The 118,125-nt window shown below is 37.7% G+C and overlaps 2 protein-coding genes across 2 annotated transcripts; one reads left to right on the top strand and one right to left on the bottom strand.

Annotated features, from left to right (window-relative positions):
- Positions 1 to 18,495: 18,495 nt before the first annotated feature.
- On the top strand, positions 18,496 to 53,935 carry LOC117419968 (cystic fibrosis transmembrane conductance regulator-like). The gene is made up of 27 exons (XM_058985922.1): positions 18,496 to 18,844; positions 20,697 to 20,807; positions 21,782 to 21,893; positions 22,298 to 22,513; positions 22,891 to 22,980; positions 24,283 to 24,446; positions 24,827 to 24,952; positions 25,922 to 26,168; positions 27,720 to 27,812; positions 28,192 to 28,365; positions 29,079 to 29,270; positions 31,112 to 31,206; positions 31,651 to 31,737; positions 32,181 to 32,880; positions 33,737 to 33,865; positions 37,670 to 37,707; positions 38,607 to 38,857; positions 39,744 to 39,823; positions 41,012 to 41,162; positions 41,263 to 41,490; positions 41,735 to 41,835; positions 42,844 to 43,077; positions 48,973 to 49,128; positions 49,785 to 49,874; positions 51,980 to 52,152; positions 52,641 to 52,746; positions 53,128 to 53,935. The coding sequence occupies exons 1-27, from the start codon at positions 18,738 to 18,740 to the stop codon at positions 53,332 to 53,334; spliced, it is 4,458 nt and encodes a 1,485-aa protein (XP_058841905.1). The 5' UTR covers positions 18,496 to 18,737; the 3' UTR covers positions 53,335 to 53,935.
- Positions 53,936 to 55,102: 1,167 nt separating this feature from the next.
- LOC117419751 (cortactin-binding protein 2-like) lies at positions 55,103 to 109,327 on the bottom strand. Its single transcript, XM_058985921.1, has 23 exons — positions 109,184 to 109,327; positions 106,799 to 106,906; positions 92,025 to 92,249; positions 84,393 to 85,959; positions 80,974 to 81,177; positions 74,438 to 74,537; positions 73,842 to 73,992; positions 72,055 to 72,309; positions 69,694 to 69,811; positions 68,701 to 68,967; positions 65,988 to 66,083; positions 65,310 to 65,389; positions 64,418 to 64,504; positions 64,226 to 64,325; positions 63,146 to 63,301; positions 61,227 to 61,414; positions 60,416 to 60,594; positions 59,743 to 59,948; positions 58,384 to 58,569; positions 57,988 to 58,048; positions 57,104 to 57,236; positions 56,679 to 56,783; positions 55,103 to 55,935 (listed from the first exon to the last, which is right to left on the bottom strand). Exons 1-23 carry the CDS (start codon positions 109,262 to 109,264, stop codon positions 55,696 to 55,698), a joined length of 4,893 nt encoding a protein of 1,630 aa, XP_058841904.1. The 5' UTR covers positions 109,265 to 109,327; the 3' UTR covers positions 55,103 to 55,695.
- Between the last annotated feature and the right edge of the window lie 8,798 nt (positions 109,328 to 118,125).

The following is a 118,125-nucleotide window of genomic DNA, read 5'->3' as shown; positions in this document are numbered from 1 at the left end:
TAAAAATCTTCAGCGCAAAACAGCAGCACAAAGGCAAAAAAAAAAAGCTGGTAGAAATGGCGTCCGGCTTTAAAATAAATACATTTAAAAAAGTACTTATGAGGAGGAAAAATACATGTACTCAAATTCAAGAATATGCTGCAGCAATGAAAAAAATGAAATAATGGAAATGTTATGTGAGAAACTAGAGAAATTCATCAAAACTTTTAGATTTAGAAAAAATAAAATACCCTATAGTACATAAATGGCTGTAATTACATCTTTTTGATAGCCGTGATAAATGACTCGAGGTAGCACTATCGTGATTTAGTAAGCACTAAAAATCTGGAAGGAATTATAGACTTAGACGTAGCTATACATTATTCATTATATTATGAATATTATTTATTTTTTATTATAATAGGGACATAGAAACTGATTAACAAATGTATTGGTGTTTATTGTTGAAACGGAAGTATACCCTGCTCGCTTTGATGGTAATGAATTTATTATAGCTGCTGCTAATCTTATTAATCTTTACTCTTATCCAAATTCCTACAAATTTGAATAGCTATTAAAACAATCTGTGTCATAAATCTGGGCAACATGCTATAAAGTTAAGCAACAAGAAAATGTTGAAGAGTAACACAGTTTACCATGAGAAAAGTCCACAGATGATGAAATTCTAAATTATTCCAGACACCTTGATTTTTGCAACCGATTTCCGTTTTTCTTGTAGCTGCCAATCCATCTGGGCTGTGTTACAGCACAGGAGTAGCATACTTTTGTTTGTTTATCAAGTTAGCAAGTTGTGTTTATTTTTTGTCTGTCTGAAAGGAAAAGAAAATCTAGGTATAGAAATACCAGACTATTTTGTTTTTTAATGCCTTGAAGAAAAGAACAGATACCATCCCACATTCTGTGGGAAGTTTTTTTTTCCATTCAACAAGCACGCGCAACTTAAATTTAATAATTTGTTAATACAGGCAAGGCCAAGAAATTATTATATTTTATGTCTGCAAGACCCTGATTGCTTGCGCTATAAATAAGTAACATTTTCTTTGGAATACGTTTTAAGAAATTGCCACGTAACCTGACAAAATATGTACGTAAAGATCATGGTTAAATAGAAAGGACCCACTCGGTCTTACTTGTTAGAAACATTGGGATCCGAATTCCTAAACAACAGCAGATTTTCTCTTCTGGTGCTGAAGCTGTGCATGCAGCCATCAAGACTGTATACTGATCTGCAAAATGTATTGAAGAATAATTTAAGAAAATATTATATATATTATATAATATTATATATATATATATATATATATATATATATATATATATATATATATATATATATATATATATATATAATATTATATATATATATATATATATATATATATATATATATATATATATATATATATATATATATATTCAATTCCAGAGCTGATTTTGTTAAGTGTGCACACCTGTATATACAACTGGACACCTGATAAAATTGCATATTAACTAATTAGTATGATTATACCAGGAACTTTTAACTTTTAACATAACAGCAAGTACAGTCGGTGCCGCCTAATGAGGACACTAATCCGGAGTTGTGCTTAAATGGGATACAAATGTGGGAGACGGTTCTTCCCAATGCTATATTATGTAATTTAATTGGGATGTCACTTCATTCAATTGCAATACAGTATTTTTACATGATAAATGGAGATCACGTTTCAGAGCAAGATAGGTTCGCCTAGCGAAGTGCAGGGAGTATGTGGTACGTGATTACGCTGTGACTTGCGTAAACCACGTTGAACTCTTTAAGGAGCTGGAATCTCCTGTGGCTTCTCAGGCTGCTGTTGTAAATAAAGTTTGCGTGTCAAGATCGCAGCTGATAAGATGCGATTTCATTATTTTTCATTTCACGTAGAAATAAAAAAAACAGTTATTCATTTTGTTTAGGAATAAAAATAAACAATTTACTCATAATTTAAAATATGTATTTAACATTTAATCATAATGTGATGTGATTTCATTCGGTTTCTTTTCATTTAGAAACAAAAAAGTGTGACCAAGGTCGTCTCAACTGCCTCTCGTTTACTTGGGACAGCTGCTTATTCTGGATATTTTTACTTCTCCCGAGGCGTCCCGATAAAGCAGCGGCGATTGTATCTGCAACCTTCCCTGGAAATATGCAATTCCACAAACTTGAGTATTAAACCACAAAAAATATTTTGTTAGTTCAAAAAAGCATATTTTTTCACCTAGTCTAGAATTTAATAAACCATGACAGTGAAAAACTTTTTTTCTTTTTACACAAAAATGAAATTTCCATTATTCAATTCAAGTTGTAAAGTTCCATCACTATCACACCAACAGTGCTTTAGTAAATGCCTTTAGACATGTTAAATAGTAAAATATATATATATATATATATATATATATATATATATATATATATATATATATATATATATATATATATATATATATATATATTTGTATGCTATCGTGGCTCAACTACTCTATTTGAGTTTCAGGCCTATGTGACGGAGTAGATAATTGATGTCTTCCTTGTACTGTATTTTGAAAACAGACTGTTTAAAAATCTGAACGCATAAAGGCTGGGAGCCATTGGAAATGCATGTGTACAGTCAAAATAAGAAAATAAACAGTCTCTGTTTAATGTTGACAATATGACGATATAAACCCCAGTTTGTGTACTTGTTCTATCAATCATCGCCACATTCTTTTGTCGCAGAACAGAAATTAGGAAGTTGCATTTCTGTATTTTGCTTTTAATTATTTCCTTTTGAAGCCTCAAGCTCCGGTTGCCCTCTTGTAACCATCTGTGCAGGACATGTAATTGTCTTCATTATTTCACTCACTGTAAGCCAACTAACTTAATGTCTTTGTACAGTTCATTGAGACCAACAGATGTGGTACTTTTTTTTTTTTTTTTTTTTTTTAAAGAAACAGGATTTGTGTGTAAACTGAAAACATACTGAATCGAAGGATGTTTCTAATACTTATTAATTTGCGTCATACCCATTAAGCAAGCAGGAATCATTACAACTCTAAATCGTATCCCAGGGTTAGTACATTTTTTTAATGAAAATAAATATACTGAGGAAATGCTCATTATGATTTTATTTTTCAATATATTATCAAAAAAATGAAATTGCTCCCTGGGCCTTTATCTAAGCGACATGAGATTAAATAGTTTGTAAAGATGAAGTAAAATGAGTGTCCAAAAATATCTATCCAGAGGCTAAAAACAGTGGCAGTGAAATGGTTAACTTCTACTGGACACTATCTGTAATGTAACTTTATTGACAGTGTCATAGAATATACCAGAGTACCAACTTTAACGACACTGTGAACCCCAGTGGTCTGTATCAAGTCTACTTTTTCAGGAAAATCAGACTGATCCTAAAAGGGTATACATGTGGCAGCACACATCAGCTTTCATTTCTAGAGTAGCCATTATTGAAATGTGAAATGCTTTACAGCATTAAAAACATGTTCGAAGTGCAAGAAAAAAAATGATAAGCCTAATAGTGCAAATGGCTTAATTTACTAGAAAATAAACATTAGGAATATCTTACCCTTACTGAAGTTTGCACTTGCTCCTCTGTCACAAAGGAACTGTGCTAGCTCAAAATGTGCAGCATTAGCTGCAAACATAAGTGGGGTCCATCCAAACCCAAAGCAAGCTTCTACAGCCATACCTAAAGTTGAGTACAAAATATCAGGATTTTGTTATAGCTTTCATCAAATATGCAACAGTGTGTCAAAATGTCAGAATACAATGATGTCAACAGCCTCATCCATAAGATTAAACACCATAATGCACATTGTATTTCAACTGTCAAAAGAGCAATGCAGTAGAAGATATCTAATAATTAAAAGTAATTATTAATTGTATCTAAAATAGGGTTGCTTTCTGAACTGTGGCAGAACAGACGTAGTTTCACCTTAACATACTACTGATGGAAAAAACTTTACTTGGGGCACAAAAATACCTAATCCTTTAACAGAACGGATCCCCAGATAAATAATGTAAACAAATACAAATACCAAAGCGCTTAGTACTTGCACTACACTAGCGTACAGTACTATCAATATCAAATCAGTGTTGCACACTACCCAGACGGCAAGTGTGGCAAGTTTATCTTGTACAAACAGGTCCATTTTATTTTGAAGCTAGGTTTTAGCTACTGCACCTATTAAGAAAGTATCCCCTGTGAGTGATGTATAATAGGTGGTACAGAGGTAGATTTCATTTTTGAAAAAGTCCTTTACCCCCTAGAAGAACAGTGCTGAGGTTCTGTTCCGATAATAATGTAAACCATACCAGAGTTCAATAGATTTTCAACCAGATGAACATCTCCTGCAGTTAAAACTGCTACCTTATCTTCTGGTAAGGAGGTGCTTGGTGGCTATAAAAAAGAACAAACCAGACACATTCAGATGATTATTGCATATTATAGACAAAATTACAGTGAAAAGAGATTCACATTAGAGTTTAATAATTTAGGGATGAACAAGTGATTACATTCATTAGTTTTTACTGTGATAATGGGACAAATCTTTGACTGAAGTAAATGACTGGAATGTTTTATGAAAAAAAATATATATATCTTCCATACCAGTCTCACGCCCTCTGCTGGTCAACAAACTGAATTGCTTTTAAATATCTAATATACTAAGAACATAAGAACATAAGAAAGTTTACAAACGAGAGGAGGCCATTCAGCCCATCTTGCTCGTTTGGTTGTTAGTAGCTTATTGATCCCAGAATCTCATCAAGCAGCTTCTTGTAGGATCCCAGGGTGTCAGCTTCAACAACATTACTGGGGAGTTGATTCCAGACCCTCACAATTCTCTGTGTAAAAAAGTGCCTCCTATTTTCTGTTCTGAATGCCCTTTTATGTAATCTCTATTTGTGACCCCTGGTCCTTGTTTCTTTTTTCAGGTAAAAAAAAGTCCCCTGGGTCGACATTGTCTATACCTTTTAGGATTTTGAATGTTTGAATCAGATCACCACATAGTCTTCTTTGTTCAAGACTGAATAGATTCAATTATTTTAGACTGTCTGCATATGACATGCCTTTTAAACCCAGGATAATTCTGATTGCTCTTCTTTGCTCTTTCTTTTGCAGCAATATCCTTTTTTTGTAACGAGGTGACCGGAACTGAACACAATATTCTAGGTGAGGTCTTACTAATGCATTGTAAAGTTTTAACATTACTTCCCTTGATTTAAATTAAACACTTTTCACTATATATCCGAGCATCTTTTTTATAGCTTCCCCACATTGTCTAGATGAAGACATTTCTGAGTCAACATAAACTCCTAGGTCTTTGTCATAGATTCCTTCTTCAATTTTAGTATGCCCTATATGGTATTTATAATGCACATTTTTATTGTCTGCGTGCAGTACCTTACACTTTTCTCAATTAAATGTCATTTGCCATGTGTCTGAACAGTTCTGAATGCTGTCTAGATCATTTTGAATGACCTTTGCTGCTGCAACAGTGTTTGCCACTCCTCCTATTTTTGTGTCGTCTGCAAATTTAACAAGTTTGCTTACTATACCAGAGTCTAAATCATTAATGTAGATTAGGAATAGCAGAGGACCTAATACTGATCCCTGTGGTGCTCCACTGGTTACCTCGCTCCATTTTGAGGTTTCTCCTCTAATCAGTACTTTCTGTTTTCTACATGTTAACCACTCCCTAATCCATGTGCATGCATTTCCTTGAATCCCTACTGCATTCAGCTTGAGAATGAATCTTTTATGCGGGGCTTTGTCAAAAGCTTTCTGGTAATCTAAATAAACCATGTTATATGCTTTGCAATTATCCATTGTCAATGTTGCATCCTCAAAAAAGTCAAGCAGGTTAGTTAGACACGATCTCCCTTTCCTAAAACCACGCTGACTGTCTCCCAGGATATTGTTACCATATAGGTAATTTTCCATTTTAGATCTTATTATAGTTTCCATAAGTTTACATATAATAGAAGTCAGGCTTATTGGTCTGTAGTTACCTGGTTCAGTTTTGTCTCCCTTTTTGTGGATCGGTATTACGTTTGCTATTTTCCAGTCTGTCGGTACAACCCCTGTGTCAAGAGACTGTTGCATGATCTTGGTTAGCGGTTTGTAAATAACTTCTTTCATTTCTTTGAGTACTATTGGGAGGATCTCACCCGGCCCAGAGGATTTGTTTATTTTATGAGCTCCTAGTCCCTTTAACACTTCTGCCTCTGTTATGCTAAAGTTATTTAAAACTGGATAGGAACAGGTCGACATGTGGGGCATGTTGTCCGTGTCCTCCTTTGTAAAAACCTGTGAAAAGTAATAATTTAATATATTTGCTATTTCTTTTTCTTCATCTATGATTTTGCCATTTGTGTCTCTTAGACATTTAACCTCCTCTTTTACACTGTGAGTGTCGTGCTTTTATCTCATTATTATTATTATTATTATTATTATTATTATTATTATTATTATTATTATTATTATTATTATTTTTGTAATAATAAACACCCGAGCTGGCAAACCTATAAAACACATGCTTATATAAACACGTGCTGTTTTATGATGAGTACACATATCTTTGTAAATTTAGCATTACACTTACAACGGTTGGAATCATTTATATTTGAATGTCATGGTAAAACATTTTGTCAAAGACAAACATGTTTATGTATCTGTATTTCCAGCAGGCATTTATAAACATTGCATAACCTATAATATGACTTGTATAAGAAACCAAGGGGAAAACATATTTCACAGCTGAAATATACAGCATATCCAGCCGTGAAAAATAGTTTCCCCTTGGTTTCTTAATACAAGAGTCACATAGGCTACGCAGCGTTTATAAATGCTTGCTGGAATGTCAGGAGTGGACACTGTGCATTTTACATTTCCAGTGCCCCAGAACAGGGTTTCCCAATCCTGATCCTGGGGGACCCCTGTGTCTGCTGCTTTTCATTCCAATTGAGTTCTCAATTACTTAATTGAACTATTCATTAGCTTAATTAGACCTTTTTAATTGTTTTCAGCTTTTAAACAGTTAGCGATTTCAAGTTAACTATTCAATTTTATAAATAACTTGAAATCAGCAACTTTTTAGGAGCTGAGAACAAATAAAAAGGTTAAATTAAGGACATTATTAGTTCAATTAAGGGTTTGATTAAGTAATTGAGAACTCAGTTGGAATGAAAACCAGCATAAAACAGGGGTCCCCCAGGACCAGGATTGGGAAACCCTGCCCTAGAAGACGCACTTCCTAGGGGAAACCTCTTTCCACGGCTCTGAGAAATGGTTTCCCGTTGGTTTCGTAATACAATAGGTGACATTATAAGCTATGCAGTGTTTATAAATGCCTGCTGGAAATACATATACATGACAAATGTTTTACCATGACATACAAATATAAGTGATTCCAACCACTGTAAGCAGTGTGAATGTAAATGTACAAAAATATGTGTACTCACCATGAACGAGCACATATTTATATTAGGGATGCACCGAATCCAGGATTCGGTTTTGGATCGGCCCGAATACTCTTTCATTTAACCTAGTGGCAGCAGGTAAAGTTTCTATTAGATATTGTTTATTGTGACAGAGTTCATGAAACGTGTTCTTGTTATTAAATACAACCGTTATGTTCAATACCGGATTCGCGTCTTTTATTTAAAGAAGAACCACACACATTGGATTTGTGTCTTTTATTTAAAGAAGAACCACACACATTGTAGGGATATATAAAAATGTATGTGTGTCTGGGCGGATATAGGATTCGGATTCGGTTCACCGAATTCTGTAAGTATTCGGCCAAATCCCAAACCCTGCTCAAAAAAGAATCCTGAATTCGGTACATCCCTAATTTATATACCGAGCATTGTATCACTATTATAACACATTTGTTTTAAAAAAAAATAAGGTATATAAATGATGGACATTGACGAAATGTTTTTGGTTTCTTTCACTCTGTCAATGACACTCAGGCCACAAACTGGCTTTATTCTCTTGTACGTGATTCTCAGCCGCTATCTTTAACTTAAACTTAACTTAAAGTTTAAGGATCATAGAAGCTGAGTACGCTGCAGTGAGTAAACAGTTTTGAAAAAAAAAGACGATATTAAGTCTATCTAGGTGTTTTGCAGGCAGTGACTTTCGTTTTAACTCTTAAAACTCAGCCCCATTCATTTTGGGGCACCAGCGCACCGAAGGTTACACACATATTACTCAGGCACCATAAAAGCCACCTACCTGGTTCATAGCTTGTTTAAAAGTACAGCCTCGGACCTTTCCAAAGGCATATTCAGTGTGTGTATGCGGTACTCCTAGCCGGAACTACGATCGCCTGAAGTTAAAACTCTCATCATGTGACAGAGTTAACAGCTTAGGTTTTGTTTAGAGTCTATTGCTCTGTCATTGTAGCAGCTAGACTGAAAGGGACGGTATCGTTGGAAAGCTTAGAAGCTCAATTGCATTTGATATTACTTTTGTTTCAATGCAGTTCTCTTAATTCGAAAACTCGCTTAAACCATTGGACATTTTTACTTGTATAATATATTTTTAAATACATATAAATAATGCTAGGAATTGAGAGTCGATAACATAATTAGCAGCGATGTAAGGAGATGGTTCTTGATCAAGCACATGACATGACCACAATAGCTACTTTTATGAAAAGTGTGCAGACGTGGAAGATAATAGTCTTGTACAGCGCACTGAGACCGGTAACCTACAGTTTGTATAGTTGGCCAATCTAGGTAGCGATTTACCTAGTGCAAAAAAAACTGTGTAGGCTTTTAGAAAATGTTGATAATTTGACTAATATACAAGGAGAATACAGTCTAGATACATAGAAATTTGTTTAAGTTAAATGAGGAAAAAAACATTTCACATCCTTGTCTCTAAAAAACAGATGGAACCTGATTGAACTATTAAAAGAAAACTTAAATAGATTGTTACTATGGTAGTCAAGAACATACATTAATGATTAGAGGTTTTAGTGGCTCTGGAGCCGGAGCAGCTAAAAGCAGCTGGAGCTGGAGCAGCAGTGTGGAGCTGTACTGGAGCGGCTCCGGAGCTGGAGCAGCAGTGCGGAGCTGTACTGGAGCGGCTGGAGCTGGAGCAGCAGTGTGGAGCTGTACCGGAGCGGCTGGAGCTGGAGCAGCAGTGTGGAGCTGTACTGGAGCGGCTCCGGAGCTGGAGCAGCAGTGCGGAGCTGTACTGGAGCGGCTGGAGCTGGAGCAGCAGTGTGGAGCTGTACCGGAGCGGCTCAGGAGCTGGAGCAGCAGTGTGGAGCTGTACCGGAGCTGGAGCTAGCAAAGCCGGAGCACGGCCAACCCTACAAGACGATGGAATGGTTTGGAATCGTGCTACAATCAATCATTTTATTGATATGTACGCTGACGCATTGTAGTGTCCTTTCAGGTTATGTGTGGTCTACAAACTTCAGCAGCTCCTCAAAAGTGTCTGGATCCATATGAACAAAATTGCGAGAAGTAAGCGCAGCTCATATAAAAAATTGTGGTACGCTTCTCTCTCCTAACAATTTGGATCCACTCCCTTATCCTCACGACTCTGTTCCTGTGCTTTTATAAGTGCAATTATGTTTTAGTGTAATTTTCAGTGCAGCACCACTCACTGCAATAAGGCTTTCCTCCAATTTTGGAGCGTGTAGCAGGAAAGATCTGCATGAACAAGTTTCCCCACAATGTTTCCTGGCATTTTTTTAAGAAACATCAATTGTTTCAGGGCTTACAGTAATGCTTGTTGACTTGCCACTCAACGTCCAGGAAATCCATTGTAGTAACAAAGATTTATGTAGCCAGTGTGTGCAAGTTCAATTCTGTTTAATTTATTTCATATCTCCAGTACATGAACTGTTGATCAAGGGCTAAACATTTGAAAATACATCCCTGTCTTTTAGAGAATTTTAGAGAAGAAACATTCATTTAATTTGAACACATTTTAATTTTTTTTTAATCTTAATTTTAGATGAGAAATGTACAACCTAATTAAATATCGCATTCAGTGAATCAGTGCCTGTGGCAAAGTGCCTGCCCCCTTCTGTATAAATGTGTGTACACTGATTATTATTGTAACTGTGCGTGTGTATTATGATTTATTGTAGTGTTATTATTTGCTCCGCTGACGGAAGCTGCTGCCATTATTTGTTATTGTTTTGTTTGTGGATTGGAAAACACTCGTGAAGATGCATAGCTGACAGTCAAGCATCATTATTAAACTCGTGCAGACTCTGGCCGATGGGTAATAAGATAATCACTAGCTAGCTAACCCCTCGGCCAGAATATAAAAGACCTGCAGATGAGCTGCACTGGGAAGTCGCTATGTTCATCGCCAGTTGCAGCATTGCAAGTAGTTGCTGGTGAAATGCCTCTCTTTTTAAGAAGGAAGAGGATGAGAATTAGGTATTGGGCTAAGATCATGAATGGAGGAGATGACAATCATGTTAAAAGGATTTTTGAGCCCTGTTGGGAGTAAGAAAGATATTGAGGAGCCGGTAACATTGAAAGACTGTATAGGAAGGGTGAGAATAAAAAATACAAACTCTGTCATCAGTCGATGGTGTTTTAAATATCCAGTGATTGATCTGTATTTATTAAAAGTTAAAGAAAAGGAGGAAAGAAGGATTTTCTGTCAACTGGCGGGGAAATGGGTAAACTGTGTATGGGGAAAATTACTGTAAGATTTTTACAGATGGGTCTAGAAATACAGATAATGGTAGGGTTGGAGCATCTTATTACATTCCAGAATTTGAGGTAGGAAAATGTGTATATATTACAGATAACGTGTCTATTATGACGGCTGAACTAATTGGGATTATTGTGACATTACAATGGATTACAGAGGTTAAGGTAGAGAGGACAGTCATTTTTTCAGATTCGTTATCAGGGCTACAGGCAATTTAAAAATGAAGGAAAGGTGGCTAGAAGGGATTTAGTACAGGAAGTAATGTATCTAGTGTCAGAATGTGTGTGTTTAGGATTGTATGTGGTTTTTGTGTGTATTCCAGCGCATATAGGAATAGAGGGGAATGAGAGGGCAGATGGGTTAGCAAAAATGGCAGTGAAGAAAATGAATGTGGATGTTCATTATGGGTTAAGGGAGTATTATAAAATAATAGAAAAATGGCAGAATATGTGGAATAGGGAAAAAAGGGCATAAATTATATAAATCACAAAGTAAAGTCAGTTTGCGGGAAGGATGGTATGGAGGGAATAGACAGGAGGAAGTTAACCTAATACGGCTGTTTATAGGACATTCAACTTTAAATGAACATTGAGATAGAGCTGGAGTGCATGAGAATGGGTTATGTATGAGATGTGGGGTTATGGAAACTGGAACACCTGATGGTTGAATGTGCTAGATATAGGGAAGTGAGATTAGAGGTAGGGGAAGAGTTGAGGTCTTTGAATATTCAGAATATTTTTTTTAGGGATGGTATGGATATGGTCAGGTATATAGGGAAATTCATTAGGAAAACAGGGAGATTTAACCAGTCTTAATATATATATATATATATATATATATATATATATATATACAGTGCCTTGCGAAAGTATTCGGCCCCCTTGAACTTTGCGACCTTTTGCCACATTTCAGGCTTCAAACATAAAGATATGAAACTGTAATTTTTTGTGAAGAATCAACAACAAGTGGGACACAATCATGAAGTGGAACGAAATTTATTGGATATTTCAAACTTTTTTAACAAATAAAAAACTGAAAAATTGGGCGTGCAAAATTATTCAGCCCCCTTAAGTTAATACTTTGTAGCGCCACCTTTTGCTGCGATTACAGCTGTAAGTCGCTTGGGGTATGTCTCTATCAGTTTTGCACATCGAGAGACTGACATTTTTGCCCATTCCTCCTTGCAAAACAGCTCGAGCTCAGTGAGGTTGGATGGAGAGCATTTGTGAACAGCAGTTTTCAGTTCTTTCCACAGATTCTCGATTGGATTCAGGTCTGGACTTTGACTTGGCCATTCTAACACCTGGATATGTTTATTTGTGAACCATTCCATTGTAGATTTTGCTTTATGTTTTGGATCATTGTCTTGTTGGAAGACAAATCTCCGTCCCAGTCTCAGGTCTGTTGCAGACTCCATCAGGTTTTCTTCCAGAATGGTCCTGTATTTGGCTCCATCCATCTTCCCATCAATTTTAACCATCTTCCCTGTCCCTGCTGAAGAAAAGCAGGCCCAAACCATGATGCTGCCACCACCATGTTTGACAGTGGGGATGGTGTGTTCAGGGTGATGAGCTGTGTTGCTTTTACGCCAAACATAACGTTTTGCATTGTTGCCAAAAAGTTCGATTTTGGTTTCATCTGACCAGAGCACCTTCTTCCACATGTTTGGTGTGTCTCCCAGGTGGCTTGTGGCAAACTGTAAACGACACTTTTTATGGATATCTTTAAGAAATGGCTTTCTTCTTGCCACTCTTCCATAAAGGCCAGATTTGTGCAGTATACGACTGATTGTTGTCCTATGGACAGAGTCTCCCACCTCAGCTGTAGATCTCTGCAGTTCATCCAGAGTGATCATGGGCCTCTTGGCTGCATCTCTGATCAGTCTTCTCCTTGTATGAGCTGAAAGTTTAGAGGGACGGCCAGGTCTTGGTAGATTTGCAGTGGTCTGATACTCCTTCCATTTCAATATTATCGCTTGCACAGTGCTCCTTGGGATGTTTAAAGCTTGGGAAATCTTTTTGTATCCAAATCCGGCTTTAAACTTCTCCACAACAGTATCTCGGACCTGCCTGGTGTGTTCCTTGTTCTTCATGATGCTCTCTGCGCTTTAAACGGACCTCTGAGACTATCACAGTGCAGGTGCATTTATACGGAGACTTGATTACACACAGGTGGATTCTATTTATCATCATTAGTCATTTAGGTCAACATTGGATCATTCAGAGATCCTCACTGAACTTCTGGAGAGAGTTTGCTGCACTGAAAGTAAAGGGGCTGAATAATTTTGCACGCCCAATTTTTCAGTTTTTTATTTGTTAAAAAAGTTTGAAATATCCAATAAATTTCGTTCCACTTCATGATTGTGTCCCACTTCTTGTTGATTCTTCACAAAAAATTACAGTTTCATATCTTTATGTTTGAAGCCTGAAATGTGGCAAAAGGTCGCAAAGTTCAAGGGGGCCGAATACTTTCGCAAGGCACTGTATATATATATAATCAAAACAAACAGTAGGTGGCGACAATGAGCTTCGGCGGAAGCTTGGTGGCCATTAACAAAAAGAAGAAGAAGATGCAGTGGGAAGTATTCAGAGTGGAGAACAGTAGTGGAGAGTCAGGAGGTAAAACGACTAGAATTACTTAAAACAATTGCTACGTCGTGCTGGAGGAGCACCGTGTTACTTGTTTGTTTTTCGTCAACTGTTTTGTTTGTCTGTTTATTTTGGCCTAAAGTGCTGTGTGCTGTTTTTGTATAAATCTTGTATTTATTTAATTCAATAAAACACTGAGCTCAGCCACTGCGTCTCAGTTTCAACCCCAGTACTGCTTGTCTCTGTGTTCCTTCCGGGTATGTGACGTCATCCACCAGCCAGCTTGTCAAATATGGTGTCAGAACCGGGATAACAGCGCCTCCAAGCGACAGACCTGGGATACTGCGGGTCAAGTTTTATTTTCCTTTTTTCAAGAGGATTGACTTTTTTAAAGTTTTGTCAAAGAAAAAAAAACATGTGAAGAACCGGCCGGTGGAAACAGCAGCAGCAGGCCCCCCAACAGCAGACCAAGGCCGGTCGCAGGTCCTGCTGCGCGTCTGCAATGCCTGTCTGGGTGAGGAAGGATGGTGCTTCCTGTGCGTCAGGTCAGTTACCTTCCCCTCAGCCAGAACGACGCATGGCAGGAGAGGGAGGAGCCCAAGTGTCCAACATCAGTGAGAGAGGACCCGCTGGCTCCGAGGCAAATAAATCCACTCCTCTGAGGGGATCTGGGACTGGCTGGAAGTGCCTGAGAGGGATTTCGAGGATGCCCTCCCCATTGTGATCAACGTCTATATGGTGATATGGTGCTGGACTACCTGAGGGCGGACATGAGAGGGGCATCGTCATCTCTAGTCCCATAGGGAGAAGCCCCACTGCTGTCTCCAGCGTGCCTGCTGCTGTCTCCAGCATGAGATGGAGAAGCCCCGCTGTCCCCAGCGAGTGAAGGGGAGCCGAACCAGTCTCGTATGAGCGAAGGAGAGCCGCACCAGTCCCACACGACCGAGGGAGAGCTGCATTGGTCCCCGATGATGGAGGGAGACTACCTGCTGCTCTTGCCGCTACCGCCAGGGGGAGACTACCTGCTGCTCCCACCTTTACCACCAGGGAGAGACTGTCTGGCACTCCCGCCTTCGCCACCAGGAGACTACCCGCTGCTCCCACCTTTACCGCCAGGGGGAGACTACTTGCCGCTCCCACCTGCATCGCCCAAAGATGCCTCCAAGTCACCGCCCAGGTATGTCTCCACGACACCGCCTGCGGATGCCTCCAAGTCACTGCCCGGGGATTCCTGCACAACACCTCCTGGGGATGTCTTCAAGTCACCACCTGGGGATGCCTCCACGACTCCGCTCGGGGATGCCTCCACGACTCCGCTCGGGGACGCCTCCACGACTCTGCGCGGGGACGCCTCCATGGCTCTGCTCGGGGACGCCTCCATGGCACCGCCCGGAGATGCCTCCACGACTCCGCTCAGGGATGCCTCCACGGCACCGCCTGGGGTGGTGGTAAATCCAGCAGCAACCTTCGCGCTGCTGGAAAGTCTGGGGCCAGAGCCCAAGAAAAGGGAGCTGTCAGCTACAGAGCACAAGGGAGAAGTGGAGCTCCTGCTGCCGCCTTCTTGGCCAGGGGCGCTCTCCTCCCAAGTTCACCGCCCAAGGATTCGGAGCTGCCACAGATTGGGGGTCCAGGACCGCCATCACCTGGGGTCGCCAGGTCTGCCTCGCCTGGGGAGACCAGCTCGCCATCGCCTGGGGAGTCCAGTTCGTTATCGCCTGCCACCATCAGCCTTGCCAAAGCCAGCCGTGGCACTGACAAAATTGCTACCCATGGACCCCTTGAAGTCCCTGTTCTTGGCCCTGGGACTTTGTGCAGGACTTTTTGGATTTTAAGGGGGAGGTGTCCATTGAGGACACAAGGGGGGGCGTATGTGGCAAAGTGCCCACCCCGTTCGGTATAAATGTGTGTGCACTGATTTATTATTGTTACTGTGCGAGTGTATTATGATTTATTGTAGTGTTATTATTTGCGCCGCGGACAAAAGCCATCGCCATTATTTGTTGTTTTGTTTGTGGTTTAGAAAACACTCATGAAGATGCGTGACTGATCAGCTACTGAGTATTTAATTAGCTGACAGTCATGCATCATTATTAAACTCGTGCAGACTCTGGCCGATGGGTAATAAGATAATTACTAGCTAGTTAACCCCTTGTCCAGAATATAAAAGACCTACAGATGAGCTGCACAGGGAAGTGTTCAGAGTGGAGAAGGGTAGTGGAGAGTCAGGAGGTAAAATGACTAAATATACTTAAAACAATTGGTATGTCGTGCTGGAGGACCAGCGCATTACTTGTTTGTTTTTCGTCCACTGTTTTGTTTGTCTAATTATTTTGGCCTAAAGTGCCGTGTACTGTTTTTGTATAAATCTTTTATTTATTTAATTCAATAAAACACTGAGCGCAGCCATTGGGTCTCAGTTTCAACCCTAGCGCTGCCTGTCTGTGTGTTCCTTACGGGTATGTGACATCATCCACCAGCCATCTTGTCACAGTGCCACTTAGAGGTGACGGAGAGAAATGCATCCCCATTTCAAAATGGGATGCAAGGCAAGAATAGGTCATTGTAAATACTTTATAATGCCGAGATAGTATCTAGCATAGTAATACACGAACAGTAGATATCTGTGACTGCATTCAATTACTCCGTGATTTGATACAGTGTGTGCTTTTGAGGTGAAGGCCAGTTCATGAGGAGTACAGAGAGACAGGATAAATGATTTTTGAACAACACATAAAATATAGAATTAAACTGAGTTTTACACAACAAGTAATTTAATAATGTAAGCATGCTTGATTCATTTGTTAAATCTAGAGTATTAAAAATGCTACCTCTACAATAATAATAATGTATTATTACTATGTATATGCAAGACATATAGAACAATAGAAAAAAAATTGCCTAGTGGTTTACTAACATACCTCAGAAGAAGGTAGAAATAATGAGTTATACTGACTGGCCAATACCTTATTATACAATGTAGCCAAAGTAAAAAACAAATTATGAAAAATAGTCATCAATCCAACTAAATGTATGTGGTCAGCTGACATTCCATGTGATTCACTAGACCTACAGTATGTAAGCTTTGTGAGTTGTGTGCAACTATTCAGTGACAATCCTGGGAAAGCAAAAGGATCTCAGTGATTTAACAAGGTGCATGATAGCGGGTCCGTATACAACCAGTTCGTCCCTCGGTGCAGTCACTGCATTGACCAAAGTGTCCATCAAAACAGTCTCTAGGGTGTCCCTGGATACCAAAGTTTGCAGAAAACCACTACTGGAAATATAGTTCTAGAAATTAAACCTTGATTTTACAAAACATTTCTTGACATCATAATGGTTGTGGTAGCGTTGGGTTGAGTTGCCTGATGAGGAGGTATGCAAAACAGCTGGTTTGATCTAGCTGTGTAGTGGTTTACTTTAATTTTGGTGTAGAGGCTTGGGTTTGTCATGCAGCTGCTTTTCAAATGTTTTTAATGCTAAAGGTGGTACCATGTGCCGTTGTAGGTGTGCTATCAAGATGTTTTATTTCAGGAAATATTTGGTACAATTACTGTAACTGTTATGATGGTAAGTAATTATATGCCCACAGCTTATAATATTATTGCCTGAATACTGTGGGTCAGATTTATCAAGGTCTTTACATGAAAGTGCAATTTTATTTTATTTTTAATTTGAGAGGAAAATCGAACTATTTTTGCAACAAAACTTGCAAAATCTGAGGCATAATTATAAGCCGTAACTTACCTTCTGAGTAACTAGTTTCGTCCACACTGGACACAACTGTCATAGTTGTATTGTCCTTTTTTTATTGTGCCATTTCAAGATTCCTGTCACTGAATTGGGCAGTCCTCTCTTGATTTCCCCTCATTTTGTCTCCATTAATTCTAACCTACTAACTTTTTAACCATCACACTGAAATGAAGACAGTTAATTGGAATGTAAAAAAAAATGACAGGTACTAGGTACTACACTTGAAATGTACTATGCACTGAAATGTGGGAAAAGCAATGACGTTGATGGCTCCTTGTGTCACAGGGGAGCTGCGACAGTCGATGCCTAATATGTGCACCATTAGTTTGGACAATGGCTTTCATCCATAGGATATCTTGTCCTCCCATGGGTAGGATCACATGATTAACCACATGGCAAGTTCCTCATATCCAGCTGTTGATTTTTAAGAACTTACAATGTATCACAGTACAAGGTTAGTGGAGCGTATAGGTGGTGCAGTGATTACCTTATACCGTTTAATTTAAAGGCAAATAATACAAGAAACACAATAAATGAAATACGATTGTTGGGTTTTCCTATAGGTTATAGGATTCTAGGAAAGAGATTGTGAACTTTTTCATTTGAAGTGTAACGATTTTAGAGAATTATAGAGGGTATCTGTAAACTGTTGATTAAGGGGAAATTGAAGTGTCAGCTGTTTTAAAATATCATTTTTTTTTTTTTTTACAAATGATTTACGCTTTTTTCATGAAGATAATAATTTGCAAAGCCAAACTCATAAAAAATGAAGTTTGTTCAATTAGTATTTATTCATTTTTTAAGTACTCCTGTACTGATATTAGGACTTTAGTCAGTGCAGTCAACATTTCAATAAAACCTCTGCTATCCTTTATGGCGGCTTGTGGGGAGTATTTTCAGACTATTTTCGAGCCTCTTGCTGTGTTCATTGTCTATTATTGATGTATATTACTGGTTTGTTAACAAAATGTTCACATTGTGCATGTGTTGAACAGAAGTACATATTCCTCAGCACTATAATGTGAAGAATATGAGTAACAGCATAGTGTGCTACTAATGTTTTATTTGGCACAACAAAATGGGAGTTATTAATCCAATGCTACTATTAGTATAATTAGAAACATATTTGTTTTCTTGGTATATACATAATGTTACTAAATAAATATTGATTTAAAAAAAACAGTTTATAATCCCTTTGATCCTAAAACATTTTTTTTTTCCTCGGGAAGGAATGTTAACATGCGTTTGTTATCTTTCGTTTGTTAATCAAAAATTGCAGGCTGCTCTAAAGACACATCTTCAAAGGATTGTTCCATAACACTTACATGTCCAGTTGTAGCCTGTGCTGATTTTTTTTTCTTTGGTATTGTTTGTTTACTGTTTCAAAATTAAATTTGCAAAGTGCAACTTGCCATCCGTTTGGCATACGCGTAATACCGTAGCTCTTGAGAGGCTGTGATTTACGCGGAGAAAACGAGCTGTTACTGCAGTACGATAAGAGTTTATTATGAACTGGTGAATGAATGCTAGTAGATTTGCAACTGTTTAAAGGTCTGGGTTTGCCCCTTACACTGTGCGCAGACTGAAACCTGGATGAGCCAATTAAACGAGTGACATCATGATGCACATAGAATAAGGTGGAGTAAAAACAAGTGTCCAGATTCAATATAGAGAGTTAACAGACATGCCATCAACACAACTCTCAGGTGTGAAAAAAAGAAGCCAGCGCGTTACAATAATGCAGAGATCACCTCTAGAAAATGCCAACTTCTTCTCCAAACTTTTATTCTGGTAAGAACAACTTTGTTAAAGTTTTGGGGAGGGGGTTCAGCACATAAAAAGCTATTTAATACCTGTAATTGATACACTCAATTATTTAAAAGCAACCATTTATTTTGAAGAATTATCACATTTTTAGAGTGCACCATTGCACAATTGGCTACAGTACCGGGATATTCCCTTCTACAGTATTTAATAATTGTTTTCTCATACCCCTAAATTGAAAGTGCAAGTCAGGGAGAGTGTACTAGCTAACATATTTTTGAACAATTATCATAAACTGTAGTTTTAAAGATGATAATAATAATAATAATAATAATAATAATAATAATAATAATAATAATAATAATAATAATAATAATAATAATAATAATAATATTGTTGTTATTATTATTATTATTATTATTATTATTATTATTATTATTATTATTATTATTATTATTATTATTATTGTATTTACTTATTTATTTATTTTTTATTGCGGTAAATCATACATGTTTAAAAGACCAATGTGCGATGTGCGAGTTTCTTATCAATTTAGGTATGAAGTGATTATATATATATATATATATATATATATATATATATATATATATATATATATATATATATATATATATAAATCGATATTACTGATTTGTACCGAGCAGCTGACATGTGACTACGTGCTTGCTGACTGAAAGCTCTTGAAAAGTTGTACGTAGTTTTCTACTGAGAAATAGACAACTTGTTCGTGGGCTGCTCTGGCTCACCTGTCTCATCTACCAAATCCTGTAATATGCAGACATTTAATTGAATATGTAATTTGTAACTATACGGCAGTAGTAGTCGGCAGTAGTAAATGTACAGCATAGTGCATTTACATTGTAATGCTTTCCATAGGAACCGTACGTGTTTGTTTACTGCATTGCTGTCTCTAGTTTAATATTATACCATTTCACTATACCCTCAAGAACCCAATGACTATGAGCACATCGTTCGTCATATAAAACAAAAATGAATTGGTCACTTTCAGATTCTTAGGTAAGATATCCCTCTAAGGACCAGCTCTCAATTAAGACAATTTTACTCAGAACATAGATTCTATGGCATTTGTTGCTATACCGAATAAACAATCATTGTATGTACAGAAATATAGTATATTGACGCGATTAAATTCACTGCACTAACGTCTAACTTTAATCAATGGTACATGTTTTCACATGCATTGGATGGTAGGCTACACTTTACTTGAGTTTTTAAGCTACATTTTACTTGATGTCAATTTAAAAATGTGAGAAACTACTTGGAAGGATTATTTAAGGACTCTGAGGTTTGTTTACTGTTTGTAATACCAGCGGTGTGTTTTCACAAAAAATAGTTTGGCTGAGGCAGGATTCTATAATGTAGTCAGTATAAAACCAAAAATGTCTATAAAAAATAACTACAGTATACAGGGCACATAGTTTTTACATTGTATCTGGTTTCATAAAGTCACCTACAAATTATATTAGTGCCCCAATAATTGTGACACAACAATGGGGTCTCCCCTTGAAAGCACTATTGCTCCATGTCAAGCAGAACTGTTGTGTTATTTGCTTCCGTTATTAACATGACATTTGAGATATGAATAAATATGTTATATAATCCAAAGGTTTCAGGGATGGAAGTAATACTCTCGTTGCCTAACAGTTTTAACCATTTCCGGACATTAATTGGTTTATTGTTGTGGTATTATTTGTTTAAAATATGTCAGCAACTGGAAGCATGAATTTATTATGCACATGACATTATCAGCACATATCAATTAAGCAATAAAAAAATATAATTGTCTAACATAAAAAATTTGTTTGAATTTGTATTGTATATTTTTTTTGGTTTACAGCTGGCCATCAGCAATTTTAAGAAAGGGATACAGGCAGAAATTAGAAATATCAGACATATTCAAGGTCTCGTCTTGTGATTCTGCAGACACTCTGTCAGAGAAATTAGAAAGGTATGTACAGATCTACTTTTGCATATGTCTGATTGTTTGCATTGCAACTCCGGCAGTGCACTGTGCTTAACAAAAGATAATAATGAGATATGTTTTGGGTTTAAGCTCCTTAAGACAGATGTTTGTGACCTCATAGCTGTTTTGTTGTCCTTGTGTTTATTTGTGTATTGTTACTGTAATTGAATATGCCATACAAATGTGGTTATTTCACTATGTATATATGTGTTTCCAGACTAAAAACTGAGCTCAGTTTCCTTTGTAAACATGTTGATAAGCTTTAGTGATTCCAGACATAATGTTTACCAGTGGAAGGCAGCAAGTTACCCCATTTTTAATGGGTACCACCAAATGCAGCAGATATCTGACAGTTTTACAGTGTAGTGTGCTAAACAAATATATAAATTGCCTTTTGTACACCATGTAGTCTTTAGAGTTGCACAAATGATAATTTATGTGCATGCCCATAAATATATTGCCTTCATGTTAAATTAACAGCATAAAAAAGGAAGTTTGACGTTTAAATCCAGGACTATCTCAAATGCCACAGCTGCACCCCTTAAAAAACAAGTGCTGCCTAAAAGATCTATCTTTGCCCTTGTTTTGTCCTGTCAATGATTGGAGGATCTCCAAAACCCCTGTTTGCCGATTATTTGTGTGTTTCTCTCCGGATCACAGCAGTTCTTTAAATAAGCATAGCGCACGACCTTTTAAATACAGCCCCCTACAGGGTGATATATGGATGGCCATTTTTAATCTGCCAAAAATGTGGTCTGGTGGGAATTTGAACTTCTATTCAATTAACAAGTTTGTTAAGGTTGGGTGTTCAAGGTCTCTATGTACTTTACTGTCTAATAAGTTACCTTTGCCAAATCTCCTGGGTTATACGTGAGTGAATCTAAAAATTTCAGAAAGTCATGTAATCACTTTACACACTATTACATAGGTTTTAATGGTCTTGTTTTGGTCTTTGGCAGAGAATGGGACAGAGAGCTTGCAACATCAAAGAAAAACCCCAGTCTCTTCAAAGCAATCCGGCGATGCTTTTTCTGGCAGTTTGCCTTTTATGGAATCCTCCTATACCTTGGGGTGAGCTTTGATAATGAGTTACTGGTACTTTCGGAATTGAGTAATTTTTGGGCCATGTGAAATTATGTTACACAGATTAAACACCTATTATTGCTTTGTATATTAAGTCATGCTGGAATAGTTGAAAAATTGTTCCAATGTAGAATTAATTTACATATATATGAATTTAGATATATACAGTATAATAAACCCACAGTGCAGAAATAAAAGCTGACAAAATAGCTACAGTTCTTGCTGTGGTGTTCCTTTTTTTCTTTTTATTTATTTATTTAAACATGTTTGTCACGGCAGGGTGTGTGTGTATACCTACAGTATGACTTGAACAGGGTTATGTGCTGTTCTAGCATCTAAAGGGACCATGATGTGTAACTGTGTTGCTGTTTGTTTGTTTGTTGCATTAATAGGAAGCATCAAAATCTGTACAGCCCCAGCTCCTGGGAAGAATAATAGCTTCTTACGATCCAGCTCATGAAGAGGAACGGCAGATGGGATTCTACCTGGCCTTCGGCCTCTCCTTACTTTTCATTGCAAGGATGTTCCTATTGCATCCTGCCATCTTTGGTCTTCATCATCTGGGAATGCAGATCAGAATAGCTTTGTTTAGCTTAATTTACAAAAAGGTAATGCTTCCCTGGGAAATTTGGCTGATCTAACCTATTTATATATGTCTATGGCAGACAACTTGAACTGAAGTGTCACCTTTTAAGCACCTAAGCAAAGACTTAAATACAATATTTGAGGAAGAACCACTCTGAATAATTGTAATTATCAAAAAAATGTAGTTTTTATTTGAAGCTACTTGCAGAAATACCAGTAATTACCCTAGGTCAGCAGTGGTGGTAGATTCACAACAAGCTGAAGAACCATTTTTTTATAGCAAAAAGCTGACTTCTTCCCACGTTTCAAACTTTCTCATAATACAAATATAATCTTTTAATGCTTTACAAATATTTAACTATTAACTACAATACCTGACTTATAGTTTTTGTCCTTACAGACTCTAAAGCTGTCCAGTAGAGTCCTAGATACAATTAGCACCGGTCAGCTAATTAGCCTGATGTCTAACAATCTCAACAAGTTTGATGAGGTAAGTTGTTTATTTTATATTTTATATTATAGGATGGCAAACGTCTGTGTATAGCAGAAGTGAAAGCACTGAGATTGTCGATATAACCTTTACACAAACATTCATGTCCTATAACTCTATTATAGGCCTGCTTTATTATTAATACACAAGTTTAAAATCCAGCTAGATTTATTTTCTATTCATTACTGGTCCTGGAGGGCTGCTATCCCTCCTGGTTCTTGTTCCAACTGTACCCACAATTACTTAATTTGACCAATTGTGGTTATTAGAAGCTTAATTGGTCCAATTAATCAGTAGTGTACAGTTAGAAATCAGGATTTTTTTAAAGCAGGTGACATCAATCATGCTGTTATGGAGAATACAGCATGAACAGGGTTTTTCAGAGCTGCTCAGTGAAAGAACCAATTTAACGGCATGCACAGTTCTGCTCCCCCAAGCAGCTTGGAGCGCTTCAAAGCAGATTTCATTAGGGATCCGAGTGAGCGTCTAGCTCTGAGCCGCTCAGTTACGTAACGCACCCAGAGAAGGAGAACGTGCGCTCTGATTGGCTGAAAGATCCTGAGCACTCTATAATCATGTTTATAAAATCATGGTAAGAATTTTGCAGCTGAAAAAACAAATAGCAGGTTACATGTTGAACGTTTTTTTGTATACCCACATGCTGTCCTGCCAATAATGTTGCAAGTTTACCTCAGGTATTGAGGACTATTCAGCAAAATGCAAATGCTCATGATACATAGATGTAGTTTATTTCCTAGTTGGATTGAGATTCTTGTGCAATTGTAATGCACCTATGGGTAAGGAGTCTGTATTTGACAGCACTGTTTCTGAATCTGAGAGCACACATGCTCATAAACTCCCAGTTGTTACAGATATCCAGTTTGAATCTTTTTTTTACTGCACAGGAGTGTGTTCTCTTGGATTATATTAACAATGTATTGTTAATATAATCTAAGAGAATACCTTTCTCTACAAATTTCCAGTTGTAGTTCAACCTCCACCATCCAAAAATATTGCAAGTGGTTTGAAAAATATAGAGCCTGAGAAGTGAAAGCTGAACTTTGTACTTCTCCAAAAGTCGAGTTCACATGCTGAATGTTGATACACATTGCGATTGCCACAAAGTAATTATCACTTAGATTACACAAGTGCTCATACACCCTGGATCCCTTCACTGATATTTGCTCTGCTTAATGGTTTCTGCATTATTTGTTACATCAGTGTTGTATGGCCCTAGTGCTTTATTGATGTGAAGTATATTACTGTGTGCAGTTAATGGTTTTTGTGTTGTTCAATTTGAAGGGTCTTGCACTAGTACACTTTGTCTGGATTGCACCACTGCAGTGTATTCTGCTGATGGGATTTATCTGGGAGCTGATTGGGGCCTCTGCATTTTCTGGACTGGCAGCTCTGACACTTCTTGCCATTATCCAAGCCTGTCTTGCCCAAAGGATTGAGCACTACAGGTAACATATGTTTAAATAATTCAAAACAGGAATTTGTTGTCATTCCTATTTAGGCAATCCCTTAATTGACATACCTGTGATTATTTGGACTTGCATTCACAAGAGGCTGTGCAAACAAATTCATGTGCAAGGTTTATCAAATTCAGAATCGGTTCCCAAGATATATACAGTACAGTCCAATGAATCCTTACAAGTGCCTTCACTACTTCCCTACATTGGGGAATAATTATTGTGTGTCCTTAGATTTGCTGTGAAACCTTTGTTGGTAGCATACTAGTAAGGCACCCACAGTATAAATCAAATGGGACAGTTTGTTAAGAAACTTGATTTTATCTTAATATCATAATTTGTTAACATACTATTTTCATTCTTTTCTGAAGAACTCAGAGGGCAGGAAAAACCAATGAAAGGCTGGTAATTACATCAGAAGTTATTGAAAACCTCCTTTCAGTAAAAGCTTATGGCTGGGAGGAGGCTATGGAAAAAATCATTGATGCCAGCAGACAGTAAGTGTAATAACTGTGTGTAACCTTTTTTGGTCTTAGTAAATTTTCTCCCAGGTGTTAACTTTAAATTTGTTTCAAATGCATTTAAAGAAAAAGGAGGTGTCACTGTATTATTGATAGCCATTTTTTTTTAGGAATATCTTTACTAAATGTTAACACAAGGGTAAAGGAGGGGCTCCCGAGTGGCGCATCCAGTAAAGGCGCTCCTCGCAGGATGTGCCCTATAGCCTGGAGATCGCAGGTTCGAATCCAGGCTATGTCACAGCTGACCGTGACCGAGAGTTCCTAGGGGGCGGCGCACAATTGGCTGAGCGCTGCCCGGGTAGGGAGGGCTTAGGTCGGCAGGGGAATCCACGGCTCACCACGCATCAGCGACCCCTGTGGCCGATAGGGCGCCTGTGGCTCTGCAGCGGAGCCGCCAGATCTGTGTTGTCCTCCGGCACTATAGGTCTGGTGGCATTGCTGTGGATCTGCAGTGCGAAAAATGACGGCTTGGAAGGAGCACGTTTCGGAGGACGCGTGTTCCAGCCTCCATTTCCTGAGTCGGCGGGGGGGTTGCGAGCGGTGAGCCGGGGATACAGATAATAATTGGGCATGCTAAATTGGGGTGAAAAACCGGGGTAAAAATAATTGGCGACGACTAAATTTAAAAAAAAACAAACAAACAAAAAAAAAAAAAACACAAGGGTAAAGTAGTTTTCTTTATATTAATGCAATTTTATACCAGTAACCCTTTATATTACCTGAGCAGTAACAAATGGCAAACGCAAGAAATAAACTTCAGTAATATTTCTATGATTCCTATTCCTGTGAGGCAAAAGTAGTTAAGTCCTTTATTAAGAACATGAAGATAATACCTTTTGTTTCCAAACCACATGACCGCAAGTCTATGTTGACTACAGGAAGTAACAAAGATGAAGGTAGTGCAGTAGTATGACATGTAGTGTATTTGTTTTTACTTTGTAACAGGGCTGAGGTGAAGCTCACCAGAAAGACTGCTTACCTCAAATACTTCAACAGTGCAGCCTTTTTCTTCTCTGCCTTCCTCGCAGTCATTGTGTCTGTGGTGCCCTATGCTCTCAGTCATGGAATAATCCTTCGCAAAATATTCACCACCTTGTCCTACTGCATGATCCTCCGAATGACTATCACCAGGCAGTTTCCTGGGTCTGTGCAAATGTGGTACGATTCCCTGAGAGTTATCCAGAGGATTGAGGTATATCATGGAATGTTCTAATATACTGTAAAGAAGGCTAGTAATTAATGCAGTTGTGTGTGTGTGTGTCTGTCTTTTAGCAAATCAATTTTGTTTTATGTGGCTAGGGGTTAAAGTTTGAGAAAATGGATGACCCAATATGAAGCATGTTTTAGCATGTTGGACAAATCCACATCACAAAGCTTGCCAAAAAATGCTTATATCTCAGTCTTCAATTTTTGCCTACCACTTAAATAATTGTTTTGATGATATTCTGGCCCTGTACATTACCTCAGAATGGTGCAAATCACTATTGAAGAGCATTTACAATTAAAGAGACGTAGTGGGATTCCAAAAAATATACTGAGCATCAAAAGAAACTTCACTTATTTGAGCATCAAAAGAAACGTATCACTTATATATGGATAGAATTCACTAGATGTGATCGAAAAATGACAAACTCATTTTTAGAGCAGATGCAGTGACTTTTTATTGTGTTGATTTAACAACTGACATCACAAAGATGCTGCAAAATGATCTGTCGATTTTGGGCAGGTGTTGTGACTCTTGGTCTCCCAGTTCGTGGCCTGTCATTGACAGAGTGTGTCTGGTTATACCATCTCGCCAGGTTTGAAATTGCTGGCTGTGAGCACCCAAGACAGCGAGCCACAGTACGCTGCCCTAGTCCAGCCTCCAACATGCCGATTGCATGAAGGTGCTGCTCTCTTGACAGACGTGGCATATTGTTTTTTTTTTCTGCAGTTTTCTTTAATGCTTTTATTCAAGCTTGCAATTCAACAGCTGAAATCGCTCCATATCCAGTGTCCAATCAACTGTCTCACTAATTAGGTGATTAAGCGCATATGCTTCAGTCATAGTCACTCAAGCGTGTCATAGTCAAGGATAAATGATCGAGTTATTAAAAAAAAACAAAAAACATTTTGTCAATATCCATCATTTATATACTTTATTTTTTTCGAAAATAAATGTGTTATAATAGTGATAAGTTCATTTTGATACCCGGTATGTAACGTTACATGTCCCCACGTGTTGCTACAACTGTTTAAATAATGAACCTGTAATTTTTTCTTTTCATTGTTAACATCCTGACAGCTTTTTACACATAACTTTAAAGTCTGTTTCTAAACTCTTTTTTTTAATGGACGCTCTAGTGCAGTGGGGTTTGAGATCTGTCCTCTAAAGAGCTTTGAAAAAAAATTAAAGTTATGAGTGGACAAAGTTGTCAGGATACTAACAATGAAAAGAAAAATTACTGGTATGTTATTTAAACAGTGAGGTCATGTAACACTATAGAACCCCACCACTTACTTTTTAACCCTTTGTTTGTGGGAAAGGTTACTAGTCATTGCTATTTATGTTTTGCACAGAAATACTATCTGTATAGAATACAGTGAGCAGTTGTGCCTTTAATAGGTCCAAAGGATAAACACAGCACTTGTGGCAATTACTTAAGCATAACAATATTAGGCCTGATAAGATTAAACATGAAAGGTGTTAAGATACTCAGTGTAAAAAGCATGATTTATAACCTCTCTATAAAATATCTTTCAGGACTTCCTTAAAAAAGATGAATATAAAGCACTGGATTACAATCTTTCAGCAACAGAAGTTGAAATGGTGAATGTAACAGCATCTTGGGATGAGGTTAGTATGTGTAGCAATTAAATATCTTCTTGGGACCCTATATACCTTATAATGGTCTTTACTGTTTCCTAACAATGTAGTTGATTTCTTTAGGTCTCAATTACCAGTAGTTCAAAGGGGGATTAAATCCAGTACACAGAAATCTTTCGCAAGAGAATACAGATTATTTCTGGATAATTAATTATAATAAACAAAAGAAAAGACCCCTCCACACACACACATCTTTTGCCATATTCATTAAACATACCGACATGTTAAAACCACCAAGGCTATCCTTTATCATCACTTTAATACTGCCCAATTTCAATACACCCTTATAGATGTACCCTTCCCATCCTTTACTATAATAATGTAATCCTTATTCTCTGCTGTTGATCAGGCTATAGGAGAGCTGTTTGAAAAAGTAAAGCAACAAAGTGACATTCCCAATGGAGAGGACGGCCTGTTCTTCAGCAACTACCCCCTGTACATAACACCTGTCCTGAGAAACATCAGCTTGCATTTGGAAAAGGGGAAAATGTTGGCAGTAGCCGGATCAACAGGCTCAGGCAAGGTAGTCCTCAGTTAACTCTACTGCTGACAAGTTTTGGTGGTACTGGTTGAACAGTCTCTGTACAGTGATTTTACTTTTGCATATGCTTTGCTTTTGGCTTCATGTGTAACACTGTCATGGCATTCCACTTCACCACTACTCAGGACATACAGTGCTTGCATACTCTAGTACTAAGATGTTGCTATGTGCACTGCTCCCTGGGAAGCATAAAATGTGTAAGAAACAATCCTATCACATCTCATTGAATTGGTTGCTGACTGCTTCAGTTCCCAAGGGCATGCTGTAATACTGCTGTGTTCAGAGTGATTGATATAGGCGTTTTGTCCAGAATTAATCTTAAAGCCAGTACTGTACTAAAAGTTAATGATAAACTTTAATAATATATGTAAGATAACTTAATGCATAACACATTTTTTTTTCTTTTTACAATACATGCTAATTTCCCTGCTACTTATTAACCACACAATAGACTATTCAGTTTCTATCAAGAATAATTTGAAAAAAAAAACGACTTCTTTGCGATACTATATAATAATTTATTACAGCCGGTCTATATGCTATGGTCTTCATTTACACGCTGAATAATCAGGTTTACCTATAGAAAATATTCAGCTTAAATACTATCAAATGTCAATAAAGGTAGTGTGATGAGTGGTCCATAGTAAACAGCCTCAGTTTGCCTATAATACCTTCCCATAATTGTTCATCTTCAGAGCTCTCTTCTGATGATGATCATGGGAGAACTGGAGCCGTCGGAGGGAATTATTAAGCACAGCGGCCGCATCTCCTTCTCCCCTCAGATGTCATGGATCATACCCGGAACCATTAAAGAGAACATTATATTTGGTCTCTCTTATGATGAATACAGATATACCAGTGTTGTCAAGGCTTGTCAACTTGAAGAGGTAATTTGAAAATAGTAATAATAATTTAGTGAGTTGTGTGTGCCTTTTATGTGTACAGTTTGGTCACACAGTATAAATAAACAGGGCTTGTTGGAGCTGTTCCAATTCAACAGTAATCTGTGGAAACCTGTTGAAGACTGTATCATGCCACACTCATCATGCCCATGTCTAGTTTAAATGCATACTGTGCAGAATCCCTTGATGGTTCATATTGTTTGATATTGGTTCCAGTGTATGGTGCCCGTATAGTAAACCTTGCTTGGTAATCTGCATGCTCTGTATGCAGTATTACATTTGCTTTGGCTGTCTCAAGTACAACATAGCAGCCAGGCATTTTTTTACATACATTTTTTTTTCACACTAAAATCCTGCATGTCAACCCCCATTTAATGTGGAGTGTTACAGGATTACAGTGATCATCTAATCCTTCATGACCCCAGACTCATCTTCATAGCCCCCCTGTTATTTGCATATCATCATGAAAATTGACATGCTGGAAGGAAACTTCTTACTCTAAATTCTAAGCTATATGTAAACCAATTATTCATACTAAATGGGAATGTAAGCTGAAATTTAGCACTATGAAAGGGCATGACAAAATTATGTGAAATTCTCATTCTATATATAAACCTTGCCATTGACTGATAGAAAACCAGATTTTAATTGCTAAAACTCTATGTTTTCAGAGCTCCTGCAGTTATTGTGGGGTTGGTTGGTTTCGTATTTTGTCAACTTTTCCTTTTAATTAGGTAAAAGTAAAACTTAATGAGTTAGCGATTCAACCCCCACTATAGGCTTAGGTAAGAAATGACCAGAGAGACTTGCATTTGCTTAATTCTCAAAGAAATTAAAAAAAAAATCTAATGGAATATAAAATAAAATAAATGTATAGTGACCTTCAGGAAGCAAACCTGGCAAAAACAAATGAATTCTTTCAGAAATAGTGGAAACAAGTTTGATTTCACTACGGGCTGCTTGGAAGTAACTTAAAAAGCCACATAATGGTTTAGGGGGAGTTTTCTTCTTTTTCTTATATGCGTCAATAAATATAAAGATATTGATTTCATCACAGGGCACCATGATAGATTTGTAGATATGAATGTTACAATGGCAAACATGCTGAAACTTAAGTTCTTTAGAAAGGCTGTTTTTTATTTAATTACTAAGTAATGAGTACACTTTGTATTTGTTTGTTTCTTCACAGGAAGGTGAGCTAGATTAGTAACTTAGTTGCTGATAGCGCTTGTGATTAGTCATCCTTAGTTACCTTTCAATTCACGTTACATTCTGAGAATGTAACTATGATAGTGTGTCTTATTTAACTTTGAGGTTCTATTGTACATGAAAAATTCCAAATAAAAACATTCCATGGAAATATTGTAATTAGCTGCTTTATGACCAGAATATTACTATTGCTGAGCCACTAAGCTACAATTGAAAATCACAAAAGTTGGCAAGAATGATATTATTGTGATTGTGATCAAGCGTAAGCCGCTGATTAATTAACTAATGCTGGACCAAAGAGCCAACTGAAGGGATGTTTGCTTTTACCCTATTAAATAAATAACATCATGGTAATTGACATGTGAGCCTGTAAAAAATGCATGATAAAGGGACTAACACAAAGGAGCATTTATATTTTTGTGTCAAATCAAACACTAAGCAATTCCGCAAGGAAATATTTAACAGAATGTAAATATCAGAGAGCATAAAAGACAAGAGGTTAAACAATAAAAAGGTGGAATTAACTTCCTTAAAAATGAGCAGCTTGGAAATGGTACGCTGTTCGTTATATGGTGACGTGAGGTTTCATTTTTGTTTGTGGGCCTGTATTTTTACAGGACTTTGCACTGCTCCCAGTGAAAGATGGCACAGTGCTTGGAGATGGTGGGGTCACATTAAGTGGTGGACAGCGTGCCAGGATCTCCTTGGCCAGGTTAAATTGTTTTCCTTATTTCATTTTTTTTTTTTTTTTTTTTTTTTTTTAAGATTTTCATGATTGAAGGAATATGTTTTATCCACACTGTGATTTTCTAAAGGAACAGTTAGCTGTCTTGTACACCATTCTGAATGACAGGTACAGCAGTGTATGGCCGTTTCATCTCTACCTAAAATATTATTTTCCTAATGGCCCAGACTGTTTTAAACATGAGTCTACTCCAAAGCATCTCCTCTTCTAAGGAAAAGAGGACTATCAAATAATACTAAAAGAAACATATAAACTTCTTTGGAATTTCCACTAGAAGTCTTTCTCAATGTCTTCAAACTACATTCCATGAAAAAAAAGAATTAATGTAGATTGCTTGCTTGATAAAAACAGGTTAGCTGCAGTGCCTCGGACAGTAATTAACAAACATCACCATTTCTCTTCTGTCTGTAGAGCCGTGTACAAAGACGCTGATCTATATCTATTGGATTCACCTTTTAGCCATCTGGACATCCTGACCGAGAAGGACATATTTGAAAGGTATTTTTGGTTTTGTAACTATTTACATGTGCATTTCACCAGTTTTTTACACCTTCTCCCAAAATATTACAATCATATATTTACATAGTCATTTTGAAGTTCTACCTTGCTTTTTCCATGACCATAGTGTCCCATGGTTTTCCAGTATACCTGACTAAATCTCTCTCTGCTTTACCGTGACTTTACTATGCTTAACCACATTTTCTTATTCTTTAGAGCAGGTCAAGATATTCATATTTTTCATCAACTTATCAAATAGGCTATACTTTTCAGCTATAACCACACAAGTACTAAATTACACAGTAATGACATGTGTAGTGCAGTTAACAGGTAACTTAATGTGTAAAATACATTATTCAGACATGCAGAAACAACTATTAAATTAATAAATATTGTAACACCTTGACAGTAAGCCACGTCATCCACTTTCTTTGTGTTTTCAGATGCATTTGCACTCTGATGGTCAGCAAAACACGTATTCTGGTCACATCAAAGCTGGAGCACCTAAAAAAGGCTGACAAGATCTTGCTGCTGCACAATGGCCAGTGCTATTTCTATGGTACCTTCACTGAGCTACAAAGCCAGAAGTCTGATTTCAGCTCGCTGCTCATGGGCTTGCAGGCTTACGACAATTTCAATGCAGAAAGAAGAACCTCCATCCTGACAGAAACCCTTCGCCGTTGTTCAGTCGATAGCGAAGCAGGCTTCTGCTCTGATCCTGTGAGGCCCTCATTTAAACAACCAGGGGCAGAATTAAATGAAAAGAGGAAGACATCTCTGATTGTTAATCCTCTTACTGCTGGCAGGAAGTTCTCAAGTGTAGGAGAGGACACTTTGAGTGAGGCCGGGGAACGAAAGCTGTCTTTCGTCCCAGACTCTGAGCCGGGAGAAGGGGGCATACCAAGGAGTAACTTATTAAACACAGATCCCACCATTCGTGGACAGAGGCGACAGTCAGTGTTGGCCTTTATGACTGGCGCTCAGAAACAAGGGCGCCAAGCTCGGCGAAACTCTACATTTCAGCAAAGAATGTCCATTGCTCCGCAGAGCTCGGTTGCTATAGAATTGGACATTTATGCAAGACGCTTATCTAAAGACAGCAGTTTTGATTTGAGCGAAGACATCGACGAAGAAGACTTAAAGGTATTTTTTCCTTCTTTTTATTATGTCATGGTTAATGAGGCAATACAAGTCAATACAAGAGTGTTCATAAACATTAGTTTTTTCATAAAATAATTTTAAAAAAAAATAGTGAATGTTTGCCTTTTTTAAAATGCTATTTTATAAAGAAGACTAAATATCTGCATTTTTGAAGAAATTGCCAACTCTTTAACTCCAGCACAAAGTAACTTTACAGATAGACTACCCTAGGATAAGTAATTAAATCATATTTGTTTATTATTATCATGAAAAACAAATAAAATGGTGATATTATACTTTTTAGTATATTAGATTCATTTACTGGTCTACTGTTTTGAGTTATCTTTTCTGTACTACTTCAGCGGTATAAAGGTTTCAGTAAAGTTAATATATTTATTCACATTGATGGCTGTGGTGGAAATAAGATTTAAACACTGCATATGTGCGTCATGTATTTATATTTTTCTGAAATGTGCATGACTGAGCTGCTTTGGGTTCAATCTCTTGCATAATGCAGCCTCTTGCATACTACTCCATGGTATAGTGTGCTATATAGAATACTATAGCCCAAGTATACAGCACACCTTGTAATAACATACAAAAGTTCTCTTAACGTTTGTAGAGCTCAAGTCATATTCTGTTTTTGTCCGTTGTACAACTTTTTTTTTCTTGAGCAGTGTACAGTATTTGGGAATCTAAACACATTCCTCGAGATATTTAACTAATGTAAACAAAGTATCAGCCAACAGAGGATTCTGATGTGAAAATGTTCTCATTTAGTTCAATTTACATTTCCTCATTACCAAACTGGTGACCCGCATTTGGTGTTTTTTTTTCCTTTTTCTTTTCCGATTTCTAGGAATGTTTTACTGAAGATCACGAAGGCCGCAATGAAAGGACCGCATGGAGCACTTACCTTCGATACGTCACATCTAATAGAAACCTTGTTTTGGTTCTTATCTTTATCCTAGTTGTATTTATAATTGAGGTAAGGGAGCAAACTCTCTTGATGTCTTAAATACAGCTCCATTGATAATTGCCAGATACATAGCCTACTTCGAAATAATAAAATAAACTGGGTCTCCCTTGTATACTACTTCATGGTACAGTGTTCATCCAAGGATTTTTTGGGATGTACACAAAAGGTTTAAATGATTAAAAATCATTTATTTCATGACGTTTCAGACAAAAGCCCTTTAGCTGTGTAGAAAAAAAGTAAACACAGTGCAGTAAACTTGTTATTGTTATTTGGGGGACGGAGGGTGGTGATGCTGGGACGCCAGAATCACCGTCGAGCCCACTTGAGGTGTTGTGGGCTAGTCGACAAAACACAGAGGATGGAAGGTGCCCACTTGAAGACCCCAGAGATGTACCCTACTTAGCTCAATCCAGACGGTTGTCATGCTGATGCGCTGGGGAGACCGCACTGTGGTTGATCCCCGGAGCCAGCATCGCAGCCGTTGTGTGTGCTGATGCGCTAGGGAGGCAAAATAAGCTGATCCCTGGAGCCAGCATTACACTTCAGTCATCAACACCAGGCAGAAGGATATCTATATCATCATATGGAAGAAAACGCAAATGGATGGAGATACAGATGGATCACATTAGTTTACTGTAAAGCTACGTCTTAGTTGGTGCTTATCTTGGTGAGAGCCGAGTTCAAATCAGCATGAAGTTTTAACACCTACTCTCATGTAATGGAAATCATTTTTCAAGAATTCTATGAATGATGTGATGATTATGTCAGAATATAATGTTCATTTCAAGAGGTTCCAAAGTTCCTAGTTTGAAGATAAACTCACATTCCCTTGCTGTTTCTGTGCAGTATTTGTTCTATAGTATTGACCGATCCCACAAATGGTGATGTCTTCAGCAATGTGGTTATCATTGGTGAAATGTCGGGTTACTGGAAATGTAGTGGCATATATCAACACCACTACATTTCCAGTAGCATTTTACAGTACCAGAAACTAGGATGATCTGTTTTACATTATTATTATTTGTTTATTTAGCAGACGTCTTTATCCAAGGCGACTTACAGAGACTAGGGTGTGTGAACTATGCATCAGCTGCAGAGTCACTTACAACTACGTCTCACCCGAAAGACGGAGCACAAGGAGGTGAAGTGACTTGCTCAGGGTCACACAATGAGTCAGTGGCTGAGGTGGGATTTGAACCGGGGACCTCCTGGTTACAAGCCCTTTTCTTTAGCCACTGGACCACACAGCCTCCTATATTACAGTAGATAACATGAAAATGTTATCTACTGTACAACAAGCTCAAATACATAAAAAATATGTGAAAGCAATAAGGCATGACAGGGTGTGGGATACACTCTAGTATCCACACGCCCCGGGTGAGTTATAAGTCACGAAGCGAAGACGAGACTAAAAGGCATTTAGCAGACCGGCTTGTAGAACCCTTAAGAAGTATTCGCATTAACACCACTGCATTTCCAGTAGCCCATCACTTCAACAGTGATGATCACACTGCTGAAGACATCACAGTCTGTGTGATCAATCAGTGCTATGGAACAAATGTTGCTCGGAAACAAAAGGAACGAGAGTTTATCTTCAAACTGGGAACGTGGAACCACTGGGAATGAACATTCTATTCTAATAATCATGACATCATCCACAGAATTTTTGTATAATTACAATTCTTGAATAACAACAAGTTTACTGCACTGTGTTTGCTTTTCTTTTTAAATAGCTGAAGAAGGGCTTTTGCCCGAAACGTCCTGAAAATAAAAGATTTTTTAATCTTTTAAACTTTTTGTGTACATCTTTTAAAAAAAACATTTTCTAATAATGCTTCATTCCTCCTGAAAAGTGATGAAATTAAAAGCTATTTTATCATGTATACTTGCATGCCTTTGGTATGTCATAGAATAAAGCAAAGCAGCTGTGAAAAGAGATGAATTATTGCTTATTCTTATAAGATATTCTAAAATGGCCTGGACACATTTGTTGGTACCCCTTAGAAAAGATAATAAATAATTGGATTATAGTGATATTTCAAACTAATTAGTTTCTTTAATTAGTATCACACATGTCTCCAATCTTGTAATCAGTCATTCAGCCTATTTAAATGGAGAAAAGTAGTCACTGTGCTGTTTGGTATCATTGTGTGCACCACACTGAACATGGACCAGAGAAAGCAAAGGAGAGAGTTGTCTGAGGAGATCAGAAAGAAAATAATAGACAAGCATGGTAAAGGTAAAGGCTACAAGACCATCTCCAAGCAGCTTGATGTTCCTGTGACAACAGTTGCAAATATTATTAAGAAGTTTAAGGTCCATGGAACTGCAGCCAACCTCCCTGGGTGCGGCTGCAAGAGGAAAATCGACCCCAGAGTGAACAGAAGGATAGTGCGAATGGTAGAAAAAGAACCAAGGATAACTGCCAAAGAGATACAAGCTGAACTCCAAGGTGAAGGTACGTCAGTTTCTGATCGCAACATCCGTTGCTTTTTGAGCGAAAGTGGGCTCCATGGAAGAAGACCCAGGAGGACTCCACTTTTGAAAGAAAAACATAAAAAAGCCAGACTGGAATTTGCTAAAATGCATATTGACAAGCCACAATCCTTCTGGGAGAATGTCCTTTGGACAGATGAGTCAAAACTGGAGCTTTTTGGCAAGTCACATCAGCTCTATGTTCACAGACGAAAAAATGAAGCTTTCTAAGAAAAGAACACCATACCTACAGTGAAACATGGAGGAGGCTCGGTTATGTTTTGGGGCTGCTTTGCTGCGCCTGGCACTGGGTGCCTTGAATCTGTGCAGGGCACAATGAAATCTCAAGATTATCAAGGCATTCTGGAGCGAAACGTACTGCCCAGTGTCAGAAAGCTCTGTCTCAGTCGCAGGTCATGGGTCCTCCAACGGGATAATGACCCAAAACACACAGCTAAAAGCACCCAAGAATGGATAAGAACAAAACACTGGTCTTTTCTGAAGTGGCCTTCTATGAGTCCTGATCTAAATCCTATCGAACATCTATTGAAAGAGCTGAAACTTGCAGTCTGGAGAAGGCACCCATCAAACCTGAGACAGCTGGAGCAGTTTGCTCAGGAAGAGTGGGCCAAACTACCTGTTAACAGGTGCAGAAGTCTCATTGAGAGCTACAGAAAATGTTTGATTGCAGTGATTGCCTCTAAAGGTTGTGCAACAAAATATTAGGTTAGCGGTCCCATCATTTTTGTCCATGTCATTTTCATTTGTTTTATTATTTACAATATTATGTTGAATAAAAAATCAAAAGCAAAGTCTGATTTCCAGGGCAGCAGTGTGGAGTAGTGGTTAGGGCTCTGGACTCTTGACTAGAAGGTCATGGGTTCAGTCCCTGGTAGGGGACACTGCTGTTGTACCCTTGAGCAAGGTACTTTACCTAGATTGCTCCAGTAAAAACCCAACTGTATAAATGGGTAATTGTATGTAAAAATAATGTGATATCTTGTAACAATTGTAAGTCGCCCTGGATAAGGGCGTCTGCTAAGAAATAAATAATAATAATAAATAATAATATTAAATATGGAATAAACAATGGTGAATGCCAATTACTTTTGTCAGTTTCAAGTTATTTCAGAGAAAATTGTGCATTCTTCGTTTTTTGTGGAGGGGTACCAACAAATTTGAGCATGTCTGTATATATAATTGATCATGATACCTCCATGTAATTGATCATGATACCTCCATGTTTGGCCAGACTGACATGTGAACAGTATGCTGATCGGCTAAAGCTTTACAAACTATTTAATCCTTCTTTCTTTCTTTCTTTCTTTCTTTTTTTAGGTTGGAGGGTCCTTTTTTGGAATATATGTGGTCAATGAGTAAGTCATTTGATAACTGTGGCCCGGTAAATCTTGGTTTGTCCCTGATAGATGACATACTAACTTATTTTATATATTACTTCATCAATTGTAATGCTGTGTTTTAACTCCTTTATAATTGCTTACTAAGGCTTTATAAAGTGGTGTACAGTATATTTAGAGAAGAGAAAATAACATGCAATGGATTATGTATGTATTGGTTGCTTCTACTCAGTGCCACATTATTATTTCATTTCTCTACAACACTCAGGGTTGTTTCAATCTGAGCACATACAGCCCTTCATTTATTACTCAGCAACATTACAAATGCAACCCAAACCTTATGTACCCTCAACCATGCAAATAAACTGCTAAATGTTTGCTGTAATTATAGCCATGCAATTATACTACAGCCCCAATGAAACCTGCAATTCATTCCAAACACAGCACATCACGGTTTTGTTACTGAATTCCATACCCACCACCTCTATCCTGGGCTGAACCAGTAACCACTGAGCTCACAACATGGGCACAGAAAGAAGGAACTTTCAGCTTTTAATATACAAAGCATTACAAAAATGAAATAATCAAGCAGCATCCCCTGGTAACCACTGGAATAACGTACTAGCACTGGCTGTGTGAATACTCCTGCTGCTGCTAATTTATTATTGCATTTAATTTAATTTACATATACTTTGTACCGTTTATGTTTAATGATCTACTATAGTCCTTATATATATATATTTTTTTATTTATTCCAAAAATAGGCTAAATAAACTTGTTATTTTAAACTACTTTTGAACATTATCATAAGGGTAATTTTATATTTTAACACATAGCTTTGTTTTTCGGGGTTTGAAGGGCAGATAAGCAATTTTTTCAATATGTGTTTTAGTTTTTTGTTTGTTTGTTTCTTTTAGATGGATCAAGAAAAATGAAAGTGTTGGAAATGCATCTGCTCCAGTACACCAAGCAGTGATAGTTACCAATACCAGCGCTTACTATATCATTTACATTTATGTGGCAACTGCTGAAAGCCTTCTGGCACTCGGATTCTTTAGAGGGCTTCCTTTGGTTCACACTCTGATAACCGTCTCGAAGAGTCTGCACAAGAAGATGCTTGAATCAGTTTTACGAGCTCAAATGTCTGTCTTAAATACAATGAAGACAGGTGAGTCCAGACGTATGCAGAAACATACGTTTACGAGAAAAGGCAATAGAACAGGCATTAAAAACAAGAAAATACTTTTTTTTTTTTTTTTTTAAATTTTGATTCATCAAATTCGATATGGCCAAACATGTTAAAGAAGAATGTTCAGTTCTGTTGACTTTTGTATTCTTGCTATTAGTAGCAAACTGGAAGACTAATCTGCTTTATTACACAAGCGTTTTTCAGAGTCAACCCCAGTGAAGTACTATAATAAGCTGGCATGTACCTTCCAGAAAACAGCATGCTGTTTAATAGGTTGCTGTTTTACACACTGTTTCAACTTCCTTAGACAAGTCGTGTTTTCCCTAGTGGTTCAAAACCATTTATAATCTGAGTGTGCGAAGACTTGTTCAGTTAATGTGATGTGATGTAATGTGAAGTCCACACAGCAAATATGGATTTAATCCCGATCCTACACAAATACATACAGGTATCCTCGATATACAGTACAGTACTGTAAGTTGTATGCAAGTTTTTTGTCTTTAAATATTTATAGCAATGAACTATACCTGTGTTATTTAGTGATCCAAAGTTTGTATTTAAAGTGTTTCAACTTGTTAGTTAATTTTAGTTTGAGCAATAATTGTATTGAAATAAAAGTTGATCAATACTACTTATGTTTGTGGGGTTTAAATTGGAAAATGGTCTGTACATATTTTTTTAGGAATAGTAAAACTCATTGTAGAAAGGAGGGGTAAGAAATGTAAATATAGTTTAAAGCTTAATTTCAGATTTATTGCTCATAGTAATTTTAATATATTTTTAAAAATACATATAAATCTTTGTTCTTTGGACACATAATTCATTGCTGTTTTTGTTTGATTTCTTTGTTTTCTTATGTGTTTAGGTCGAATTATAAACAGGTTCACAAAAGATATTGCTGTCATCGATGATATGCTGCCACTTGTTATATTCGACGTTGTGCAGGTTTGTAGTCATTTGTTATCATTTGTTATTCATCTAACAGTAAACATAGGAGGGTTTGTACTTATTTCAGGAACCTGCACTTGTTGAGTCCAAAACCTTTTAAAGCCAGTTTTATTAAACTTTACCAGTAGAGAGAGAATTTTTCTAAACATGAAGTACGTTTTCAAAGGTGACTAAGAGGTTTAGACGAGTGTAACTCATGCGTTTACTGTAAACATTTAGACTGGCCTCTAGTGTAAGAGCGATTTTCCATAGTCTGTAGACATCTAAACATTTTAATATATGCATGAGTACTTCAGACATTATTATCATAACCAAATGTGATTTTAAATGCATTTACTTGTCAGATCTTAGTAGTTCAGATGTCATAAGTTACACCTGTTTCCACTTGGTGATTGAAAGACAGTTACAGTTAAAAACTTGAACTCTTTACTGCCTTAAATAAATAAATAAATAAATAAATAAATAAATAAATAATACAAAAACCAACACAAAACAATATTTCCTCAATTAAGACTTTGACCCGGTTTGGAAAAGGGCAGAACTAGGATACTATCGCAAAACCAGCAGTAAAAAAAATATTATTCGGACGAGTACAGTAATTTAACAGAAATTGTGATCATTTAAATGAGGACTGAAGTCAAACCCATTTTTTTGTATTGATGCAAGCAAACTGCAGAGCACATTAAAGTTTGGATTATGTTAAATTATATGTTTCAAACATTTCAAAGACTGCTCACGTAGCCACTGTGGCACTGAGAAAAATGGCCAAAATATTTTAGGACCGCAGGCTTCTCTCATTTAAAACTTTGTATTTAAATACTCATTTAGCCTATTCATTTTGGATATGTACACATAATTCAGACATGATTGAAAAATAAACACATAATACTGCTGATGAGCATTAAAACATTGTAATGAAAAGACACTTAATAGGCAGCGTAGGCAATCGCAAGAGGTGAGGTACCATTTGCAATGCATGTAATGAACTGTATGTAGTGGCATAATGTAAGCTAAAAGACAGGATTACCTCAAATCTTCCAGATGCACTAAAAATGTGGATATTAATTGGTCAACCTGTTATAATAAAAAGTGAACATGTCCAGTAACAACTGATGTTTATATGACCAATTATACCAATGTATTTATAAAAGAAGGATACTATGTTTGTTGTTTTCCTTTTTTAAGTTGGTGCTGATTGTACTGGGAGCCATGCTTGTGGTCTCGGTAATGGAGCCCTACGTCTTCCTGGCTGCCATCCCTGTTATTGTAGCTTTTGTCATGTTGCGGGCCTACTTTCTCCGTACATCACAGCAGCTGAAACAACTTGAATCTGAAGGTAAGAAAGACAGCTCAACAAAAATGGCAGCAGATACATAGCACATGGTGCATTTAAATCCTTTAGTGGCATAAATAACCCTATTTATTTTCCCTTGCAGCTCGTAGTCCAATTTTTTCCCATCTCATAACATCTCTAAAGGGACTCTGGTCAATCCGGGCTTTTGGAAGACAGGCTTATTTTGAAACCCTTTTCCACAAGGCCTTGAACGTTCATACTGCTAACTGGTTCCTCTACTTGTCCACACTGCGCTGGTTCCAGATGAGGATTGATATGATATTCGTCATCTTCTTTATTGTTGTTGCCTTCGTTTCTGTTGGAACAAACGGTAATACACTTTATAGTTTCTTGGCCAAACGAACAGGTTTAAGGTTTTAATGCAAATGTTTTTTTGTTTTAATCAAAAAATGATTGATTGGTTACTGTCTGAATTATTATGATTTACTATTTCAGCACTGATACTTTTAAGATATTCATTACTCTAGTCTTAATCTTTCTATAATTCATTTAATTGTGTCTTTTAGTACGACATTAAATAAACATATCAATAAAGTTTTCTGTTTTACCTACAGGTAGTGGGGAAGGAAAAGTTGGAATAATTATAACATTAGCCATGAATATTATGAGTACCTTACAGTGGGCAGTGAACTCCAGCATTGCTATGGACAGTCTGGTAAGGCCAAAACAGTAATACGTTTAAAGGGGGATGTCTCATGGAAAGGTTTTAAAATCACATTTCTTATGTCTTAATAGCATTAGCAAAGTTATAACCAGTCTCATTTTTTTGAGATGAAGATTTTCCAAGTGCAGTGCTGTAAACCAAAACAAATTACCCTGTTTGTACCTGGTATCTAATCAGTTCTTGTGGACTGATTGGAGATAGACCATTAGAGTGAAACTACAGCACATAAAGTGATTTGGCACCAGGATCTTTTACTCCAGTAGATATACCTTTTAAAATCTCTGCATATTTCAAATTGAAGTAAAAGCAAAATACCAAAATATTTTCAACAGAAGAAAGGGGGCCCAGTGATTATATTGGTAGTGCTAAGAGGCAAGAAAATAGATTAAAATAAATGAAAACATAGGTGAGAGCTTCTACAATGTAATTTGGAACTGACTGTGTTCTGTTGCTCCAATATGGAATGATCCTAATTTTTCTCTAAATCTACTTTTACCCGGCATGGAGCTTTACTGGATATCATTATTGTCATGTGACTTAAATGGAATGAGGAAGGTTGTTTGATGCAGGCACTTAGAATCCGCAGTGAAGCTCAAAACAAGCTCCTAACCAAGTAAATTAGATTTAGATTCAAATAATAATAATCAATACTGGAACAGAACCCACATCATAAAGTTAAAATGGCATTTAAAGCTAGTTGCTCTACAGTGTTATTTGGAGGTTTTCTTAAGTGTGAAAGCTATAAAAATACAATTGAACCAATATTGCTTGAGATGTAACCAAACAAGCCCTGAGAACCGAAGTGCATGCGTTGAGTTGAATTTGCTTTTCTGTATTCATTCTCTCTGTTAAGAGTAACAATGAAACCAGTTTAAGTATTAAGTTAAGGTGCTATTAGAATGACCTCAGCATCATCTCTCTGTTAAGAGTAACAATGAAACCCGTTTAAGTATTAAGTTAAGGTGCTATTAGAATGACCTCAGCATCATCTCTTTCCAGATGCGCTCCGTGAGCAGGATATTCAAATTCATCGACCTGCCTCAAGAAGCACCTAAAATCTGTGACAAGCAGAAAAGCAGCATGTCTGAAAGCCTGGTTATTAAGAACCCACACACAGATCAGGAATGGCCGTCTACAGGCCAAATGACTGTCAGCAACCTAACAGCAAAGTACACAGAAGGAGGCCGAACTATCCTTGAAAACCTCTCATTTTCAGTAATTTCTGGACATAGGGTAAGGATTTACTCTAGTTTATGAATTAACACATTGCCAGGATCTAGAACTAAAGTGGTCTTCTGTACATATATTTACATGTACCTAAACCCATATCCTCCTCTATCAGGTCTTTGTGGTATATTTAAGAACCAAATATAATTGTTCTATCCACAGTAGTACAGTGTTAGTTAATATAAGAACATAAAGTTTACAAACGAGAGGAGGCCATTCGGCCCATCTTGCTCGTTTGGTTGTTAGTAGCTTATTGATCCCAGAATCTCATCAAGCAGCTTCTTGAAGCATCCCAGGATGTCAGCTTCAACAACATTACAGGGGAGTTGGTTCCAGACCCTATTTTCTGTGTAAAAAAGTGCCTCCTATTTTCTCTTCTGAATGCCCCTTTGTCTAATCTCCATTTGTGACCCCTGGTCCTTGTTTCTTTTTTCAAGTCAAAAAAGTCCCTTGGGTCGACACTGTCAATACCTTTTAGAATTTTGAATGCTCTGAATCAGATCGCCGCGTAGTCGTCTTTGTTCAAGACTGAATAGATTAAACTATTTAAGCCTGTCTGCATATGATATGCCTTTTAAACCCGGAATAATTCTGGTTGCTCTTCTTTGCACTCTTTCTAGAGCAGCAATATCCTTTTTGTAACAAGGTGACCAGAACTGAACACAATATCCTAGATGAGGTCTACTAATGCAAAGTTTTAACATTACTTCCCTTGATTTAAATTCAACACTTTTCACTATATATCCGAGCATCTTTTTGGCCTTTTTTTTATAGCTTCCCCACATTGTCTAGATGAAGACATTTCTGAGTCAACTTAAACTCTAGGTCTTTTTCATAGATTCCTTCTTCAATTTCATCATCTCCCATATGATATTTATAATGCATTATAATTTATATATTGCCTGCTTGCAGTACCTTACACTTTTCTCTATTAAATGTAATTTGCCATGTGTCTGCCCAGTTCTGAATGCTGTCTAGATCATTTTGAATGACCTTTGCTGCTGCAACAGTGTTAACCACTCCCTAATCAATGTACATGCATTTCCTTGAATCCCTACTGCGTTCAGTTTGAGAATTAATCTTTTATGCAGGACTTTGAAAAAAGCTTTCTGGAAATCTAAATAGACCATGTCATATACTTTGCAGTTATCCATTGTCAACATGGCATCCTCAAAAAAGTCAAGCAGGTTAGTTAGACACCATCTCCCTTTCCTAAAACCATGCTGACTGTCTCCCAGGATATTGTTACCATATAGGTAATTTTCCATTTTGGATCTTATTATAGTTTCCATAAGTTTACATATAATAGAAGTCAGGCTTATTGGTCTGTAGTTACCTGGTTCGGTTTTGTCTCCCTTTTTGTGGATTGGTATTACATTTGCAATTCTCCAGTCTGTTGGTACAACCCCTGTGTCAAGAGACTGTTGCATGAGCTTAGTTAGCGGTTTGTAAATAACTTCTTTCATTTCTTTGAGTACTATTGGGAGGATCTCATCCGGCCCAGAGGATTTGTTTATTTTAAGAGCTCCTAGTCCCTTTAACACTTCTGCCTCTGTTATGCTTAAGTTATTTACAACTGGATAGGAACAGGTCGACATGTGGGGCATGTTGCCTGTATCCTCCTTTGTAAAAACTTGTGAAAAGTAATAATTTAATATATTTGCTATTTTTTTCTCTTCATCTATGATTTTGCTATTTGTATCTCTTAGACATTTTACCTCCTCTTTGAATGTTCTCTTGCTGTTATAATATTGGAAAAACTTTTTGGAATTGGTTTTAGCCCCCTTAGCAATGCTCATTTCTATCTCTCTCTCTTGGCCTTACTAACTTCCTTTTTGACTTGTGTTTGCAGTTCCAAGTACTCTTTCTGGGTACTTTGTTCTTGGTCCCTTTTAAACGCTCTGTAAAGTGCCTTTTTTCTCTGAATATTTTTTTTAATTGATCTATTACACAATTTTGGCAATTTTGTTTTAGATTTAGACTTGTCTACTTTTGGGATGTAATTGTTTTGCATCTCTAGTACTACATTTTTAAAAAACAACCTTTTTCCATGGGTGATTTCTCTATTTTACTCCAATATAGAGATACAGTAATTATATATATATATATATATATATATATATATATATATATATATATATATATATATATATATATATATATTAGTGTCAACCATTTCTAGACTTTACATTTTTTAAAATAAAAAAATAATCCAATTTAACATATATATTAAATGACCTGCAAAAGATTCAGTCATTTTAGGAGCTTTGTGGCATTTGGTTTCACTTCTTGTGCTGGTAATATATCAAAGATGTACAACAACATTTTTTAATTGGATCAGTTGAATATGTTTATAAAAAACACTAGCTTTCGAGACTACTGAGATCATTTCTTCAGATAAGAATGGGAAACTGAGGCTAAAAAAATAGTAATCCCACAAAACTGCAACCCAGTATTATACATTTGTTTTCCATATCATTTTTTTCTTTCAAGACAATTCAGCATTATTATCTTAATATGATGAGATGTGTCACTGGTAGTTTAAGAAGTTCTTTGGTATAAAGGCCTATTCATAGCAAACGCAATGCACCAAGTGAATGTGTAATATGACCCACCACGCAATGAACCTTTCACACTGCCTGTGATATAACGAGGCAAAACACAGAAGCGATATTGAAGTAATGCAAAACAAATAGGATTGGTGTCTATTTTTGCGATTTTGTCTTGCGGCAGCTAGGGATCTGACCAATGAGGAACAGCTTCCCTTGTGCGTCCTTTTCAGGAAACAATAGCGGAAGAAAAGTTAATTCTTGCAATATCAAAATACCCTAAGCTGTATAACAAAGGACACACAAATTACAAATACACGCCAATGAGGGAGAACTGGGAGTTAATGTCCAGGGAACTGGATATAGCTGGGGTGTAGGATTCGTTTATATTGACTGAAATAAGTATTCTGCAAAAAGCTATAACGTTTTCTAAATTTGTATTAGCTGTGTAACAGGACTATCAAAATAAGTAGCAACAAAAGTTCTTCCTCTTCCCTGGAAGACATTTTACTTTTCAAGAACACAGTCAGTGGATAGTAGCCTATCACATTGTGCATGCCTTTCGCCACTGGTGTGAAAGGTAGTGTCACAGCGAAAGTGTCATTTTTTGCAGGACAAATCGCATCATTGTCCGGTGTGAATAGACCTGTGCCTTCTCCTGAAAAGGATTACTACTAAATACCCTGGGACAAATAGTACTTTAAACCCCTTTAGGCCTACATGCACTTTTAACTAAGAAAAAACCTCAAATAAGACTTTAAGTTCAGTGAGAAAGGACAAACCGTTCAACTTTTAATTACTAAGTGTACAGTACATTGCCCAATAACAAGCCAGTTAGTGATTACATGGACATTGAGAAACAAGCTAAAATGAATGGCATGTGAATAAAGGGTGGTTTACAGCCACTACATTTTTTCACAGATTTAAGATTTTGTCCGTAAGAGAATTTCAGTGTCCCCTATTTATACATTTAGCAGACGTCCAATTTAAATGTAATCTGATTCTTGGAGTGTAGTGCATTTACCTGTTTTGGCAAGTCGTACGATTTGTTTTCCAGCGTGTCTGTTTATGCACAACAGTATACAGTATATCTAAAGCCAACAAGCCACCATAAACATCAGCGTGTATGTAACAGCCAGAACGGGGATCTGTGTTTGAAGCAAATTCTTCCTTCAGTGGTTCTTTAACTATTTTAAGTGGTAGTGACTTCGGTATTGGTTGGTCAGAGTTTGTGCCCTGTGGTAACGCTAATAACTAAAGATTAATTCCCAGAGTGCATCTGAAACCCAGTTCTAGGTATAGTATAAGAGGTGGAGCGACCTGAGTAAATGAAGCAAATACAGAACAGGAGCTCTGTTTAAGGAAACTACATGCTACGCTTTTGTAAGCCCTCCATTTCAGATTTCCTATGTTATGAAAACTCCTCATTCAAAATCTAATAGCAACATTCACGTGTACCTGTGACCTAAGATGGCTGACATATTGGAGTTATGTTAATGATGTAACTGTACAATCACCTGTGTGATTACAGTGTCATAAAAGAGGTAGCAATTCCTCTTCACCGTGTTAATAAAAATGCTACTAAACCCATATGTTCTTGAGGCAATACAAAACTGTATTTAGCGGCCCAGATGTAGAAAATCGCCTCTGCTTAGCTGCAATGTTGAAATACTTATTTACACCAAGTTTGTTTATTTATTGAGAAAGCAGGAAAGGTCTTGAGAGGTTTTTGTTTTAAAAGGTGCCTTCAATGCTAACTATACCACTAAAGACCCAGCTGAAAAATAAATGTAGTTTTCTGGCGATTTAACGTCAAAGGCATAGCTAGTGAAACAAACAAGGAAAATACTAGAGCAATTTAGATTCAATTTGTAGGTTTCTGAAATGTACTCAGACATGACTTGTGTAATTAAGATGCCATATACTATACATCATGGTTTTCGCAGTGTGCTGTTTTTAACAGTGCATGTTCCTGTGCTTTGGTTCCTGTATGTTATCCCTGAGAGCCTGTGACTAGCATGTATTAGAATGTTCTCTTTATAGACTCCCACTCGAGATAACTTGACATCCGCTTGATTTTGAGCTTTTTTATTTATTTTATTTTTTTATTTTTCAACTGCAAGTTTCTGATTACTTGAGTTGTTAGTTGAGACTATTGTTGTCTTGTTAGCCTATAGTACATTTTTCTATCGATTGTTTTACAAAGGTCAATTAACTCAATTAACTAATTAATAGGAGGCAGTGTGATCCAGTATAGGAGGCAGTGTGGTCCAGTGGTTAAAGAAACAGCCTTGTAACCAGGAGGCCCCTGGTTCAAATCCCACCTCAGCCACTGACTCATTGTGTGACCCTGAGCAAGTCACTTAACCTCCTTGTGCTCCGTCTTGTGGGTGAGACGTAATTGTAAGTGACTCTGCAGCTGATGCATAGTTCACACACCCTAGTCTCTGTAAGTTGCCTTAGATAAAGGCGTCTGCTAAATAAACAAATAATAATAACTCAACTAATAGTGTTTTGCCTATTCCACTGAATTGGACACTGGGGAAATCCTCTGAAAAGCTGAGGATTTTAATTAATTTACTGTAAACCAAGTTGAGATGATTCTTCCAATAAACACGAATGACTGGGAGTACATGACAGAATGTTCTTTAACTCTACTTTCAGTTCCAAGCTGTTATGCCAAAAATGTAAACCCACGCAAGAGACCATGAAAAGGGGAAAATAGCAAGACAGCTTTGATAGCATATCATAAGTTGGTACATTTAAGGAACATTATGTTAGGGGTCATTTTAATAACTCTTGGGAAGTTGCTCCAGGTGTCATAAAGTTTCACAGTTATCACCTTTGGTGTCAAATGAAATCAAGCAATGCAGTAGTTTTGTACTGTAATCATTTAGCTTGTTCTTGATCATTTAATTATTTTTTTCTCTTTCAATCTTTATATTGGCAGTATGTATAATTTAGATTCAGGAAGGGATTGTTAGAGACCAATAGACATTTGCATGAAAATCGAAACCTTTAAACCTCCCCATTTTGGGCTCCTTTATTAAGCTGTTCTGCAGTTTGTGTCATTTTCCAGTATAATGGTTTAATACATTCCCATTTTTTTATTATTACTGTATTATTATTGTTTAATTATTTAGCAGATGCCTTTATGCAAAACGACTTACAGAAATTAGACAACATATAAAAGTATATAAATTATAGGCAATAAAAATGCAAACACACATATGAAATATATACACAATAAATATAAAGAACCCTTTGCATAGTGCACATCCTTTTCATTTACAGTTAAATGCATTATCTACACAGAGATTGTGGTTTCAGTTAACTTTCTTTTTTTTTTCAGTTGGGCATTTTGGGAAGAACTGGTTCAGGAAAGAGCACGTTACTGTCCGCATTGTTACGGCTGGTGTCAACAAACGGGGAGATCATGATTGATGGGGTCTCGTGGAATTCAGTCACTTTGCAGGAATGGAGAAAAGCATTTGGTGTTCTCCCACAGGTAACACTGCAATCATTCAAAAACATGATTAGTCTAACAGCTGTTTCTCTAAAACTAGAGCATATTTTTCATGATATCTTTTTAAAATAATGTTCTTACAGACCTTGGCAAAAAACAAGCTTCTAATCAAGATGAACTGCATAGCCTCTTTAGACCACTGTTCTACATTCAGCAAAATATTTCATTATGCAAACTGTTTTTTGAGAGCATCATGTCGTGTTGTGTGCTTCAAGGCTGATCCGTGGCCTTTTATTTTAGTTTATGTTAAAACTGTACAATAAAAAATTACTATATATATATATATATATATATATATATATATATATATATATGGGAAATGCCGGATGATAGTCTTCCCAATGTACACGATTGACATAGCTTGAATTTCTAATGGTTTAACTAACTGTAAACAAAGCTTTAGTCTATTTGTCCAGCTTTCTCATTCCCTAGCATCCTATTATCCCACTTCACAAGTGTCCTGCCCCTCCAGCATTTGCTTTTCAGTTTTTATTGTACTGCAGTATCAATTTTGACTCTCTCATATGTTGACAAAGTGTGTTTTGTGAAGGAATCCTCAGCTTCTAATTCATTTGAATCAAATGTGTTTATTTATTTATTTATTTATTTATTTATTTATTTTCTCTCGCACCATCCAGAAAGTATTTATATTCTCCGGGACATTCCGTAAGAATCTGGACCCACATGGGAAATGGAGCGATGAAGAGCTATGGAGAGTTACTGAAGAGGTAAAAATAATATTGAACCTCTTATTACTTCATCTGTGCAGCACGGTGCTGAAGAAATCAGAAACCAAATTACTGTGAGTTCACCCATAGCCACAGGTGGCAAACCCTACATATGCTTAGCCCTCCCCCCGCCTCAACCAACCAACACTTGCACTGGTTTCCAGACACTCGCTGTATTCTCTATTGTAGGAGCGAAATGCTGGCATTAAACAATATTAATTATTTCATGGCCATGGATTGGAAGTCATTTGTCATGTTAAGTACTGCAAATTATGAATCAAAGCAAAGTTCATTTTTTTTTACTGCTGATTTTATGTTAATTTTGGCACATCACCATAGTTTTATGATGATTATTATTAGTATTATTTTAAATATGTTACAAATTAGGTAATAAAGTTTGCATGATTTGTAATCCATTTAAGCTATAGCACCCTGATTATATGGCATTACCTGGTAGTTGAATGAGTCAGGAAGGTAAGAGGTAACATAGAGGTAAGAGGGCAGTAGTGTGGAGTAGTGGTTAGGGCTCTGGACTCTTGACCGGAGGGTTGTGGGTTCAATCCCAGGTGGGCGACACTGCTGCTGTACCCTTAAGCAAGGTACTTTACCTAAATTGCTCCAGTAAAAACCCAACTGTATAAATGTGTAATTGTATGTAAAAAATAATGTGATAACTTGAAAGAATTGTAAGTCGCCCTGGATAAGGGCGTCTGCTAAGAAATAGATAATAATAATAATAATAATAACATACAGACAAGGAAGTTCAACTACCAAGGTTATGTCCGATTTAATGATTTCCTTTCTATAATCTTTCTATTGCGATTTAGAAACAGGCAAACAGTCCCTTTGTTGTTATTTGAAATAATTTAAATCTCTGCGGTGCACTCCAGCAGTGGCGAAGCTGGCAGTGGTGATGCTAGCAGTGGTCCAGGGCGCTCCGACAGTGGCAACGCTGGGCAGTGGTAACGCAGGCAGCAACGCGGGGCCCTCCGACAGTGGCGATACTGGCAGATGCGATGCTAGGCACTCTGGCAGTGGTGATACTGGAAGCAGCTCTATCATGCCTGCAGCATGTGTAAAATGCAGCTGCTAGAATGCTAACGAGAACAGAAAATAAGGGCTCACATTACTCCTGTGTTGGCATCATTGCATTGACTTCCTGTGTGTTATAGGATTGATATTAAAGTTTTATTGCTAGTATTTAAAGCATTGAACGGATTAGCTCCAGACTACTTGAATGGCATGCTAATTCCATACCAGCCGGAACACATTCCTAGATCTACTGATGCTGGCCTCCTGTGTATTCCGAGGGTGAATCGTAAAAGGATGGGAGAGGCTGCTTTTTGTTTTAATGCTCCCACACTCTGGAACTCTATACCGTTTTTTATTAGAGATTCACCCTCAATTGTTAATTTTAAATCTCGATAAAAAACATATTTTTTATAATATTGCTTTTTCTTAATATTAATATGTTTGAGTTTTGTTGTTTTTAATAATTGTACTTTATTTGTTTCTGTGTTTTGTTCTGCTTGTAAAGCGCTTTGAGCTGTATCGCACATAAATTGAGCTATATAAATAAAGATTTATTATTATTATTATTATTATTATTATTATTAAAATGACTCCCCTGCGTCATACTGCAGTATGGACTTAGTGCACTAGGGCAGCTGCTCATTGGTGCCTTCCACTTTCAACAATGAGAGATGGTGTCGTACAACACACACACATTTATATATATATATATATATATATATATATATATATATATATAGACTCCTGTTTCAAGGAGGATGTAGGTTAGACCTCTGTTAACAAGGCACAGCTGTCTGACTAATGATCTGCACATCATGCCCAGTCTGGGTAATCTGTCCTGACCTTCCGAGCAATAGCGGTTCTGCCTGTGTGACAGCTTGAACTCTCCTCATATAGGAAGTCCCATCTAAACTTAAACTTGGCTGGTCTCTAGGATGGAGATGCATATGGCTGTAGCATGTTGATGAGCACTGGTTCTGTTATTGCATTTGAGAAAAAGTATTAAAACAATAAATGAATGATAAATAACTGAAATACTGCTTTTTTTTTTTTTTTTGTAATATTTATTCCAGGTTGGCCTGAAGTCTGTCATTGAGCAGTTTCCAGATAAACTGGATTTTGTTCTGTTGGATGGAGGCTATGTCCTTAGTAATGGTCACAAACAGTTGATGTGCCTAGCCAGGTCAATCCTGAGTAAAGCCAAAATCCTGCTTCTGGATGAACCCAGTGCACACCTGGACCCCATGTGAGTATGGCAGTCTGAGCACAGGCAGCACAGACATTACGTGTCTGAATCCATCCAACAGTCCACTGGCCGCAGGGAACTGTTTGATGTGGTCATTCCAAATGATGCCTTTTGCCATGTCTCAAACAAACTCGCAATTACAATTTCTGATGACTCTGAAGAGCAACCAGGCATCTGATCACTCTCTGGTGTTGTTCAACTGTAAGCAGCTGCTGTTTCTGAGGGGAGCAAAAGCCCATGCATCAGTTAATAAGAGATAGAGAAATAAAGGATAATAGATTTGTCATAAAAACATTTGTATTGTAGTGAAACTCTAATTAGCTGTTTAAAATCACTTGCATAAATACTGTTTAGCCAACAGTGCTCTGCAACTTGTACACTGTGTGTGAGAGTGTCTCATGCAGACAAATAAATTAAATCAATAGATTTAAGTTGAACTGTTAACCTGGGCCTATTGTTACAGGATGTGTTTGTTTCCCACTCTATAGAACCTTTCAGATTATAAGGAAGACACTAAAGCATGCTTTTGCCAACTGCACTGTCATGCTGTCAGAACACAGACTAGAAGCCATGCTTGAGTGTCAGTCTTTTCTGGTAAGTTCCCTTTTTCATGCATGCTATTTTTTATATACAGTACAGCATAGATCTAGACTGAGGGAGAGAGATTTTTAACTTTCCAGCTATTGCACAAATCGACGTGCTGCACACGGATGTCCTTTTCCGATGTCCACACAGAGGCTCTTTAGTCATGTTTAAAACAAGGTCAGGAGTGTATTATTCCAGGCTCTGGAATCATCTTTCTGCCTGTGTAGTTGTCAGTATTTAAAAGGAAATGACTGGAAATACAGTATTGCAGACAGCTCCTTCTGGTGGTGGCAAGTGCTTAAGACAACCAGGCCCACGCAGGTTCCAAGTTAGGTGAGAGGTCCCAATGACCGCAGCAGTGAATCTTCTTTATTTATTTTTTGTTTATAGGTGATCGAAGGCAGTTCAGTGAAACCCTATGATAACATTCAGATGCTCTTGAATGAATCTAGTCTATTGAAGCAGGCAATAAGCAGTGCTGAGCGTATGAAGCTTTACCCTCTGCATCGCCGGAACTCCAGCAAGCGTAAGCCACGGCCAAAGATCACTGCGTTACAAGAGGAGGCAGAGGAGGATGTACAAGACACTAGGCTGTAATGCACAACACCCTGGTGCACCTGGTTTCACTTATAGTAAAGATATCGACTTGAAAAAGAAGATTCGAAAGCACAGCAGCACTGTGTGTGTGTGTGTGTGTATATATATATATGCTTTTTATGAACCAATTTATATAGCTCACACATTTTAGTCTATTTTAAATACATGTGTTTTATTTTACCTGCTCCCTGCCAACAGGAATTAAATTACCCTACCCTTTTGTATTTCGGGCACTAAGTTTATCTGTGTAAGGACATCTATTCATTAAAAATGTCATTTACCTTAGACAGCACAGCCAGCTTGACTTGCTTCAGTCATATGGTTATGTTCAGTCAACAGAAAATGAATGCCTGTTCAGTTACAGTTATGTCATTTTTTAGGGTCTAATTTAGCAGGGTCGGTGACTCATTTCTGTAGTATAATGCAAGTGTATGCCATGATGAATTGGGTCAGCATAAAAGTGTGATCCGAAGGAGCATTCAAGAGAATGGTGACTGGTTTGTTATTCTAGTATAGTGTATACTGTAGGTATAGTAACTAAATTGCATATGCCTTGTAAAATGATGTTTTGACACATTGTATAAATAATTACCAAATTTTATGACTGGACAATTTTAATTTAAAATCTTAATGTTTTTATCATCAAATTATTATTTTTTTTTAATTAAAACTTGCATATTTCCAGTGACATGCAGCAAATACACTGCCTTCATGTCTAAAACAAATTTCATTTGTAAAATGTATCTTTTTTTTTACAGTGTAAAATACTGAGGACTGTTCTTTTTGAACAGAAATGTCATAAATAAAAATTATTTTGTGTTTACAATTTTCTTTTGAATGATGGTTATATGGAGAACTCTGGATATTCTACCTTCCTTTAAATAGAAATGTGTAAATGTGTAAAACTGCATTTTTTTTGTTGTCTTAATTGAATTACGGTGCAAATTGAACACTGGAAAACTTGCATTCTGGCATATTGCACAAGAAATTAAATAGGTAGTATGTTATACACTGTGCATATCTGAACAGTGTAGATTCTATAGTAGGGATTGAAATTAAATAGGTCGTACGTTATACACTGTGTATGTCTGAGCAGTGTAGATTTTATAGTAGGGATTGAAATTAAATAGGCAGTACGTTATACTGAAATTAAAGGGCAGCAGTGCGGAGTAGTGGTTAGGGCACTGGACTCTTGACCAGAGGGTTGTGGGTTCAATCCCAGGTGGGGGACACTGCTGCTCTACCCTTGAGCAAGGTACTTTACCTAGATTGCTCCAGTAAAAACCCAACTGTACAAATGGGTAATTGTATGTATAAATAATGTGATATCTTGTAACAATTGTAAGCCGCCCTGTATAAGGGTGTCTGCTAAGAAATAAATAATAATACTCTGAGCAGTGTAGATTTTATAGTAGGGATTGAAATTAAATAGGCAGTATGTTATACGCTGTGCATGGTCTGAACAGTGTAGATTTTATAGTAGGGATTGAAATTAAATAGGCAGTATGTTATACACTATGTATGTCTGAGCAGTGTAGATTTTATATTAGTGATTGAAAGTACAGTACTGGATGCAGAAAAGTATCTTTTGCAAGCAGTTCAAATACAGAAACTGTAGTTTAAAGAAAATATTTTACAGTTAAAATACCACAAATTATAAATTGAACAAATGTACAATTGTTACGTTCAAAACGTGAAACAAAACAGTTACAGCCCAAATGTGCAGATCCATGCAAGACCTGAAAACACGAGTCACACAGCAGGTACGTGTGGATAATTAAAATGTTTATTATGGCTTGCAGTTGAAAGAAAATGTCCTGTGTTTGCAATTACGTTACTTATTGCCACATTCCATTCATTTTGAAACAAGTGAAAATTGATGAACCCAATTCTCCATATTACAAACATATGTACAATATTTTTTTTCTTTCTTTTTAAGTTCTTTACTGTACAAGTGTAATGCAACCAACACCAAGTTATATACCATATAAGTTTCTAAATTTCTTATTTACACATATTTGGTAACACCCTGATTAATAACAACAACAACAATAACATCAACAACAAAGGTACTTAAACCAATCTTGAAACTATTTAAAATGTAGAACACTAAATAATTCAATAGCAAGAATTAACCATTCTGTCACTGACCCAAAATGTTTTTACCTGAAAAGCTGGTTAAGCACTTCTTTTTATTTTTTATTCAATACTTTGTATATAATAAACTATGGTCCCCAATACACAATGTAATACAGTGTAACAAGTACATTTACAATTACATATACAAAAACTGTAGTAATACAACTTTACAACATACATTTAAAATTAAAAACGGTCTCTATAAAGATTTAAGAAGGTCTACTAGTTATTTTCATGCAAATCTCTGTGCTGATTCCAAATTTCCTCTGGTGAGTTATTATTCATCTCCAACTGCCTTGTATTACTGCTGGTGCTATGTCTGCTTCTACTGCGAGGACGCTGTGAATTTGTATTTAAAGGTATGGGCAGATGGGACTTTGGACTTGCTGGCCCAGATTCACTCATCTGTTTATCCCTGCTGCATATCCCAGGTGCACTGTTGTTCAGGAGACAGCCACCAACCTGAAAAGAGGATGCATGATTGTGTTTATTTTATTGAATTAAAACAAGTGGTGTAGGTAGGTGAATTGTACTTATGTATTCTAGTGCTGCATGTCTGCATGTATTCAGGGCAGCAGTGTGGAGTAGTGGTTAGGGCTCTGGACTCTTGACTGGAGGGTCGTGGGTTCAATCCCCGGTGGGGACACTGCTGCTGTACCCTTGAGCAAGGTATTTTACCTAGATTGCTCCAGTAAAAAATCCAACTGGGTAATTGTATGTAAAAATAATGTGATATCTTGTAACAATTGTAAGTTGCCCTGGATAAGGGCGTCAGCTAAGAAATAAATAATAATAAAATGTCTACATGTCTTCAGGTCCTTGAACTGGGAACCCTGTGCCAACCAAGGGTAGGCCGTTGATTAAATCCAGGGTGATATCCTGTTGCTCTTAAAATAAATCTTAGAATCATATAGAATCCACCCATGAGGAGGTCTCAACTCAATTTCACAAGCAAGCAAAGTCCATTCAGCTGCTCCAGTGGTATCATCCCTCGTCAGCATTGAAGTGTGTTCCCATTACTACATGTCTATAACCCAGTTTGTTACAAGTGTTACAAGACAGGTCACACAGTAGATCTGCATGTACAGACAGACAAATAGCCATTCAATAAAGTGATTCACTGTTGTTTGGAGGAACAAAGGGCATTGGTTATTTTTGATACATAATTAAGCAAAACACAAAGATTTAACTGCTCATTGCTTTACCTTCTGTGGTTGCGGCTGAACGGTTAGGTCATTATCTGCCTTCGATGGCATTTGTCCGCTTGGAGAGCCCGGAAACACAAGGAAATCCTCCTTCTCTTGTGAAATCTGAAATACAGCAAGTTAAGTTCAAGGATTGACTTGTTTATGGCTTGTATATTAAACTAGTTGTGGTACTGGGTATTTATAAAACTGTATTAGGAGTAGGTTATTAGTGGGATCACGTATTGAGGTTTACTGAACCTTGTATCGTGTTCTGTCTTATAATGAGAATGTACAAAATGGGGAAAATGGGAGCCATGACCATGCTGCCTTTTAAAAGGTTTGACTCTACAAAGTATTTTATTACAACTATAAAAGGTGATGGAGATAATATCTACTTTAGCATCAGATCAGAACTGAAGGTTAATCAAGCAGACTGGTCGCACCTTGCTTATGTCAGGCTCGGACTTGCTGGAGCACATGCTCTGAAGCTCCTGCATCAGGTCATTTTCATCATCTGAGCAAAGGGACAATCTCTGGTCAAGTCCTGCAGCTTTTGGCTGGTCACCGTCCACAGACCTGAAGAGATTTTGAAAATACTTTTTTTTGCACAAGTAAACTCAGCCATAATGCATAAAGAAATAAAATAATAAAGTAAAAAAGACTGTAGCAACATGTATTTCACATCTTGAGACCGGAACGTGTCTTCAGAATTGCGCAATGTTTTTTTTTTTTTTTTTTTTTTTTTTTACATAAAGTGCTTTATTTACTTCTTTTTCATGGAAACACCTTACAATGTCACTATGGCATCCTGTTTTTTTTTTTTTTTTACTGTTTTGGGTTACTGACCTCTAGTGGCGCTTGGAAGCCAGTTCACAGTTTTAATATTCTCTTTCTAAAGTTCACTGTCTATAACACTATACAGTACCTGTTCCTATATTTCAGATGTAGTGTCAAAATGTTAATAAAAGCACAGTATTACCATGATCATGGGCTCCATCTGCATACAACCTACACACACACATGCTGTGATATTGTAGGACCCTAAAATCTTTATTACAGCCTCACCCTCCACGTACTATCATATAGCTGGTCTCTTGTGCCTAATATTAGAGATTACAGTAACAGATGTCTCATATTCATTGAAGAAAGCAATTGGCACAGAAGACCAGCAGCATAACAGCATTTTCACTACAAGGCTCCAAGAGGAATATGTACATAATCTAGTATATATTGATTGAGGTTTTGTATAGCCAGAATTAAAAAAAAAAAAAAGACGGTAAATAATAATAATGGTAAATCCTATTTAAAATAAAGTATGATGACTTACTTTTGTGTTTGGGAATTAATTCTGCTGAAACTTATGTCTAAATCAGTCTTTGACAGAGCACCTATAAGAAAAAAAGATGCATCATTTTTCATCATGCATACCTCTTTCATAAAGACTAGTCCTGACTGTGCCATATGACTTCAAGAATTACCTGCACAATACCCCCTTAATTAACATGCTCAAGCTGTTAGAAAATTAAAGGAAATAATTAGCAATGTTTTTTTAATATTGCCCATTCTGGTTCATCAATGTCGCCCCAATTGATTCCATAGGATGCACAGAAATGCATCACTGTCATTAGGGAATTTAAACGTATGGGCTTTTTTTTTTTTTAAGTCCAATTTTTGTTTAAAAAGCACATTTATTTAATGAACCTGAACCGGCTGCAGACCGTACCTTCTTTTTGTCCCGCCTGTTTACTCCAGTGTTGCGAGAGAGAATGGCCGCTCTTCTTCCGAGGGCTGGTGCTTGCCTTCCTCCAGGAGCCACTGTCTCTGCTTTTCTTGTTGCCACTTTTATAACTGGTGATCACAGACAAGGGGAAGCTACCTCCCTGGAACTCTGACAGATGTTCTTCTATTTCTGCATTACAAGATTAAATCAGATACAGTATTAGACCTGTTTTTTAGTCGGCATCAAGACTGATTGGCCTGAAAGTAAATATAGATTGCAGTGGATGCTCAGTTCGTCCACAGAGTAACAAATCCTTATTACTGACTGAAAACAAGAGGCTGAATATGTGTAGTCTATTAATACTGTAGACAGAGGGAGGCTTGGTATTTCAGTCAACTGTACTGCATTTATATACAGGGTGATTAGAAAGTAAGTTTACAACATCTATGACATGGTGCGTTGATGTGCTAAACTTTCTTTCTAATCACCCTGTACATTTCAAAATGGACCACCACTCCAGGTTTTCACCTGTTCCCCAGAAAGAATGAAAGGAATTACTTTTCTTCTTATTGCATTGTTCTGGTTCTACACTATTTGTCAGGAAAAAAAAACAAAACAAACAAAAAAAAACCAGACAGTGTAGCTTACATTAAACCTGTTTGCACGCCCAGCAAGGAGGAGAAATGCTATCCTTACTAAATCTCCCCTCCTGCCTGTGCTGTTAAATCTTCTTAGTAAGAACTTGCTGCTGTTTAATTAAATGATCTCCTGTGTCTTTCTACCAAGTTGCTTTTAGCAAATTCAAATTAATGTTATTTTTCCAAATTCCATTGCTTCAATTAAAAATAAATAAATATACGTGCATAGATGCAACCACAAAATCCCTATTAAAAGTACAAATCTGCCACCTGCAAATACATTGTCTATCACTAAATTACAAAGTACTTTTAGCTCAAGCTTGTGTCAACAACAGATCTGACTTCAAAAGAGAGCTGGGCGTCAGAGCCACGATGGATTGTATTAAAAGGGATATTTCATATATCAAGTCCCTGCACATTTGATGCAAGAGACACTTGGAAATCGAGGAGCTAAAAGCAGCTTAAGATGTGAAGTAGTGGTTAGTGCTCTGGACTCTTGACCGGAGGGTCGTGGGTTCAATTCCAGGTGGGGACACTGCTGCTGTACCCTTGAGCATGGTACTTTACCTAGATTGCTCCAACTGTATAAATGGATAATTGTATGTAAAAATAATGTGATACCTTGTAACAATTGCAAGTCGCCCTGGATAAGGGCGACTACTAAAAAATAAATAATGATAATAATGATTTTCACCCAAAATAAGTACAATAGTTGTGTCAGTACCTTGTCTAGGGAGAGGGCAGCCCTGGAGAACAGCCTTGTTGAACAGGATGCTGAGTGCAGCTTTGACCACAGCCTGCTGCCCCTGATTGAGGCTCTTCCTGCCTGACGACTGGACCTGCACCAGAGACCTCTTCACCCTCACTCTCGAGAGAATGGCTTCTTCCACTCGGAGAACAATCACTGCATTCCACAGCCTGGACAGCCACCTTCACAAACAAAAGGGGTTTAATACTTTATAAAAATCAGGTACAGAGAAAGTCAAAAAGATAACCGCCCACAACACAGCCTTTCCTTTAGAATGAACCTTCAGTTTTATGTGCCCACTTCATAGGATGTGGGCAAGACTCACTGAATGAATATATATTGAAAAACATGTCAGGCATGATTAATCTAACAATGTAAGATTTTGTATAAACTGGGTTACATTTAATTATCTTTATCTGACATTTTGCAAAGTCTGATATAGTCTTTAAATCACTTTAATTGTTTTTTCACCTACCATGTTACTTCACTTTCATAAAACAATGTTTCATTTCACCAAATTATGTGATTAACTCCCATTACTGATTAATCAATAAATTGAATGGATCCAAATGTAATCTTGATGTAATACACAAGCACATGAAAAACAAAAACAAAATCTCCAGAAATCCCTGCCTGTAGAAAGACCTACTTGACAATAGACTGGAGATGGCTGGGCACAATCGGACAAGTGAAGAAAATCTCTGGTCCAATCAGAGCCTCCGGTGTTCCCAGGCGAGACAGACAGAAGTTAAGTTGGTGCCAGACAGAACAAATCCATCCCAGAGCTTTAGAAACCAAGTCAGGTGGAGGTGGCATTTGACCTTTAAACTGAAGAATTTGAAGAATTCCACTAGTATGCAGTAATAGAACAGAATCTTGCATTTATTATAAAAAATAATAAAAGCTGCACCTGAAATTTCACTAGTAAAATTAATACATTATCTAAATCATAAAAAATAAATAAATAAATAAATACAATAAAATCACACACAGCTGAAAGCTTATACCACTACTGAGATTGCATGTTAAATTAGCAATCAACCATTTTCTGTTATTGCCATCCGTCTCCAGAGAAATCAATCATTTATTTTACATGAAACTAGAAATATAGAGATCATTATGCTTATAGTGGCCTGGACAAAGTATTTCGGTACAATCGCACTTGCTCAAGGTCACACAACGAGTCAGTGAGGTGAGCTGGGATTTGAACCAGGGACCTCCTGTTTACAAGCCATTTTCTTTAACCACTGGACCACACAGCCTCCTACATACATGATTAGCTATTTCACTGGGACAAAGCAGGCATCTTCTTTAGCTGTTCATCATGTACACTATTTGTGCAATTTCTTGGATACTTCGATCCACTCAGGTACAGAATCATTGTGTATACTATATTCCAAAGTACCAGGAGCAGAATGCAGCTAAACAGCAACACAGTACAATACTGCATTTATTCTGACCTTATCAACCAGCTTTCTCCTGAGGTATCTCTGAAGCAGGCTGTGGATGGGCTCTGCATCCCATCGCAGCTGTACCCAGCGGAAATGCTGCTGTACCAGTAACTCGGCGCCGTGGAGACAGGACCTTGCCAGGGTTCCAATCAGGAAGCTGCTCTCCTGGAAGTAATATGCACTGTGGGTTTCCTGTGCTGTTAATGAAGAAAATAGGGAGACTAGTTTAATCATTTTCAGTGTTTTTTTATTTTTTATTTTAAATATAAAAAGTAAATGGTATCCTTGGAAACTCCACAAAATATTAAAATGTGACTGCACCCATCCATTCCAACACGGAATAGGTCTCTTGAAAATCTGTAATGGTCGATTTGCTGGTATGGTAATATGGTTTGTGCTTCTAGGCAGGGGTGAAATTCTGCCGGTACTCATTGGTACTCTGTACCAGGACTTATTTTGATGCCAGTACTGGGTACTGGGACTTATTGCATCTGCTTTTCATCCAATGTGAATGCATTCCATCCACTCTTACTTAGTTCTGTTAGAAAGCAGTCTAGTCACAGAAACTGAACAATCATTAACATATTCTCAAAATGAACTCATGACAATGGATGACTTATTTACCTTAGTTCTTGGTAACAAGATAGTGAGAAGTTATTTATTTGTCAGCTTTGGTGGCAATCACTATTAAACCACTCAGTCAGCCTCGCCTGCCTATGGATTTATATGATTGGTCAAGAACATTATCAAAATAATGTGCTGCTACGCTCCCCTGATAGATGACTAATTCTCTGTTGGATGGAAAGTAAAAAGACGGTTGTTCATAGTAAGTTTACTATTTTGAAATGTATAATTTAGTCTCCCGATTCATATTTTAGTTTTTTTCATTTAAACCTTGAAAATGACGGAATGTTTAAAATATAGCCATTTCTGGGGCATGTGAAATAACGTGTATCAATGCATTCTGGGAACAGCTCTACAGAGCAATTATATATAAATATGTTCTTAATGTACACGATTAATTTAAAAACAAAGTTATTGAGTTTTTGAATGTTACTCCCATGAAGATACAAATCCAAGTCATGCTTGTGTCCACGCTAGCGACGTAAAGTTTTGTTGTGTTAAATTAAACGGTTAATGATTCAGAAGTTGACTGACCATTCCGCGAGAGAAAAAATGCCAGTAAGTAATTAATTATACAATAAAAGTCCAGCTGGAACTTTTTCTTTACAAGTGTAAAAAAACAACAGTAATCACTATTGTGGCTCATAATGTCATATTTTAAAATCTATTTTCATTTGTATCTGAAAGCATTAGATAACAGTCAATCTTTCTTTCACTTCTCCAACCGAATGTACAGTACGTGTAACACTGACATAATTCCATCACATTTCCTCTTGATCATGAAAAAATAGAGGGGTGTTTTAGCCCCTATTGTGTATTGTTTGACTTCTACCTTTTTTTATAGCACAGTTTATTTTTTATATACAATTTATTTGTATATCACCCATATTTTAAGATATCTTGAAACAAAACTCTCTCTCTACACCAGTTACTGCATAGTGTCATATGTCTTACAATACTAATCATTTAAGGTTTAACTTAAGTATTATATTACTATACATGACTGAGTGATACATGCACAGGGTACAATGCTTTCAGTATTTTCAGCGTCTGGTGAATTGGTTATCTTTTATCATTTTTTAAGACTTATTTTGGATTACAAATATACTGTGTACCAATATCTATACATTTTAAAAGTTGTTTATTCATTGGCACTCAAATTGTCAATTTTTTAAATGTTGGCTCTGGATTAATGCCCCCTTGTTAGAATCAATTATTTACTTATAAGCTTTTACATTCATCCTGCTGATAGGTGATGCAGTGTACTGTACGTAAGCAGGCAGCCAGCCAAGCACAGTTCTTACTGTTTTGCAGGATGACTGAGCTCCCTGGGGTCCTGCTTTCTAGAGGCTCAGAAAGGTCTCCTAAAAGCTCAGCCAGTGAATCGGCTCTCTCCAAATTCTCCAGCACAACAACTACATTCTCGGTCCCTGGCAAATCCTTCACTGGAACGAGAAAGCCTGACAAAACCAGCACAGTTATGAGACTGGAGATACATAGCTACACACAAGAGAGTATATATACAAGATTGCAAATTATCTTTACGGGGACTGTCCTAATCAGCCTTACCCTATGCTGGTATTACAGTTTTACTATTAAAAACCTGTGAACCCAATCAATTAGATATATTATTAGGCTCTTGCAAAACCTTCTCTAAATCATAGAAATCCGACTAAATCACACTCATCTGGTTATGACTTGTTTAACTACTGGAGATATATATATATATATATATATATATATATATATATATATATATATATATATATATATATATTGTAACATAGCGGGGTATGAGAAACAGCAGGGAGGGGGTTAAAACCTCCCTGCTAGAGAGAAATGCACTGTTTTGATTTGTGTTGGTTTAATTGTTTTATTGTTAATTATCATCCGCACCTGGGCGTTATTGGAAATTAGGCCCAGGTGCGGAGTTTAAAAAGAGAGCAAGCAGTCTGCTCGAGGCTGCTGAATGGGAGGAGGCAGAAAGGAGTGCTCTGCTTCCTGGCAGTCCCGAGTAAGGTACAGTGCAAACTTGTGTGCTTAAGTTTTGTGGTACAGGGAAACGGCGTAGCCGTCCTGTGATAGTTAGGTTCCTGCGTGTGTAGTTAGTGCTCAGAAAGAGCTAGGGGTTTATTTTGTGTATTTTGATTTACTTTTGTGTTTATTAAAAAAAATAGCGCGTGAGCGCTGGAAAAAATCCATTTCTCGTCTCTGGGTCAAGTTCTTAAAGGGGCAACGAACCCGAGTGAGGGTGAGTCGTTTACAATATATATATATATATATACAATGCTTGAACATCTATTGGCCGTTAGACTGAACTGCACATTATAAATAGGATTAATAAAAGACATGCCCATTATAGATAAAAATTAAGAACTACTAACCACAGCTAATGAAATACTCCACCAACTGTTCTTTTGACAAGCTAGCATCCACTTCGATTTTTACCATTTCACATCGGATTCCCAAGGCTTCTTGTTTGTGCTGTGTGAAAATATATTTTTTTTTATAAAAGGTTTTATGGATGCATTAAACAAAAAGCCTGCTTTAAAAAGAGTGCTTTGTGCCTTTATTACCTTTATGCAGTGTGCAATCTGATGGGCTAAGTACTCTTGACAGCTGCCTTCAGGCCCATGGAAGATAACATTGCGATACTGTTCCACCTAATCAAAACAGAACAGACAAAACCAAACAAATAAAAGAAAATACACTCGCCATAACTTGCATTTTTTACTTAAAACAAAAATAATATAGGTATGTTCTTTTTATATTGCATTTACACACATAACCAGAAGAGGGAGCACACACATTACTAAATATACTGTATCTGTGACAATTTCAAAAGCATCCTGCAATTAATCTAATAATGCAAATATTTTTCGCCATTCCTCTTCAAGTATATTAGGTGATTCAGAAGGATAATCTTTCAACTTGCAGCTGACAGCCGCAATACTGAATAAGACCAGTGGGCTGAGAAGTGGCAAGGCTTGAAATGACAAACGTGTTCGTAAACCCATTCAATACTGTGGCTGTAGAGAACATGGATTACTGAAAACAATAGAAAACTGAATATTAGATAAGCACACCCTTAAAATACTACTTACCATATACACATGTCTAACAGATACAATATTTAAAATTACAATACCAGAGTATTATGCCAGTTAAAATGTTCGAATTTAAAATGTACTCCATGTTCACTCCAGTTAAGATACGGAACAACTCATTAAATTAGTACACTTAGTTCTTAGCAGATGTATGTCTTCCAAAGCCTTGTATCCTTTAAAAAGTTGTCATTTACCAAATGTTATACTCGAGGAGCTACATAGTCTAATGAATTATGAGTCTTTCTTGTTTGACTTTTGCTGTCCTTGTGGTGTGGTGTAAAGTGTTTAACCCAAGGCTTGACTGACAGCAGAAAGAAATGACATGAACACACATAAAATCCTCTTGTGCTAATTAGCATACCAGCCGAACGTAGTTCTGAAGCATCTGGAGCGGGATCAGAGATGCATAGGCCAAGCTATCGAGAGACGTTTCCTGCAAACCTGTCAAAAAACATGTAAAGAATTATTTTTTTTTTTACAAAAGAGTAGCCCTGAAAGTTTAATGAATTCAAGTACATCTTTAAACCCCCATGCATTAAAGGCTCAGGCACACTGCCAAGATCTGTAAAAGGAAAAGAGTTACCTATCAAACCATCAGCTTGTCAACTGTCCTCTCTATATATTAGCTTAATACCCACCGGACCTGACCAAAAAAACCTATTAACTACTTTCGGGATATATTGTGTTTAATAACAGTTCTATGAATAGATAGCATATTTAAATCATGTAAGCTAAATTCTTGCAATTAAAACTAGAACTAGCTTTTTATTATTTAAGTGTAACAGGACTTGCATCTATAATCAAGATGCAAGTCCCGTGAAATACGTATTTTAAAAAGTGTGTGACCTGTATCATCGATATGGCCAGAGTTTAAAACAAAACAGCTGTGGCAGGGATTCGAAAATAAATAAAAGTTCCCCTCACAAAGATGCCTTATTGGCATCATAAGTAACTATATTCTGTAAAATGTATCCTTGCTAGAAATAACAAATTAAATCCAAATACAAAAATGTAACATGTACAATGTAAAAAAACACACCTTTCAGCTTAACTGTGATGTGTTGAGAGCAACATCTTTTCAACAAATCCTGAGGTGTAAGAGCCAGAGCCTGGCCTGGGTACCAAGTGGTGTCTCCTATAAAAAGAAATGTAGAACCATTTCCTTTACTGAACCACAATGAAAGACATTTTTCAACAAAAGCCCATTTTAAAACAGCCCCAGCAGAAAAAACATGTGATCTAGATTAAAATAAATATATGGACTTTTAACTCAAACAGTGACAAAGTAGACCGTCTTACAAGATTTTGATCTTCAGGAGAGATGATAACTACAGTAAGAATACTTTATATACATTTTTTATCTGCTCAGTTTAGCTACTGACTTCTAACCTCTTATTTCCTTGTTTTATGCTGTGTATTTATGCAAAACCTTAACTTCTTACCTCCCGTCTTGTTTTCAAATGATACAAACATCCTTAAACTGTACTACATAACTTCTCATCACATATCCTTATTTTATTTCCTTTCATGCAAGTATCAAGGGAAGTAATGTTAAAACTTTACAATGCATTAGTAAGACCTCATCTAGAATATTGTGTTCAGTTCTGGTCACCTCGCTACAAAAAGGATATTGCTGCTCTAGAAAGAGTGCAAAGAAGAGCAACCAGAATTATCCAGGGTTTAAAAGGCATGTCATATACAGACAGGCTAAAATAATTGAATCTATTCAGTCTTGAAACTACACAGCGATCTGATTCAAGCACAGGGGAGTTTTTGGACCTGAAAAAAGAAACCAGGGGTCACAAATGGAGATTAGATAAAGGGGCATTCAGAACAGAAAATAGGAGGCACTTTTTTACACAGAGAATTGTGGGAGTCTGGAATCAACTCCCCACTAATGTTGTTGAAGCTGACACCCTGGGATCCTTCCAGAAGCTGCTTGATGAGATTCTGGGATGAATAAGCTACTAAACAACGTAATGAGCAAGATAGGCCGAATGGCCTCCTCTCGTTTGTAACCTTTCTTATGTTCACAATGCTACATCCTGCTAGCAGTGTCACTGACTTTACAGCTGTAATCAAGATTATACTGTAGATCATTACATCATTGTTTACAATATACAGTAGCCGCTGCGTAAATCATTAAAAATGACATCCTTCCTGGCATTTCCCTTACTTTTACAGACAAACTTATACCGAGAAATACAACTATTTGACATCCGTGTTTTCATGAGTTTTATGTAATGCATTTTAAGGCAGTGGTATTCAGATTCATCACTTCATATCTTCAAAGTAGGGCCCAACCTAATTGATGTCCCATTGTGCATAAAAAGCAGTTTCAGCATTTTCATCGAAAAACAGTAGTGCACAAAGAGACCTTGCATACATAACAAAAACAGATAGAAAGGCTTCATCCCCTGAAAATAAAAATAAAATACCAATCCAAATAGCGCCATTATCAAAGTTTCCAAGTCCTGTAGATGGGGCACATTTACTCTGAATTGCCTGACGTCTCTCTCAGGCATTGAATCTACAAGTCAGCGGAAGCTGCATGATAGTGCTTTTTGCAACTTGCAGAATACAATCATATTTTTAAAAACAGTGTACTGTTTGGTAATAAGCAGGGTACTGTAAAGAATGTACTTATCAAATAGAGTGCTGGAAACTTTTTGCAATCCTAGGAAGGACGAAAAATTCACCATGTGAACTTTGAAGAAGGATTACTCCCATTTCCCTGAGTTAGACAAAGACGTGCTTGGTATCAAAATAAAGGCAATCAGTTAACATGTAAGGATATCTCACGATCTTCAAAGAGTTATTGGCAGGGATTCTAGTTTTCCACAATAAAGAAATGAAATTCTCTGATTAAAAAATTAAAAATCTGTGTTATTCGGCGAGTAAAATAAGTTTCCCTGCCACATTACAAGACACACAAACACTACTATTGGGTAACAGTTAACACAGGAAGTATGTATTGTTGTTCTTGTTACACTTTTTTACGTTTTCCTTTCATCCAATATATGTTTAGCACTTCCCATGTGTTCTACAATCGTCTGCCTACGAGTGTAATCTACAGCCTTGCTGCATGAAGTACAAAACAGCACACTACTATCGACATGAAATTCATCCTTGCCAAACTCGTTGATCCGATCTTTAGGGGCGATTGTTATTGGTTTTGAACAGCTCTGGATACTGACTGAAGTAAACTGAAGCCTCATTCAACACTGAACTTCAATACCGGAAGCAGTTTTATTAAGCAGGTATGTTTACACAAATTTAAAACAAAGTGGCCTGTGTTAATGTTTATATATGACACGTGTATTCATTTGGTTATAATCAAACAAACAAAAAAAGCCTTGCATGGTTTTTGCTCCTCCCCAAGTGTAAAACAAGACAAAAAAATCTCCGACAACATAGAAAATCTGCATTTTATCCCCAGCAATCAGATTCCTAGGATCCCTGGTTATGAGACATGCTTATTTTAAACACGCTCGAGTGCACCCCTTGCCACTGACAAGGTTAACAGTTTAGAAGAAAGTTGCAAATATGAACAGGGACAGCGAACTACTATGGGACAGCCAGAATCTAAACACAAAGCGAATGAGTCTGTGAAACAATGAAGCAGACACTGAACAGTCACTTACTGTAGCAGAGGCCGTAGCCACTCCAGGACAACTACCCACAAATACAAATCCTTTCTGAAAAAAAAAGATTGTTTTTGGACTAGATTATTTTTTCAAAAAAAGTCCTACCTATCTGGACTGAAAATATGCTGTTTGAGCCGAGGCCGATAGGAGCTTGTGCACTGGTGTTAAAGGCAGAGCCCTTCTCTTCCCATCCCCTGGAGAGCAGGTGGAAGTGGTTTGTAACTGCCTGGGACAAACTTTTGGACAGGTCATCCCAGGTGGTGTGCTTGCGGACATTAAGTACCCCTATAGTTACTCCATCTTCAAGAATATCCATTGCACAGATCTGTTCATTCGGGCTCTGGGAGATCTGCAGAAGCACCTTGTATGAATCTGTGAAAGAAAAGTTTTATATGCAAACACATTTTTGTACCTGCAGAATATCGACTGTCACAGTGTTGCATAGAATAAACAAGACCACATGGGACACATGATATAAATGCTAATAGGGAAATCAAGTCCCCAGTTTGTTGTTAATCTGGGGTTAAACAAATGGGTCACCTCTTTTGCCAGAAGTGCTGCTCTGTTTAACTAGGTCACTTTCAACATATTGATTCTTGTAACACAAGTTCTGAACTGAATGCATCATGTTAGGCAGCCCTACTAACAATTCTGAATATTAACTGGAATTAAAGGTTTTTCAGTCATTAATAAACAGATGAAAAACTACAGGCCTACTGCACACAACATAGGTGTATTTTAAGGGAAATGCAATAATCAGATACTGGAAGACAAGTTTTATTATCTGAACAACATGAACTGAACTCACATGAATTAGTAGAATGCTACATACAGTAAGACAGAGAGAAAAAAAAAAACCTGTGCATTTTGGCACTGTCATCAGACGATTAACTAAAATGAGTGTGCTGGAAAAGCTGAGAAAGTCATTCTTTCCATTATAATTTTATTTAGTTTTCAATTTTGAATAGTCTGGAATACCAGTATGAATATAGAAATATTGTACACTATAATAAAATGATCATTCAGTGCCACCTTCACTTCTTGTTGCACAACATACATTAAAAAAAAAAAAAAACACACACACACACCACAACTTACACAGATTCTCCAGAAGATGCTTGCAGTCGTCTGTGGCCACATCATGAACGGTTCGATTGCATTTATCTCTCTTCTCAACGTCTAGTCCGCCGTGACTACACAACACTTCCAGGCAATTCTAAAAAGAAAACACAACACATTCTCTGTACATTGTTGCTATACTACAGGTGTGTTGCTTCATGCAGTTCCTATTTCCCTCCACCAGGTACAGCTACAGCTTTTGTGTTATTCAACTCTTCAGCCCATTTCTATACCATTTCTAGAACACATTTTCACTCTGTTGGTTGTTGGAATACCAAGTCTGGTTCCTAGTGCATAGAAGTCTACCTTATTAACAAACCACCAGAACAGCTCACACCAATCTTCATTCACATTTACAGTGATAATAGACTGGATTTAAACACTGAACTACTCAATCACCCCCAGGGGTATGTCCCTGGGGGTGATTGAGTAGGGGGGAGGGGATAAAGCACAACAGAGGAGTGTGGGGAAGATATATTCTGTACTGTACATATTCTGTAGGCCAAGGTATTGTGGTTTCATTATTGTCCGTGTGTAGCGCACACAGCAAAACAGCTTGATTGGACGTTGGAAACGAAATACAAACATTTGGATAAATCAGAATACAGAAGTGAACCGCATAAATCAGGAAAAGGTTACATAACAGCAAATATGACCGCCTACAGTATTTATTTAATACAACAAATATAAAGTCATATGTGGTCAGAAAACCATTTGTTTTACGGGATAATGTACATTATAAAACTGCTTGAACATAATCTTAACCCTTTACTGCGCTTGGCATGTTCCCATACCTATTTAAATGTCTGTTTTCTCAATGTCAAATATATTAGACACTGGGCAGCAAAGGGTTAAAATAGAACTGTGCACCAGATCATTAATATAACTAATCTGGCCATGAAACAGATGTAATGGAACTTGACCAAGACTGTCTCATGAGGAAGTTTAGATTGCAAGATTATATTTTTTTTGGCTCTTTGTGCTATACTGTATATATCATAATAGACCTAGGCAACAGGAAAGCAAGCACACCCCCAGTTTAAGTCATGCATTAGTCATTTTAATATGAAACCTAATTCTGGAAGAATCATAAGCAGGATTCAGCCAGCTGATTTAGCTAGCTCTGTTGGTGGCCATCCCATGTTGCCCCTGGTCATTTTGGTTTTTTTTTGTCTTCTTAAGTACAGCAGCTTCAGATGACAACACATCTATCTATAGAGATCTACACAGCGCAGCCCTATGAAAATGTACTCTCTTTTATAAAGCTCTTCTATTCCATGCTAGGGTGGGTAAAGAAAGTATTTTATGTGGGACCTTCAGTATTTCGATAGGAATCAGGACCTTGGAGTCACCCATTATCTTTCTAAATGACAGCGATGACACTTTAGCAGAAGCAAAAACAAGCAGCAGTCTACTGATTCTGAAAACAACGTGCAACAGAACCCCATGGGAAAGGTTTGAGTACTACACTTCCTTCATTACGGATAATTAGGAAGGAATGAATATTTAATAGCTCTCAGTAAAATCCCAAGTGAAAAGTTGAAAAGGCCGACACATGAACCTTTAATGAAGTCGGTTTTAGTTTTGAAACCAATGAATTAATTTATCAGGTCCAGATAGAGGCATATTATGGGAAATAGGATTAATGCATTGACGGGCACAGCTAGCCTTCCACAGTTCCTAATGCATGATGAGTTAGTTAGGACTTGCCACGATGAACACATTTTGACACACTTACTCACAATCCCATTTATTTATTTTTTTAAATACACAGTAATATGAATGCATCCATTTTAATTATCTAAACAGTAATGATCTTAACACACCCATCCTATAACTATCCCACATTAGCCCTGTGGGCGTTTTCCCATAAGAGTAATGACTGTATGACTGTATTAAAGATCAGGTACAGTGCAGAACATTAAACCAGTGGTCGCACCTACAGAAGGTCCACATAATCCCGTAATAATTGCACAGTACCTACAAGGTTAAGCAACCCTTGTATAAGATCAAGGGTTTATTGCTTTATGGCCAAATGCAATCCAAAACGTCAATAGGAGGCTGGGAGAGTACGATATAAGTGTATTGAAGATGCAAAAGCAAACAGTTATCATGTTCACAATGTACTGCGAGACAGACACACAGACAATTAGCGATTAAGGGTCCCCATTTTTTGAATGAGGACCCTAAAGGGGCCTTAGACAAAAGTTCTTTATTATAGTACAAATAAAGAACACACAGGTCCTTCACAACATCATTTGTATTTAAAAAAAAAAAAAAGAAGACGACTAAACCCTCATAATCTCTTTGCTGCTTTTTAATACACTGCTGATGACAGACCTTAAAGCCCTTGGATGCTGCTATGTGGGCAGCAGTCCAGCCCTCTTTGTCATCATGGTTGATGAGGCTAGCGAGTAGCATGGACTCCTCTCCTTGAGAACGGATGGTCTCCAAGTAGCTGGAGTCAGAAGAATCAGAGCCTGATTCGGATTCATTGGCAAACCTTCTGTCTCCAGATACTTCATAATACATGAGGAGCTTCAGACAGTTGACGTGACCAGCGTGAACAGCTGCATGAACTGGTGTCCAGCCATCCTAAAAAAAACAAAACAACAACACAGCAAGCAGTTAAAAAAAAAAAAAAAAAAGAAAATCAAAACTAAATCCAAAATTCAGATTATCCAGAATTAAACTTAGGAAATACTTTAAAACTGCAAACACAATCATTAAAACAAAACTAAAAACTATTTGTATTTGTATGCATTAGCAACTATAACATGTGCCATACAAAAGAATAGCAACAAACATAAAAAAATAACAATAATTATAGTAATTCAGGAAACAGTCATGAGATGAGATGCAATGAGATTCTAGAAACAATACATGTGTCCCCCTCCCTCGCCCCGCAGTTGTTTTTAAGGATTTAGCAGTCCTCTGATTAAACACTAATTACAGTACCCAACATTTTCTTTCTTTGCATAAATGCATTCCAAGCTAGCTTTGTAATTCTGAAATATCAAATTCTGTGCATGCTCTTGTACTTGGCTGGCTCACAAAGAGTCTGACAGATGTCTTCAGTTTTAACAAAAATAATATAAATTAACTTTAACTCTGGATTTTAAAGTACACCACAATCCTGTTTATTACATTGGATAGACCCTTGAGACACGTAGAAGGGTGAACTCAGTTCAATAGAACAGTCCATCCTGAAACACAATGCAACTGTTCCATAGATTTTGCACAGCAGACTACTATATGCTCTTTGACCCTATTAGTACTGAAGTGTGAAACAGTTAATTTGACTACTGGTTTACCCCAATTGCAGGCTTGCTTCTGTATTTGAAATACCACTCTATAAACAAAATTCTTCTTAATATTGTCTAAAATACTTGTGTGTATATACTTGCATGTACAATGCACCTACATTTTTAAAACAGGAAAAACACTTTTCAAACTATATTAAAATAAAATAAAATAAAATAAAATATTTCAACAATGACTTGCAAAAGAAATAACTGCCAGAGACAACTGGTTGTCATGGAAACACATGGGTTCCACTATTACTGGAAATCCCCCCCAACTATGTCAAAATGACTTTGACAATTTTAATAGCTTTGATTTCAAGCCTCATTTTAAATGATTGACATACTAATAATATATCAGGCCCACATCAATACCTTTATTTGTTGGGAAACATTTAGATGCAGCACAGCAGAATGGTACATGCTGTAACTCATACATTTAAATAATATACCCTTCTCTAGAACCGATCCCCATTTAAAATAACTTACTGTGTGGTTATGATTAAATCTTCATTTATGATGCATTTTTGAAAGCCAAGACAATAAAATAGATTTGGCTTGGCACCAACTCAAAAACGAACAAATACCTTGTGGGTTGACACAACCTTTTCGCACACCAAAATCATTATAATAATAATAATAAGATATGGATTAAGCGTTTCCCGCCTCCCCCCTCCCCCCCCCCCATGAGAATGCACTCTGCATCTTGTTATTTATGCAGCCCACAAATAAAACTAATTGCATATTACTGTTGTAGTATTGACTAGGGGAGAGGGAGCGCACTTTAAAATCAGCAGGGAAGATATTCTGAAAATCTTCACTTACAGCAGTTGTTGCAGTTCGATCTGCCCCAGCGGTCAGCAGGATTCTAATACAGTCGTAGTTTCCATTGGCACAAGCCAAATGAAGGGGTGTCTGCCCTCCTGAAGCAGCATGGTTAACATCAGCATTGTTGGTTATTAACAGCTCAATGCACCTATCGGAGGATGAAGCAGTCATTATTGCTAAAATGAGGAAACTGGGCTCTATTTAATTAAAATAATACAGTAATAACAATACTAATAATAACAACAACAATAATAATAATAATAATAATAATAATAATAATAATAATAATATACAATGAGATGGTAGCACAGTGTAGTGTAGATCAACAAAAGTAATGTTAGTAATCTTATTTGATGTGCAACGAGGAGACCTAGACATGCCCAATAATGATCATAATAAAGGTGGTACAAAGTGGGAAAATCCATCTGCACAAACTGAAGCAACATTCTGAATAAAGTTCACTTCACAGACACCCAATAAGTGCAACAGCAGCTCTAATTGTTTTTGTTGGTGAGAGTTACATGAATAAAAAATGAAACCAGAGATACAAAGTTTTAACGAGACTCTAAATGTTCAATAGAAGTTTATCCAACCTGAAATGTCCATTTGCAGCAGCTATATGTATTGGTGTAAATCCATTTTTAACAGGAACATCAACTAGTGCCCCTTTAGTCAGCAGCAGCATAACACAGTCTATATAAAAATACAAAATAAAACAGGATTTCAAAATATACACACATTAGACCAGGAAATAACACTATTGATGTATTTGGGCGTATTAGATAGATAGATGGATAGATGGATGGATGGATAGATGGATGGATGGATGGATAGATAGGATAGATAGATCTGTTTGATTATACCCTGTTCATATATATGTTACATATAAATATATTAGACCAAACATACTTGGTTCAATACACAAATAGATATAGCTAGAGGCAGAGAGAACCGTATCCCACACTAGTACACATCCTCAGATCTGATTGTATCAGAGGACTATCATCTTGTACAGTTCCTACAGTTAAACGCTAGTAGTTATTTGGGCTGCCTTCTGAAGCTACAACAGCATGGGCAAATTCATGATATTCTTATTGCTTGGTCTACAGTAATACCTGACTGAAGTCCAGAACAATCTTTGTCATTCATGACCTTATGTTAAAACAAAACCTCCACCATTGTCCTAACTAGGAGCACAATCAAATAGTATTTTTTTTTTTAAATGCTACCTTGTTATCTGAAAAGCAAAAATCAAAATACTGTATAACCTTCTTGGTTACAGTGTCTATTATGGTCTGTTTTCTATACTCTCAAATTCTCAATTTCAGAGGATTTAAAACTAAAAGCCCCCTCCAAAATAATAACAATAACAAAAACACAACAGTATAGTGCAGTGTGCAATCCAGATTTTTAAAATACTGTAAATTGGTATATTAGACTGATAATACACTAATTACATAATATGCTTCTGCCCACATTACTTACATTGCTTCTGTACATAAAACAATTAGCATGGTTATATAATAAAATGCACTTAAATCAAAACGATGCTTAATCATAAATCCAATCAATATTCAAGGTTTTTTTTTTATATACAGTATTTGACTTTTGGTTTTAAACTATTTCTCATATCTTGCTTTGTTCCATTATCATGATTTTTGTATCAGAAACTTCAGAAATGAAAATAAAATAAAATATAAATATCATACTGTGAGTGGAAGACAAATCTGAACGGGTAGGATTATATGAACATGAATACAAATGTAGCTCTCTCTCTCTGTGCTGTCCTGCTGTCAGAATTGGATGTCTCAGAATGATCTTAAATTTAATTCAAGCAAAAATTGAGGTTTTACTTTTTGGTCACCTTGGCACGGCTCTCTCCGTTGTTATTCCTTTTGATGGTAGACTGAGTTCCTGCTTCAAATGCCCGGAATCGGAGTTATTTTCAATCCATCTTTTTACATTCAATTACTAAGATTTATTTCTGGCACCTCAGAAATATAGCCCATGCTTTTGTAACCTCTAGGCTTGACTATTGTAATTCCTTGATTGCTGGTCCCCCAGATACCTCATTGAATCGGTTGGTACACATTTCCCCAGTTTTAAGATTACTACATTGGCTTCCTGTGAAGCGTCATATTGATTTTAAAATGTTGCTCCTCACTTATAAGGCTATTCATTATTGTAGCCCTGCCTATTTGCATGTTACTTATTCCCTACAAAACAGCTGGTACTTTGAGATCTGTCTATGGTGGCCTCTTGGTAATTCCAAAAACTTTATTTAAAACATTTCTTCCACAGCTTTGTCTTTGAAATACCTGCAGATTCCAAGCTGAAGTATAGACAACAAGCAATACACCACAAGATACTCAACAGAAGGGGGACCAATGATAACATGTCTAGTGTCAATATGAAATTATTATTTTAAAAGACAAGAGCTCCAATGTAGCAAAAAAAAAAGGTGACAAAGGATTATGATGAAGGACAATAGTTCATAATATAAACACCCTGCAAACATGCAAAGAATCAGCATAATTTCATATTAGCAGCCTTACTCTCTGCCTTTGGTCCAACCATATGTCCTTGGATACATATTTAAGTCTTTTAGCATGAGCGAAGGGTGAGCATAGAGTAATGCAGGCATCAGTGCACTGTGAACAGCAGCATTACAGATTTCAGTATGTATAATTCAGACTACTCACAAGAAAGCATTCGAGTGCATGTGAAATAATGCAACCATATCTGACCAATCAAAATGCCTTGAACATAAGTAGAACAAGCTACATTAATACAAATAAAATTTTAAAAAAAGGATTGTCAATTTAGCAATGAAATAATGGGGAGTGCCACACATGCCAGTGTGTTTATTACATATATTTAGTGTTCCGCGTTTGCGGTTTTTAGCTTTAAAAAAATTTCCGGGAATTGTTCGAAGTTTATTTTACATATATTAAAACAGGGATTTTAAAATCGGTAAAAATAGGGAGGAAAAATCTCAGTACACACACACACACACACACACACAATATTATATTATATTATATACACACACACACACACATACATACATATATATATATATATATATATATATATATATATATATATATATATATATATATATATATATATATACACACACACACACATATACATAGACATATATACACACATACACACACACACACACACAACTCCTAAAGTCAAACTTCCACTGCCTAAAAGTGGCTGGTTCTCAAGACGAAGTACAGCGGGTTCCCCTGACTTTAACAGGTTCAACCATGCTGTGAAACCTTGAGTAACATACTCGGCCAAAGTGGAAGGGGCACTCACCAACCCGCCTGGCCAGCGTGGTGAGTTATGGCCAACCCCCACATGATAAAAGCACAGACAAAAACATGGCCCTCATCTTCTCTTCTACCAAGGCACTACAAATGGCCGAACAGGATGTGTTGGATTCATTGTCCATGAGAGAAAAAAAGAATAACATAGTAGAGATTGACAGCGTAAGAAAGATCTGCAGGACTGACACTGAAAGTTTCAAGGAAGTATGAACTTCAGGTCATCCAAGTATATGCACCAACAACAAGCTATTCGGATGAAGAAGTTGAAGATTTTTATGAAGTAGTACAAGAACTACACGAAAATGGGAAAAGCAACTATAAGTTCATCATCGGTGACTTCAATGCCAAAATAGCAGCCCAGCAAGAGGACGAGAATTTCAGTCGGCAAATTTGGGCATGGCAACAGGAACGAGAGGGGCGACAGACTAGTCGAATTTGCAGAGAACAAGAACTTATTCATCATGAACACCTTCTTACAGAAGAAACCCACCAGGAAATGGACATGGAGAGGACCCAATGGAGTGAAGAATGAAATTGACTACATACTCACTCAATAAGAAGCACACTGTACAAGATGTCTCAGTACTGAACAATTTTAACACAGGAAGTGACCACAGACTTGTAAGATACAAAATACACAAGTAATTGCAAAAACATTGCTGGAACACAGTACAAAATGCAACCAGAAGATCATGCAAGAGACAAAATACCTCATGAAGAAAAGAAGGGAAATAAAACAAACAGCAGCCCTGAAGTCAAAGACTGAACACATTGATCTCAGCAAGACAGTGAGAAAGCGCATTATTGACAATATACGGTCGTTCAACTGTAGGTTGGTAGGAAAAACTATTGAAAACAACCGACGCATAAAGAAAGCAAAACAAAGACTAATCGTAGGGAAAAAACTGATTTTAGCAATCAAACAAGAGGACGGGACTTTCATCAAGAACCAAATTGATTTTGAAGAGTCTTTTACAAAAAACTATATCAAGATGAAAACAGCAACGTAGCAGATGATGAAGACGAGACGGAAAAAATGCAACCCGAGGAAGACGTTCCCGATGTTCTACCGGAAGAAGTGAAACATGCTATCAAACATATGAAGACAGGAAATGCACCTGGAGAAGATGGCATAACGATTGACATCGTGAAAGGAGGTGAAGAACTGACAAAAATTCTGTTGCATATTTTCACAGATTGTATTAAGCAAAAGAAAGTGCTAAACGACTAGAACAACACATCAGTGATACTTTTTCATAAGAAAGGAGATAAAGAACACCTCAGAAACTACAGACCTATTAGCTTACTTCCTATAATCTACAACATTGTTTACCAAGAGATACTCACCAACAGACTTCAAGATAAATTTGACTCGGCACAATCAAATGAGCAAGCAGGATTCAGGAGTGGATTTAGCACAATAGATCATCTTCAAGTTGTACGGCAAGTGATTAAAACCAGCAACGAGTACGAACTACCACTTTGCTTGGGATTCATCGACTATGAAAAAGCCTTTACCTCTGTTTACACAAGATCTGTATTAAGCGCTCCGAAAAAACAAGGAATTGAGAAAACGTACAGAAACTTGATCAGCACCATATACAAGAATGCAACATCCACAGTAAGACTCCATAAAAAAGCGACAAAATCAAGATTGAAAAAGGAGTTCGTCAAGGAGACACAATTTCCCCAAAGCCCTTCACGGTCACCCTTGAAGACATTTTCAAAACACTGGATTGGGAAAACAAGGGGCTGAAGATCAATGGAACCTATTTGAATCACCCAAGATTTGCTGACGACATCCTCATATTTACAACGTGCCCAGAAGAACTACAAACAAGAATACAAGAACTACACGAGGCTAGCATCAAAGCAGGTTTGAAAATGAACCTGAAGAAGACTCAAGTGATGTTCAATAAACTCCACAGGCAATTAAAGTCAATGGGATCAAACTTGAAGAAGTCAATAACTATGTATACTTAGGACAGTTAGTTTCGGCAATGGAGAACCAAATGTGGGAAACTACCCTTTTGCCTAAAGAGGAAAGTCTTCGACCAATGCATGCTGCCAGCTAACTTATGGATGTGAAACCTGGACTCTCAATGCAAAAATGACTCAAAAATTACAAATGACTCAGAGTATGGAAAGATGCATGCTGTGAATAACAAGAGGAGACAGGAAAAGTAAGGAATGGATAAGAGCACAAACAAAAGTATGTAATGTTATTATAAGGGTGAAAAAAATGAAATGGCAGTGGGCCGGACACGTAGCAGGAAGAACAGACCATCGCTGGACAAAGGAGACATTAGACTGAATCCCAAGAGATAAAAAGCAATCAAGAAGACCTATGGGAAGATGGCAAGATGAAATTAAGAAACACGGCGGAGCAACGTGGATGAGGGGCGCAGCAGACAGGCTTTTGTGGAGGAATCTTGGGGGGGCCTTCATCCAGCAGTGGATTGACAAAGGCCGAAGATCATGATGATGATGATGATGAGCATATATACACACACATACATCATCTACTTTATCAAAAACAAGTGAGTCACTTTTTGCCCCTGCAAACTAAGAAAATGATTAAAACAGCAGCCAAGCCATACAAGGCACTATTTTGCTTTAAGTACTTGGTTTATGACAGGATAAACACAGAAGTTACATTCAGTGAAAAAAATCTTAATTACAGAGGGGTAATTACTGTGCTCACCCCCTCAAGTCATCTTTTATTATTTTCAACCTGAAGAAAATCATAAGGATATTTTGGCCAGTATGAAGCTCACAAAGAGGTTTCCCCACAGGGCTTCTTAAAGGTATTAGATGACAGGACTTGTCATCTTTTTCTTTTGTCAGAGGTATAAACTTCAGAACAGTAAACTTTCTTGAACGCCTCCGTCGGCTACTTAAAAGGTATTTGACAATCACAATATCTTAAGTGCAGAAAATTAAAGATCATAGGACCAGAGTATGGTAGTCATTGTGGACAATGCAAATACAAAAAAATCAGTACCTCGGAGTGCGATATATATTTGACCTAGACAATGGTCACATGACTACAACATGGCAGCCATAGATCACAGGTTAAAACAGTGCATGAAAACCAGAGTACTTTATAAACTATAGAATTAGTGCTGTCATGACAGCGTCACTGGCAAGGCTGTTGTTTAGCAGGAAGTGAGATTCAGACACAGAAGCTGCATGTTTAAGCACTAATGCGCACTTTAATAAACAAAACACTAAACAGACACGAACAAAACATGTTAACAAAATAACAGGCACAAGGGCCAAAACAAAAGGTCTATACAAAAAACTTGGACGTAAACACACAGGACACGGACACAGCAACGCGAAACAACTTCACCTACATTAACTCCAACACTAACCATTCTAACAATCGTGATCACCCTATTTATACACCTGTGACTGTATAATCATTTAATCACTTATTCAATTCCTGGCACCAGCCACATTCCCATGTGCTTTTGCAGGGAGGATTTTAACTCCCTCCCTACCACCCAATATTCCCCACTCACACACACATGTCCCCTTACAGGAATTCCTACAAATATTATATCATGTAAAATTTGTCATTTCTTCTGGGGAATATGCTTTCACGTTGCTTGTCGGATCCTCCCCATGGCTTCAAAACCACAACACTATAGACCTTGCACTTAAGACTTCTGGATGAAAGAAAGTTGAAAGCCAGAAGCAGTTGTGCAAAGTTTCAATACTGACATTTAGCTGATGTACGTATGTAAATCATAAAACCAACAAAACATTTCTGGAGTTACCTGTGTGTCCATATTTAGCAGCAGAATACAAGGCAGAATTTCCATCTTCATCAAGGTGACTAATATCCAATTGGTCTTCGTTAAGCAGCATTGACAATAAAGTGACATTTCCCTGGGTAGCAGCTTGGTGGAGAAGGGTGGGCCTGCCAGCCAGGGGGACAGGACCACCACAGGTTAGCGAGGGGACTAGGGAGGGAGACCAGCCTGTGGTGAGTTAAAGTGACAACATTTACAGGGAGGAAGTGAGAAACAACAGAAGCTTAATATATTAACAAACGATAACCTGCTTTCCACATTTTAAACTGCTAGATGGGTATGAATCTGTTCTTGCAATTGGACTACTTTAGTTTCTAAGAATAGGAATCTAAAACAAAAATGGAATATATTAGAATCAGGTGAAAATATAATTCCATCACTGTGGTTCTGTATCCATATGAAAAGAGGTCAATATCTAAAGGCTACGGTCATTTGAAAAAATTCTACTGCTCTACAAAAGAACTAGCTTTCTAGGGTGGGTGCATTTTTAGCTTTTAGTGAATATTACCCCTTTCCCAATTACAATGCACTTTTATTGTGTTAGGATACCCATCCCATCATAAATATACCATTAACATGTTCTACAATGTACCTGCCATCACTTGGAAGCCAGCACAAATTCACATGTATATACAATGGTATAGATGAATTTGACTAAAAAAAAGAAAGAAAAAAAAGTAATTGATTCTAAAACAATCAGTGTCCTTGTGAAAAACATCATGCAGATTATGGCATATATGTAATCCATCTCTAGTCTGTGTGCTGTGGAATGCAGGTATAATGATTTTAAGAACAGCTTTCATAATGACAAATAGCGGAATTACATGGGTATAAAATTAGTTGTATTATTAATTCTCCAAGCCTCATCTCGTTTCTATATGGATGTTAAAAATAAAATGTTATAGAAACCAAGAGTACTGCATGTTCTGTACAAACTTGAGGGGGCCCGGATACTTTATTTTTGTTATCAATTTGCACCTGGTTTATAAAGGTTACAAATAGTAAAGAGCTATATAGCAGTAACCCTGAGAGATTCCACATTAGTCCTACAAAAATAGTTAATGTTAGTACTGCATCTGAAAACCTGCAATCTCACATTTTAACCAAATCCAGGAAAATACAACGCTATTATTATTATTATTTTAATAAACAAGGACTTAGTAAAAAGGTAATGAGGTGTGTTTTTGGCAGTATTATTTTGTTTTTTTGGAAGAGAGTTTGTTTAGTGCATGGAGTTTGCTACGCAACATACAGAAGGCCCTGTGTACCCTTCCTTGTTCAAAGGACTGGAAAAGGAGAACAAAATTAAAAATAAATACAAACTGAAGAAACAATTTAGATTGTGTCTGCATTTAATTTATTAAGTAGTGAAACACAAGTAGCTTATGTTTTAACTGTGTATATCTAAATTACTTTTACTTAATACTCAAAATCAAGATTTTCCCTGTATACTCCTTTGTAATCAGATGTATGAACATAGCCTACAATTCCTTATAACCTAGTCCCCCTTTAAAGTAGAGGAAGGAACACTTTTTTATAGATAACCACACTAATGTTCCTGCAGCCAAAATCCAACAGCTTTTCATATTAATCATATTAACAAATAGTGTATTATCTACTGCACTACCTTTTTTAACTATGATCAAGGAATAAGAATAATGTAAAATATGTGTCATTTCAGATTCCCTCCCATTTATGGAGGGCCATGCAATTAACTAACATGTAACCATAATTGCAAAATATCCAGCATGCATAGCCAATCAAAGCATAAGTAAGAATGATGGTTGTAAGTGCAGCTGCAGTGGATTGTGTATTGTACAAATACTACCAAAGTTTGTTTCATGTTTCTCAAGGCTATGGTGGCAAGTACTAATAACAGGAACAAAGCAAGTTGACTTACAATCCTTTGTGAAAATATCAAGTTCACCTTTTTTTTTTATCCCATCCACACAATTACAGTTTAGATATTTACACCTGAAAGTATCTTGTGAAGATTCAGTAAATTCAAATACAGATGCATTTTTATAAACACAGTGTATTGAAGCAGACCAAGGTACTTTGCCCTTTATTATTGTGAATGACAAAGTGTCCCAGCTAATATGATTTAAAATAGCACTGTCCATCTTTTATATGCATTCCCAGGCCAATATTAAATATAAACTTTAAATGGGCATTATTTTTATTTATTTATTTTCTAAAATAAAATGTGTTGATATATATACTCATATTAAAATGCAACAAACCTTGGAAATTAACATTTATTTTATCCTCTTATTACGGTGGTGTAATCTTCATTTCCACCAGTATACTACATCATTATCATCAAGATGTGTGAATATGTGGGCTGGCAGACTTTTGGTCTGGTTGAACTATGAAGCATTTGTAAATTATATACACTAACACATTATGCATTTCTAAAAAAAAAAAACACCCCACCACACACACTTGTATTTTTTTTATACAGAACATTTTTGCTTAAAAAGAAAAGAAAAAAATCTAACACCACGCTGCAAACTAAGGTCAGTGTCAATTTCAGGAAGTACAGTAGTTAAGTGCACAGTACAGAGTTAGCCATCACAGATACAACAGTTAGTGAAAACGGAGCATTCATTAAGGCTTGCACAACATGCAGTGATAAAGGGCAAAGGGAGAGAAGACAGCTTCTGGCATCAGCTTCAGAGAGTAGAGCTTGTTACTTGTAGAACCCATCCTTGCACTCTCCTGTAACACATCAGCAGTCACTGATGATACATGAGCAATACTTAATTATTCTTTAAAAAAAAAAAAAACACAGTATTGTTTATGTGAGAGAATGGAATTTTGTGGAAGCAGGAAGACAAAAAGTTCCCAAAAGGGAATGAAAAGGAAGGTATGCATAAAGAAGGCACTTTCAGAACTCTACAGCCAGGCAATTCTGTTGACTTTTTCCCCTTTCAGTGCAACCCAAGAAAAAGCCCCTATGAATACGTTTTTTGTTTTTTTTAAAGAGCCAATACAATAAATTATTTTATTGAAGTTGACTGATTGCTTATGAAAGGTGCAGCATCTCTATACAACAACACTGTATTTCTCATATTTCATTTCTTCTACCGCAAGTCTACAAATTGACTGCCACAAGAACTAATGTGGCCTCTTGGAATGTCCCAGTTTTCAAATGTTAGCTACATGCAGTTGTTGAAGAGCACACAAACCATCAAAAGTCAACTTCGCAAGAGTAAATAACAGGTGGACATCTTGGATGACAAGAGGCGACCACACCAGTGTCAACAAGAAAACTAGATAGACTGGGTGGAGAAACTAAATACAGAGAAACAAAGGTTCTTTGACTTGAAAAACTACACCTTCTGCAGAACTAATTTGATAGCATGTTTCAATACTTTTACCTGAGGCTGTTACCAGTAGGCTGTCTGTCTCACGGGGTCTACAGGATGAAGGACTAACAGGGTTTATGGAGGAGCTACAGGCAATGGCGGTGGAGGAGGTGGGAATGGCAAGGGGACACTCTGAGCATGCGGACTGGTGCGGCCCTTGGGAGAGGGAGGGCCAGGCACCCACCTGAGATGTGGCCAAGGCTGGGATAGGGATGGCCACTCCTGCCCCCGAGATATCAACAGCCGGTTTGGGTGGTACCTGAGGAGATGTGGTTTTGATTAGAATCTCCTCATTTATTAGGCGCATTCCTTGAAGTGATCCGGACAGAGGGGGCACTGGTTTGGAGGGAATTCCCAGCCCAGTGCTGGGGGATCGGCTCCCGTCAGTCACCACTTTTATAGGTGGGTGTGGAGGAGAGGGGGTCTGTGACAGGCCAGGTTTTTTGGGCGGTATAGGCGGTGGATTCCCTCTGTCAACTCTCGCCACTGTGGGAGACTTTAAGCCAATTTGGGGATGGCCTAGTCGGCCGGGGAAAGGTCCTCCTTCGGAAGCAGAATGGGGTAAACCAGACCTCAAAGTGGCAGTCTGTGGGCTTGTAAACCTTGAAAGAACTTGTGTGACGGTGTGGCGGGCTTGCTGCTTGGCAGCCAAGTTGTCACGGTTTGTAGGCGACAAATCTCTGGATGGGGGGCTCTGGGTGGTTGTTCCATTTTGCTCGTGCTCGGTTGGAGAAGCTTGAAACTTGAAGCGTGCAGCTTGGACTCTGGGACTCAGGCCTGTCTGCAAAGTGGTGGAGTTAGCAGGTGAATGTAAACTGTGCATAGCAGGTGGATTGACTTGGTGCTGTGACTCTGGGGGTCCACCACCTGAAGATCCATTCTCAGTCTGTGCTGTCACTACTGAATTGCAGTGGGGAGAACCCCTGTCATGTTTGGCTAACACTGCATTTCCTGCTACGCCCAATTTTGGATTTCCACCACTGGTGTAATTTGTAGCGGAAGCTTTTACAGGTATGGGAGACTTCTTCAAACCATCAATACTGTGCTCTGCAGTTAGTGGTATGTCTGTTTGGCAAGAGGTTGTCCTCAAATTTAGCTTGTCTGTTCCGACGCCGATGGATGTCAAGCACTTGGTTTTGCTTGGTAGGTTGGCAGGGACATTTAGTTTGCTTGGCTTTTCAGATCTGAGCTGCTCCACTTCCTTCCTCAGGTTCTCACTCTCCAGCTTCAGGTCTCCTGTACGTGTTTCCTCACGGCTCAGCTTGGCACGCAGCTGCTCCCGTTCCGTGTCGAACTCGGAGAGCTGCTTCTCCATCTGCGCCTCCATCTGCTGAACCTTCTGCCTCTCGGCTGCCAGCTCCTCCTCCAGCCGGCTCGTTGTCTTGGTCTCCTCCTCCAGTTTGGCCGAGAGGTCATCGAACTTCTGGCTCTCCTCAACCACCCTGGCAGCCAGTTGCTTACATTCCTTAACCAGCATCGTGACGATGTGCTTGTTCTTTTCACGCTCATCCTTCAGCTGGGCCGACAGCTTCTTGTGATCCTGCTCCAGGCTCTGTAACTGGGCCTTCTCCATCTCCAGCTAAAAAAAAAAAAAAAAATGTTAATGTAAAATACATTAATTTCATTTTTGAAAGCCTTCCCCCCCCTTTATGTTTTTAACCCAATGCTGAAACGAACACACAAAAATGCAGGCTTATCTAAAAGAATGCAAGTGAAAAAAAAGTCTAATGTCATAAAGACAATTACAATGACAAACCTTTCCCCGCCTTACACACACATTATTGATTTTTATACAGTACATTTTCATGCACATAACTCAATAAACTTAAATAAAATAGTAACCACCTCGTTTCCATGGACAGCCAACTCGAGTGCGCTCCAATTGGACAACTCGAGTTGGTGAAAAAGGAGGCGTTTCCATGGTTTTCCGAGTTATCACGCGAGTTGGGCAGGAAATACTTGCGAGTTAAAGGTCAAGACGTGCATTCGCTGAAGATGGTATTACAGTCAAATTGTCAATGATTTAAAAGATAAATCCATCTAGATATTCTTTCGCATTTGTTTCATGCAGTACATATACCTCTGGCAGACTGGTATGCAGAACAGGGAAAGAAGCGCTGGACAAGGGAAATAACGTGTCAGATGTCAAAGTGGATATGACAATGGCAGTGATGAAGCCAATTTGCTTGAAAACATTAAAAGCAGACCAGACATTCCCATCAAAGGATTTAAAAAATCTGGAACTGATCTGATACGATCAGAAACTCAGAGGTATTGTAAACTATAAACAAAATTGTTTATGCCAGACTTGTTAGAAAATCTGTAACAAAATGGTTGATCATTATTGTCGATACGTTGTAGATATTACTAAAAACACCCACCGTGCAGGTATCGCAAAGTCCATAAAGAAAATATTAAAATCAATTAGTTCTGCACCATATAAAACTGAGATGATTTTACCAGTGCTTGCTTGTCTAACTTATTAGAAGGCTTTTTTTTTGTTCTCCAAGTTGCTGCAATAACATTGTAGATGCTAGTATAACGAGTTACTGTAAATGAGATACTGTTTTAGCAGACAGATTTCATTAAGTAAACATTTATTTGAATCTTTTTGGAATTAAAGGTATAAATGCAAGATCTGTATCCTAACCCTTCCCTTCCCCCATAATCAGACCATATACAAAAGTGCAACAACTCAAGATTGAAGAATTTTAACTAGAAGGAAGAAGGTAGTATGTTAATACCAAACCTTTAAACAAACATCCAAGAGGCACAGCTACAAAACAGCCGAAGCTGACAAGCAAAAGCATATAAAAATTGTTTTTAAAAAGGGTAAATAAATAAATAAATAAAATAAAAATCAGTTTCAGATGTTCATCTCAAAATAGAAAAAAAAAATGTAGTGTGTTATTCAGAAGATTACTTCATGTAATGTCTGATTCAGTCTCTCGGTGGCTATGGGAAAACCTGTGATTTCAAGCAAGTGCAATGCTTTACCCAGACCATTTCACTCCAATGCTAAGAATTTGAGTACCAACATGGGACTTGCTGTTTACTCTTTATGTCTAAACAGCATATATTGATTTCCAGGTGACTGGGTGTGAACTGCTCCCTGGGGCAGGAACAGCAGAACACAAGGTTCTCCCTGTGATTCAATCATTCCAGCTGTGTGGGTGAACCCTACAGCTGCGTGAGCTTCGTCTCTCTTTGCATGTAATGCTATTAGGCAGCCATGTAGAGTTATAGGGGAGGAATAAATATTGCTTTTTACGCACCAAAACAATAAGCACAATATAAGCTAAAACAGACATGAATATAGGAAACTTGCTGATCTACATAGGATAATTGAATATCTCACTGTCACTGTGAATTTCATTTCTCACTGTCAACTTGAATTTCGTCTTCCCCTAAACACAACCCTGGATTAATGGTATCGTAGGCTTTACACTGATTGGGTGCATCTGAGGGGTGGAATTTCCAAATGCTTACAGAATAAAAAAAGGTGGTTCTTAATTCGTTTAATTAGATTTGGTAGGATGATCTGCAAACTGCGAATCTACAAAGAGCAAGCAATTGTTGTGGCGATATATTGCAACTGCAAAAGAAATTTAGACTGGCACTGCCCCTAAGATTAAAGGGAGAAACAAACCAAGGAAAAAGAGAAACACAAAAAATCTCTAAATGATCAATTCTATAATAATCTTTTACAAAAGAAGCAAAATGTACAAAATAAATTACCTTATGAAATCTCATTGGGAGAGAGAAAATGAATAAAGTAAATCATCATTACAGGGGAATACTAGCTGGTGCAGTGGTACTGAACATGCAGTGTTGAATAAGGCTGCCCATAAAGGTCACTTTTAAAATGTGTTTCATATTCATCAAACCCAGACTAAGGTATACATACACAAAATAGTAATTTGACAATAAGATAGTTAACATTGTTTACCTACTGAATATTCTATGAAGCCACTTTAGTCAACAAATAGTCACTTTACTAATAAGGTTCTATTAAAATCCCTGGCCGTGTTACAACTCAATTAGAATGGACAATGACTGCAGTCACTCCACTGCAGACAATGTTCTCTATAATAAGTGCGGTGTCACCTTTCAGCCAAGTGATGACCAGTAGCGGTTTTAGCCACACGCAGCCCATGCAACTGCATGAGGCCCTGAGGCAGCAAGGGGCCCCTTGTTGTCGTGGCTTAGTTACTATAAAAAAAATCTTAAATTCACTTCAAGTCTGCACCAGAATGAAGGACTCGGTTCCTTTTATCTACAAGCCACAAGCCATAAGCCATAAACAATGTGTAGGAGTTTAAAGCCATGCGCAGGTTTATGTCAGTATGTGCCTCGTAATCATGTAACCCATGATTTAAGCTAAAAACTGCAAGACATTAAAAAATTAACACATTTCAACACACTACAAACAAAGTTTGCTTGCCCGTGCCGTCAGTGCTGCAAACTTGAGGGGACTACAAGTATAAGTGTGTCACATGCGTGCTGCGTTTTTGAATGAACCTGGAAACAAATACAAATAAATGTGTTTTCAGCCAACGTATCGTCCTCGTTTCTTGCAATGGTTGACTGCATCTACAGGGGAAATTTGCTGGGCTGCCCTAACCTCAGTATTGCCTTGCATCTGCTTTTGACTGTGCCTGTCACAGTAGCGTCAGGGGAGAGAAGCTTTTCTTGCCTGAACATGAAATGAATCAAAAAATATTTATTTCTACAATGTTGCAGGAACGTTTCACTGGACTCGGGCAGATATCGATCGTGCACCAAATTTGCATAAAACAGGATTATTCAGCTAGAATTGCACTTTGCTGCTGCAAAAGCACGAAAGGTTCATTTCTAACTCTGAGTGTGTTTTTTTGTGATTGCTGTAGTAAAATGCAATACATTTAATAGTGTTGTTGTTGCACTGTTTGTAAGTTATGGTACCGTAGAGTAGTATTACTGGTAAAAATAGGGAATAGGTGCCACGGAATCGAGCTTTGTATGGGGCCACCATGGGACAAACACTAATCACCTTATTTATTCTTTAAAGCCCAGTAATGCTTTGGTTTCACTCTTAGATTGCTGTTTGGTCTCCAAGACAACCATTTGCATTTTCTCACTTATCACCATAACAACCAGCTGCATGTATATATTTTTAACTCCAAATGAATTCCATCAGAGGTCTTGATATCTCCAATCTCTCAGTCTCAGATCTCTCTCTCTCTCTCTCTGACCATTTCTTAATCACTGCCAATATTAATCTTCCTACACTTTCAGCTACTACTGACACTGTCAATTCCTTCTGATCCAAAAATCTGCTAAATCCTATAATACTCTCGGAATGTGTCTCTTCTTCCCCCCTGACTGATACACTCCTGTCTTCAGTCGATGCTGCGGTGTCCCTTTACAACACCACCCTTACTCGGATCATTGATAGTTGCCCCGCTTACAACCAGAACAGTGAAGAAACATCGCAACTGTCCATGTAATACCCTCGAACTTCGACTGATTAAGTCTGCCTGCCGCAAGACTGAGTGCAAATGGAGGTCGTCTGGACTAACAGTTCACAGAGAGATCTGGACTGATCACCTCAGTAACTACAGGCATGCACTCGCTGCTGCCTGGGTGAAGTACTTCTCAGAAATCATATCCATGGGAAACGGTACACCAAATATTCTCTTCAAAACCATTGATCAAATCCTGCATCCAACCATCGATAAATACATCTCCCATTCATCCTCTTCTCTTACCTGCCATGATTTCTCCTCTTTCGGAACAAAATCAACACCATTTATTCTACGCTCTCATGCCACAAACCCAGTATAGTACTTGACCACTTTGACTCTCCTCCGATTGCCCCTCCTGCTCTCTTCCTTCTCTCCTCTCTCCATTACTGATGTCTCCAGCCTACTGTTGAAATCAATTACTGCCACGTGCCCCTTGGACCCCTGGCCAACAAATCTCGTCCGTCTGTGCTTCTGATCTTTCTCCTTCCATTATGCACACTATCAACCTGTCCCTGGATTCAGGCTTAGTTCTTGCTGCCCTCAAGACTGCCCGAGTAACGCCAGCATACAAAAAACCCTCCCTTGACCTGGCTGTTTTATCTAACTTCCGATCACATTACCCAGTCTTGCCCAGCTGCACTGGCTACCTGTAAAGTTAAGGATTACTTTCAAAAGTCTCCTGCTTGCCTACAAGCCCCTTCATCACACAGGCCCAGAGTATCTCTCCAACCTGCTGACTTGCTACCCAAGCAAAAGTGCACCACACTCAGCGCTCTTTTAGCTTCATGGCCCCGACTCTCTGGAACTCTCTCCCAGCTTTAGTGCGTGTAGCTCCCATAGTCGCTCGCTTCAAATCAACTCTCAAGACCCACTTGTTCTCTCTTGCTTTCAATGCTCTTTAAGCCTGATATCTGTTATTAGCGGCTGTCTAAATTGCTATTTCAGGTTTTTCACTCCATCTCATTTGTATGATTCTGTATGACACACGCATCCACAATGTTTAGAATTCACATTCTAGCCTTGTATTTAATGTATTATGCCTGTATTTAATGTATTTGCATTGTTTTTTTGTTTTTTTTGCTTCTTTTACTGTTTGTATTTAATGTACTATGCCCTGTATTTAATGTATTATTCCTCACTATCTTGTAAACTGCTTTGGGATGGCGGTCCACTATGAAAAGATGCTACATAAAATAAATATTGATTGCTTGACCATTCAATTCACAATCATTAGGCAAGTGGCTCTTCAATCCCAAAGGATGCTATTTCAGTACAGAACAGGGGTCCATGAACCTTGGTAAAGCTACAAGCCAAGCATGGTGAGGCTTCACAGCTACTCCAAACCATTCAATATCTCTAGAACTAGAACTTCCCGTTACATTTTACTGAAGATCTCCAATTCGAATTCTTATTTTTTTAAAAGGAAAGAGAATAGAACTGTATTAAAAAAATGACTTAGGTGAACAGAGTGCTCCAATTGGTTGAACTAGATTCAAAGTAGTGTTGTTTGACATTACAACATGGGCTTTAAAAATCATACCCTTGGCAACACCAAGGGTAAGTATCCAGTGGGGCTCCCCACTTATGAAGCTCAGATCACTACACTTCATATTGTAGAACAGGTATATTTAGCACTATTGTTTATTCAGTCCATTGTGAAATAAGTGCAACTCTATTACAGGTATGCAAGCTGTGTATAACACCTAAACTTAACTGCTGGCAGTGATCACTGCACTGCAGTGAGTTTGTTTTGAAATAGGAACAGAATGAGTGGGTAACCATATATGTAAAAATCAGTGCTTGGATGAACATGTATTTATCTCCCATATTTGAATATTCTTTCAAAATTCAAATGGATATTCAAATAGTATTTACCTTTGACCTGCTGCAGAAGTCTGTTTGCCAAATACAGCAAATCCCAGCAATGTGTGGCTGGGAAAGTGTTGACAATGTGATTGAGAGGCAGGTCAGTCAATTTAGGGATTTTTCTGAGGGGCGGGGAGAGAGTTACGATACAGAAAAGGGGATGCAAATAATTAAATATCTTGTCATAACTCATGAAAATAAAAAAAAATATGTTGTAGAAGAGCAAACAAGCAAACAAATCAGTAAACATCAAGGCTTGATTTAGCATTACTTTTTTTTGCCTGCTTTCCGCAGCAGCAAGCTGCGCTGACATTCGTTCCTGCATTTTCCTGCAGTGGGCCATGACTGCCTCCAGGATTGACAAGGGGCTGGTGCACATGGGCCTCTTCACCTTCTCTCCTCCACCTGCTTCATAGTCACGCTGCAGAGCCAGGAAGGGGTCAGTGATGTTGAACCGCCCGTATCGTTCCTGGATAAACACATCCTTCCTACGAGCCTGCAACAGTAACACAACACCACATTATTCTCTTGTATGCAATTAATGAATAGTCTTCAACAAGAGGATTTATTATATGGCATGTCCTCTCGTAAGCCCGCAGGTGCCCGGACAGACTACAGGGGTCACTGGTGCGCGGTGAGCCAAGGACACCCTGGCCAACCCAAGCCCTGAACCGAATCCAAATCTTATATCTGCCCAGACGCACATCCATTTTAATATATCCCTCCAATATGTGCGGTTCTTCTTTAAATAAAAGACACAAATCCGGTATTGAACGTAATTGTTGTATTTAATACCAAGAACATGTTTGATGAACTCTGCTGCGGCTCTGAACTCCCTATTATTATTATTATTATTTTTTTAAATTGTTTATTTAGCAGACGCTTTTATCCAAGGCGACTTACAGAGACTAGGGTGTGTGAACTATGCACCGGCTGCAGAGTCACTTACAATTACTCTCACCCAAAAGACAGAGCACAAGGAGGTTAAGTGACTTGCTCAGGGTCACACAATGAGTCAGTGGCTGAGGTGGGATTTGAACCGGGGACCTCCTGGTTACAAGCCCTTTTCTTTAACCATTGGACCACACAGCCTCCTATATTACTGGTGGCGCACGCATTAAACACATCATGTGGCTGCTGAATGCAAACATACCCCCGTATGCAACAGCACATTCACATCACCCTTTTTATGGAGTAAAATTATGCAGTAAATCTGTAATATAGTAACGGCAAACTGTTGTAGACTTTTGTGCTTTGTTGCTTTGTCTGTGAAACGTGTTCTAGAGATCATAACGAGAGAATTTTTTTTTTTTTTTTAAGAATCGGTGTACAGAAATATATATTGTAACTTTACAACCGTCAGAGATTCTGGATACTGTTGGCAACCCTACTCTCAGATCAGGTGACACAGGTTGAAACATTATTAAAGAAAATAGTGGGTTATGGCAAAGATGCAGCTCTCCTTTCTTGTAAAGGTAAAGTAAACAGTTCTGTACTTTGACGTTTCTGTTGTGGGGGGAGGGGGCTAGCTGTAAATTGTGTACGTTTCAAACTGAAATCTTATTCAGGGATATATTTCCATTTGGTAAGAAAAATACTATGAACTAAAAGGTTCAAAACAATAGATTGTGCGTGTCCCTTGTTAGTAGCTGCCAGTCCGTTTTTCATTCAACAGTTTCCTTTAGTTTTTCTTGACAGTTTTCGTAGATTAGGTATTGGGTTCGGTATTCGGCTGAATCTTTTAAGATGGATTCAGTATGCGGAATCCAGACAGCAAACAAAAATGAAAAAAGATGGCGGACAGTGCATTGCTTCACAACAAAAAGGTAAAAAAAAAAAAAAAAACAGTGGCACGTGACAACGAAGTAATGTTAAATATTATTAGTTTCGCTCAAGACAGACGGCTACAGTTAGGACTGATTTAAAACAAAATAATATGTATAAAATACATTAACAAAGCAGGTTACTCTTGATCCCTGCATCATCATCCTGTATTTGGTCACAGTCGCATATTCTTAGTAACTTTTAGAAGCAACAACACAGATTACGTTCTTGACAGTAAATTAATATATACAAGACACATTTTTAATTTCATGGAATATTAGATTTCATTAAAATATTATCGATTTGTTACCGTGGATTCCCAATCGATAAATAATTAGATTATTATCGTTATCGTTACAAGCCTAATATATTACACACACACACACACACATAACTACAGATAGGCAAGATATTTTTATGCCAAGTATCTAAAATTTAATCTTCTTAGAATATCCTGTGCTCAAAAAAATAACCCATACATGCACATAAAATCTTGATTGTTATTAGCTGTCCTTTATAGTGAATTTTAAGATGAAGAATGTAGCCTTTTGTTGGTGCATGATGTCTATCTGTGTGTGTTACAAACAAGAATGAAAAAGGAATTAAATTTGGGGAACCATTGTTTATATGTAAACATCTAAAGCAAACTTGCGATATGATATTACATACTATAGATTAGTTGTAGAAGAGCTGGTTTCAATTTTGTTATAAACTAGTACAGTAAAACCTGTACAATGCTACTGGCCAAGTGTACGGCACACTTCATACAGTATCTAATGTGTGACCCATATGCAACATGCAGACATTCTCTTTGTGAAAGCTGATCTTAAGAAAATAATAATAATAATAATAATAATAATAATAATAATAATAATAATAATAATTTTAGGTAGTGCAAAATCAATGCCAGAAGCCATTTACTGTATATAGACAGACAGATAGATAGACAGATAGATAGATAGACAGACAGACAGACAGACAGACAGACAGACAGACAGACAGACAGACAGACAGACAGATAGATAGATAGATAGATAGATAGATAGATAGATAGATAGATAAATGTCTCCCATGTTTTATTCACAGATTTACAAATGCAATAAGAACCAAGTTCGTACCTAACTGTTAATTCTACAAAACTGTATCCAAATCAGAGAATCAAAAACAGAGAACCGGGTAGGTTTTCTGTGACCTTGACCTGGAGGTTGAAAGTTTCCCCAAAATCCTTGTATATGCTTTAGTCTACCTGTATGACAATGACCTCTATAACCTACTAAGCATCATTTTAGTATTATCTCCTTGATAAATAAAATGACACAGTTCAGCAGTCAGCCTTCATGGAAGCAAAGCATCCTTTTCCTGGAAATGGTGCATTTTACCATAGAAGGGAAACTTGTGTTCTGCTACAAGACACGAACAAACTGAAAATAAAGGTGTCCCAGTTTTCTCCCTTTGTGGGAGTGGAAATTCTTTTGCCATTTAAACTAGCGTAGGTTTCTGACTCATGGACCCCTGCCATTTTCCTCCAGGCTTTGTAAATCCCATGCCCCTAATCATTGCTTCTCCACCCCCACCAACACTTTGACTGAAACTAGTCTTGTTGCCATATGAAAAACAATGTTAAAAGAGGTCAGGTCAGATGGTTTGTTTTAGCTACCAGCAGCCAGTGGGAAACCCCAAATAATAATTTGTTCATAGACCTAAGTAGCACAAAACAGATTATTATAAAATACATCAAAGCAGCATGTGATGATCTTAGGCTCAGTTTCAACATCATTTTCCTCCCACATGAAACTCTGTAATACATAGTTATCTAGCTAGATAATTACCTAAAAATATATTAAGTTTATATTGACATCGACAACAGCCAATGTTTAAATGCAAAGGGAATTTTTATACAAAGGCACTCAACTTTGTACAACATAGTGAATATGCCAAGTTATCCAGATGGATGGTCATTGTTCATACTTAACCCTCCCTCTCAAAGCTTCTTTGGATTTCATATTTCACAATTGTCAGATTAATCACTGGATGACAATTTCCTTTGTCATGAGTGACAGCTGAAACAAAACCTACTAAAAATCATAAATAAGAAAATGCTTTATCCTACTTGAAGCATGTTTTTTTAAACAGAACAGAGACTAATTGGGTTATAGAGGAAAGTGCTGGAAATAAGTTAATCTCAGCAATGTCCAAAATCTTTTTAAATATTAGCACCATTCCATATACCAGGAGTATAATGAATATCTAAACAACTAAATGTGATAAGCTGCACTAACATAGTATTATAGCCCACGGTATTATAACTGCATGTATGTGGTGAAAACAAGGACAATACAATTATCCAGACAAGGTGCTACAGTTTTTAAAAAAAATATATATTAAAAAAATTGTGATGGCAATCTTCATGGCAAAGTATCTGAGTAGACCCGGCTAGGTCCATGAATTTGTTTCTAGAATTTAAACTTCAAGTCAAAGACAAAAATAAATTGCTAAGGTTTAAAATCTTATGAAAAATTGGCATTCCAAACTGTTTTAAATGGATTTGAGCCTGAAAGTTAAACACAAAATACAACGTTGGAATTTGTGAAACAATCCTTACCTTTACTTTTCCAGCACACTGTTTAAAATGACACATGACAGGTTATTATAAACCGGTAACCTTAGAAACTGCTAATTAGAGCCTGCAGTACAAACATGCTGCCTCATAAAAGGTTGCCAAGGTGTCCAACGAAGTGCCATTATCCATCGTTTATTACCACAGCAGGCAAACACTTAATGAGATATGACACCTAATTTGTTGGGAACTTCGTTCCAAAACACTGCTCCAAGAGTGTGTAGCGTGTAGTACAACAGTGTAAATGAGAATTAGCAACACAACAGAAAAACAACTGGACGCAGCAGTTGTGTATTGGGGAAACTGAAGTACAGAACATGCAATAAACTATTCATATTACAAATGTTCCTAATACTCTACATCAGGGCTTTTTGGTCCATATTCACTGTTCAAGCAGCAACTCAAGTTGGTGCCTCTATGAATGTTACACTTGCAGCTGGACATTAGGCCACCATGACCACCAGACTGCTTATTAAAAGATCAGATGCTCTATTGTGCTTTGTGTAAAATGTCTGAAGAACACAGGGTGCTTTTCAATTAGATTAACAAAGTAAAGTCTTTGTAGATATCATACTTCCTGTGGAACCCTTGCAGTATTTGCTTTCTCATTCTGCTCTAACAGGCCAATGTTCTCTTCTAGTATTTAATAAAATACCCTTCCTAAACCCTCCTGGGATTGCTTTTGCAATTAAAATACACTTTTGTCTGGAGAATGGTGAAATTCTCTCCTTTCTCTCAGTTTCTTTGAGGTGACCTAGCTATAGGTCCTTGTGTTATCATTGTCCCACTTTTGAGTACAAAACCTAAATGTAATGGTGTTTTAAAAGTAAAATCAATCTAGAGACTGCAAGCCTGTGGAAAAAATATATTGCACTTGCAGAGTAAATTCAGTGGGAGAACATTCATTTTAGTTTTTAAAACCTTTTCCAATTCAGATTTTCATTCCCTATACTGTTCTTTACTGGGGGTGCCCAAATGTTTATTCATTCAGAGTTCTCTGCGAGTTCAGAATGTTACATGAGGGATCCTACTGTATACAAATTATGCAGCCTCTTTTTCCATAAAGCGAAACACTCAATCAAATCTTACTGAAGTTGCTACAGTAAGTTGGATGTAATGGTCAGGAATTAGAAAACTCAGCAGTAGTGTCACCCCCACTGAGGAAATCCAACTGTATGCTGGCAGCTAGGCAGTCCCATTAGAGATTGCAGAGTTCTTAAATAAAACACAGCGTAGCCATCTGGTATTTCTGAGCTCTTAGCAACACTTCTGAAACACTACACCAGCGGGTAAGTTACTGAATATGTTTTATAATAAAGGAGATCTGTGAAACGCAGCCATATGTCATTTGCTCGTCCTTTTCAGTTTGTTCTTGTTATTCTTGCTATTTTTGTAGGATTTTTTAAAAAAAAATCTGGTTTCAGCCTTATTAGCTTGGGAGACTATGGAGTAATGCCAAACAATATTACTATCAAAGAGAAAAGCCAGAGGGACATCCAATGGCATTGCACTCTCCTTTATCAACACAGCGCTTGCCAGTTTCAGTTTCTGTACAGCTGGGCTCCACATCAAGACAACAACAGGCCAGTGCAATGGTGTCAGGACAAAGTATTGGAACTAGCTGCATGTTCAACTGCTGCTCGAAGGAAACTTGCCACCAATAACAAAACTTCTGCATGCTTATTCATAACATTTGGAATGGTTTGTTAATACAATGTAAAACTTTATAACCAAGTCAAGTAGACAAACAATAATGTCAACATCTATTCACAATATAAGCCACTTGACGTTCTACAGACGTTTTCTATGGATTGTTCATGTTAGCATTAGATTTTCTGGCAATGACACACTACATAGGGCACAGAGGTGATGATGAACAGATACTGCATGTGGGAAGGAAATTTGGTTTTATTATAAACAGCATTATTTTGAATCACTGTAAAATATTTTCCTTTTCCATAGAAAATGTAATATTAATAAATTGGTATTACATACCCATCGAGTTAAAATGAGGCATATTAACAAACGTATAACTAAAACATTTATCCTACCATTGAAACCTAAAAATGTATTAAAGTCGGACTTCTGAAAATGTTGCAAAACTTTTGGCCATAGCTGTGTCTCCTGAAGCAGAGTTTGTTCCATTGCTGACTGCTAATCAGGGATCCTAGTTTTCAGTGATTAAAAAAAATAAAAAGTCTGCGTTATTCCACAAGTAAAATAAAAGGCTAAAAATGTGTTTTCCCTGCCACATTATAAAAGACACACAAACAGTACTATTGGGTAACAGTTAAACAGTTAACAGATTAAGTATTTATTGGTGCACTTCTTGTGTCTCTTTATGTTGTATTTTAGTTTATAACTTTAATTCTTCTTGAACTGTAACCTTGTATTACAATGTAACATGTGTAAGGCGCTTTGGAGAAATGCATCTGCTAAATAAATAAAATAAAAATGGTTACAGTTTCAAATTCTAAGCAAGTTACAAGCTTACCGGCACCATTAATCAATAAAACAAACTTTTTTTTTTTTAACTTCAAATATTTCCCTGTTGTAAAAAAATATTCAAGTTCAACTCAGAGTTGGTCTTCATTCGGACGGCTACTGTTAAAAATAGAGCTGCAGCATTCCAGTGTCTGCCTTTGGAATGGCACCACCTCCCTTAACGTGCTTGCTACAAAAAGCTTGAACTGCCGGTTGATCCACTTTGTACAGAGGAATGTCGGCTTTCACACACATTTTGACAACATCTGAAAACAACAGATTCATACTGTTCTTTGGCAGTTGCAAGACGCTGAAACGATCCAAACACAGTGGTTTGTTTCAGTGTTTTTGATGGCCCTGCTGTTTCGGCCTCATCTTGTTTATGTTTCCTTTCATACAATTTATGTTTAGCACTTCCCATGTGTTTTACAACGGTCTGCCTACAAAGTGTAATCTATAGCCTTGCTGCTTGAAGTACAAAACAGCACATTACCATTGATGTGAAATTCGTCCTTGCCAAACTCTTTAGGGGTGATTGTTATTGTTTTCGGCATCTTTGAACAGCTCTGGATACTGACTGAAGTAAACTGAAGACTCATTCAACACTGAATTTGAATACCGGAAGCAGTTTTATTAGACAGGTATGTTTGTAAATTTAAAGCAAAGTTGCCTGTGTTAATGTTTATAACTTATGAGTGTGTTGATTTGGTTATTATCAAACAAACAAAAATAGCCTTGCATGGCTTTTGCCCCTCCCCAAGTATAAAACAAAAAAAACCCCTCAGAAAACATAGAAAATCTGCGTTTTTCTGTGTTATTCCGCAGCAAACGGATTCCTAGCATCCCTGCTGACAATGTATCGGTATTGCTGGCCAGTGTGTTCTAGGGCCTGCTGCTCACTGCAGATTTGAATGACTATTCTAGGACAACAGCTGGTCAGTTTCGATTGTACTGCTAATGCATATTTATTATCTGAGCTATTGAGTGCTTTGGAGTGGTTTCAAGCATTTCCCATAATTCCAACAAGCAATAAAAAAAGAATATTGCAAACTGTGTAGTTGAAGCATTCTAGTAAACAGAAAATAGATGGGTACAGTAGCTGTGCTATATGTGTATCCCCTTTCCACAAATAAGGGAGAACCAAGTGAAACACCTGTAGGACAGCAACAGTCCCTGAAAGAACACGGCCCAATTCAATTCACTTTTTAGCTTGATAAGTGGAGGAAAGTTAACTGACCTTCAATTACTTGACTTACTTTGGCTCCATACAGCAGAAAGTGGAAATTAGGGAGGCACGTTTGTGATGTAGACTCGTACTCAAAAAAAAAAAAAAAAAGGACTAAGGCTGCAAAAACACATTTAACGTAACCTGGAACAGCTATTAATGGAAAACGGTGGTTAAGAAACCACTAATAGCACATGCCCTGGAGTTAGCTCAAAAAGTTTAAAGCTCTATACACTACTATATGTACTCCTGATAGTACAGCCCTTGAAAATATTCACAGGGGGATTTAGTCAGGAAAATAAATGTTTTACTCTGTAGCTCATGCTGAGGAGGCTGTGTGGTCCAGTGGTTAAAGAAAAGGGCATGTAACCAGGAGGCCCTTGGTTCAAATCCCACCTCAGCCACTGACTCATTGTGTGACCCTGAGCAAGTCACTTCACCTCCTTTTCCTCTGTCTTTCGGGTGAGATGTAATTGTAAGTGACTCTGCAGCTGATGCATAGTTCACACACCCTAGTCTCTGTAAGTCACCTTGGATGAAAGCGTCTGCTAAATAAACAAAAAATAAATAATGATTGTTCCCTCAGCCTTACTGGCATTTATCAGTATTAAGGGATCTGTATTTTTAGGAATCCATGTGTCAGTAGAATAGTTAATTGGGTCTGAAAACCTCATTATGAAGCCAGATCACAAAGAAGATTGAAATAATATAGTTGTGCAATCACCATGTAACAACACGTCTGAAGTAAACAAAAGAAGAATATCAAATTATGATTTTCTTTCCAGCAGCCTTTTTTTTCAAGCTCTTAGACTCTGCCATTAAACACAAACAAACTTGGAGCAATTTAAGATTCATTCTGGAGGGGTCCACGAGTGGCTCAGCTGGTAGAAGCGCAGCCGCATGGTGTGCAGGTGAGTCATACAGCGCAGGTTCGTGTCCTGGCTGTGCGAAGTAGGCCGGTCTTCCCTGGGGACTCTGAAGGGCGTGTCGCATTGGCACAGGCGCTCCCATGGGTTAGGGAGGTAAAACCGGCAGGGACTGTTTCTCCTCATCGCTCTACAGTGAACCCTGATGGCCAGGCGCCCAGTGAGCGCAGAGCAGACACCAGCAGGGTTGGCCTTTGTCCTCCAGAGGTCGGTAGTTTGCCAACATCTGCTCGAGTTCCTAAGTGAAAAAGGAAGCTGGCTTGGTCGTGGGATCAAAGGACGCCCACTGAACCTGTGCCATGTGGGGAATTGTTGTGGTGAGGGGAAAATCCATTGTGCATTCCAAATTGGGAGAATATCAGGCACACTAAATAAAACACATTTAAAAAAAATGATTCATTTTGGGGTGATGTAAAAAAAAAAAAAAGGAAATAAAGGAAAAAAAGGGTTACCATGCCATTTGTCTTATTACTCATATGAAACAAGTACAGTGGAAAAAGGGCAGGAAATTAAAATGTCTTGATAGACCAGGGAAACATCAACTAGACAAATTACAGCATGTCTGGAAAGAAGTATAAATGAACCTGTAAGTTACGGAATAGGCAGAAATATTGACTAAAGATGATTGTGGGAAACCTAAGGTATTGCCACAGCAGATCAACTTTTCCATCCAACTTGTTGGAAAATGGTGGCATTTTATATATAAAAAAGGATATATGTCAATTTATAAATGTTGAAATTGAGGGTGGGGGGAGGCTCGTTTGAGCTAAATCCAGTATATTCACTAAGCAAGCAAGCTAATCAGCACATCCTTTATTCAGTAGTAAAATTATCAGCAATGTTCAGGGTTTAAAACTAAGGTATTCAAATATAAAATACATTTTACCAAAATACCAATTTCAAAATACCTGTCCCCTGTAAATAAGGGATGAATAAAATAAAAATCTGTTTCCAGTACAGATTCAGTTATTTATTGCAATGAGCTATATATATATATATATATATATATATATATATATATATATATATATATATATATATATATATATATATATATATATATAATGGTAATTTGTGATTAGGAATAGTTAAACTAACTTGCTATTTTTTTTAATTAATTCTTTTAGCCAAAAGCAGAAACCACACCCAATAAAATAAAAAATGCTTTTGTTTACAGAATAAGTACAGTACGCACCCTTAATGCAATTGTGTAACTGTCATTTATATCAATCATTTTCATGTTGCTCCTCTGTGGGCGCTGCCGTGATTGATTCTGATGGTAACAGGTGATCAGTGTAGCATTGTGGGACACACGATACTCTTCAGCATAACATTTACGTACATTAGCAGTAAGTACAGTTCGCTGCTCGAGCGCCGTTTGAAACCAAGGCGCACCAGAAGTGCTTGGAGCGGCACAGGAAGGCACGCTAGCATTGAAAGAGCGTCAAGGCGTACTTAATTGTTTCAGATGCTGCTCTACTCATGTACTTAATGGGGACATAGTATATTTTTTGTGCTTGAATTACGTTCGGCGCGCTGGTGGAGCATCAGTTTGAAACAGGGGTTACTCTTTAATGTTTATTCATTTACCCATGTAGACCCCTGGCTCTATAGATGGTCCTCATGCTGTGATTCACAGATTATTTTTGGAAAGGCCTACCTACTTAGAAGCCAATTAACAAATTCAAACAAAATGAAACATCTCAAACTGAGGATCAAAAGCAGTACCAAGGGTGCATTACAATGACCATTGTCTGCAGTCAACAGTGATACACACCAAGGGTCTAAGAAATAATGCTCTTCTTTCTTTATACACTGGCAAGATGAAGAAGGTTGCAAAAACAGAATGAACTACAACTTCCTGAAACAAAAATGAATTTCAAAAAGAAAAAGGATCCCAAGCACTCTTTTCACTTGTAAAATAACAAACCAATAACAGCACATTCTTGTTCTTCCAACTGTGGGCTTGCATCCCACATACACTGCTGTCAACAGACAGCACCTCCTGAGGGTTCAGAGGGGCTCCCCCACACTGAAGACTGGGACACAGGGTTGAGATTGCAATTCCATAACCTAATGCTTTATTACAGAGAGCACCTCCTCAGGGTTCAGAGGGGCTACACCACACTGAAGACTGGGACACAGGGTTGAGATTGCAATTCCATAACCTAATGCTTTATTACAGAGAGCACCTCCTCAGGGTTCAGAGGGGCTACACCACACTGAAGACTGGGACACAGGGTTGAGCTTGCAATTCCATAACCTAATGCTTTACTACAGAGAGCACCTCCTGAGGGTTCAGAGGGGCTCCCCCACACTGAAGACTGGGACACAGGGTTGAGCTTGCAATTCCATAACCTAATGCTTTACTACAGAGAGCACCTCCTCAGGGTTCAGAGGGGCTACACCACACTGAAGACTGGGACACAGGGTTGAGCTTGCAATTCCATAACCTAATGCTTTACTACAGAGAGCACCTCCTCAGGGTTCAGAGGGGCTCCCCCACACTGAAGACTGGGACACAGGGTTGAGATTGCAATTCCATAACCTAATGCTTTACTACAGAGAGCACCTCCTCAGGGTTCAGAGGGGCTACACCACACTGAAGACTGGGACACAGGGTTGAGCTTGCAATTCCATAACCTAATGCTTTACTACAGAGAGCACCTCCTCAGGGTTCAGAGGGGCTCCCCCACACTGAAGACTGGGACACAGGGTTGAGATTGCAATTCCATAACCTAATGCTTTACTACAGAGAGCACCTCTTCAGGGTTCAGAGGGGCTCCCCCACACTGAAGACTGGGACACAAGGTTGAGCTTGCAATTCCATAACCTAATGCTTTATTCTTGTACTCAGATTTTAAGATAACTTTGGTTTCATAGCAACACCGGTACCATAATAATATCTTTGCTTTGTTGTACTATTTGAAAATGAAATGCAAATTATCTCCTGCAATGGTTGGTGACTCATAAAAATAGACTACATTAAACTTCCCACACTCATTTATGTGTTCAAGACAGCAAACGTTATACACCCAGTCTACAATATGAATAGGTTATCAGGGCTCTACATTTAGATGTTTTACTACTGGCCCCTTCGGTCACTGAGGTAGTGTTTTTACTGGCCCAGTTACAATTTTAACTGGCCCAATAATAAGTACAAAACTGTAAGTTACTAGCAGAATAATGTATTAGGTTGTGTGTTAGCGCCATTCAAAAATAAAATAAACAATCTTATGGATTATTTGTTTAACCATTCTGATTACGTGTATACCATAAGTTTAAATGGTAATAGCTGATCTATTTTTTAAATCTGGCTTTTTATACATTTAACATGTTTTGACTAGATGACAATATATCTGCAATAAATTCACCCAATGTTTAATTTTTTAACTATTATTGTGTTATTTTATATACTGTTATTTTTGGTTTCAGAGTTGCTATGGCATCAGTAAATTAAAGAAAAAAAAAACTCCCCGTTTTTCACTGTGGAAATCTGGTAATCCTAAACTACATGGACATGCGAGAAACTGAAGCTCTGGTAGAAATTTTGGTCAGACACAAATCTTGCAGAACTCACAAAATAGTAAAATATATTCAATCTTTTCTCATATTACTTTGTTTAAAGCCCACATTAGGAGAACCGTGCAGGATTGCGTAAACTGCATTCTCCTACTGTAGGCATTCAATAAATGTATTCATTAAATTAGCGAAGTGCTCCCCCAGTGCTTTCTTCCACAGCAATATGTAAGAATCTTTTTTTCATTGCAAACTATTACTGTGAGACTGGATATGAGGGCAACTAAATGTTGAATTCCCAACAAAAAAGCTGCTGTTTCATCTGCAAGTCTGGGAAACTGACATTTGTTTCACTGTCATCATGAAGCCAAATTAAGTCCTTCTTCCACTCCACTCTATATTTTTATCTTAATTTTTTTCATAATTTTTTCTTTATCATTATTGATTTAAACACTTTACTTTTGGCTTATTGGTGCAATTGGTTGCTTAGTTGTAAAACAAAATAAATAAATAAACAAATTGTAAAAACAGCATTACCAACAGCACTTCAGATACGACGTGCGGCAGAAAAGTTTGGACGAGTTCAATTACGATGTTATCGGGGGGTGGGGGAGTGGGTATGTTTTTAAAAATGGGTTTGTAAATGTTTTTTTCAGCTTTTTGGCACACTGACCCATTTTCCTGCATTCATGAAACAGAAGCCATGTGCATTACACTATACAGTTATACATTATACATTATACAGTTAAAAAATGTTACCGGCCCAGTCGGGCTTGTGGTGCTTCATAACTACCGGCCAAACTGCGATCTCCACCGGCCCTGGGCCATGGTTAATGTCAAACGCTGGTTATTATGTACAGTAGGCTGCTGCTAAGCCAAACCAGTTGGAACCATGTTCAGATTTAAAAAAATGTATACTACTACTAATGCCATGTCTTTGTTTTATGTTTTTATACCATATACACATACAGTATGTGTCACTTTTCCTGTATTTACCAGTGTAGAAATTCATATTATATAGCTGCCATTAACAATAAGCATGCATCTAATGGAAAAACAAGTGGGGTTCAGTTCACACGATGGATACTTTTCCCATACAGACCCCAATTGTTTTTATAATGCACTACAAACTGCAAGGACTGTGCAAGGTGAAAATGAAAATGAACAACAGCTACGTGGTTCACTTAATCCTCAACTTTGATATGCTAAAATACAGCAATAAAAGATTAAAATAAAATGCAGCAGGGGTTGTTTTTCTTATAATATCTGTTTAATCCTGATGTTTAATAAATACTGATTTTAAAATACGCCTGTTAAAAAAAAAAAATCAAGTGGTATCCATAATCAATTTTATTATATATATATATATATATTAATAAATAAATAAATCCACTGACAAAAAATATAATTTAGTCCCATGAGGACTAGAACTAGGGAATGCAGTATTGCAGGAAATGATCTGACCTATTTTATTTTTATTAATTTTCTAAATTCTGTCTCGGTCCTTGTCTTCTGGGTAGTGGATGTGGGAAGTGGGAAGTGGAAGGTGGAAAGTGATTATAGACAGATATTATACCCCAGCTCAACAAACAGCTGTGGGATACAAAATACCTGAACACTGACTTCAGAGGGCCACTTAGGATCTCAATCTTAATGTTGGAAACGATCTGTTAGCTGCCACTTACAGATGGTCACTCCAAGTTTTTTTATGACAGAAAATAAACTGCTTTTGAACAGGGCAAGAACACTGGGAAAAAACGGCACAAAGCCATGTCTATGCCCGTCATCACTCTGCCGTGCTGTTTTATTAAGGAACAATAAAGGGAATTCACCTTGCTGTCAAGAAGCAAAGGCATAAATCTCATGATATAGCCTAAGTGCAAGAGAATCTAAAACTCTGTATGGAACTGTAGGAAGGAACTTTAGGAAAATAGGGCAGCTATATTTAAAGTAGGTCATTTAAAGGCATACAACAATAAATGTAAAGCTGGTGAATAGCAGGGTTACTAATCTGCCGTTAATTTCAAACTCAAATTCATGGCATAATCCATCTGTCTGCCCAATAAATAAATCAAGTTAAATACAAATTAATAATCTATTTATTATAAATTCACTGTACAGATTAAGGCAGTATAACCAAATAATGTTGTTCTCGCATAAGCCTGAAAAGAGGCATGTAGAGAATTGCCATGCAACCTTATACCATGTTAAACCTCTCTTATGTAACTAGACCAGCTCATATGAAAGCAATTCCAGTGCTATTTTAAGTACAATGTGATTATATCATGAATGTATCTATGAAGCCTTATATATATATATAATCTCAAGCAGACTGCCAAGTGAGCCAGACTGTGTGGTGGGTTACCCAGGCCTCCAGAGGTGAAGAGCAGTGTTAATGAACATTATGTTTATATGTTTTAAGACAATTAAACCGAAAAAAAGTGACTCACCCGTAAGGCTTCAATCACCAAATCCCTGGCTTCCAGCTCCCCTTCCATAATGCTCAAAAGTGTCAGCAGTTCTGGTTTGCTGAGATTATCCATATTAAACTCACATTTCTGTAACACAAACACACACACAAAAAAAACTAGTTGCTGTTTTTTTCTTGAACATGCAAAACAAATAAATGTAGAATTGTGACAACTCTGTTGGACAGCTTCACATTGCAGGATTGGCACTAATCTTTGATGCAGTAAGAAGTGTTTTTACTTTGTATTTCATCCTACCATAATAGGCATAAACCAGAATGCAACAATACTGGAGCCATGTGAAAGATAATATCCACTCCATACAAAATGTTATTTTGCAACAAACAGGGCTTAAACCAATCTGTTACAGTTTAATTCTGCAACCACAGGTTTCCAAGCAGAGGAATAAGGATGCAAGTTTCCAGATCTCCTCTTTGATGACTGGAAAAATACACTCTAACCTTGTATTGCCCTATAATACCTGTAAGTCACCTTTGATAAAGGCTTCTGCCAAATAAACAAATAATAATAATAATAATAATAATAATAATAATAATAATAATAATAATAATAATAATAATAATAATAATACAAACTGCAGTTAATTCACTGGCATGATGCACATGTTCCTAGCTAGTTCAGTAACTGCCAAACATGGTCACTAAAGAAGTATGCCGGGTAGAGAATGCAATCAGCACAAACACTAGGTTGTGGTAAATCTGTTGTGAGGAGATGAGGAAACAATACAATCTCATATCAGTGGACCCCCCTCCCCCCTTGATTTTCTGCAGTGCAGCTGAATCACTTCAAGACATTAAACTAAAATTAGTAACACTGCACAACAGTTCCAGTACTGTGTTCTCCTCCCACCCTCTCAAATTCTTACTCTCCTCTATGTTGCCTCTTGACATTATCTTCCCTTCCCTATTTCAATTTTTTTTTCTCACACTGTACAGTCTAGTAATCCATATTTAGCAGCTGTTGGCTTTTTTTCCCCCAAAACTGCTGAATTAAAAAAAAATAATAATATGGGATAAGACTAATTTATCAACATCAAGCAGAACCAGCCCCTTCCTGGCACAATTGAGATATGGAATCTATCCACATCTCTCAGAAGAGTTGTGAGTTAGATCAACAGGCTCATAAAGAGTTGAGGGATGACCACAACAATCACGAGAGCCCTTCCCCCTCACCCCAGTCAAGATTTGGGTAAATCTGCTGAATGGAGCCCCTCAAGTGGGCGACACAGACAATAAGGCTTCAGACACCTATGTTAATTTAACAATAATGATAATAGGCAGAATGTGGACTGCACTTACACTATTCTAAACGCTAAAACTCAGTATAGGACATATTATTAAACAAGCATCTGTGTCACTCTTGCGAGATATGCTCAACCCTCTGGGCTGCATTCCCGACTGCTATACCATTCTCACTTATTACAGTAAGTCATTAAAAATTAAACTACATTCCGTGGAAACATTTACTTACTCGTCTTAAGTGTAATCCGTAAAGTCTGGCTTTGTTAAAAAAAACCTGCTATTATTATTATTATTATTATTATTATTATTATTATTATTATTATTATTATTATTATTTTAAAGTCACAAATACTGTATAGTAGGCTTATGACGGCGGTTTTTAAAAGTTAGTAATACCCAGCATCTACTATACTATTAAGCTAGCAGAGCATAAGTTACTAATCTTTAATAAAATACACTATAGGTTATAACAACTGAGTTCGATAACATACAAAGAATGAAAGGTAAAATATCTATCACCAGCACAACCAACCACCCAGATCTACTTATAAATGTCTACGTTACGTTTAATAAATTATGTACATTATAGTGACGTCTTTCTTGAAAAACGTAAAATGCGCGAGAACAGTAGTTAACCCTCACACTCACACTCACACAACATAAGTAAAACAAAAATTTTAAAAGGGAGACAGGAAAAAATCAAGGGTTTAAAATATTTCCTTTGGTATGAAATCGCAAATATCAGCATCTGCACTTTGTCATTAACATCAAAACAACTGCATGTATGGCTGCTGTGAAAACACGGTAATGTGCATTGCAATAGACACTGAAAGCCCAAAAAGAAATTCAGCGAGTAAAAAGACGATCCGTGCAGAGAAAATGAAGAAGAAGAACATTCCTCGAAAGCAGGAAACATTACCATTCCTACATGGAAACAGTTTATTACGAACAACTCCCCAGCGCACACACAAGCAATCTGGATACATTGTACAAAAAATAGCATCGCTCTCTGCAGATATGAGACCCCAAAGCACAGGAAAACCGCTGGATAACTATTTATTTTAATGCAATGCTTTAACTCGTTTTTGTTTGTACAAGGTCCTACCGTTTCTAAGCTTCCGTGCAATGCTGCTGTTAACGTTTGAATCAGAGGAAGCTGCTCTCCGCTTGCTCCCTCCGTCGCCATCTTCCTACTGTAGCGGTTGGGAATGAGAGCACCAAGAGATCAGAGAAGAACACATTCGGCGCTGCTTTAACCACTGCACTGCTGGGTGGCAACTGGCACCTGGAGTGAGCGACTTCAAAACACTGGTTTTGCATGTTTTTTTAAGGGTATGCTTACCATAGCATTCATCTTACTGTATACATTTAACTCGAGAATGAATATCAAATATAAAACGTACATGTTTCAGATGTGCAGTTTGAGATTCCAGGTAGAGCGGTGAAATTGGTCTAATTTATATATATATATATATATATATATATATATATATATATATATATATATATATATATATATATATATATAAATACATATTGTATTTTTAGCTAATCATTTTTGTAATTGTTTTTATGTACTTATTTATTTACAAAAATGCATGTATATCTTAATAGATAAAAAAAAAAATACATGGAAAGCATAGTTTTAAAAAAGCCTTTCTACTTTTAAACGCCTGATGAAATGTTAGTAATTCTGTGATATGCTGAATATATACATAGAAATGATCTCGGTTAACGCAGGCAGGCACATCACACAGGGTGAGACAATCCACACGCAGACAGAGGGCGGGCGCGAACCCATAACCTCTCACACTAAAGCATAGCCCGATATCGCTGTACAAAAAGCCGACTCCTTTGCAAGGAGCGTATATCGGGCTTATGTCTTCGTGTGTGATTACTTCACCTACCCGCCCTGCTGCTGCCTTCCCCTGTGCACACACCACTCTCCCCTGCCAGCCTCAAATCCGCCCCGGACTTGCTCACCAGGCTACAGTCCGACGAGTGCTGGGGTACCTGCATCCCACAGCTAACACCAATGTAGTAATCTCAGTTAACACAGGCAGGCGCATCACACAGGGCGAGGCAATCCACACACAGGCGGAGGGCAGGAGCGAACGCGGGACCTCTCGCACTAAAAAAGCATAGCGCTGAAGAGCTGGCTCCTATCGGAGGAGCGCATATCGGGCACAAAAATGTAACCCATTTAGTGCGATTGTCCTCATTTGAGGACAGGCTATTTTGTAATTGTTTGGAGCATTTTTAATCTACCTGTTATTTTAATTTTCTCTATTGTTATGATGACTTTGTTAACTGCAAAGGCTAAATATAAAATGTAATGTATCTAATTACATAAATACAGCTTGTGTTTTGATTTTTTTCATGTAATGTGACTTGTTGACCATATAGAGATCACAAAAACTGAACATGCCTCTCTGTGAGCCAGATACATTTAGGCCTGTACCCGATTTCACTTTCAGCAGTAGCAGGCTATAAATGGCACATGCGAGTTGTGTTCCAGCCCAGGAAGCTTTCACAATGGTGTTTCTGTTGTACTGAGAACACTTTCCAGGAAACTCATCTGGAGCTGATTGTGTCACCTTGTCTTATCATAGCTTCCTTACAAAAACATTTTATCTTTCAAAACTAGCATACCTTGGGAACAGTTTTAAGCATTGATATTTAATGTCTTCTCTGTGTATCTCCCACAGTCCTTTGATTTTTTTGTTCTGTTTTCCAGATATAACCAAACTAAAATAAAGATAAGACAGGTATGCTGTCAACACAATACAATGATGACAGAAGAGGATTAGTGGTGATGATAAGAGGAATAAAGATTTTCCTTTATCAAATTAGATGTACAAAAATGATCTGTAATTGGTGTACCTTTAGATAAGGATGGATCTCTGAGATGCTTTCATGTTTGTGTTAAATTTAGCAGTGTCATGGGCTCCTGAGTGGCGCATCCAGTAAAGGCGCTCCACGTGGAGTGCAGGATGCACTCTATAGCCTGGACGTCGCCGGTTCGAGTCCAGGCTGTTCCACAGCCAACCGTGGACGGGAGCTCCCAGGGGGCGGCACACAATTGGCTAAGCGCCACCCGGTGGGAGGGAGGGTTAGGTCGGCCGGGGTGTCCTCGGCTCACTGCGCACCAGCGACCCCTGTAGTCTGGCCGGGCACCTGCAGGCTTGCCTGTAAGCTGCCCGAGAGCTGCGTTGTCCTCCGACGCTGTAGCTCTTGGGTGGCTGCATGGTGAGTCTGCAGTGTGGAAAAAAGCGGTCGGCTGATGGCACACGCTTCGGAGGACAGCGTGTGGTTGTCTTCGCCCTCCCGAGTCAGCGCAGGGGTGGTAGCGGTGAGCTGAGCCTAAAAATAATTGGCCATTTCAAATTGGGGATAAAATAATTGGCAACGACTAAATTAAAAAAAAAAAAATAGCAGTGTCAGCTCTTCCCATTACCTCAGAAATGTGCTGTCAAATACCGATGAACTGACCCAAAACTTGAAGGGTCGCCTAAATCAGTGTCATTTGTAAATGTCATTTTTTTAGCCCTTTCCATGCATGGGGACCTCATATGGGGATGGATTAAAAAAAAGGAAAAAAATTAATCTTAATATGGGGACATATGGAAGATGCAAATGCATGATGACCTCTTATTAATGCCATTTTCCCCATATAAAGCAATACAAATAAAAAAATGTCAATGAAAAATATATGTATTATGTGTCCAAAACTACTTTCTCAACTTTGTTAAAAAAATATTTCATGCATGAAATTATTAGTCACATTTAAACTCCAACTATGCTCTAGGCACCCCTAGGATCCTTATTAAAAAATACCAAATACATATGATAACTATGTGCAACTACTTAATGCTAACATTTTAAATGCTAACATTTTAATATTAATCACAGTTCTTGTTTGTTTAGCCATATAAATAGATTAGTGCAGATTGCAGATTCAGTTATGCTTTTTGAAACTGCTATGAGAATAGCGACGTCATAATTATAAATATATTATATTATATTATAAATATAGGAGGCTGTGTGGTTAAAGAAAAGGGCTTGTAACTAGGAGGTCCCCGGTTCAAATCCCACCTCAGCCACTGACTCATTGTGTGACCCTGAGCAAGTCACTCAACCTCCTTGTGCTCCGTCTTTCGGGTGAGACGTAATTGTAAGTGACTCTGCAGCTGATGCATAGTTCACACACCCTAGTCTCTGTAAGTCGCCTTGGATAAAGGCATCTGCTAAATAAATCTGCTAATAATTATAAATTATTCCTAGGGTGGGTACTATACTGTAAATCTACACCAGCCTGAAGTGCAGAACACAAACAAGACAAACAGTGCATGCAACAGTTAAAAAAAGTATGACTAACAAAAAAGAAAGACACAGCCCTCCAGAGAGCAATGGCAACATTTTAAAAACTCAGGAAACACACATTTGATACATTCAAATACATTCAGCCAAACGCCAGTCAAATTACCCTCATTCCAATTACAGTTCCTATGGAACACATTGACAAAAAATAATCATTTCAGACATAGATAGGCTTCTATTATAATTATAAATATGTTTTGTCATAATGGTCATTACTTGTGCACACATCCGATGAACTAGGAGGCTACAGCAACCATTAACAATAACCTACAGTATTTTCTAAAATTTGGATTGCAAACCGCCCATAATTTTTTATACATGTTGTAATAAAGCTTGAAAAACAATTGCTCAGAGCTGTGGAATGGTTCTGCAAAAGAAAAATTGCTCCTAGAAGTAACATGAAGAGGTCAGTCTACCGTAGACTGAACCACTTCTTTAATGTAATGCTATGCTTGCTACTACCTTCCTGTGGCTTTAATAAATGTTTTTAAAGTACATTAGAGGAAGGCAACACAATGGCCTTCTACTTAACTGTGTGAAATGTTGTACACTATTAATGTACAATGTAGTACTGCATAATACATTATCTTGTGCTATACAAGGATTCTGCAAAGAAACCCCTCTGTTCTAATTCACTCTGCCTAATTCAACTTGAACTTGTGCCAAATTAGGCTAATTATGTTTGGAGTAATTGACCAGCCTTCAATTTCAGCAGCAAAAGTCTACTAGTAGATGTCTAGCAGTATTTGATGGAGGGGCTGTGCATTCTACTCTGCAAATTGCATTATACTCCACAGGCATCTGTTTGGAGAAGGATGAGAATTGTAATATAATCAAAGCTGTACCTTATTTCATACATGTTTATGTAACAGGTTTAATTCAATAAAACATACACTACACAGAACTGGTTAAAACTGGTGTACTGCTTCTGAGAAGTAATAAAGCATACAAATCACAGTATAAACCCTCAAATAGAGATGGTGTGGATATTAAACAGAGGAGAGGTCTGTTTTTGTATTCTCCTTTTGTATGTTCCGGGTACGTGCTGGCCTCTGACGACAGCTCCGGGACGTGTTAGCCGTCTAATAACAACAAGTAACAATTAGACAAACAAACAAAACACTTGCAATAAAATAATACGAGGCTGCCACATAATTTCCCTTCCAGGTCGATGAGTTAGTGCACCGAAGCTCCGCCCCCTTTCTAAATGACCAGCTTCCTTTTAACCTTAGGAATGAAGTGTCAGGCCAAACAGTCCAGAGTACTCTGTTCCCGTTACTTAGCGCCCTCACAGGTCGGGAGGGAGATTTACCACCAAAGATCATTTTATTTCCGACACAACTGGTCATAAAGATTTACGATAGTCTATCAATATGTTAGATACAGCAGCATAGTAAATTTCAGTCAGCTGGTGGCGCTGTGGTGCTGAATTGGTTTTTGTTTGCTTAAACAAGTTTTCCAGTTTTTTTTTAAAAAACTACTTTGTTCTAACTTGCAACAAAAGGTCCTAACAAAAATAAATAAATAAATACATTAAAAAAAGAAAAGTGCATATAGTTTTTAAAATTGGAATACTGAACTATGTTTCTAATACTTTGTTTAAATACAGTTACACAGATTGTAAATGTAAAACACTTGTTGATACCTCCTGGACAAATTTGACCTGAAACAAATGGTATCAGTTTAGATAAATAAATAAAAACATACTCCATTATTTGCAGTACAGTGGAGCACACTGTACATGAAATACATGTAACCTCTTCATTTTTGTAATGCTAAAAACACAGCCATGATGTCTGAGTAGAAAACAAACCAAGACTTGGGAATCCATCTTTACCAGTCAAATATTCAAATTTGTTTCAGTCTTTAATTTGATAAACAAACATAAAAGAAAATGATTAAATAAACTCTCCATACAAAACGAGTGTTTGTAATAGCTCTTGTTGCTCACTTTTTAACAATGTAATTATGATAATTTATTTTGATTTGAATTCATACACATGGTAATTAGAGAGTGCAAAATGACAGTGTATACTGTATGTTTAATATGGTGCGGTGAGAGTCGATGGATGAGAAAGCACCTTTATGAAGCTTTTCTTCTCTTACGCAATGCACACTTCTGGAAGTGACAAACAAAAGTGTGCCTTTCCCATCACCCCCGCTCTCCTTGACTCCCCCATTGTTGCTAACAGCAGTCACAATGGTTTCCTGTTCAAAATGAATGGGCACTAGATGAAGCAGTGTCTCAATACGACAGCGAGATAGTGTGCTAATGTGTTGACCCTCTGCATGTGAAACCTGTCTGGAAAATGAATCCTAACTCTGGTGGCTAGGCCGGGCTCCAAAGAGGGAAGCAGTAAAGTTTACAGATATCGGTCTTGTGGGGGGGGCTACCCTTCTAGTTGAGTGGAATTATTGCATATCCTTTCCTGCCAAGTGCCTGTCTGTTAGGGGAAAACAGGGGTTGGAAATAAAAATATCAACAATTTCAAGGGTTTAAAGTTTTTACATATTAATATTTGGAATCTTGTTTGAAAACAAAACTATCCTATGCCAATGGGTAATAATAGGAAATTGTTATGCACATCAGTTGTTTTTATCGTGTCACAACTAATTTGTTCAGAGTACAACAAAAGGATGTAAGAAATTAACTTAAAGCGAAAGTATATTGCCTTGGAGTAGTCTTTCCCTTTTCTGTAACAAAGGGTGGTCTGGGCCTGTCTTTTATGATTAACAGAGACAAAAGGCAGCTCATTATCATTTGTAATGTATGTAGGAGGCTGGATGGAGCTGAGGCATGTCAAATGAGCTGCTTGCCCTCTGAAGCTTAGAAGCTCAGACATTAATGAGAGGCAGGTGGAATGAGTACAAAGACATGGCTCACACTGCCCTGTTTTATTTCAGTTTTTAATTATAAGTCTTGAATGTACACTATGTACTGTGACAGGGTGCCCTCCCCTTGGGGTTATTATGTATGTATTTTATTATTATTATTATTATTATTATTATTATTATTATTATTATTATTATTGTGTTTGTGTGCGGATGGACGAAAGCCATCCGAAATTGTTGTTTGGGACTGTGGCGGAGTGTCCCGCCCCTATTTATTATTATTTGTATTTTTGTTTGCAGCGCGGGTAAAAGCGCCGCGTCTTTTATTATTATATTTAAAAACCCCGTGAGGATGCATGGCTGATCAGCTACTGATTATTTAACTAGCTGACAGTCATGCATCCTTACCAAACACGTGCAGACTCTGGCCGAGGGATAATAAGATAATTACCAACTAGTTAATCCCTCGGCCAGAGTATATAAACCTGCAGCTCTCTGCACTTGTGGTTGGGTGTACAGAGGAGAGTACGGGGAGCGGAGAGAGCGAGTAACATTTAAAAAAACAAGATTTAAACAAAACAACAAAACAAAAGGGCACGAGGGCCAAACGAATGAACAAACAAACAAGTAAGTGATGTGCTGGGTAATCCAGCACGTTTTAGCAATTGTTTTTTTAAATGTTACTTGCTCTCTCCGCTCCCCGTACTCTCCTCTGTACACCCAACCACAAGTGCAGAGAGCTGCAGGTTTATATACTCTGGCCGAGGGATTAACTAGTTGGTAATTATCTTATTATCCCTCGGCCAGAGTCTGCACGCGTTTGTTAAGGATGCATGACTGTCAGCTAGTTAAATAATCAGTAGCTGATCAGCCATGCATCCTCACGGGGTTTTTAAATATAATAATAAAAGACGCAGCGCTTTTACCCGCGCCGCAAACAAAAATACAAATAATAATAAATAGGGGCGGGACACTCCGCCACAGGGACCGACGAGAAGCTGGTCTCGTACAGCGTCGCTGGTGGGGATGGGGTTAAAAGGACCAGCCTTGCTGAGTGGCCAACTCCAAACCCTGCACCACGCCTGTTCCTGATTCCTTCAACAGAAGTGGAGCTCCCGCTACCGCCTTACTGGCCGGGGGCTCCACTCCTACCATCGCCTCCCAAGGGTCCAGAGCTGTCGCTGTCAGAGGGGCCTGAGCTGCTGCTGTCTCTCCTTTTTATATTTCAGGAGGGCCCAGAGGTGTCTCTGCCTCGCGGTACGGAATCACTGCTGCTAGGGGATCTAGAGCCGTCGCCTCCCGAGGGTACGCCCCAGCTGTTGCCTCCCAAGGGAATGCCCCTACCCTGTCCTGCACCGTCCAGGGCAACTGAGTCTGTCTCGCCTGGGGTCACCAGCTCTGTCTCGCCTGGGGTTATCGGCTCTGCCTCGCCTGGGGTAGCCTTCTAGCCATCGCCTGGGGAAGTCTGCGCGCCACCGTCGGGGGATGTCTCCTGCATGCTACTAGCCGAGGTTGCCAGTATGCCACGGCCTGAGTTACCACTGGGAGGCCAGGGGAAGCCTCCGCTCCCACCCCAAAATATGGACATAAACTTTTGGAGTTTTAAGAGTGGAGGTGGCCGTTGGGCCATGTGTGCTGTGCACAAGGGTGGGCCAGTGTGACAGGGTGCCCTCCCCTTGGGGTTATTATGTATGTATTTCATTTATATTTATTATTGTTAGTATTATGATGTATATTGTGTTTGTGTGTGGACAGATGGAAGCCGTCCGATATTGTTGTTTGGGACCGGCGAGAATGTGTAGCTGGTGGGGATGGGGTTAAATCCCCATCCCAGTAAAGCCAGTGGGAATGTGGCTGGAGCCTTAATAAGGTAATTGTCTAATAGGTAATTAAGGCCCCAGCCACAGTATAAAAGATCCACTCCAGGCTCAGGCTATTGTGAGGAGAAATAAGGATAAAAAGCGTGAATGCTACCAAGCCAGCGAACAAAGGTACTCGTTTTATACAGAGGAATTATTTGTTATTTACCTGTTTTGTTTGGCCAACGTGCCCTTTTCTTTGTGTTTTGTTAAACTGTTTGTTTTATTTAATAATAAACAACCTGAGCGCAGCATTAGCACCTCAGTTTCACACGTACGTTCTATTGTTTGTTTTCATTTCCTGGTCTAACGTCGCCATCCACACGCACCACTCTAGCCATCTGTGACAGTACTCTATAGCTTTTACAGGGATTAGCTTTGATGTTGATTTTTGTGAAATTATAATTTTCATTTAACACTTTAATAGCTTAAGCTTAAATTATTATCCGTTTAAAATATTATTTTAAAATAAAACATGAAAGTCTTACGATGCCACTGTTACTATATCCACACCTAAATAATGTGTTGAAACAATGTGATTTCCATTCATTTCATTCACAATTAAGTGAGGATCAAGGCAGTGAACAAACGCGAATCCAGCTTTTCTGGTTTTGCACTTTAAACTGCCAATTTCTGATCTCATAGCTTAAATATGAAGTTTCTCAGCTCTGCATTATTCATGTGAATACAGTATTTCATTTTATTTTAGTAAATCATCAAGCTGCTACTTTTTTTTTCAGTGTGCATAAGTTGAATCTCCATTCCCTCCCATTTCAGAACAATAGCGACTTTGATATGATTCAGCTGCAAGGGTTCGTGACCATGGAATGTAGAGTAGCTGACATTCGTCTCAACCAAGCACTGTTTCTCTCACAAGAAAGATTCTGCCTTTTTCTATCCGCTCTGTAGTTAAAAAAAAAAAAAATCTTAGGAGACATTTTAGGAAATGCTGCATCTTTGCTGTCAGTCAGCATGA

Source organism: Acipenser ruthenus, chromosome 14 (assembly GCF_902713425.1).
Source record: "Acipenser ruthenus chromosome 14, fAciRut3.2 maternal haplotype, whole genome shotgun sequence".
In the NCBI taxonomy this organism is placed as follows: domain Eukaryota; kingdom Metazoa; phylum Chordata; class Actinopteri; order Acipenseriformes; family Acipenseridae; genus Acipenser; species Acipenser ruthenus.
This window is presented reverse-complemented; position numbering and strand designations above follow the sequence as displayed.

Coding starts and splice junctions, on each gene's coding strand:
- LOC117419751 (XM_058985921.1), bottom strand. CDS start 109,264: ATGGCGACGGAGGGAGCAAGCGGAGAGCAGCTTCCTCTGATTCAAACG. Junction 64,326..64,417: donor AGATTGCACACTGCATAAAG/GTAATAAAGGCA, acceptor ATTTTCACACAG/CACAAACAAGAAGCCTTGGG. Junction 61,415..63,145: donor CTCAGTCATCCTGCAAAACA/GTAAGAACTGTG, acceptor CTTCATTAACAG/CACAGGAAACCCACAGTGCA.
- LOC117419968 (XM_058985922.1), top strand. CDS start 18,738: ATGCCATCAACACAACTCTCAGGTGTGAAAAAAAGAAGCCAGCGCGTT. Junction 18,845..20,696: donor TTCTCCAAACTTTTATTCTG/GTAAGAACAACT, acceptor TTTGGTTTACAG/CTGGCCATCAGCAATTTTAA. Junction 52,747..53,127: donor TTGAGTGTCAGTCTTTTCTG/GTAAGTTCCCTT, acceptor TTTTGTTTATAG/GTGATCGAAGGCAGTTCAGT.